At 38.9% G+C, this 144,179-nt stretch overlaps 1 long non-coding RNA gene across 1 annotated transcript; it reads left to right on the top strand.

The window, feature by feature from the left end:
* The first annotated feature begins 6,404 nt into the window (after positions 1 to 6,404).
* LOC309703877 lies at positions 6,405 to 65,525 on the top strand. The gene is made up of 4 exons (XR_014276062.1): positions 6,405 to 6,461; positions 13,959 to 13,991; positions 64,476 to 64,562; positions 65,363 to 65,525. It is a non-coding gene; the product is annotated as an uncharacterized lncRNA (long non-coding RNA).
* Positions 65,526 to 144,179: the final 78,654 nt, after the last annotated feature.

The following is a 144,179-nucleotide window of genomic DNA, read 5'->3' on the forward strand; positions in this document are numbered from 1 at the left end:
GGTGACTGGAAAGGAAAAACTCAATGCATCATGGGAATCCCCCGGCAGCCTACATCTATTGCAGCATAACAAAGGGAGGATTCAGGGTCACCTGGTCCAGCCCTAACTATATGCTTTAGAAAAAAGGAAAGTTTTAAGCCTAATCTTAAAAGTAGAGATAGTGTCTGTCTCCCGAATCCAAACTGGAAGCTGGTTCCACAGAAGAGGGGCCTGAAAACTGAAGGCTCTCCCTCCCATTCTACTTTTAAATACTCTAGGAACAACAAGTAGGCCTGCAGAGCGAGAGCGGAGCGCTCTAATAGGGTGATATGGTACTACAAGGTCATTAAGATAAGATGGGGCCTGATTATTTAAGACCTTGTATGTGAGGAGCAGGATTTTGAATTCAACTCTGGATTTAACAGGAAGCCAATGAAGGGAAGCCAAAACAGGAGAAATATGCTCTCTCTTTCTAGTCCCTGTCAGGACTCTTGCTGCAGCATTTTGGATTAGCTGAAGGCTTTTCAGTGAGTTTTTTGGACATCCTGATAATAATGAATTACAGTAGTCCAGCCTGGAAGTAATAAATGCATGAACTAGTTTTTCAGCGTCACTCTGAGACAGGATATTTCTAATTTTAGAGATGTTGCGCAAATGGAAGAAAGCAGTCTTACATATTTGTTTAATATGTGCGTTGAAGGACATGTCCTGGTCAAAAATGACTCCAAGGTTCCTCACCGCGTTACTGGAGGCCAAGGTAGTGCCATCCAGAGTAAGAATCTGATTAGATACCATATTTCTAAGATTTTCAGGGCCGAGTACAATAACCTCAGTTTTATCTGAATTAAGAAGCAGAAAGTTAGCGGCCATCCAGGTCTTTATGTCTTTAAGACATTCCTGCAGTTTAACTAATTGGTGTGTGTTATCTGGCTTCATGGACAGATAGAGCTGGGTGTCATCTGCATAGCAGTGAAAATGTATGCTATGTCTTCTAATGATACTGCCTAAGGGAAGCATGTATAATGTAAACAGAATTGGTCCTAGCACTGAACCCTGTGGAACTCCATAATTAACCTCAGTGTGTGAAGAGGACTCTCCATTTACATGCACGAATTGGAGTCTATTAGATAGATATGATACAAACCACTGCAGCGCAGTACTTGTAATACCTACAGCATGTTCTAATCGCTCTAATAGGATATTATGATCAACAGTATCGAACGCTGCACTGAGGTCTAGCAGGACAAGCACAGAGATGAGTCCACTGTCAGAGGCCATAAGAAGATCATTTGTAACCTTCACTAAAGCTGTTTCTGTGCTGTGCTGAGCTCTAAAACCTGACTGAAACTCTTCAAATAAACCATTCCTCTGCAGATGATCTGTTAGCTGTTTGACAACTACTCTTTCAAGGATTTTTGATATGAAAGGAAGGTTGGAGATTGGCCTATAATTAGCTAAGACTGCTGGGTCTAGAGATGGCTTTTTGAGTAAAGGTTTAACTACAGCCAGCTTGAAGGCCTGTGGTACATAGCCGATCATTAGAGATAGGTTGATCATATTTAAGATCGAAGAATTAATTAATGGCAGGACTTCTTTGAGCAGTTTTGTAGGAATGGGGTCTAAAAGACACGTTGATGGTTTGGAGGAAGTAATTATTGAAGTTAACTCAGAGAGATCAATTAGAGAAAAAGAGTCTAACTTAACATCAATGGTACTAAGAGTAGCTGTAGATAATATTACATCTGTGGGATGATTATTGGTAATTTTTTCTCTAATGATAAAAATTTTATTTGTGAAGAAGTTCATGAAGTCATTACTAGTTAACGTTAAAGGGATGGTTGGCTCAAAAGAGCTCTGACTTTTTGTCAGCCTGGCTACAGTGCTGAAGAGAAACCTAGGGTTGTTCTTATTTTCTTCAATCAGTGATGAATAGTAAGATGTTCTGGCTTTGCGGAGGGCTTTCTTATAAAGCAGCAAACTATTTCTCCAGGCTAAATGATGATCCTCTAGATTTGTGACACGCCATTTCCTCTCCAGATTACGAGTCATCTGCTTTAGGGTACGTGTTTCAGAATTATACCACGGAGTCAGGTACTTCTGATTTGAGGCCTTAGTTTTCACAGGAGCTACAGTATCCAGAGTCGTACGTAGTGAGGAGGTGAAATTATTAACAAGATAATCGACCTCTGTTGGGGTAGCGTTCAGATAGCTGCTTTGCTCTGTGTTGGTACAGGGCATTGGAGATGATAACAGTGGGTGGATTATATTCTTAAACTTAGTTACAGTGCTTTCAGAAAGACATCTACTTTGATAAAGTCTACTCTTCACCGCTGTGTAATCAATTATTGTAAAAGTAAATGTTATCAGGAAATGATCAGACAGGAGAGGGTTTTCAGGAAACACTGTTAAATGTTCAGGTTCGATGCCATATGTTAAAACAAGATCTAGAGTGTGATTAAAGTGGTGGGTGGGTTCTTTTACATTTTGAGAGAAACCAATTGAGTCTAATAACAGATTAAATGCCATGTTGAGGCTGTCATTTTTAGCATCTACATGGATGTTAAAATCACCCACAATAATTATTTTATCTGAGCTCAGAACTAAATTAGATATAAAGTCTGAGAAATCAGACAGAAACTCTGTGTAAGGCCCAGGTGGACGATAGATGATAACAAGTAAGACTGGTTTCTGAGTTTCACAGCTGGGGTGGACAATGTTAAGCATCAGGCTTTCAAATGAATTAAAAGTCTGTCTTGGTCTTTCATTAATTAATAGGCTGGTGTGAAAAATTGCTGCCACACCGCCCCCTCGGCCTGTGCTTCGAGATTTCTGGTAGTTAGAATGGCTCGGGGGTGTTGATTCATTTAAACTAACATAATCATCCTGCTGCAACCAGGTTTCTGTAAGGCAGAGTAAATCAATTTGTTGATCAATTATTAAGTCATGTACTAACAGAGACTTGGAGGAGAGAGACCTAATATTTAATAATCCACATTTCACTGTTTTACTCTTTGGTTCAGATGTGGATACTGTATTGTTCTTTCTTTGTGATTGTTTATGTTTAAGTTGTTTGTTGCTGGTTTTTAGTTTGTTTTTTGTCTTTTTGGAAGCTGACACAGTCTCTATGGAGATGGGTTTTTGGGGGGGTAGCAGGAGGAGAGAAGCTGCAGAGAAGCGTGTAAGACTGCAACTCTGCTTCCTGGTCCCAACTCTGGATAGTCATATTTTGGGGGGTTTAATAAATTTGTCCATATTTCTAGAAATGAGAGCTGCTCCATCCAAAGTGGGATGGATGCCGTCTCTCCTAACAAGACCAGGTTTCCTCCAGAAGGTTTGCCAATTATCTATGAAGCCCACATCGTTTCTGGGACACCACTCAGACAGCCAGCAATTTAAGGAGAACATGCGGCTAAACATGTCACTCCTGGTCTGATTGGGGAGGGGACCAGAGAAAACTACAGAGTCCGACATTGTTTTGGCAAAGTTGCACACCGATTCAATATTGATTTTAGTGACCTCCGATTGGCGTAACCGGGTGTCATTACTGCCGACGTGAATTATGATTTTACTGAATTTACGTTTACCCTTAGCCAGCAGTTTTAAATTTCCTTCAATGTCGCCTGCTCTGGCCCCTGGAAGACAATTGACTATGGTTGCCGGTGTCTCTAGCTTCACATGTCTGAGAACAGAATCGCCAATTACCAGAGTTTGACCCCCGGCGGGTGTGTCGCCGAGTGGGGAAAAACGGTTAGACACATGAACGGGTTGGTGGTGTACCTGGGGCTTCTGTTTAGGACTATGCTTCCTCCTCACCGTGACCCAGCCGCCCTGATTCCCCAGCTGCTTGGGACCTGCCGGGGAACAGCTAGCGGGGCCTACGCTATTTTCGGCTGCACCAGCTACAGGGGCCTGGCTAGCTGCGGGTGAATGAAGGGTGCGAAGCCGAGTCTCCAATTCAGTAATCCTGGCCTCCAGCGCTGCAAATATGCTACATTTGTTACAGATATCATTACTGCTAAAGGAGGCCGAGGAGTAACTAAACATCTGACACAATGAGCAAGAAAGTGCAGGAGGGACAGGTGAAGTAGCCATGGTGCTAATGAGTCGGCTACGAGCTAAGCTAGGCTAGCGAGACAGTACAGAGACAGTGAGTGAATACTTTAGCTATAAATTAGGTAGTGAGTACACAGAAAGTGTGCTTCGGAGGAAGCACGTGAAGATTATACTATGAAAGAAGAATGTATTTAAAAGTTGTTAATTAAATCGCTAAGCAAATAAGCTACTCAGAAACACCACTGTGTTTGAGCAGGAACAGGAAGTGATACTCTACCACAGAGCGAGCGAACACCAAGTCAAACATGTGTAGATTCAGTCCAGACGGTTCTCATATTTCCTCTTTTTTCCGAGGTCGTCATCTAGGAACGTGGTGGGTAGACGAAAACGTAATATGGTGACGATTTGTCACCTAGCGTAAAATGTTATGCTTTGGGAGTGAGAACGTGTTGCAGCCCTCAGAATATCTAAGTTCTTTGCTTTGATTTTGTGGCCACCAAATGTATAGTTTTGCCTCCATCTCATCACTCGCGATGACTGTTTAAAGCTGTAGCAGGTTGATGATGATGATGATAATGACAACAAGAAGTTAATAGCCCTTTGGCCTGTCAAGTTAAAAGAAATTTCAGACTCTCCAGCACCAATTATTAAATGATGATGTGAATGTAAAATTTTACATGTGAGTGTAAAAGCCCAACAGAAGACAAGGCTTGGAAATTAGGAACAGCTATAAACTTTATGTGCAGCACATCAGTTTCATGCTCCATACTGGAAATCTATTTTAAACCAATTGTCCCTTTTAAATAAGTAAACTGAAATTTACTTATGTATGTGTATATTTGGGACCTACATGTATACTAGGTATCCTGTTTAGATTAGAATAAAAACCCAAAATAAATTCAAATTTGTGCACCCAGTTCCACTCATTAAAGACGAATGCTGTAAAATCATTACACTGTGAAAAAAGAATGGTTCTGAAGAAAATTAAAAATAACTGTCATGGTACTGGGTCTGTGACCCAGTGTTTCTGTTTCTTATGTTCTCATGTGGCATTTAGTTTCAGTTTAGTTTCTAGTTTAAATGTTCTTGTTCATTTTAGTCTGTTCCCGTTTGTGCTTCCACGTGTAGTCCGTCATGTTTATCATGTATGTTAGTTCTGTCTCCATGTTTATTCATCTGTTTTCCAGTTGTGTCTCTTGCTTTCTCTCTTCTCTGTATTTCAGTCAGTATGTGTCTTAGTGTGTATCGCATTTTTCCAGTTTTATTTTGATAGTCTTCTGTCCTGTGTGCATTATGTTCAGTTTTTATTTCCCTCTTGTTAGTCTGATTAGTTCCGGCTGTGTTTCCCTCTTGTTTCCTATTCCCTTGTTATCCTCTGTGTATCTAGTCCTATGTCTTCCTCTGCCTGTTTTCATGCTGTCCATCATTGCTGTGTGTTTCCTCCGTTTCCTTGTAATTCCTAGTTTTCTGTTCCAGGGTACACCCTGGACAGGTCGCCAGTCTGTCGCAGGGATAACACACAGAGACAGACAACAATTTGCACTCACATACCTACCTATGGGCAATTTAGAATCATCAATTAACCTAACCCCAGAAACTGCATGTCTTTTGACTGTGGGAGGAAGCCAGAGTACCCCGAGAGACCCCACGCAAACACGGGGAGAACATGCAAACTCCACAAAGAAAGACCCTGACCTGATGGTGGAATTGAACTCAGGACCCTCTTGTGAGGCAACTGTGCTAACCACCGCACCACCGTGCTGCCCATTACGGAGAACAATACTGAGCTCAAAGGTGACTAAATGTAGTAATATGTGTCTAATATTTAATTTAGCTATTAGCTTTCTACGAACAGGTAGTAATATATCAGTGTAGTGTTTACTTTAGCTGGTGCCAACTGAACAACTGATAGCATCAAATTTATGGAAATTTGAAGAAAAACAAGTAGTTCCTGATGCGTATCTAACTGGATTTGCATGTAAGATTATGACAGTTTTTTTTTCATTCACAACACTGCGGTTGATGAGTTTTTGTTACAATATTAACTCTCAAGTTTTTCTTAGCATTTGACATAATCTTTAACTTTGAAATATTTGACCCAAGTGCTGAAAGCATTTGACCAAGTGTGGCGTTGCTCAAGTCACGGCATAACTTTTTCTTGGGTTTACTGTCCTGGCTGCATGCCAAAGTATCCTTGGGCAAGATACTGAACCCCAAGTTGCTCTCTGATACATCTGGAGCGTGAATTTTACATACAAAGCAAAAAAGATGCTTTGAGTGCTCAAGTAGAGTAGAAAATCGCTATATATGAACCAGTCCATTAATTTCAATGTTTTCACAGTAGAAGAACGGCTGCAATTAATAACAATAGAAAACGATTTAATTCAATCATCATAGTAAGGATTGCCAGTGAAAAAGCAGACACACAGGTAGGCGCTTTGTGTCACTGTTAATGCATAATCTTTGCTATTTTATCTGAAATTAACACTGATCTACCACCTGCTACATAGGCAAAGATAGCACCCTCACTTTCCTCAACAACATGTTATAAATGCCCCTTGTTAAGTTCATCTGGCAAACAACTCTGCATCAATTCGTTTTTGTCTTAGGGGCTTCCTCTCAGCTCAAGGGATCCATGTAGGCAGCACTTGTATAATTTTAAGTACAAATGCTCTTATTTGGATTTTTATTTATCTGCCTAACATGTATTAAAATTGATTTAAAAATGCTGCTATATTGGTTGATCTTTATTTTCGTGCTGCAGTGTCTGGTCTTCCAGGTGTTTCAGAGTTGGAAAAACTAAATGGATAAAGATGTTAATGGTTATATACGCATGCCTGTATCAGTAACTGTTACATGTAATTGCCAAAATAGTGAAGGAAACCACATTAACAAGGTAGCTGAGTTTCTCAACTAATTCATCCCAGCATCTGTTTCTTATTGATGTAGTTACTGTATCTTGTATTGAGTTAGAAAGCAAAAGTTTTTTACTGTGTTTGCTATAATCTACTGCTATTATAAATCTGTTGCTATGGTTTTGCTAAATACTAAAGTATCTAGTGTGTAGGCTATTTCAAATAAATATTGGAAAAGAAAATACCTGTGTTACAGTTCTGTGGACACCTTTTGTGACTATGGTAGATATAAAAATTAAAATAAAAAAACAATTAAAAAATCTGTATAATAGCTGCAGTATAAGGCTGTTTATCTCTGTGGAAGAAAAAGTGCACTTCAAATGCAATTTGTGTTAAGTGGCCATTATCAACATGCTTCAGGGGTGTACTGTATGTTACAAACTGATGGTATCATAGTTTGATATTAAACAACAGAAAAACATCATTAGAATTAAGATCTGTAAATAATGCTATTAGGTTATACCACCGCGTTCAGTTAGCCTCAGGTCAGTTAAAAATGCTTTTCTGTCACTTAAAATGACTTTTTTATGCCTGCCCTCCAGACAGACTGTATTAAAACGGGGTTTGTAGGCTCCATTGTCAAATCTTGAACTGTTTAAGTGATGTGGATAATTATTAGATTTTAGTTGGTATTCATAATTTTTCTGTGTGCTGGGACAAAAGGTTGATTTCTTTAGGCTGCAACCTTTGACTGTCTGAAATACATGATGTTTCCCCAATCTGACAACTTTAAAGCAATGCAGACTCTTGGGTAAAGGATGTGTGGAGTTGAACACATGATTTCAAGCAATTCTATCCAGGTAGAAATAGGTGCTTTGGACCTGTGATGGGTGAACAAAGGGTAGGGTGTAGGGGAGAGCAGCTGCTTAGATCCATCTGGTGTTTTGAAGTTGGAGTAGGGCAAGGGGTTCAGTAATATAACAAAGAATCATTTTGTAATAATATATAATTATTTTGTACATTAAATCGCTGTCTTAACTCTCTAGCAATTACTGTTCAGTATTTTCCATCCTCAAGCTCTTCATATTGATTCAAATGTGATATATACATGCATAGACAATAAATTAAACAGTGCAGTCCAGAAGCCACTGACTCAATAAGACAGAGAAAAATTACAAGTGCTTTGACATATTCAACAAAAACTTTGTACTCAAGCCATGGTGGTTATACTGGATATCATAAGATGTGACAATAGCTCAGGAGGTAGAGCAGGTCATCTATCGAACATTCACACATCCATGCTCCTATGAGAGCAACTCTGGGTTAGTACCCACTGATATTTGACATGCAGATGGGAGCAGCCAGGGTTCCAACCACAAACCTTCTGATCAGTACATTACATTAACAGCACATTATGTGTAAAAGCCATTTTTGGAGGAGTTATGACAGAAGCTACATGGAGGCATTATAAGAAACTTTAAGCAACTTCTTAACTGTATTAAAGACTTCAGCATTGTTTTATGTTTCTTGTATAAATAATGTAAATCTAAAAAGCACACTAGTAGGTAAAAACCCAATTATCAAATTTCCTCTAACAGAAAATGTAGACAATTGTGTAAATGTTTAACAGTTTTGAACAAAAAGGCATTTTTGTTCTTGTTCAGTTGTTTGTATCTGTCAGCAAGATGATCCCCTTACGACGCATGCGTAAGGGAAGAAAGCCCATTAACTCATAAAGAAGCTCTGGATCATTTTTTTGAAATTGTCAAACTGGGTAATTGGCCTGGGTTGAGGATGTGCTCTGAGAGTGCCCTTTTACCCAGGGAATAGATCGGACATGGCTGCATTGCATTCCAGCTCCAAAACGGTTGCCAGAGCTGATCACTCCCACTCAGGATGATGCTTGAGATTCCACTATGGGTGAAATTTACTGAGTATGAAGTATGAAGAGGAAGTCAGACAGAAGGACATAAAGACATAAAAAATTTTCAAACTGTGTGAAGGACAGAGCAAAATACCAAACAAACAAAACATCACACACCCAGTGTATTACCGAGTGCAGTAATTGTTAATTTGTTTATTAGACTTTAATTGCTGAACTAGTCCATCACGTAAATCCAGATAAGCTGCCTAAACATGAATCCTACACTTTTTTTGGCTGCATGTTAAATGTGAACTTGTTTAATATTGTTAACGAAATATTTGTTGCAACAAAAACATATTTCCCAACTTTTCAGGAAATGCATCCTTTCAGTCTTTTGATAAGATTTAGATGAAAAGATTGATGTTACTGATACCTATAGATGAAGTATAAACACAAAAGACTTAGCATAGTGTCTGGTTGTTGCTGGACTTTACATGGCGGAATAATGACTTTCGTGCAACCCCAAAGTCCTGGACAAGCACATATTTTTCTTGCCTCGTTTTTGAAGTCCAATGATAGTTGACAAACAGCAAGAAGTGTGAACAACAGACATCTGAAGCTGAAAAAAACCAACTGTCACACATATAGTATTGCAGAATTTGTGACAAACTGTGTTGGCACAGAACAAACACAAGTGTAATTTTATCACTCTCATGGGTTTTCACAGAGATCTAGTATGCCTCAGGATATTTGGATTACTGTTCAGAAGGATAGTCACTACCCCTAATTCAGCAGTGGTGAGTCTTGGGAAATAGCAATGTCCTAATAAAACCAGAAAAGGACTTGTCTCTCGGACATCATGCCTTTCACCTTTATGTCTCTTTAAGGGTTCCACTTTTCAGATTAAAACTGAAGGGTAGCATAGTATATATATATTAATATTTGTAATATTTTTATTTTCCCGTTTTAGTATGATCTCACATTGTTTAAGCAATCAATACCAAACAGAAGAGCCAGAATGTTGTTTGGAAGCTTTTTACTCTTTGAACTGAGACATTTTAAGCAAAACACATAAAACTTTCATTTGAAAGTATCAAGAAATCTGCTGTGATGATGGTCTGAAATGTAAGCAGCACTGTTTGAACACTGAGCATGTTTATCATATATTTCAACAAAGAACGTTATGTTCCTTAGTTGTAGATGGAGGATCAATAGATGTATTTTACAACTCAGTAGGAGTAGAAGATCAGTTGGGTTCCATATCATTATCCCAAGTTTATTTCTAGACGGCCTGTTGCCAGCTCCAGCTGGTCTGCAGCTTCACCTTTTGTCACTACCATCACTGATCTAAGATTCAAGTATTTATAATCATATTTCAAATCAGTCCAAAGAAGAAAAGAAAGATTCCATGAAAAAGTGGATTTAAAGAATATGTGGTCAGAAGCATGACATGGAAATAGGTAGCTGTTGTTGACAGTATTACAAGAATGTGGCAGCTTGGCAATTTTATTTTATCAAGAACACAGCCATTGCAGCACATTGGGACCAAATCAGTATTATTTACTGTAACATATGTGACATATTTGGAAACAATTTCTCACTATCAACAATAAATACTGTAACACAACCAGCATAATTTACTGCACTGTGCAAACACAGTTCTATAGTGTATTTTATGGTATAACTGCAAATTCTCTTTGTCATTTTTGTCTTTTCAAATACCATCAGCAGTACAGATTCACCCTCATATTACCATTACGTTTGCGCTGCTATGCCTCCTCAGAGCAAGAGATGGTATAGAAGACCATTTGGTGACTACAAGCAGTGACTTGCTTAAGTCTGCAGTGGCTGAAGAGTAAACTTAAGGTGATAACACAATATCAGAAAGTCACTGCATCTGGTCTAAAAATAGCTACATACCATATAACATCACTCAGCTCTGCAATGTATTGTTTTTTTATTCTCTTCTGTTGTATGGAGTAAAAAATGGGGTATGGTGTCAGCAGCTAGCTATGTGTAATACACAGCCATGAAAATGGTACTGGTCTTCTCAACCAAGTCTCAACAAGCAAGCAAATAAACGTTTTTCTAGAATAATCAAATTGTTTCAATTCCTCTGATGTGGTCAAGTTTCCTTGTCTTCCAGATATTTCATTGAGCCAGTGTAATGACACAACCATGAAATGGTTAAATCTGTTCAAAGTTCAGTTAGATATTGCATTTTTTCTTGTTTCTCAAATAAAAACAAAGTAGCCAATTAAAAGCTGTATCAATAGTAATGCAGCGAGGAAAGCAGTAACATTAGCAGCTTCACTTTTCATACTGAAAAGTAAACCAAACAGCATTTTAAAAGATTTGTGTTAGGGAACATGAATTAAAACTGGGTTATAAACAAACCAAAACGTTTTTTTTTTTCTTTCATTCCAGCTAACTGTTCAATTAGGCAGCACAGTAGCTATTTGCTGTGACTACAAGCAGTGACTTGCTTAAGTCTGCAGTGGCTGAAGAGTAAACTTAAGGTGATAACACAATATCAGAAAGTCACTGCATCTGGTCTAAAAATAGCTACATACCATATAACATCACTCAGCTCTGCAATGTATTGTTTTTTTATTCTCTTCTGTTGTATGGAGTAAAAAATGGGGTATGGTGTCAGCAGCTAGCTATGTGTAATACACAGCCATGAAAATGGTACTGGTCTTCTCAACCAAGTCTCAACAAGCAAGCAAATAAACGTTTTTCTAGAATAATCAAATTGTTTCAATTCCTCTGATGTGGTCAAGTTTCCTTGTCTTCCAGATATTTCATTGAGCCAGTGTAATGACACAACCATGAAATGGTTAAATCTGTTCAAAGTTCAGTTAGATATTGCATTTTTTCTTGTTTCTCAAATAAAAACAAAGTAGCCAATTAAAAGCTGTATCAATAGTAATGCAGCGAGGAAAGCAGTAACATTAGCAGCTTCACTTTTCATACTGAAAAGTAAACCGAACAGCATTTTAAAAGATTTGTGTTAGGGAACATGAATTAAAACTGGGTTATAAACAAACCAAAACGTTTTTTTTTCTTTCTTTCCAGCTAACTGTTCAATTAGGCAGCACAGTAGCTATTTGCTGTGACTACAGCAGTGTTTCCCAACCACTGTGCAACGATCAAGTGTGCCGCGGAGGATTATCTGGTTCCACCTGATTAGTACTCTATGCCAGCGGCCCCTGGCGACGGGCAGGTACCGATCCATGAGTCGTTTGGTATCAGGCAGGGCGATCCGCGTTAACTGACTAACAGAGATTTGCCACATTAATGCGCTTATGGCGCTAACGTCATTTTAACAAGATTAACGCTGACAGCACTTCTTCTGTCTGGAGAAAATTCGGACCCAGATGACGGCCCTAGCATGGTCAGAAGAAAGCAGAAAAGGTATATTAACGTCAAACTGAACCAATTGTGCTATGCCTGGCGTGCGGGAAAAATGATCAATATGTCTTTGTGACTTTTTTTTTTGGGTGGTGTGACGTGTGATTTTTCTTATTTGAAGTGTGTGCCGTGGCTCCAAAAGGCTGGGAAACACTCGACTACAGTGTACTCGGTAAAGGACTGTGATCTGGTTTAATCAGTCGCATTTGCCACAGTGCCTCTGCTTGAGCCTAGTTGTAAAGTTTGATCTCTTTTGTAAAAGATTATCATTTTGTAGACTCACTATCAACCCTAACCCTAACTTGAGCTTCACTCCATTCAGCTTCATTCCTTTCAAGAAAAAAAATGCAATTCCAAATTTCTAGGGACAATGCAAGAAATGATTAGGTGTTTAAAGCAAAAAGATTCAGATTTTATGGTTTCACTAAGGCTACGTTCACACTGCAGGCGAAAGCGCATCAAATCCGACTTTTCTGACCCTATGCGGCCCATATCCAATCATGGTTTGACAGTGCGAACAGCACAAATCCGATATTTTCAAATCCGATCTGGGTCACTTTCATATGCAGTACTGAATCCAATACATATCTGATGTTTTAGAAAGCAACTTCTGTTTGAATGGTCATGTTGCATTAAATCCATCTTCTACATCACTGACACAAGACAGACGCCAATTATCAGCGCCGGAGAAGATCGCGAACGCTTGCTGGCCATCCAGTGAAACTGTTTGGAAGACAGCGTTGGAGAAACGTGAACATTTTATTTGTACTGTATAATCTGCAGATTCTGACAGAAATCTGCAACTATCCTTTGAAGCACCGCTCCTCTCTAAAACAGCAATAAGGATCATTATTAGGCCATATCTAAATAACAAAATAACTTTATAACTTAAAGCAAAATTGGGAAACGTAAAGTCCGAAACAAGTCTTTATATTAACGGCCATCAGTCAAACAATACTGTCAGAGCGCGTTGTGTGTGACGTCTGCTTTTGCACATGCGGGACGCTTTGAGGGTTCACACTAGAGTGCATTTGCTGTCACATTTTATTTGTAGACAAGCAGACAAAAAAATCTGATTTGATCAAAAAAATCGGAATTGAGCATTAAGACCTGCAGTGTGAACGTAGCCTAAGTGTGTATGTGTATATGTGTCCTTTTCGGTTCAGCATTGGGGTTTGGCTTTATCTTTGAAAAAGTCTGAAATGAACTTTTTTTTTTTTGTTTTTTCTTACAATCATAACCTTGAGCCAAATCATCTCAGAATTCTCTCTTTCTTGTTTCCCCTACATTCTCCTCCCATCTTCCAGACTTTGTACCTTAGCCAAGGTTATCTCTTTCATCGATTCTTATCATGAGCTTGTCAATTGATCTATTACCCCTGCACCCCGCCTACTTAATGCTAGCTTGATTAATTATTGTTGCCCCATGGGGCTGAGAGTCGGGAGGCTGCCAGCAAGGATTCGCCAGATTAAGATGAATTTTCATTGTCTTTGTTCCCTGGAGTGTCAGAGCCACAGTGACTTGAAACAGGCTGATTTCAGGAAGCTAAAAATGGGTTTGGTACTCCTCCACTGAGACCACATGTGCACTCACGGTTGTATACTCTACATGCCATATGATACAGGCTTCAGTGTTTACAAGTTTATTTTTTCTTCTGACTTTAATTCTCAGTGGCATTCAATATTATTTAGAAGCATTAGGAAATTTGTGAAACGGAAATGAAATTCCCAAATCCAATTTACATTTTCATGACAAGCTTCATTGACACTCTGTTTTATTCCCTGATAGCACAGAAGAAGCGAGGATCCAGGTGGAGACAGGAGGAGGTATTGTGCAAAATGTTGGTTTTATCTCACTTTTGTTTTTTTTTAAAATGCTCTCATTTATTTTGTTGTAAGACTAAATGGTTACAGCTACAAATCTGAGGGTTCTATCAGTCTCTGAATTTGAAGCCTATTTGTTCTGGCAGCAAAATGCCTCGTGGATATGAACAGATCAACATATTAACAGTCCATTAATGCTGCTGAAAGTGTCTCTGTCTGCGAACTGCTTGTAAAAGACACTACTTTGCCTTAAGCAACAGTTACTGTGTATATGTGCAGTGGCAGGTAATTCAAACATAATGTACACACCATTTCAGGCAACATTACTGAGCTGGATTATGCCTTTGGATTCTGTGACATTTCATGTTTGTTCAGGTCCTGTTGTGACAAAGCCATTTAGCTCGTCCCCGCTGGTTTAACAACATTTTAATGGACCATGATTATCTATGATGCATATGATATGTTGTTTCTTGTTCTAAAGTTTGACATGTTGGGAACTAACTAAGTGTATTTTTTGAGCCTGTATTTGGAAAACTTTAGGAGTTTGCAGTATTCTACTTTTATGAAATCTTATATATTTCTGAGGGGATTATGATATTATAATTAAAAGATGGTTTGCATATACATACAAAAATAATTTGTTACAAGCCACTCAGCAATATTTCAAACTACCACCACGTCCAACAATTTCATCTTAAAAGCTACATGACTTAACAGCACTTAATGCAATACCCATATGTGAAATATAGGTAGTTTGATTGAAGTGTGATTGAACTTTCACATGTATAACAATATAATTCAATGGTTCACAGCTGTTGCTAGAGGCTTGGTAGTGGCTTTAATGTTATGGCAGTTTAGTATACAGTTTACATACATATACAAGTCACACACACATACACACACACACACAAATGAAACAAATGAAAAATGTGGTATAATGAGCCTCAATGTTTGTATCAGATTTACGATATCTGTCTCAGACTAATTTATTAACAATCTATAAATTAGGTCTTGAGTATATTTTTCTCCTCTTTCTATGTCTATTTTTTGCTTTTCTCCTGAGGAAGTCCTGATATGTAGAAACATGTGAATCTGGTAAAACAGATTAGCAAAACAAATGATTAATTATTTAAACATGGTCTATTTATTGTGTTCATGACTTTTTTTTTTTTTTACATATGCTTTGGGCCATTGTGCCTTAATTGAAAGGGACAGAGAGAGAGAGAGAGGAGAGATTAAAAACAGGAGGAAACTGCAAATGGTCCCACCAGCCTGGATAACAAAGCAAAGTCTTGCAGCTCAAGGCATTTGCGCATTGGTGCAAGTGCCTGTCAGGTCACCCTACCTTAACACTACTAATGTAGCTTCTGGCATTCTCTTTGTATGAGGCCAAGGTCCTTGTTAGAAACAAATCATCAGGACAACTGTTAAAAGGAGCTGATTTTCTCTGCTTCACTGTGCTGTCACTCAGTCAGACGGAGAGCTCTTACTTAAAGACATCTTTCAAGGCTGACATACAAGAAAGTCCAGGGACAAAGAAGAAAGTCATGAAGCAGCATCAATCTCCAGTTTGTACCACAGACGCAGAGCCAGAAGAGAGGAAATCAGACACAGTGCCACAATGAATAATAAGCAAATGCAGCAGCTGAATCATCCACACACACATTATCAGATTCCATCTTCCCTGTTGGGTAATGATATGAGCCTGAAAAATGATCTGCACCGTATAGTAAAAGGATAAACAATCGGGATGTACCCACCCTGTTGTCCTTGCAGGTCAGCAAGCCATGTACGCCTTCAGGTGTTCTTTGCTGCATAAGAGCACACTTCAAAGAGACAAATTTCCTGCTTATAAATGTGCGGTCCGCTGTGTGTGCGTGCAAGTGTGTGTCCATGCGTGATGGTGGAGAAGAGCTTCCTTTCTCACTTCTTCATTCAAAGAATACGATATTCATCTTTTCTCTCACATGCTCAACACCTACTGAACCACATAAAGTCCTCTCAAATGATGATTAACTGCAGTAATTACTGTATTGTTTAGAGTCTATAAGGTGTGCAGATTCATTTACTCAGTTATTCGCCCCTCACATTCAACTTTTACAGCAAAGAAAGACACTTTCAGAGTTTATTTTTAATCTAGCATATGCCATTTATCATGTCATCTCAGTTCGCCTTGTAATCGGAAGGTTGCCGGTTCGAGCCCCGGCTCGGACAGTCTCGGTCGTTGTGTCCTTGGGCAAGACACTTCACCCGTTGCCTACTGGTGGTGGTCAGAGGGCCTGGTGGCGCCAGTGTTCGGCAGCCTCGCCTCTGTCATTGCGCCCCAGGGTGGCTGTGGCTACAATGTAGCTTGCTGTCACCAGTGTGTGAATGTGTGTGTGGATGACTGGTTGTGTAAAGCGCTTTGGGGTCCTTAGGCAATAGAAAAGCGCTATACAAATACAGGCCATTTATCATGTCATCTGTCCACTAATTAATTATCCATCCATCCATCCATTTTCATCCGCTTTGTCCGGGGCCGGGTCGCGGGGGCAGCAGCCTAAGCAAAGAGGCCCCTCCTTGAATCGCTACCTTATCGTGGTGGAGGGGTTTGTGTGTCACAGGGATCCCAGGGGCTATGTTGTCTGGGGGCTTTTGCCCCCTGGTAGGGTCTCCCATGGCAAATTGGCCCTGGGTGAGGGACCAGACAAAGAGCGATTCATAAGACCCTTATGAAAAGGACATCGAGGGAACAGTTTACCCTGCCCGGGATAGGGTTACCGGGGCCCCGCCCTGGAGCCAGGCCCGGGGAGGGTGCCCGAGGGCGAGCGTCTGGTGGCCGGGCCTTAGTCCATGGGGCCCGACCGGGCACAGCCCGAAGAGGAGACATGGGCCCATCCTCCCGCAGGCCCACCACCCGCAGGAGGCGCCATAGGGGTCGGGTGCATTGTGTGCCGGGTGGCGGCCAGGAGCGGAGGCCCTGGCGGACTGACCCCCGGCTGCCAAGACTGGCAATAGGGACTAATTAATTACTGATGTCAAAATTCTGTCAGTCAGTGAAGTGATTTTTTTTTGTATTGAGCATTCCACATCATCATGACATCTTATCACCACAGCTTATTGGTTGCAATAATCCTTGTAACACTTAATATGTAATACTTTTATGCTGCAGTCTGACTTTCTGCACAGCTAAATGTGCAACTGTAGTCGCTCTGCTCCTCGGCTCTGGAACTCTCTTCCTCCAGCCATAAGAAATATTGACTCCCTTTCCGTATTTAAGTCACAGCTCAAAACACATCTGTTTAAACTGGTTTATTCGCTTTATTGCTGATTTTATCTGTTGTCAAGCTTTGTTTTGCAATTTTTACTTATTTTATGTATTTTATGACTATTGTTCCTTTTATTAATTTTGTTCTTTGTAAGGTGACCTTGGGTTTCTGAAAGGCGCCCCAAATAACTGGCCACTCAATATGCCAGTACTGACTCAGTTACTGTTGCCAAATTTTTTAACTTCACTTTTTTATGCAGCTATTCTAGACTTCCAAGGCATTTTCTCTCCCACTGATGAATTTAAAACTAATCCATGCGCAAAATACTTGAATATGTGTTTGTCATGTAAAATACACAATATAAACCAAACTGTTATAAAAGTGTTTGCAGAATATTATTTTAAATACAAGAAAGTCCCTGAAAACCTCTCAAAAGAGACAGTTTTCCCTTTTCCCAACTTCTTGATAAGAAAATTGCATTTCAAATATCACAGTTAAAGTGAATTATAAGTCTAGTTATTTGTTTTTATTTTGTTTTATGTTATTATTTTGTTTTGCTTTTGACATCATCATATTTTCAAGAACAATTAGACCACACAAAAAATTATGTCTGACAACATAGGTTCAACACTGTTACCAAAACATGTCTGGCAAGGGAAGAGACAATGCAGTGAATGGAATGGTAAAAAGGAAGGGACGTGGGTACACCAAAGATCAGTCCTTTTGAAATTTTTGGCCCTTTTTTTCTAATCTTTTCCGACTACCATTACAGATATTAAAAAAATAATAATAATAATAATATCAAAATGCATTTATACTTAACTTTCAGAGATAATTACATTCCAAAGCGCTAGTAAATAAAATGAACATTACAAACACATGCTAAAAATCTTTTGGGGTTTTTTTTTGGTTTACTTTAACTTGAGGACTTAGGCCCTTTAGAACTCTAAGCTTTTGCTGGTCATGGGGCACAGGCAATGCATCTTAAATATCGTACATAGGAAATAAATTTGGAACCTCAAAACTTTAATAACTTTTGATAACGTGATATACAATGATGACAGTCTGGACTGTGACCGAGCCATGCTCATCATTAGTCTCCCCTAGAAAAGATATTGCTATTTCCATCATGGCTGTGTATTTTATTGTATTTTTATGCTGTCACTGTGATGTCAAATTGGTGATGATTTGCATATGTTTTGCAATTGTTATTCAAGATGCAGTGCGCTGAGCTCCCAGGGTCAATGTACAAGCAGTAGTGCTGCAAAAAAATGAAAAAACAAAAAAACGGTTCTAGACAAAAACCATCCTTACCTGTTGATGAAATATTAGCACTGAAATAATTGGGGGTTTTTTGTACTGCTCTGTCGAATTACCTGGTGATAAAATTAAAATTATGATTATGAGAGCTCTTAGCGATGTATTTTGCTCGATTAAATTTGTAAGTTATATGATTGCTTTAAGTTTCAAATGTCAGTGTTTCAAATAAAATAAATAAAATTGTATTTATATAGCACCTTTCTAGACAGAATCACAAAGTGCTGCACATAAGATAACAAATAATAAAAGGGTAAAACAGAAATATAAAACAGGCAGAAATTTAACAGTAATCAGGTTCAGTAATAGGTCTTAATAAGAAAATATTTTACATATAAACTCCGCCCATGTGTCGTGTTTTCTTTTTTTTTTTTACTTTCTGTCAAATCCAACAGACTTGAGCAGAACCACTAATTTTATATAAAGCTAGATATAAAGTCCCATGGCGTGACCCCAAAATTTCAACACACAATACATAGAGGAATTCAGAACTTAGTGGGTCTTCAGTAATATTACCTGAAAGTGTACAATCGTTATTTATCAGCTTTTTATAGACACAGTGAGAAAAAGATTGCAGCAAATATATTCAGTCAACATAAAACAAAGCTTATAATTTGCCTTTGGTTTAGTCAAACAACTCACAGTTAAAACCAATAACCCCATCCCGTAGCTTATTTGTATTGCTGCTTGTCCTGTTAATCTCTGCTAAATGAAATATCAAATAATCTGTTAAATTACAACATATATTAAATTAAAATAAAAAAAACAATAAAATCTTTGCAGTTGCTGTATCGCTTACTGTAACTGCACGTTTCCTGGGCCCTGTAATTTTTTTTTCTCATGGTGTCTTACTTATCCAAGGGCATCTATTAGGTGAAGAAACCAGCACAAGAGCAAGAGAAGCAGAAAGTCAAACAACAAAACCTATGGGAATAGAAAGAGAGCGAGACACTTTCTTTTTTTTTATTTCATTGTTTTCCAACTGCCTTTGCTTAGTGTTATTCTGACAAACACCCCTTACCCTGGCAAACTCCCTGTTTTGCTCCCTCCCCCTGCTTGTCATATGTGGTTTCAGAGTGCCAACCAAGCTTTGCGCCTCCAAGGGAGCTTCAGGCAAGTGTCACTTTAAGTTACATGCAGCACGTAAAAGCCAGACACCAAGCTAGCGGTCACAGATCTGCTCAAAATCAGGTCAAATGTCAGCGCCTCTATCCCACCCTCCTGGTGATTGTTACATTTGGAGAGCAGAAGCTGGTGATTTGAAAAGGATGAAAAAATTGCACAATCAGTGTTGTAACCTCTTGCCCACCAGCCACATTGTTTCTTTGCAATCTCAGAACAAGCCATAGGGAAGGAAAAGGGAAGTATATATCACTTGAAGTTATGCTGCATATAAAACCATGTCTGTCACTTTGACATATAAAGAAGTGATTGGTAGGGACAACTGAACAAAAGCATTTATCACATTTGGCATCGTTTCTATGCATTAATATGGATCTGTAAGCACTGAACACAAATAGCCTTTGAATGGTTTTATTTATGTCAGAAACACTTGATAAAATGTAAATGTTAATATCATGAACAATTTAAAAGAATATCTCTCTTAAAATGTAAAAACATTGTGGCTAAATAGAGAAAAAAGCAAAAATTCTACTCAAAGATAATGACCTTGTGCTCTGTCACTATGCTGTGTTACATGAAAGAGAAACAGACATGCAGAACCATCATCAAGCTGACATCAGGGGTAGGATGTTTGCTGAGCACTGTTGCTGGTACCTGAGTACTTCAGCTACATCTAGTGGCAAAGTTCCTGCTCGTGCATTCAGAGGCACAATAGGAACAACAGAAGCATAAAGCTTTATAACATCAATCTAATACAAGCAAACACATTAGACCATTAGAAAAACCTTGTACATTAAAAAGTGGTTGGATAAATGATCAACTCCCCCATGTTCCAAACTTCTTAACCCACCTTTGTTTCTTTCTTTCTTTCTTTTTTTGTGTGAGAAAAGTGGTGGGCACGAGGGTGATGGACAGTTATTAGTGATTGAAAATTATCTCTTGAGTGTCTGTGAAGGTTCTCAGTCATCCAGGTCATTGTAGTCAAAGGAGCTTGAAAAGAAAAGTGTCTGGACTTCTTTAAGTTGCTTGAAGACGTTTCACCTCTCATCCGAGAAGCTTCTTCAGTTCTAAGGTCAAATGGTGGGGTGGGGAGTCCTTGAGTGTATTTGCCTTTTGTCACTATTTGGTATCAGCTTCCATCTTCATTCTATACTGCAGGAGAGAATTACATCTATGAGAATGAAACAAAAAGGAAATGTATTTTATCTACATGAGATTCTGGGTTTGTCAAAGTTTAGTACCCACAGGCAGCAAACAATGCATTGTATCTAATATAAAGCTTACAAAATACTATTCATCCCCTATAGACTATGTTTGCAAAAGACTGCGGCAGACTGCACAGTGATCTAATGGTAATCTAATGGAAATCATAGTAATCTAATGGAATACATTTTCCTCTGCAGTGAAGATGAAAGAAATGCATGAAAAGTCCCTATGATTCAGAGCTGTTGCTAAAAGCACTCAGCACACATACCTCACCAAGAGTTGAAGCAACATCCGCCAAGGTGTCAGAAACTGTCCTGACCAACTGGGGGGTGGGGGTGGGATGAAGGAGTTGGCAGGAGGTGGAGGACTGTAAGTGACAGTCTGACTGAATGGAGGAAATCCTTGAGATCCTTTCTGTGACCACAGTCAATGTCTATGTAGCTGACGGTGATCTTTTTTTCTTTCATTTTGGCAGCTCTGAAGAATAAAGTATGTGTGAAAGGTACGGGTCAGTCTCCCTTCACATTAAAAGTCATGATTTTTATCAATATCAGTGAGATTTTCATATAGGAAAACACTGATCTCAAATTAGAAACAACCGTTTCTAATTGCACTGGTGCTCATGCCTTTTGTTTTCCTCTTATTTAATAAATATTTAGCTTTTCTAATGGAAATCACGCCAAATTAATCATGAACCTTTACCTTTTGTACAATGTCCCCTTTGACAGGCTAAGTCTTTGCTCAGTTACCAGTGAATCATAGGGCCAGCACAGAGACAGACAGCCGATTATCTTACATCCATACATGTAAGTGGAGCACCTGGAGGAAACGCATTCAAAGTGAAGTCGATTAACTAATTTATAAGAACCATCATAATTGGAAAGTGGGCAGAGATCAGGATTATACAAGCTAATGAAGATTTGGCTATTTGTTTTCAAGATAACTAGTTGTCTATCAAAGTATGTTAGGGTTAGACTTAGATGGGGAAAAAGTACCCGTACAAACAGCAGCTAAAGCTACTTTCAGCTCTTCCCTTGCCAAAAAAGGTTACCACAGCAGATGCACCAGATCCCCTTCCTTTTACCCTTCTGGCTAGAATTGCACCAGCAACCTTGCACCAAATAAAATGTGTTAACCACTACACCACTAGCTACACACCATATAAAATCTCAGAGCAATTTCACATTAATCTTTAGATAAAAGAGTGGGAACTATAGACTGTTTAACAGTGCCCTGCTTGTTTGCTGAGTCAGGTGTTGTGGTGAAAGGCAAAATTCTTAATGTGTTCTGTTTTTTGTATTTTTCACGTAATCTGAAAAAATAGCAGGAGAAGAAATGTTTGGTAAAAAATAATTATTAGTAGGAGATGGCACTCACTTCTTGAGACTGTATAAATTCCATTTAGTTAGCTTGAACAACAAAGAAGAAGACTACACAAATCTCCAGGAGACTCACAAGACTCACTTTTTTACAGAACACTCAATTGCTTACATTATCTGTCCACTATACATTTTAATGTACATGTAAAACAACTAATTTAAACCCATCCAGAGGGTCCCCAACAGTGCCAGACACTCATTTGATGAGCAAATATGGATGAATCCAACTAAAACACGATCATACTGTAAAAGTCTATATAAGACAATCAGATCAAACAGAATTGCAGTCTGATACAACATAAGGCAGAGAACACACATACCATCACTTTGGGCACCTATGCATAATTCCTTTAGTAGGACTGTGTGAAACTCATTTAGTGGCCCACCTTGCTTTGACAGGGGGTCTCTCATCTCTGCAGCAGAGGTCTTTGGATTTCAAAAGAAATCCGTCTTTATGAATCTTTGCCAAGAATACTGAGTGGATTTTATTTCAACTGAATGTGGTTTGGCACAGGATGAGAGCAGCGACCATGCTGGAGTAGATTCATCAAAACTTTTACTAGGTTCATGTAAGGGCCTGTCTCACCTTTACATTTACAGTATTACCTCTTTCAAAACCTAAAGTCTGTTAATATTACTGTCAACTGACATGGATACGAGAATCATCCAAATGACATCAATTTATTCAACATATTTGGTTTAAAATGTGGTGCTGGACTTGTGAATTTTGGCATGTTTAGAATTAAAATAGTTGTCATTAAATGTTTATCATTACTCATATCACAAAAGCAAAGTAAGAACTGAAAAAGTATTAGTTAAAATGTTGTATTCGTCAAGGATATTTAAATAGTATTCACTCTTCAAATTGTCTCAGTACTGGCATACATTATTTTTGTAGTTTGCAGCTTTTTTGGGTGGTGAACTTTTAGAGCAAAGGTGCGTTTACTATGACCCCTCATCAGCAACCTTTTATGTATTTCGATGCATTTAGCTCCGTTTTTCTTGGTTTTCTTTCAATAAGTGGAAGTGTTAAAATGATTAACTATTTTTCAAAATACCAAAATGATAAATTGACAGTATTGTGTACAGCACAAATAAGGTCTGCTCACTCTTAATTATCTCATGACCCTTCAAGTTCATTTTTGCAAGCAATTGTTGGCCAGTTTACACCTTGAAATCAAGATTTATTTTCTAATCTTTTTTTTGTTATTTGAAGACAGATTCGAGTCTTGAGGCTGTGACTTATCCTGATGCATTTTAGGTTCACATAATTGGTTAACTTAAATCTGACCACTGAAGCCTGAGTTGAAAGCCAGCCTTTCATTTTTCTTCTTTTTAAAATAAGCCCAGCTTTTCTGCCATTGACTTAGACCTCAAAAGGCAAAACAAAACCCCAATGAAAAACAAAACAGTAAAAATCTTGTGTCATACAGATTGCATAGATACCTGCATTTCACAAATATGTACCTTTGTAAAGTAAAAAGAAGCAATGCAATTCCTTATATCTGAATGAGAATCAGGCTTTTTCTGTTGTGTAGGACTACATCAGGGTTCTAAAACATTAAGTAGGTCATGGGCTGCTCCTCTTCCCAGTGGCAGATTGTTTCTGCAGGCACTGGACCAACTGGCCAGGAGGGCACTGTTTAATTTTTCACCGTATTGCAATATTGTATGGTATTAAAATGCATAGAAAGAGGGAAAAGTCATTAATAAAGCATAGTGCAGTTAGTCATACTCACAAAGCTCAGCCATACCCCTGAACACAAACCACACACTTGCACACACACAAGAATACACAGACTTTATTTGACTAACATTTAAAGCAAATGTATGTTGATATATTTGGAATTTAACTGTGGCATAATTGAATTATAAAGCATTAATGAATAGAATTTTAATTTGCAATCATAGGTTTTAAGTCAAACATTTGAACGACTTTTAACAAATGTTGGAAATTGCTCTCTGCCATTAAAAGAAAAACTCGCTAAAACTGTGCTTTATTCATTTTGTTGGCCTCCAAGCTAGCCTGGGTTGGTCTGCTTTGTTTTTCAAGAAGTTACACAGGGTTATTTTAGAAGACTTTAATTTATGCAAAGCCCATATTTGGTCCCCTGGGGGGTGTAGTGACATAGTGCTATAAGTCACATAAGACACTAACAATGGCCACAGGGCTTTGGTCAGCTCTGTTTTTAGATGACTGTTGAATCATTTGAAAAAAGATGTCACTTGTTGGCTATTAAGTGCTTTGCCCTGTCCAGCCTCAGGCAATGGCTAGCCAAGATAAATAACCTTCTTGCAATGTTAGCTGAATTCCTTCCTGACTAAACAACTAAGCATGGCATTGGCTGCTGCACAGTGTTGTTTTAGCATAGCAGAGTTTTCTGGTGTCGAAAGAATGGGTTGACGAAAACATTAAGATTTTATTACGCCTCATGAAGAAAATGTCAACAAAGCCCGCTGAAGTCTGTCAATTTATATGGCTTAGGAGTTGCAGACATCAGCAAAAATAGTTGTATTTATTATACTGTTTTCTGTTGCTACACTATCACTTGCAGTGCAATGACAATTTTGCAAACCACGCGTTCAACATGTTGGATACAATTTCTGAGCTAATGCATGTTACCTTTACCCCAACACGTGTTAGAAATATAACTTCCTGATATTTCTATATCTATCTATCTATCTATCTATCTATCTATCTATCTATCCATTCATTCAAGCACACTGTAGTTTTGAGCAGATTTGAGTAAAATGCCTCTAAAAATGTTGGATGGATTCCTTTGGTAATCCCTTAACTTTTCATGTAGCAGTCCTCACCAGGTGAAATACTAATTTAATGCATTATTAAATCATTTCAAAACTAATGAAATCCCTTAGACTCTCACTCCTCTTTTGTCTTTTGTGTTAATAAGAAAATATTATCATGCTGAAATCAAAGTTTATCATGCTGAACATAGTAAAATTATAGACATATTTAGAGTAGTTGTGAGCATGATAGGAGCATTGTGAGAATGTGATTGGAATGTGGCAACATAGCAACCACATGCAGTGGTTTAAACATCTGCTTGGCATCCGAAAAGGTGCTGCTTCAATTCTAGCTTGTGACACAAATCTCTTGTGGGTTGTCTGAAAGAGCATCTGGTATAAAACTCTGCCATAACAAACATGTGGAGATGGCTGCTGTGTTGACCCCTTCAGATAATAATATTAAGCCTTGTTTGTCTTACATACATAGATGTTAGATTTCAGAAAAAAATGCAACACTTAGAAAGTGAAAGTTACATTAATCTTTTGGTGATTATCGCAACACAATCAATCTGACTACCCCTGTCCTAGTGGAATGTATTTTACTGAATACAGTGAATGAAACTGAATGAAGTGACATGTCCCATATTCTCACAGTGCAAGAAGTCTTTCATTTAAAGATTTTTTATATTCAGTTAGCCATTAGTACAGATATAGACATAGCTGGTATTTATTTAAACAGGTTTAATAAACTCAGAATCTTTAGGCCCATGGATCGCTTACTTGAAAAAGTTCTTCAAGGGATTCACTAACATTTTGAAAAGATTACGTAGAACATGAAATCCCAAAAAATAAGTTAATAAATTGGATTTATGATCAAAGATAATCTTAGTATGTATGCTATATGTCACGGTCTGGCTAGGGCAGACCGTATGTTGCAGGGAAGGACTCAAGCGCAGACCGAAATGAGATGTGAATAACAAAACAAGCCGTTTATTAAGGCAAGAAATGAGGGTACAAAATAATAGGGAATCGATGAAAACTAAACAATGACCTAAACTGGGTGAACTAAAACGAAACATACAAAACTCTAAACATAACGAACTGACAGGGATACCTGGAGCAGAGACATAGGAAACAACGGAGCAGTACAACAGGCGACCTGACAAAGAATGACTGAGAACACACAGACTAAATGGACACAGGAAGATAATGAGGGAAGTGGCAACACATGGGAACCCAGCTGACACATGAACATAATTACGTCACAGGGGGAGAGTAACTGAACATGATGAACACAGACACACCAGACCTCTTCACAATAAAACAGGAAACATAGTGAGATATAGACATGACAACCTGAACTGACAACATAAGCCACAGACATGAAATACATGAAAAGCAGGGGAGACTTAACATAGTGGAAACACGAGGGGTAAAATTAACTGGAAACAACTAGGCATGATAACTATGAACTTAGGAAACCTGAAGGCTACATAAACTAAACACAAAACGCTGGGTCAGCAGACCCAGGATCATGACACTATATGTATCTATGCTGTAAAAAAAACATTCAAGTTTTGACTCTTTGCATCTCCCTGTCATGACTCAGTCTAGGGCATCATTATTATTATTATTACTGCATACCATAAGTACTTTGGTTTGTGAGACTAAATACATGGTTGACTAAAGTCTGCTCTAATGGTTTATGTTTGATCCTTTACCTTGGTATAAATGAGAGAGATTACATGGTAATTATGACATTAGTGGGAGGAATAAGCCTTTGTGATCGTGAAAAGAGCCTGTCAGTCAATGCCAGAGCACATAGATGTTTTGTGAGTAAAAAATGTTTAAAAAACCTCAGGTGTTATGCAAGTCACTTCTTTTACTGTCTAGATCTTGACAGTGGGGGCCATGAACAATCTTTTCCCATCAATCTTATTAACACACTGTCAGTACTGTAAATTCCCCCGCAAGGTGACAGGGTTATTAAGATGCTGGTTTTAAATACAGATAAAAATGTATCCTTTGTGCCTTTTTATGGATACCTGTGAGGCGCACTCCTTCAGTTTGCATTAGAAAGGCCATGTGGATAGATTGTTTTGCACCAGCTGGACCTCATGTGCCCTATTAAAGCTCTGCATTCTGTTATTTACTATTTTGTAACAAGAATTACAATTTCATGGTCCTGACAGTCTTCTTCAATATTTTACATTTTTAAAAAATTATTAGTGTACTCTATAATGATCCAGTCTCTGGTAGCAAGGCCAATATCAGAAGGTGATTATACGGTGACAACAAAGCAAACTGTCAGTATATTTGATGAGGTCGATCAAGCCAAATTCTTGTATCCCTTTTCTTCCATTATTTGAACTAAATTCTACTGAAATTACAACAGCACAAGAGTGTGGCCAAATAATTGTTGTGTCCAGCATGCGTGCAATCCCAGCATAAAACATTTTTAGTAGAGCAGGAAGAATACATATTTTTGGTATGCAAGCTTTGCAGGTGAAACTGTAGTAGGCTTCAATAATGACCAATATAGTAAGCTATGTAAAGACAATGTGCTGTAGCAGAGCCTCAGGTATCAATTTAAACAATGTTTGGGTGTATAATACCATATTATATAACCATTATTAATTTTGTTATATATGATAAACAGTGGACAGATTCCTAGATGGAAGGTGGAGCATGGCTGTAACAAGGTACATTGCTCAAAAGTTAATTTCGGATGTTAAAACACTAGAATGCTGTTTCCAGTTCTTACTTTTGATGCTAAATGATCAATTGTTGGGTCTTAATATAATCGCTGCCCACATGTAATCTTGTGTTCATTCGTAGCACTGGATCCCAGATGCAAGTGAGTAGGTATTGAATCTTGGTAATGGTAATGTAGTGTGAAATGCACACTTATTTGGGATAGGTGTACTTTGTGTTCCTACTCTGCCAGGCTTGTTCAGAATTAATGCACATTATTGTGTTGCAGGATAATGCTTAGTCAGACAAATGGGATATTGTATTGGTGGTATACCCAATAACTATGAGCCTCAAACAATGGATGCAAATGGCAAAGTATATTGCTACTATTCTTCATACAGTTTTTTCTGCATTAAAAAGGCAAAATGATAAACACGCTAGTGTGCATCCACCTCTATCGACAACTGTTCCTCTCTGTGGCTTCTATGGAAAATCCAATTTTACACACCATGGCCTTTGTAGATTACTTTCTATTTCCTCAACCCAATTTTTTATGAAGACATTGTGATTTTATTAACCAGTAAATACAGTTCTGTGTCACATAGTATGCATAGACATACATAAAGATCCATCAAACAGAGGCTGAGACGGAGATCCGGCTATTAAATCAGAACAGTTAGTGCAAACCTGTTGTGGCGTACTGTATCTGTTCCACACTCATAACTCCTCACCACCGCCATCACAAGACTCCCCGAAGTGCTTACCAGTAAAATTGTGCCTCATCATTGCATGTGTGGGACATTCAGAAACGAAATGTCCATCATTTATGTCATGAGAAGGCTGAAGAATCACAAACTGGTTTTCTTCAATTCATGGAAAGAAATGTTTTCTGCATTCCAATAAAACTTCATCATGACCCAGAGAGAGTGAAGGATGACATGATAAAAAATGAAGAAACAATAAAGACATTCAAATGTGTTAGAACTAAAAATATCTCACGATGTTTCCTCTGTACTTTTTTTAAAAGTTAATCAGTTTTTACAGCTATTAAAAGTCTTGGGCTTTTTCTGGTCATCTCACACCATTGATTTCAAACCTATTTTGCCTTTGGGATCTTTAAAAAACATTAGGTAAACCCCTTTAAAACCATACAGCAACGGATGTACTGGTGAATTGGGTATTTAGAGAAATAATCTATTTTACTATAGACAAGATAGACAAGACCCAAAGGGGAGTTCTTTTTAGACTTGTAGTGAAATGATTGAATTATTCCATAGATGCTGGGTGTGAATAAATAAGCAGCTGTTAGTCAACTAGTTCACCCTTATAGCTTATATAATTGTATACTGACAACTCCCACTACATTATTTTTTTAAAACCAAGCAACTACAAGTTTAAATAATTGTCTATACATAGTGTCAGGTTTCCTGGGTCGTTGACCCAGCGTTTTCAGTTTTGTCATGTTCAGTTTATTTCCCACATTCAGTTTTCTCACTTCCTGTTTTCTGTGCCAGCATACCGCATGTGTATTGTGTTCCAGTTATTTCCATGTCAGACTAAGTTCAGCTGTGTACTCACCGGTCTCCAATCATCATCATTAGTCAGAGTTTTTAAGTCCTCAGTTTCCTTCTGTTCACTGTCACGTCATTGATGTTATGTTGTCGCTGTTAGGTTGTCCCAGTTCCGTCAGTTCTGTCGGTCAGTCTTTCATTCAGTCAGTCGTCCAGCCAGCCATTTCCTATTTCTGTTCTGTTCTGTTCACTCTGTCCACAATAAACACCAACCTTCGCCCACCTGTGAGTCCAGCGTTTGGGTGCTCCTTCCCTTATCCACACTGCAACTCCTGACACATAGTGGTAGATGAAAAACATTACACTGGCATAGATTGCATTTCAAAAGTACTAATACAGTGAAGCAATTTATCAATTACTAATGAGGGAACAAATGATTCCATGACAATAATAGAAGCTACTTTTGTTGGTGTTTTTGAGATTGTGAAAGTTAAATAGCAACACTGTTTACCTGCTTTCACCTGCTGGAAATGTGTAGTATTCTTCATAGAAATATAATTTTATTTGTGTTCAAAATTTTGGCTAAACAAATGACATTTAAAGTACAATGTACAACTGAATGGAAGTTATTTCTCTTCCAGTATAACTCATCTATTTGGTTCAATCTCCCCCTTGGCCTTATAAGCTCTTTTCTTGCCTTCTTCCCAGTGTGTTTCAAGTGATGAACCATCCTCCATTAGCCTGGCTCACCTTTCCAAGCAGCCTGACACTGTGAACAGTGATTAAGCATACTTCCCACTGTATAACATCCTTATTCAGAAAAGGGCCCAAAGCATAACAGCTCCTTTTTGGTGATCATATTTTTCTCAGTAATTACTGTGGCATTTTTGTCTCCTATGAGAGAAAATCTTATAGCTATTATTAAAAAAAGTTCTTTGTTTAAAAGTAGCCTACTAATTTGTTTCACAGCCATATTGCTGGGATCACAAATGCAAAGATTTACATAAGGTTGCTTTATACTTATTTTAAGCTTGGTAGTTCCCCAACTCTTACTGGAAAATTTCATCATCATTGTCTGATGTGTATCTTAGTATAATTTTTATTGTTAAACTACATTGAAAATGTCTAAATTAACAATGGCTATAATAAGAACCTTCATGTCAAAACGGTCCCTTGTCTGCAGAAAATTACCACCCATCTGTGTAGTTCCCATTAGCTCTAGTATCGCCTTTTAGTGTCTTCAGCTCAGAATGTTACTTTTGTGTAAAGATATTGCTATATTCCTTGAGTCGTTACATCTGAGTTTAACATTTTCTTACTTACAAGAAACATTTTGTCAACATCTAAGTTTTAATAATTGACACTTCTACATCATCAGTGTGTTTTTTTTTAACCTCTCAAAAAAACTAATAAATTTCACACTACTTTCGTAATGACTAGACTAGAAATACAAAAAAAAAAAACTGGTGTAGAAAATACGATACAAATTAAAACTCATATCATTGCAAGGTTCAATATACATTCCTTTATTAAAAAATAAATAAATAAATCAGGCAATTATTTGACGTTTCTGGCTTAAAAGGTTTAAAGACCATTTAATATTGGATCCACACATTTAAGCACTAACAGGTTCCATTGAGTAATATCAAGGATCAAGTTCAGGGCTGATGAACACTGATGGAAAAGTGCTATGAACATAACAAATGAGTGGGTCTTGTTTGTTACAATTTCCTCTAATTAGTGAAAAGCATTTGAATAAATGAATAAAGGTTTGCAGAAGTCTTCTTAAGCTGAATCTTTCTACCACAACCATCTCTCCAAAGTGGCATGAATGAATAACCCCCCACTCTCTCTCTAGTTTGTATCTCTGGTGTTGGCAAAAATCACACTTTTATATAAAGGAAAAAATCTTTCCCTTTCTGTTTTTTTTGCACAGCATATCTGTCGCAATGGTCACTTTGCTCACTGCCATAAGGTCATCACACAGTCTATTTATGCCCACAGTTAAGGCACAGGAGGTCTCTGCAGTATTCATCCTAAATGATGGCTGCCACGAAACAGACAATATGACACAAAAAACCTGATATAGGAGGAGAAGAAGTCCAAACTGTCAAACTAGTGTTTCCAACAGTTGTAACATCTACCTTTATATCTGTATATCTCTGAGCTTCTTTATTGAAATATGATTAAAATGGTGGTAAAACCCGACATGATCACTTGTTTTCAACCCAGCTGCAGCGGGTGTTGTGCAACATGCCAGGTTACAAAAACTGAGAGGTGCACAACCAGCTGTGCACCAAATATTGTGGTGTGCTACACATGATGTGACATCAAAATTGGCACATGACAGCCACAACTGGGCAAACAGTGAGTGTAAAAATGCCTTAAAGTGTGTGTGTGTGTGTGTGTGGGGGGGGGGGGGGGGTGATTTTAACTAATCAATTAAACATGAGTGTTTTTCACCAAAACCAATTTTCGTTGTCATAGCATTTACTTACTGTAATCATACCTGGTAAAATAATTCCTCTCATAAGAATGTTTCTTTCAAAACGGGTTGTAACATTTTGATTACTGTTTTGTACTAAAACTGAATTCAAAGATGAGAAGCTATTGTGTTTTGTGTTTAACGTAGCTGTAACACGTTATTTGACAGTCCACAATACAAAAAGAGGCAACTGAAAAAGCTGCTCATTATAAGAATGGTCTTGGCAACAGATGTTGTATTTAACATGTATGTTTGAAGTACAACAACAAAAACACTTTTTCCAAACCACTTAACAACAAAAAGAGCTGGAGCACAGCAACAGCTTGTTTTCTTTTTTGTGGCTGTTTTTTTGTTTTTCCCACACCAATATATTGCTCGATAAAAATAAGCACTGCGTTCTTTATCATTAAAATGTATTATTAATTAAATTCCTTTAAGTACATGTAAAGTGTAGCTTTATTGAGCATTGAATGTAAAAATGAAAAAAGAAAAAACAAACTATTAAACAATGAGACTTAAACTACAATTGCAAATAAACAAATGCTTTTGAGCAGTTTAAATCCCAGCATGACCCAACTCCTCTATCTACAGTACTTCCCTCCTACACAATCTTCTGTCCAGTAACTGTTGTCTTTCCACAGCATAAAAGTCTGTTAGTAGTACTTGTCTGACATGCAGCACGAGTAAGTTCAGTCTCTCTTATATTGCAGGGGTTTTATTGTTGAAAATATAACATCTTGATAAATATACCCTCTATGAACTAATGTTGCTCCAAAGCAGCTGACTTGTCTGACTGCTTGAGATACTTATGTACCTCATTCTCTGTTGTGGAGCTGGACATTTTTGCTTTCTCAAAGAAAAAAAAATCCTCATTGTCTTCTGGCTCACTTCCCACAGCTGATGAATTTTCAACAGTGCTGCCAACACCAGAAGACCCAGTGTCTAGAGGACAAGACGATATTCGTTTTATGAGTTCCCACTCATTAACAGAAGCCACCACAATTTGAACATGGGACGGTGCATGCCAGAAAGTCAATTTTTCTCTGAAAAAAGCAATGGCATTATTGCAGTGAGCACATGTACTACCAGCAGAGATGGGCAGTAACGCGTTACTGTAATCTGATTACTTTTTTCAAGTAACAAGTAAAGTAAGGGATTACTATTGCAAAAACGGTAATTAGATTACCGTTACTTTCCCGTAGGAACGCTGCGTTACTGCGTTACTAAAACTGTGATTTTTTTTTTTTTGCCAGAATGTCTCATGACAGTGACGTAAGCGAGTGGAACGTTCGTGACAACAGCTGTGTGCAGATCAACAATGGATCATATATCGAGAGAGTATGAGCGTGCAGCGTTTAAAGCGTGGAAGTACTGACCTTACTTTGAGTTAGATTCCGTAAAAAGTGACAAAAACATTAGTGCCCGTTGTGCGTGGGAAGAAAACTTCTTTTTACAGCAAAAAAACCCCCTAAACAAGCTCCAAGTGCGCAATGACGTAATGGGAAATTCACAGAGAAACTCAACTGACCGCTGCGGCACACCTGCACCAGGGTAAACCTCCGCCTATCCTACTCCTGCTTTACAGGTGAAAATAGAGCAACAGAACCGCTAGTCTTTGATTTTATTTATTTTCTGCTGTGTTTTACTTGCATCTATTTGAAAGAGTGAGAGTAAACACAAACAAAATATTTTATTTTATGTGCTGGAATGTGCAGAAAATAGGTTTAAATATTAAACAAATTTCTTCCAGTCAGAGAATGTTGCAGATAATTTAATTTTTACTTGATGCATGAAGTTAAAAAATTAAAACTAATAAAACAAGTTTAAAAAAGAGACTTTTCCATTTGATTACATTTTGTATGATGGATTATGTAGAAAAAGTAGAATTGGGCTGAAAGACCTATCGCTTTATCACCTATTCAGGTTGTAAATCGTGTTTTTAAAAAGTAACTAATTACTTTTGAAAATAAGTAATCAGTAAAGTAACGGGATTACTTTTTTGGGGAAGTAATCAGTAATTAGTTACTGATTTTTTTTTTCAAGTAACTTGACCAACACTGACTACCAGTCAAAAGTTTAGACACACCTTCTCATTTAATGGGTTTTCTTTATTTTCATGACTATTTACATTGTAGATGCTCACTGAAGGCATTAAAACTATGAATGAACACATACAATGAACACAACAAAAAAGGGTGAAATATTTTAGATTCTTCAAAATAGACACACTTTGCTTTGATTATTGCTTTGCACACTCTTGGCATTCTCTTGATGACCTCCATGGGGTAGTCACCTGAAATGATCTTCCAACAGTCTTGAAGGAGTTCCCAGAGATGTTGAGCACTTGTTGGCCCCTTTGCCTTCACTCTGTGGTCCATCTCATCCCAAACCATTACAACTGGGTTTAGGTTAGGTGACTGTGGAGGCCAGGCCATCTGGCACAGTACTCAATCACTCACCTTCTTGGTCAAATAGAAGGTTGACACAGCCTGGAGGTGTGTTTGGGGTCATTCTCTTGTTGAAAAATAAATGAGGGTAACTAAACGTAAAACGGATGGCATGGCATGTCGCTGCAGGGTGCTGTGGTAGCCATGCTGGTGCAGTGTGCCTTCAATTTTGAAAAAATCAGCCACAGTGTCACCAGCAAAGCACCCTTCACACCATCACGTCTCCCCCTCCATGCTTCATGGTGGGAACCATGCATATAGAGACCATCTGTTCATCTTTTCTGCATCGCAAAAAACACAAATTTCAAATTTGGACTCATTAGACCAAAGCAAAGATTTCCACTGCTCTAATCTCCGTTCCTTGTGATTTTTGGCCCAAACAAATTTCTGCTGCTTGTTGCTTTTAATATATCAGTGTACCGGTTTCGTACCAGGTACTTGACCATAAAGGCCTGATTCACCTGAGTCTCTTCTATTGATGTAGAGATGTGTCTGCTACTGGAACTCTGTGTGGCATTTATATGGGCTCTAATCTGAGGTGCTGTCAACTTGCGATTTCTGAGGCTATTGACTAGAATTAATTTATCCTCAGCAGGAGAGGTGACTCTTGGTCTCCCTTTCCTGGGGTGGTCCTCATGTGGGCCAGTTGCATTGTAACATTTGATGGTTTTTGCGACTGCATAAGGTCAAGGGTTGGCTACTTTCAGGAGTTATTTATCATGTTTTCTTTGCTACATAAGTCCTTATATCTTGCTTTATTTGTTTCTATGTATCTGCAATGTAGAAAGTAGTAAAAATAAAGAAAAAATATTAAATGAGAAGGTGTGTCTGACCTTTTGACTGGTGGTGTATACCTATGGCAAATTTTCCAAAAAAAACTTTGTGTTTGTAAAATTACTCAGAATTCTCAGAATTTAAAAGAACCAATAACAGTATTCCTCGTGGGAAAAGTCGTTGGAGAGAGGTTTCAAGACGTTGCTTGGAGATGGTCATAGACCACAGGAAACTGGTTTCAGTGAGGCTTATTATCATTTCATTGTCATTTTATTCAAAGCTGTACCTGGTCACAGATGGGATAACACGTGTCAGCATTGCCTTCACTGACAACAGCAGTATCTGAGGAGCAACCCCATATGGAAAAGATATATATAAATCTTATAAAGTTTGTATCTGTCTTGTGTGAAACTTGTATGAAAAGCATATAAGAGTGAAAACAGATATAAGATCCCTTGAAAAATTATATAATGAAACGTGTATGTTTTGGATACTTACTAAAACAATATATGAAAGTAATGAGAAAGTGGCCACTTTCATGAGTAATCACATATAAGTTTTTACTATTTCTTTTCCATATGGGACGTGTCCATGAGTAGGGATGGGTATTGATAAGATTTTAACGATTCCGATTCCATTTTCGATTCTGTTTAACGATTCGATTCTTTATCGATTCTCTTATCGATTCTTATTTTTAAAAAAGGAGAACACTAAGGTCGATTAGCTTAGAACTTTGAATCTTCTCTTTGAACAAGATAGAAATTTAGGAGTAACATGGCCTTACAAACCCAACAGTGAGATCTTAAGAGATCCAGCCTACGGCTCTTCAATGGGGTGTCACAGGGTCCCCAGGAAAAAAAATGTAAATGTAAAATAATAAAATAAATATTCTCCTGTAGCAATAACAAAGTGTAACATAAATTATTCTGTAGCAATTACACAAGAATATCCAGTAATGTCCCTGCCTACAATTAAACACATTCACTTACCAAAGTGAAATCGGGGGCATCTGCTGTGGCAAATGGGTGCAAATCTTTGACCACAAACTTAGTCACTGCTCGGTGACATTCGTCTATCCTGGCCTGAAAGGAGACGCTACCGGTAGACTGCAGTGAGAACTGCCAGCATCTGAGCCAGCCAGACTCTGTCTGTCTCATCACGGTCACCTAAATGCACAGTAATGGCAGGTTTTGTAATAAGGCAGATCGCGCTAACATAATATGCACTGTTAGTTGATTATTTACCTGCCGCATTAACGGGAGAGGACGTGCAAACGTTACCGCTGCTGCTGGGTTGAGATTCACGAGTCCGGAGCGGAATTAAAAACACGACATTCATTTAAGGTTATCACGTGTTTTGTGAGCAAATGCTTTTGCATATTCGTAGTGTTTCCTCCCTTAAATGAAATATCTACTTTGCAAGTATTGCAAGTTGCCCTGTTGTCATCCGTTCTCGTAAAGTATAACCAAGCTTTTGAGCATTTGAGCCGCTGGCGCCGTGTTTCCTGCCGGGTAAATGACGCTCCGCAACGTGGTGACGTCATTCGGGGCGACTGGAATCGATAAGGGAATCGTTTGCAAAAATGGCAAACGATTCCAAGGAATTGAAACAGTGGGAACCGGTTCTCAACAAGAACCGGGTTTCGATACCCATCCCTATCCATGAGTTTCCACTATAAATGGCAAACTGCTTATTGACGCTATCCATGGCATCTTTTAAATCAGAATGTTTATATTCAGTGAAAGTTTTAACAAAGTTGGTGGAAAATCATTATATTTGCCTTAAAATTAAATTTGGCCTGAATTTGGTTTATACATATCATGTGTGTGGAACCCTCATATTCGTTCAGTATTTCATACAAGTACAGCTCTCCCCAGCATCCAAGCTCGTTTCAGTGACATATGATTCTCATGAAGCCCTTGTGATGCTGTCAGTATGTCTGCATTTGTGCACTCTGTTTGAATGCTTTGTAGTGTGTCAATCATACTCTCTTTCATTCTGGGATATCCTTTGTAAATGCATTGCATCAGGGTTTCCTACACAGCAGGATCTTTCTCCCCACTGGTCCCCTCAAATATTTTGAGGAAAAAGGCATACTGTACTGTTGAAAAAGATTGCACATCTTAAAGTATTGCTGCTTGCTTTTGAGGAGGAGGTCCACGTGATGCTTCATCTTAAATCCACTAGATTAGTGTTCATTGAACCTGATAAATCTAACGACACAAAGAATACTATTAAATGCCAAAAAAAGGAATTAATTAAATAATTTATGGTGACGTTAAAAGCATAAACAAAAAACATTACATAGAACCTGTTTTAAAAGGATAAAGGACACTCTTTCGAGGATGCCAATGTTCACATTTTGGACAGAGAGGACAGATGGTTTGAAAGAGGAGTGAAAGAAGCCATCTATGTCCACTGAGAGCGACCACCTTTGAACAGAGGCGGTGGTTTACGACACCAAATGTCTGCCATCCATAATCCAGTTTTGAGTTCCCTCCCCAGACGCCTTAACGCCCACTCACATCCTGGGCCATCTGACCTCAGGAATTTGCATGATAAGGTGGGGCCAGGTTTCACAATGAGCTCACCCGAAACCCTGGCTGATTGGGACCCACACCCAGTTTCACACCTTGGCTCAGGCGGGATCAGGAGGATCATCAGGGGGTCCTTTTGTCCCTCTGTGGGGGGGATGCTCCCACTAGTTTTAAATCTGGGACTCCCCACCATTTGACCTTAGAACTGAAGAAGCTTCTCGGATGAGAGGTGAAACATCTTCAAGCAACTTAAAGAAGTCCAGATGCTTTTCTTTGCAAGCTCCTTTGACTACGATGACCTGGATGACTGAGAACCTTCACAGACATTTTGTTTTGTAGTTTTGTTTGGTTTTTCTCCCAGCCTAAATAAAGGGCTCACTTTTTGTTAAGTCCAGTCTTGTCTCTTTGCATCTGCTTTTGCGTCATGACAGTACCAATAGTACATAACACAATATATTACAAAATATTACAAAATAACTGTAATAAATACACATAGCTATAAGATATAAATATATCACAATACACTACATACAATTTAAGTTAGATGAAGTGGAAACTATGGCGCCCCTCTTACCATACAGACTTTATTTTTTCTGTGGAGGATGTGCAACTACTCCCATATCTGTACTTGTGCTTGAGTACAAAAAAATGCCACGGTAATATTTAATAACAGCTGAAATTGTCAGTTGGTCATTCAGAAATTGAATGTCCTATTTGCATTACCTAAATGTTACTGATTATGTTACTGTTAATGCTTCAGAATCTTAACAAGGCAAATAACTCAAAATCATGTTTCATTAAACATGATAGAACCTTAAAACACGGAAGGATGACCAGAGCTCTACCTTTGTCTATATATGTCAGATTGCACCAGCTGAAGGTTACATGTAAAAGCTTTCATGAAATTAAAGTTAAATAAATGTTATGTCAATGTATGATTGAACAGAATGGACAGTTTTCTTTTTAATAAATTGCTATAAGTTTCTATACTAGCTTATAAAACAGAATATTAATTCTGTAAAAAACTGCTTAAAATAGATTATCTAGTTACTCACAGTAAGTTATGGAACAACAGAAACGACTTAGTATATTAAACCATCTGTGAGATGAGACAGATCGCTGACTAGATATAGAAGAATAGATGAATAGGTAACAAAATTACCTGAAATATTTATAACCTCTGTCTCTTTCATCATTGCCTCTCTCATAAGCCATTAAAGAGTCCTTTTGGGACCTCTTAATTGAGTTCCTTTTTGGAACAGAATATGAAAGGCTTCTTTTCCCTCTCTCCACCCCTTTTCAACTAAAGAATGGGGTGATTAAAATACACAGAATGGAAGTTCTAGTACAAAAGTTCATTGCAATCAGGGGTGCAATTTCAGTATTGATTCAGAAGTCTGTAGAACATTTAGTGGACACAATTATTAAAGATTGACAACTGCAGTTTTACACACACTGTTGTCCTGACTTAACTTTCAGTAGCCAGCAGTGAGGACAAAATATTGTTCATACTATTAGTCTGAATATGGCCAGTATTGTGACTTTTATACTGCAATTATGTCAGCTAAAATTACACTTAAACATAACCAATTCCCAAAATAAACTATTTTGCACAATGATGGCGACTAACCATATTTCTTTTCCCTTTATTAAATGTATGAGGGTTGCAAAATGTTCCTCAGGCTTAGTGCTGTGTTTGTGGAACCTGTGAGGAGGCACTGTATTTAAGGATAACTTTAATTTCATGACAAATCTTGCCATACAGCATGTATGTTAATCTATATTAGTTGATTTTCCATGGACACAAAAAAGACTTTCCTTTTTCACACTTGTGTTCGAAATATTGCCATTCTGGTTTTCAAAATGAGGTTGAGGTTTGTCTTTGACTCTATTTGACTTATGAAATGTCAAAAATAACTTCACATATCCAATACAAAAGTTCTGCATGACTTAAATTTCCATAACAGACCTGAAACTGATTATTTGCTTATGACTGATGAAGAGCAGCAAATATTCTTGCCTTTTTTTAAAGAGGAGATTAAGAGCTGCAGCCCTCAAAGCAATCATTTGACTGATTTATCACTTCTCTCTCTTCCATCTACAAATGCCGAGCAGATGGTCTGGCATCCCCAAAATTATACCGCTAACAAATGCAAGTAGTGTGGTGAACGTGACCTATGTAGCAGACACTGTGTTCTTGTACCTTTTTTGAACGAACAGAGATGTCCAAAGAATTGTACTGAAGATCAAAATGATTGTGTGACAAGTGAGGACATGCATATGTGCAGGGATTGGGGAGGGGAGAGAGTGTGGATTTAAAGAAATGAGGGATCAGGATTATTTTTCCCTACTTTGATGAAATTAAAAAAAGAAAAAAATCTTTCGGTGTGTGATTAATTGTTTTACACGAATAAGGGAAAACAAAATCATTTATATTCCTGGAGGTCAGTAAAGACACTTTTATGAAAACATGCATTTCTCTTTCTGTGCAGCATTTGGGAACACAAAAAAAAACTGTTATCACAGGACTCCAGTATGCTTGGATGTAAACCATAAAAAGGTACTGAATGATGCTCTGTTGTCTGGAGCATCAGCGAATGCATCCATCCATCTGAGTGGATGTGTCTGAGGACATTCCACAGTGGGTTTTCTTGTGCAGGAAAGTGTATGGGTGATACAACAAAATGAGAGCCCCAAATCTCCACAGATCTCATTAGACTGGTCATAACATTGCAACAATAGTAGAAGGCATATTCATCTGACTTCTGTTTTTTTTTCTTTTCCCCACTGCACAGTCCCAAAGCCTTACCATCAGCTCTCTTGCACCATCACTAGCTTTGGGTTAAAGCTGCAGACAGCGCACAGCTGACTGTGGTTTTCTGCTGACATGTTTGCAGACTGACTATTCCACAGCCATCATTAGTCTTTCTCTTTTTTTTTTTCCTGGCATTTATTACAGGGAACATGGACATTAGCGAGGGGATCTAAAAGATGCTGAATAATTACAGTCCTGTTTTGGATTTAAGGAAGGAGAAGAGGGGAAAAAAACTTAGGGAGGTTTAGATATTTTTAATGGTGTGAGTTCATGCAATTTTTTTTTTGTTTGTTTGTTTTTTTATGGAATAAAGCACCGGAGGTTAAACTTTGATCACAAACAAGCAGATAATTGTTAAACATTGCTAACCTTGATCAGAGCTGAAGCCTGCACACCCGGTGGCAAAAATTCATACATCAGCAAAGCAAGTTAATGCTGTTATTGCATGGTAGTGCACATTTCAAGAAAAACAAAAAAATATATAATATTTGTGCTGCTGTTTGCCGGCATTGATAATACTCTGCTGTGTATTCTCCATATTAATGAACCTTTCTATCACACTAAAACAGATTATCTCAGCTCTGAATTTATTACAGACACCAGTGTAAAGGCAGCATAATGGCAGGGTAATTATTAGCTGTGAATTGAAATATAGATTCACATCATCACTATGTAAAATTGTCAGCAACAATGTGCACTGTCTGTGGGGAAATGATATTGGTTTCTTTGGCTGTGTTTCTTTTGGTGTCTCAATTACGTCTTCTTTTTTTTTTTTTTTACTGTAACTTCACATGGAAATGAACAAAATGGGAAGTAAATGCATTTTTTAAATCAGTTCTGCCATTGCTTTGCCTGAATTTGGTGTCTTGATTTAATATAAAATAACGATGGCCCAGACAGTTCTATGATTTATGGCATCATATTCATGGTTCAAAATAGGAAGGATAATTCACTCTAGACTACATCCACAGAAATGGCCCCTGGAGCTAAATGCTAATATCAGCATGCTAAGATTTTTAACATGTTAATATTAAGGGGGTGGCACAGCAGTGCACTGTCGCCTCACAGTAACACGTTCAGCTGGGGACCTCCATATGATGAACATTTTCCAAATTACAGGCCCTCAGAGTACACGGGGTGTGTCAAAATTTCGGGTTTTTATGTCTCTCTATTTTTCTAGCATTTTGGAGATTTTGTAAATTCTTAACAAAGGAGAGCCATATTAAAGTTTCAAGAGGAGAAAAAACACATTTAGGTGCTATTAAAGTGCATAACAAAATCAAATTTACACCCATGCCAAGTGTAACAATCTAAAAATCATTCTAATCTTTCCCACTGTTCAGACTGTTCATTTGTTTTCTTTGTGTTCTATAACAGCCGCTGAACATAAATATCATGCAGTTTGTCTGTTTCATTAGTAAAACTGCACAGACCTAACAAGAAGCATTTACCAGAGTAACAGAAACAAACATTGGTACTGTGGATGTTTATCTGTTTTTGATATTGTAATTCACTGGCGTGCAAACTTTTAGGGGTCATATCACCATATGACTTGGTGGCTGGACAAAAAACATTATAGCATATGAATGGTTTTCTTTTGAACCTACTTTTGAAATAAGGCTCATATTTCAGCAGTCTATCCAGCAATTGTTGGGATATTCTACCTAAAGTCAAATTAATGGTCAACTGTGGCACCCAAGGAATAGTCAGGACATCATATAAGCCAATGCAATTCACACTCAGATGATCACAAATGGTATACTATCAATTTATTCAATAGTTTTTGAATAGACAATAAACTAGAATTGCCATCCATAGCTCAAAATGTCTCTTTATCACTTCAAGATTTGTTCTTCGAATTTCTAAATCTGAAATAATATTATTTACAAAAAATGCAGGCTTATTATAATGTGCTATATTGATGTAGTTTCCTACTTTCATGGTAAAATTGATTAGTTATGACTTGAGACTCATTTGGCTGCTCGCATGTTGTCATTGTGAATGAAGATGAAAGTGCTTTCAAAGAAAATGTCTCTCTTATCTACATAAAGATGAATTTGAGTTCATGAAATGATCCATATGTTGTACGCTAAATGAGGTCTTTAACATTCTGTTTAAGGATGATTATGGAGTAAGCACATCAAATCTCAATTTCAAAGGTACACACTCATGATATAAAGAATCATAAGTGAGAACCCCAGTGTTTCCCTTATGTCAGACACAACAGGAGAACATGCTTGGTGTGCTTTGAGGTTAGCTACTTCTTACACAATCAATAATCCCTCAAAAAGAGACTAAGTGTAGCTCTTCCCCTAGCCTGCCCTCAAACACTCCTTTCATTTTTTCATTCAAAACCATCCACTGAACCTTCAACCCACAAGCAAGAAGCCCCTTGACCTCACAGCGACTCCACCTTTGCTCCTGCCAAGGACTTGCCAACCTGCTGTGCATCACAACATGGTGAACTTGGGAATCTAGCTGACTGGAGAGGGAGCCAGGCTCCAAGCAGCATCTAATAGATATGTGATGGCCTGGAGCTTGCCTGAATAAATACACACTTGTGCAATTACAGCGGCTGGACTCTTGGCATGAAGTGCCCATTTGGTATCACAGTAATCTGGAGGCCGATTGGCTTTCGCCTCTTCTCCTGCCTTGTAAGTATGGTATGTATCTGAAAAGGTCAGAAGAAAATAGCTTTAGCGGGAGGGTTGGATAATGTGAACAATTTTGTGTCAAACCTTAACCTTAAGTGAAAGGTAATTTCAAAGCAGACTGAATGACTACAAGACTGAAACTGTCCAAAGTTGAGCCACTACAAATATATGTTCCACACTGCCTGAAACTGATAGTTTGTTCATTTGAATTCTAAAGTAAATAGGGGACATGCAATCTCAAATATTGTGGTATTGTGGTAACTAAACAGCAAAAATATATATACACATTTCTGCTAAAACCAGACAACAGATTAAAAACCATTTTTAGTAAGACCCTAGTACACTTATTTGGTTCAACGCCTCGTATAAGTCAGCGCTGTATCTGTTAAATAATTCTCAAATAACAGTGCTCCACATCACTGATTTATGCTCAGTAGTGACACGCTATTTAAAAAAATCCAGTGTAGTAAGCAAGCCAAAACGGACTCAACATGGTAAGAAGGGAGGCATTTTTAAATGATTAGCAGCCTAGGTACATAACTGCTCGTCCTGAACCTCAGTTCAGAACTACCAGTTATGGAAGACCTTGTGTCTTCCAGCAGTATAGGGTCACAGAAAAGCATTATACACTGTTTAATTATGTTTATTTGCTAACAATAAGATTATCATGTAAGCCATTTAATAAAAATATCTTTCATGTACTAGCTGACCTAACAGTGCTTGAATTTCATATGGCATTTTCTGCCATGGCTGTGTTCAGCTCATTGTTTGGCAAAGCTTAAGGCTCACTTGGTTACCATTCTGTGAATAACATGGGAGCTTTATGAGGATTATGCCAAAGCTTCATGGCTCAAATTGGTTTTAGGATGGAGAATGCAGGCACAAAGTGTAGACTACTGTCATTTTCATGAGCCTCCGTGAATGTCACATGCTGGCGAGTTTGGCACAAAGTGTGTGAGCAGTGAAGACAAATGAAAACTGGCCATGATCTCAAATACCATCAGAAGAACGTTGACAGAAGTGGCAAAAGGGCAAAATCTGACACACATTGGTTTCCATTGGGGAAAGGAAACACACACACACACACACACAGACACACATAGAAACTACTGTTACTATTTGAAACACTAGTCGCTGGAGATATGACACTGTTGCTCTTAACTGCAGGCATTTGCAGTTTGCAGTAATTTCTCACCACTGACTTTCTACTGTTTCTACCTGCCAGTCATCTGAAGCTCTTTAAAAACCTGCTTCTTGTCCTTGTCTTTCCTTCAGTCCCCCTCCCTAGACCTGCTCTAAAGGGGTCACTGCAGTTAGAGGGAAAACAGACCCAGAAGTGGATTTTCAATTGGATTGTCAGAAGCTGGCTGTTTTAATAAATCCTTCACCATAAAAGGGCACGGTACCTTTTGTGAAGTGGCTTCACCCATGACGCTCAGCTTGGGCGCTCACCAGTGAACCCTGTCTGCCAGAACCAGCTTCCCCAAGATAAAAAGCACCTGACAAGTATTCACTGGATGGGAGAGACTTTACTCAGAATAAATAAATGACAGAGTATAAATGAATGAATCATTATACCACTGAAAGAACGATGAAACCAGATTTAGATAATAACACTGCAGCTATGATGGAAACAAACATAGCTGGTTTAAAAATCAGAGTGATGCAAGTAAAGTGAAAGGGGAATATTTTCCCTCTGAATTTTGTCTTTCTTACTTTGTAAAAGTTTTCTCCCAACCATTTGTAATAATTCATTTAACTCCTTATCTAAGAGTTTAACTAATTATATGAATAATAAGAAATCATATTTCTGTCACACACGTGAAACTGTTGATGTGTTTTTTGTAGATGAAATCATGTAGCATGTGTTTTTAATGAACTCCAGTATTGAGTCTCTTTTAACTCTTTTCACCCTTGGTTGTACAAGTACCACAACAAGGCTGAATCTGTTATTGAAATTCACCCTTTTTGAAGGTTGTGGAGCATGACATATTCACTGAAGAGGAAGCTTACTACTGCTGTGATTAAAATGGATATAGCATTGTTGTTCCCCATCAAGTTCAATAACATACCGGTAACTGTCAGTGAGTTGAATTGTGTCCATTGAATGTGTGTGGTTTTGCTTTTATTACAGCTTTTGTGTGAAGATGAGCAGGGCTAATGGAAAGGACACTGATGAATCCATGACAACTCCTTGCAAATTAAAAAAAATGCTAAAAAAGATGCTAAATGTTTCTGTCATGGTCCCCAAGTTTCTCTTTGCCTGCCCTTCCTTTCTTTCTCTCTCTCTCCTTTGCTTTTCTCTCTTTCTTTATCTCCTGTTATTTGCGTGTGTGTGTACTTTTCTTCAGAGGTGGCTCCTCCTGTGGTCTCCGAATTCCTGTTATCTACTCACCTGTAAAAGATCACCTAATCAGACTCACCTTGACTCAAACTCAGTCATCGCCAGATTGTTGCGTCAACTAGGTACGCACTCGGCCTCTGTTCCTCTTCTCCTTGAAATAACCAGCCTTTCTGTGTAGACCTCTCCGCATACTCCAAGCCCTGTGGACTGTATTGTGTGTGTGTGTGTGTGTGTGTGTGTGTGTGTGTGTGTGTGTGTGTGTGTGTGTGTGTGTGTGTGTGCCCTTATAAAAAGTCTGCAATACCTTCACCACTTCTACTGCATTACTGACTGTATAATCTCTCTATTTAGTCACTTACCTGTAAATAAACTTGTTTAACCTTCCGAGTGCTCTGAGAGTGGGTCTATCATTCTGTCTGTCCATGACAGAACAATCTGGCCAGCATGAGCACAACAAGCACAGATCCAGGCCAGGCCCCGCCACTAGAACAACAGCTAGAGGAGCATGTGTAGGAATTCCGTCATCCCACCATTAATCAAGACTGTCCGCTTCAAAAGCTGTTAGAAATTAGCAGCTGTGTTTTGGACAAGTTCAAAAAAATGTTTGCTTCACTGCCTGTCCTGACCCAGCCTGATCTCTCTCTCCAGTTCATTGTTGAAAGGTCGAGGCCTACAACTTTGAGGTTTGTGCGGTGCTCTCGGAAGTGGTAAATAACAAGGCATCCCTTTACCTTCTTTTTCTGATGTTTAGCCCCTGCAGAATGTAACTTTGATGTGGGGTACTGGGAACAGCTAGCAGTCAACCTGGCTGTAGAGGAACAGAGGCTCTGGCACAAGGGAGCAGAATGTCCTTGCTGGTTTGGACAGATCACAAAAACCTGACTTACATTCAAACTGCTTAGCGCATACATGCACATAAAGCCATACAGTCCTTGTTTTTTCGCTTAAACTCTATTTCTTACCACCCAGACTCCCGTAACACCAAGCTGGACACCATCTCTTGCCAGTCCTCTTCCCCAGATGCCCTAACCAAAGAGGAGCCCATCCTCCCTGCATCTTTAATTGTCAATTCCCTTATCTGGGAGATTGAATTGCTCAGCCATATGGTACAGCAGAATGAGCTTGATCCAGGAGGTGGCCCACGTAATTGTTTGTTTGTTCCTTTATTGGTTTAGTCTAAGGCAGCGGTCCCCAACTTTTTTTGCACCGGTTTATGTCCAACAGTATTTTCACGGACCAGCCTTTAAGGTATCACGGATAAATACAATAATGCCAAAAACATTGCCTTATACAAAATAACATTAAACCATTCTGGGCTCCTGTTTGATTATTGGCATACTTTTGAAACACCTGATTACGAACCTCATGGCCTACATTCTTAGTAATGCAGCAGGTTTAGTTGGGTTAGCTTAATACATTTAATTCAATTTCAATTCAATTCAATTTTATTTATATAGCGCCAAATCACAACAGCAGTCGCCTCAAGGCGCTTTATATTGTACAGTAGATCGTACAATAATAGATACAGAGAAAAACCCAACAATCATATGACCCCCGACAGTGGGAAGGAAAAACTCCCTTTCAACAGGAAGAAACCTCCGGCAGAACCAAACTCAGAGAGGGGCGGCCATCTGCTGCGACCGGTTGGGGTGAAAGCATAATAGCTCAGAAACCTAGCAAGGATGAAAAATCACATATCAATTAAGGGCTCAGCTGCTGAATGTGTCCAAGTGCACACTCTACAATAACTTAAATGTATGTCACCCTGTAATTCATAGCCTAAAAACTAAATGGTGTGCTTTGTAAAAATAGGACTTTTAATAATGAGGTTAAAGTGTTTTGAAAGGGCAGAATATCTTCCACAGTTAGAGAAAAAACATCTGAGTTGACTTAACCTGCATTTTACTTATAGAATTTAGAAATACTCCAACAGATTGATGTTGCAGTGTTCTCACTTTCGGCTGTAGAATTGCACCATATTTCTTAAAATGGGCTACATTATCAAGTCAAGTTATATTGATTTATTTAGATTTTACATACCTAACAAGTTTTCAGTATAAACATTGGTGGCCATCCCTTTCTGATGAAAGACAATATTCAAACATTTAATTGAATCTAATGTAAGGGTTCAGCAGAATAAACTAGACAACTAAAGTGCCAAGGTAAAGCATGTTTGCAAGAGCTCTCCGCCACAAAAAGAAAAGCACCCTGGAAACACTGAAATAATACAAAGACTCTTGCAGTAGTAGATATCCATTGCAGCACTGGGCAAACAATGGCAGAAAGCATGTCTGGTAAATGGTAGGAATGATTATAGCAAGTAAAACTTGTTTCAGCACTAGTGTTTACCTGATAATTGAAAGTGCATGTACAATGCAATTATTTTCAAGGACTTGAGCAATGATCGAATGTACCCAAACCTTTATTATTCTTAATAATAATAATCTTTTATTATTCAGTTGGACGTGACACTGAAGTTCACCTACAGAAATGGAAGTTCTGTAGAAACAGTTACCTGACTTTGTCAAGTACCACTAGCAATCTTTATATCTACATGGCATTGGTATCATCTAACTAAATAAAACTTTTAGCCTAATAAGTTAACTATGTATTCTATTTTGGAAAACATTACTTGGAAATTGGAAGTCTTCCACAAGTCACATACATAGGTTATCTACCCATAATAAACTCTTAAATTTAAATTAGACTCTTGGCCTCAAGAAATCATGATGCAATGATCGACTCATTTATGCAGCCACAGCAACTCCCAGCCTGTCGAGTCCTAAATAATTTGACATGGGCAGTAGGAAGTAAGATTACTTTGTACCGGCATGTATTTCTCTTATCTTTATGGTGCAGTTTGGAGATAAGAAGTGATCATCCATGCTGGCACTGTGTACTCACACTGCATGAGATGCATACAATTATGCAAATGCTGTTGAAAGTCATAAAGCCTCGTTCAAGCCTGAGAATCCTCCCCCATCTCTCCTGTTCTCCACTCTCCAGGCTGCGGAGAAAACCCACAGTTTTGGATTCCAGAAAAGACGGTGCTTGTGCAGCAGGCGTGCATTTGTAATAAGAGACACGCCGGGAAAGAATACAAGCTGCGAAAATATTTCAAAAGTAGGAACGGCGAAATAGAAGCTTTCCGACAGAGTTGTGTCTGTTCTGTCAACCGCAGTGCATCTATATTTTCATCAACATACAGAGTGTCGGTCAAGGCTCTCAGCTGGCTGATCACAGGTTTGCTGTGGTCAAGTATCAACACAGTTAAGGGCCTTACAGTGTGTTGGTGTTGCAATTACCCAAGTAGTGTGAACAAGCACCCTCACACACTTTTTTCCTGTCGAAGAAATCCAAGGTATGAAAAAACTTCACCAGATCATTTAACAGTACAACAATATTATTACTCGCCTTTCAATTTTACATTACATTAAAACATTTAAGACATATGGTGTTCATGCACCATACTAAAATCAATACTGTCTGAGCAAGTGAAGATATTTAGCTGCTTCTGAGAACAAAGATTTCTTTACCAAAACTGATAAATATACATGAATAATTCATATTAAAGCTGGGTGGATTACATCACAGTCACTGTCAATGATAATCAGATCACACTGATAAGATAATTTGTATGGTTCCCACAACACAAGGGCAAAGAGGATAATCATACTTTTAGATGAGGTGAGACAATACGTAATATAATGAGCATGATGTGGAAACCCTTCAGTACAGTGCTGCTCTTTGCCCGGCATCAAGACATCGAGAATGGATAAGATAATTATCAGACTGCTTTGGCGTGTTCTACATTAGCTGTGCAGAGTGATTATAGGAACCAACTGAATTACGAGACTGATTTCTGAACCATTACGGTGGCGGTTATCACAGACTGATGGTAATAAGGAAGCCAGACTTTGGATGATAGAGGGGAGTTATGAGGGTGGCGAAAGTAGAATATGGGAAACTTGATTCAGAAACTGACATGACTTGATTAGAAAGGATATGTGGCACGCAGACTAGGGATCAGCCTATGTATCATGTGTGTTTATATAGAAACATAGTGTTTTTGTTTTCATATTATGACTGAGTATGAATTTTGAATAAGTCCGTTTTGATGTAAAGCATTGGTAAATACACAATCAAATTAAATGAAGGAAAGATCTTTAACAACAAACACTAATGGAACAAACTAAACTTGAATGTGTTGCTGAAGATTTTTTTTCTTGTTTCTATAATATTGTTTTACATTACAATACAAGTGCTCCGACATCAACTATTTGAAATTTATCCAAATACGTCTGTTGCAGAAGATGCCACAGATAACGAAGTAAAACTATCTGCTGAAAAACAAACTAAAAAAAAAAAAAACAACTTGCATGGCCTCTGCAAAAAAGACGTTATTGTTAGGTGGTGTTTAATGTTAAGGTTATACAGCCTTTTTGCCACAAGAAATTTTCATGGTATTATCAGATCATTACTCACATAGTAGGATCAATACTTTCTATCCTCAAAGCTCAGAATAAGGCCATTGAATTGTGTTTGTTGTTGTTTTTTAGAAATAAAAAAATCAAACATACACTATGAAAAAAGTCTGAACCTTTTCCTGTTGAGAGTCACATATGTATATTTTTATAGCCTATAGAACATTTAAACAACAGAATTTGACCCTAGGTGCTTAGGATCTCAGCTACGAAAAATAGCTGAATCCTGTGGTAGCTTAACAAGCAATCTGTTTGAACCATTTCAGTCTGCTTTTAGACCAAATCACTCCACAGAAACAGCTTTAGTAAAAGTAGTAAATGATCTGCTGGTAAATGCAGACAACGATCGCACTTCAGTTTTATTACTGCTGGATCTAAGTGCTGCGTTTGACACTGTGGATCACTGCATTTTATTAGATAGGCTTGAACATTTTATTGGAATTACAGGAAATGTTTTATCGTGGCCGAGATCTTACCTGTCTGGGAGGTCTCAGACTGTTAGTTTTAAAAATGATCTCTCTGAGACCTGTGCAGTGAGGCATGGGGTCCCTCGGGGCTCTGTACTTGGACCATTGCTGTTTTCTATGTACCTGCTGCCTCTTGGTGTTCTTTTACGTTCTTTTAATGTAACCTTTCATTGTTACGCTGATGACCTGCAGCTTTATGTTCCTTTAACCTGAAGTCTGAAGTCTCTAAACTAGAATCTTGTCTATCTGCAATTAAGGGCTGGTTATCGGATAATTTCTTGCTCCTAAATACTGATAAAACAGAGTTGATGGTCATTGGGCCACACAAATTTCAGCACTTGTCCCAAAATGTCATCTTGAGAATTGATGACAGTGTCATAAATTGTAGGGACAAGGTAAAAAACTTGGGTGTGTGGTTTGACATGGTGCTCTCTTTCGAGTCTCATAACAAAGACCGCCTTTTATCATTTGAGGAACATAGCCAGAATCAGACAAGTTTTGTCAAGCGACACTGCAGAGGTTCTTGTCCATGCATTTGTGTCCTCACGTATTGATTATTGTAATGCTCTTCTTTCTGGGCTACCAAAGAAAAGTTTTAGAGGTCTACAGATGGTGCAAAATGCAGCTGCTCGCATTTTAACATTCGTAAAATGCGTATTGGCACCTTCATACCTCTCCGACCTTTTACATCTTTACTTTCCATCCCGTGCTCTCCGATCTCAGGACTCTGACCTTCTAAAGGTTCCTAGAGCCAGAAAAAAGACAACTGGAGAGCGTGCTTTTTCTTTTCGTGCCCCGTTTCTGTGGAACAAGATGTTAGGCAGGCATGCTCTGTGGAGGTTTTTAAAACTAAGCTGAAGACACATTTGTTCACCTTATCTTACAAGTATTAATTCTATGGCTTTTAGTTTTTAAATTTTTACTGTTTTTAACTTGTATTGTGTCTTTTACCTGTATTGCTATGTATCGTTTTTATTATTATTATTTTTTATCTTTTTAGTTTTAAATAGTTGTACAGCACTTTGTTTGAAAGCTCTTTATAAATAAAGTCATTATTATTATTATTATTATTATTATTAACTGCCATAACTACCACATGTCTCCATCTTGTCTTCCTCCCATCACCCCAACCAGTCGTGGCAGATGGCCCCGCCCCTCCCTGAGTCTGGTTCTGCTGGAGGTTTCTTCCTGTTAAAAGGGAGTTTTTCCCTCCTGCTTTCAACAAAGTGTTATCCCAAAGATAATTTTCTCTGTCTATATAAATAAAATTGAATTGAAAAATTGAATACCACAGGATTTGCGTTAAATAAGGATCAAATCATACCTAACGCCATGCGCTGAAACAATTAGACTTAAAATATCTGCACGTAAAGCTCAAGAAATGAGCAGATCTGCACAATAATAACGATCAAACGAGACGTGATTTGTATCAAGGACGTTATCTCTTTGGTGTATTTGTTTGCTTCTGTTGCTGTTCCTGCCAGTAATCTCTGGAGAGCTGACAATGTTTTTGGATTGATGCGGACCATGTATGGAGCCCGGAGAGTGCTCCAGGCAAGTGTCACTTCCCATTGGATGTTCCCAGTAACTATTATACATGTTTCAAAACAAACGACTATGTGCCAGGTCTGAGATGCTTTCATATCTTTGACCCCCATTTTAACTTCATGACTTTGACAAACTGCAAACAGCTTATGACTTGTGAGGAGGGTGATAAGGGAGAATATCTGATTAGAATAACAAATGTTTGACTGAAGTGATATCTAACTACTGGGGATGGCATCTTATCCATGAGTATGTATGTGTAATGTGGTATTTCTTAGTGGACAAGACGTGTGAAAGTAACTCCAAGATTTTGATTTTCTTTTCTGGTTGTGTGCTTGTGAAGCACCTTTAATGAGGATCCTACACAATTAACTCTTACACTATGCCTAAATAAAATCTGGCGGTTTGCATGAAAAAAACAAACAAACAAACAAACAAACAAAAAACATTACAAATAACACATGCATAATAAATTCAAGAGGCAAAAAATGGCACTGCACTCTTTCGGAATTGTCATAAAGAATAAAAAGTTGTGTGAATAAAAGTTGTGCTTTCTTCTCTCCCACTGCAACTCCAGAGACATGTTTTCCCTCTCTCTGTGTCTGTGTAATTGCACTTCACTCTCAGATGCCTCTCAACATATTTGATACATTGACAAATTCCCCCTTTCAGTGTTCTCATCATGGCTATTCCCAGGAAATGTACAAGAAAGAGGAGGAGGCAGGCATGGAAGACAAGCAGAGAGAGGCCCGACTTCCCAGATGAGTTGTACCACATCGATTGACTAGTGAAATATATCTCACATCATCTAAAACCAGCTCAGGGCCATGATACCTCTTTAGGGAGAAAACTCTGTCTCCCAAAGGCTTCTGGAAAACAACTGCCAAGATGCGGCTGCTTTCGCTTCAACTGAGAAATTCAAACAATCACAGAAGATCTACTTTGTCAGTTGTGCTCATTATAGGTTGAAAGAGCCCAAAAGAAGGGTTGATTTCTTTGATTTAAAGGCAATTAAGAGAAGTTTTAAAATTAATTGTTTATTTTACCATCAATGGAAATCTCTCTCTAAAAAAAACAAATCCCTCAGTTTCTCAGTTGATAGATGATACGTAGGCCCAAGGACCAAACCTTTCACTCTATAGGACAATTTTCTGTTGCTATCTGCTGGACAATCAGTCCATTAATTCCTATGTGTTTCCAGCTTTACTGGCAAAAACCCAGACTAAAGGCAATTTTTGCCAGGCCTTGTTCACTTTGTTCATGTTTGAAAACACAGACATCTGTGGCAACTTGTCATGTTATTCTTTTAATGTTTATTATAGAACTGTTTATAGTGATGTGACAAAAAAACAGGTGTTCATGAACATTTATTGTTCTTCCTTGCAAGCTACAATATATATTTTATAAAATAAAGTAATCAGCTAGCACTATCAGTGTGTTGAACACATTTACAGATATGCATGACAACAATAGTCCTATGACCCACAAAGTCCAATGCACTGAAACTTGTTGAGCAAAATTTACAAACACACACATATATAAACATATGCAGACTTGAGTGTTATAAAGATAATTCCCAAAAACTATATAGGTGTTGATGCACTAAGTTTCATCCAGATGAGTTAGGGAACAGATACAGTGGGGCAAAAAAGTATTTAGTCAGCCACCGATTGTGCAAGTTCCCCCACTTAAAATGATGACAGAGGTCAGTAATTTGCACCAGAGGTACACTTCAACTGTGAGAGACAGAATGTGAAAAAAAAATCCATGAATCCACATGGTAGGATTTGTAAAGAATTTATTCGTAAATTAGGGTGGAAAATAAGTATTTGGTCACCTCAAACAAGAAAAATCTCTGGCTCTCACAGACCTGTAACGTCTTCTGTAAGAAGCTTTTCTGTCCCCCACTCGTTACCTGTATGAATGGCACCTGTTTGAACTCATCATCTGTATAAAAGACACCTGTCCACAGCCTCAAACAGTCAGACTCCAAACGCCGCCATGGCCAAGACCAAAGAGCTTTCAAAGGACACCAGGAAAAGTATTGTAGACCTGCACCAGACTGGGAAGAGTGAATCTACAATAGGCAAGCAGCTTGGTGTGAAAAAATCAACTGTGGGAGCAATCATCAGAAAATGGAAGACATACAAGACCACTGATAATCTCCCTCGATCTGGGGCTCCACGCAAGATCTCATCCCGTGGGGTCAAAATGATCATGAAAACGGTGAGCAAAGATCCCAGGACCACACGGGGGGACCTGGTGAATGACCTGCAGAGAGCTGGGACCAAAGTAACAAAGGTCACCATCAGTAACACACTACAACGGCAGGGAATCAAATCCCGCAGTGCCAGACGTGTTCCGCTGCTGAAGCCAGTGCATGTCCAGGCCCGTCTGAAGTTTGCCAGAGAGCACATGGATGATACAGCAGAGGATTGGGAGAATGTCATGTGGTCAGATGAAACCACAGTAGAACTTTTTGGTATAAACTCAACTCGTCGTGTTTGGAGGAAGAAGAATACTGAGTTGCATCCCAAGAACACCATACCTACTGTGAAGCATGGGGGTGGAAACATCATGCTATGGGGCTGTTTTTCTGCCAAGGGGACAGGACGACTGATCCGTGTTAAGGACAGAATGAATGGGGCCATGTATCGTGAGATTTTGAGCCAAAACCTCCTTCCATCAGTGAGAACTTTGAAGATGAAACGAGGCTGGGTCTTCCAACATGACAATGATCCAAAACACACCGCCCGGGCAACAAAGGAGTGGCTCCGTAAGAAGCATTTGAAAGTCCTGGAGTGGCCTAGCCAGTCTCCAGACCTCAACCCCATAGAAAATCTGTGGCGGGAGTTGAAAGTCCGTGTTGCTCGGCAACAGCCCCAAAACATCACTGCTCTCGAGAAGATCTGCATGGAGGAATGGGCCAAAATACCAGCTACTGTGTGTGCAAACCTGGTAAAGACCTATAGTAAACGTTTGACCTCTGTTATTGCCAACAAAGGTTATGTTACAAAGTATTGAGTTGTATTTTTGTTATTGACCAAATACTTATTTTCCACCCTGATTTACGAATAAATTCTTTACAAATCCTACCATGTGGATTCATGGATTTTTTTTTCACATTCTGTCTCTCACAGTTGAAGTGTACCTCTGGTGCAAATTACTGACCTCTGTCATCATTTTAGGTGGGGGAACTTGCACAATCGGTGGCTGACTAAATACTTTTTTGCCCCACTGTATACATACAATCAATATACTAAGATAATAAGCACATTATTTTACAATACCATACATTTTCCTGTATGGCTTTCTCACCAAAATCCCTCTGAATAATTTTTTTAAATATTTGAGCTTCAAGTATTTTTTCTTTGTTCTTCTGATTTTCCATCTCAAATAATGAGTTTAATGAGCAATGGTGAGTACACTACATGTTGGCCTACTTTACTGGTGAAGGTTGTTGTAGCTGAAGGCATTCTGAATAGAATCCTTCCAGCATCATTCAGGGCCAAACAAGCAATAAAGTCAACTCCTGATCTCTTCTTTTGTTATAGCATATATTCTATTCTATTTTACTATAATTTGCTATTAACTTGATAGAGCCCAGTTCTGTTTTATTGCAGTGTGGGATATTTCAAAGTACCGTACATATTTTCTAACCGCTGGTCAGGTTAAAATAAAGGTTAACTATACTTGATTATGTTGGAAGTAAATGTTAAACCTGAGTAAAGTAACAAATAGTGTTTATTTTTATTTCTAATCGGCTTTTCCCCCACAGATGTGCATTTTCTTTAGATTCAAAGATTATTGTGGAAAGCCCATTTAGATCACACTTAATTGTTAGTCTGCTGACATTAATGCCACTCAGTATTTATGAGGACAAGTACTCAGGCCTTAGTTGTCAGCAAAATTTGCTGAGATACAAGAAACTCTCAAGAGCCATTAAAGCATGACATTCTCTAAAGAGTCAATATGTGACAGATTGATAAATGAACAAATTATTCCGCTTCATCCGCACAGCACTGTTGTCATAGTTAACTATCAAAAATCAAAACATATCTATTTCATTCTACCAGCTGTCTATAACATCACAGACAAAGGGATATTCTAATTGGATGGTTATGTAGGCCAATATTAATCATAATTTTATTGTCAGGCTCAGCGGTGAACTGGGCAGAGCGGCCCTGTTTGGCCCAAGATGGAGAATGCAGAGGAGAAAACACCAATTTCCTCTTAGTGAATAGAAAGTTCTCCAGAGCAGTTTGGAGCGATTTGTCATCAATCACACCACATTCCTCCTGAGCTGGGAATTGTGGTGGTGGTGGTGGGGTGAGAGAGTAAGACAGCGAGACAGAGAGAGAGTTGGAGAAAGGGTTGGGCCACTCTATTACCTGAGTGCACTTCAATGTGAATAATGATATATGACATAAAATCACTCAAGAGTTTCTTTAAAATATTGCCAACCGTGGATCTACACCTTCAGTCATGTGATAGCACATATTTAAGATTTAGGATACCCCTGTGTAAAAACTGCAAAACATCATGCATTAGCTCAGCCTCTGGCTGGATTATTGGTATTTTCAAAAGGTTTCTCCTTATTATATATGAACAAAATTTCAAATATCTTTTCTCCTTTAAAGTGATTTAACATTACAGTCACGTCATCTGAACTGCCCCACATCATTACTTTTGACTTACATGATAATATCAAAAAAAAATCATATCTATGATGCAATGTCAAGCAAATCTGCTCATTTGTCTATCTCACAAAAAATCTCCACAGTACTACTTTTGACATGTTTGCCATCAATATTTAATAAGTAAGGCCCTAGGATTTTTTGTCTGAACTTCACACTAGCTTTTTTCCCAAGCAGCCCAAGGTCAATTGCTCACTGATATCAAGGACCTTTTCTTGTTACCCAAAACACTAAAATAAACTGCAAGAATAACACACAGTGTTTTAGTTTCACAGTGTTTGCAGAAAAATGGTAACTGTGACCATCTCTAAAATTATATATTGACCGGTTAATAACCTTGCACTGTGCTGTGAGGCTCACTCACAGTTCTTATGCAACTGAAACCATGTGTTAGTGCTCTGGATAACTCAGTGCACCAGCAGGTATTTTAATCAATAATTTACTCATATATGGTGCATATATTTCCATATGGTAAGGAAACATGTACTGCATGTATTTTGCTAGCATCAGTGTTAAAATTAATTTAACAACTGTAAATATCAGAACTACATTGTGTTGAAGGTTTTTGGATCTGATCCAGGCCTAGTAATCCTGTGTAGTAACATACAGTCCAGACTCCTGTCCATGTATACTTGTATGCTGTGTATGCTGTATTTATACTTCATATACTTCAGATGCCAATTAGTCAAACAATTCCAGAAAATAAAATAAAGTGAAATCATTCACCTGACACAGGTGTCATTATAGTTCTGCTGAGGCACTGTTGGCTTGAGCTGGGGTACATTTTTATTCATCCTAGAGGAAATTGACTGGAATGAAGAACAGTCAGGACCAGCAGTAAAGAGCTTGCCAAATGTCAGTTGGATGACTTGACATGTATTTTGTAAGGAGGGTGTCAAAACTTGAATGTCTACTCTACGCTGAAACCAAGACATGCAAGAAGCAAGATATGATGGAAGGAGAACCAACATTTACCAAGTTGTGTCGGTGAGACTTTTCAAATCTTGAAGATTGGAACAGTATGGTGTCTGACCTTGAGACGTTCTTGTCTCACCTTGACACCTTGGTGTCTGACTGTGAGGTCAGATTAATGTTGGATATGGGTTACATGCAAGACTACTTCAAATGAGAACCAATTATGTAGGGCTGTGGTGTGTTAACACCAAGAGTTATATTTTACTCACAAGTCCTTTGGGGATTCTTCTCCATCAACTTTTTCGTACTGTTTTTCCTGCTTAATCTGTATGTTTGATGCTAATTGAACTAATTCAGACCTAATGAAGCTGACCTAATATTCAAACAAAGCTATCAGGTCTGAAAAAAAGTTAAAAAAAAACATTAATCATAAAATAATTATAATGATGAAATAACCTAAAACTTCCCTACCAATTCTAAATATTGTAACAGATACTTTTTTAACTACAGAAACAAATAATCACTTTCTTTACTGCTTCATTGCAACTAAATAATCAATTTCTAATTGAATTGAAGCACATTTTGCTGATGAAAGTTACCATTGTGCACTTCCTTTTTTGTACTGGAGCATCTTTATAAATAGCGGTTCCTCTGAAGAACTGCAACATGTGTAAGAAGCGATGTGTACACCACAGACAGAAGTGGCTTGTAGTGAGGTGTGCAGCAGGTTAGCGTGATAGTTGGAAGTATAGTTACTGAATAAAGAAAATTACAGAGGATTGAGAACAGATGGGGAAAAGTTGGAGAATCAGGATGTGCAGAGGATTAGTATGGGAAAGTGAGCTATGAAGATGATGAAAAGTAGACAGGCAGTAGGTCCAGATGACATACCTGTCAAGGAGACGTGTCTAGGAGAGAAGGGAATAGCCTTTTTAACCAGACTGTAGCATTCAACACAATCTTGAAGAGTGAGGATACCTGAAGAATGGAGGTGTACTGGTACAGATACTGAAGAACAAAGGTGCTGTGCAAAGATGAAATAAATACAGAGGAATAAATCAAATGAGACATAACATAAAGAGATAGGGAAAAGTTGTTGAAGTTAAGGTTAAGGAGAGAGTTGATGATCAGTGAGCAGCAGTATGGTGTCATGCAGCGAAGGACCACTAGAGATGAAATGTTTACTTTAAGAGTGTTGATGAAGGAGTATAGAGAAGGTCAGAAGAAACTTTGTGGATCTAGAGAAAGCATGTTATAGGGTGACAAGGGAGGAATAATGGTACTGCATAAGAAAGTAAAGAACATCAGAGAAATATATGAGGTCTGTGCAGGACATGTGTGCAGACAGCAGGGCAATGGTGATGTGCTGTAGGAATGACAGAAGGGAGGTTTTCAGACAACATTGTGATCTCTAGTGAGACCAGTGGAAGAGAATCTGGGGAGGTGGAGGTATGCTCTGGAGGGAAGATGAATGAAAATCAGTAGAAGCGAGACAGAATATGTGTGGAATGATAAAGAGACAGGTGGAACAGTGAAGATGCAAAGAACAAAGTAGGTAGTGATAGTGGATGAGTTTCAATACCTGGGATCAATCATCCAAGAGAAAAAAATGGGCAGTGTCCAAGCAAACTGAAGGAGGATCAACAAAAAGTTGAAAATGTTAAGATTTTCACTGTGTGTGACCCAGATGGATACGAAATTAGTATATAAGATGGACAGCTCAGGCCAAGTAGTTTGGAGACCAGGTTAGGGAGTTAGAGGTTAGAGAGGCTGAGATAGTTTGGACATGTAAAGAGCAGGGATATATCAAAGTAGGTTAAATATGCAGGAAGAGGAAGACCACTGAAAAGATTCATTGATGTAGTGCAGGGATATAGTGAGGGGATAAGCAGAGGGTCGGTGTGACCCTGGATGATGAGTGATAGGGTGAGATGATGGCTGGAGGGATGAGAGAAAGCCTTAAGAGGTTGAGAAGTAAACTCAAAGAAAATATAAAGTATAGAGAAAATATGTTTCCTCATCCTAATTTCTTAATACATTTCTTGCCCAACTGCTAAATGACCAAATAAATTGTAATATTAGACAAAGATAACTGAAGTAAATACAGTTTTCAGTTTTCAGTGATGATTTCATTTATTAAGGTAAAATGGTATCCAAACCTAACCTGGCTTAAAAAACTCTGCAATGTTGCAGAATTAAGACAATTTTGTAAAGAAGAGTGGGACAAACTTCTAAAGATGGATGGCACAAACAGTTATTAGGGTTAGAGCGCAATTACTGTTACTGTTTGTGCAGCCATTTTGGAAAAAAGTTAACCCTATGGTCCCCGAGTCTGGCAAAAAACTGTATATCGAGCAGCTGGTGTAATATCTTCTCGACATCCTCTATTGTTGTGTTTTTTTTGTCTAATGCAAATGCTGTGATAGCCATATTGCTATAATGACCCATACACAGGTGGTACACGACTGTAATGGAAAACTACTGAAACCAAGTACAGTCCAGTCTAGTTGAGCTGAGTAAGTTCTAGTGAAAAAGAGAAAGGTTGGTGGTCTGAGCCCCCTTTTTTTATTGAACACATTAAATAAACACACAACACACAATTTTTTGTGCTGGCACCTCACAGTTCCATCTGAATGACAATTTCTCATACGAAATAGGAGCTGTACAATTGTGGCTCACTGAAGAAAAGAACCACTTAGTCAAGTGGATATTGGGAATATAAAGCTCTTCATCATTCCCATGCTATATTACACTAAGGCCCCTAAACTCCCAGTACAGATCCCCAGAGAACAGTCCAAATGCCTCCTTTTCCACAGTCCCTTGACCACAATTATAATGGCAGCATTATACTGCGATGCACTCTGCAGCCCCATTCAGAACTGCTTTCAGTGCTACTTTCTGACTTTACTTCAAAACACAGACAGCCTCTCATTTGTCTGTCATGAAACATTTTCTCAAAAATCAAAAGGATTAAATGGAAAGGACAGTTTCCATGTGAAGAAAGGCTTCCAAAATAAGTACTCTGAGAGCCTTGAAATGTTCTTTGTCTCTATTTGTCCCTCTCTGCACCTGCCTCTCTCTGTCTTTCTAAGTCTTTCTAACTTATACAGTCATAACAACGCACTGTAATTGGAGATAAACAGCATTTATCTTCTCTATTGTCCCTGAATAACCCTCTGGCCCATCTCAGGTTTATTAGCCTCTTTATTGCACTAGTGTGAGAGTACAGTACTTGACATATTCATCTTCTCAGTAATCTTTTATACTGCATTTATAATGATAGCACTCCTTGGAAAATGAACTTTTATTCATACCAGCAATTAAGATCTTGTGCAGTTTGTCTTGGCCACCGGGGAATGAAACAACCTGAGGAATCACTCTGCTAATGATGGCCTGTCAAAGATGCAGCTGTCTAGAATAAATTGTCAAGATCCTCTCGTAAACCGCTATTCCCCCAACATCAAACACACACACACAAATGCACACAAACACACACCAACACACACACTTGCACACAAAAACAGTTAAACTTTTTTGTGTTATCAACTTTGTACACAAGTTCCTTTTGAACTTGAATGTCTGGAAGAGCCAGATTTCCAAAGTTATATTTTTGACTTAAGATTTTTCTTTTACTGAGATACCAGTATGAAGGATTGGTGTGTGATGATGTAGGACGATGTATGTATGAAGGATTAACAGTATTTGTCAATATTGTGACATTGGTTCAAAGTTGGACACTTATACAAGAAACAGAACACAAAAAATACACGATTCTTGCAGAGTGGATGGTAATCTAAACAACAATCAAGACGGCATATGAAAACTCTCTGTATGTAGTGTGAATGTAGTGTGGGCATCATGTATTGGTGAGTCTTCTACCGCCCTCCTGTCTCTATAGCAGTCATTAAATATCCAATTGACACTCAAGGAATTTTAGTTATTTGTTACTTAAGTAACAATTTCTCCAGTGTAAAAAGTGTCACTGCAGCGTCCAGAAACACAGCAATGAGTCCAAGGTGTTCCCCTCCCCCTATAAACTTCTGAGATCCTGGTTTTATTGTGTATTTAGTTTGGTTTTCATGTTGCTGTGCTGCGCTGAGCTCAGGTGCTTGGGTGTTCAGTTTAAACTAAATAACATGTTTCTTTAGGAATTTTTTTTATCTTCTATTAGTATTTGCTGAAAGTATTATGCCCATCCCACTTCCAGGAAAAACAAACATCCAGCAGTCATAAACCAGGTAATTAATGTGATTTACACGATTAAGGACAGCCTAGAGTGTAATCTCCAGATAACCACTTCCAGCTGCAATAGATAAGAGGCCAGTACATTAGAAAGAGTTGCTAATCCAAACAGAATGAGTACATTTTCTCACTGAAAGCACTGAAAGTTGTGTTCTCAGTCCCACAGGATGCAAAATAATTTAAGACTTCATTTTTCCCCCTCAACAATATCATATGTCAACTCTGATGCCATTTACTCTCATCAGATCTATTTTGTGATTGTTAACCAAGACCATCCATCTCGCACTCATCTCAGCAGCCTTATTAGTCCTTAATTCAGAAAATTTGAAATGTTTAATATCCCAAGATGGATTGTAATGTAGCTTTGTCAGATTCAATTTCACTGATCATATTTAACCTTCAGCCTGATATTCTCTCACAGGTTTGAAGACTGCATTAGCATTATCAATTGTTCAACCCATTTTCAGAGGCCTCTCACAATGAAGGCTCTAATAATTTCTTTCCACACTTGTGTTCTTGACTGGAAATTTCTCATTTGTCATGATTCGTGATAATCAGTTTTGAGAGTCAGCACAACATCAGGCAAGTTTCTACATTAGCATTCATGGTTTAATATCACAAAGTAGACTTGGAGTAGAGGCTGCGTTTGGTAAATGTCAATAGCTGGCAACAATTTTAACAGAAATTGCTATGCATAATGGTCTTTCATTCAGACTAAATGTGGACTATACGTAGTTTTCACAAACATTTGCATGTTAAGGCTGTTGTTTTAAAAACACATACACAGCCTGTTGAGCAGAGTCTTAAAGCAAGTGTGAGTCATGACGTCATGTCATTTTCTTATTTACGTAGTTTATTCAAAGTTGTTTCTCTCTTTTTTTCTGTGCTATGAGGCTTGAAATAATTGATTTTAGGAGCATGTGATTTTCTTAATAGTGGTTAATGCTTTTTTGTTGGTTTTTGATCTAACCTTTTTGACCACAGACAAGTCGACTCAAGTGGAAAAATTGCATTAGAATATATTTAAATCTTTTTACCCTAAATAAAAAGAGCAACCATGTGTCAGTGATTTCACAAATGATAATAAAAACAAAAAAATATTCCATTTTTAAAAAGCACTCTGACCTTAAATTGGGTACATGGTCTATCACACACATAATACGGGGTCTTGAACTTACAAGATGCCTAAAATTGATTATTTAGAACTTAATATATTAATACTAAAGGGGGACTGTTCGGCTTTTATCAGTTACATCAAAAGCATCAGGAAGACTGTTGTCTGTCAATGCCTTCTGTAAGACTGTGAGATCTGAAAATAAAATGTGTCAGAATATGAGACTGTGAAAACAATTTATTGTTTCTGAGATCACTCTGCTACAGACACGTCTGTCATAACTGCTGCACTGTTGGAAGTGGGGGTTAAATAATCTACCAATGACACAATTATTTTGTGACTTGTTTCTATACTTACCATCGGTTTCATGGTGTAAAGTTTAAATACATAAGTCACTATACGAAAACCAGTTATCCCATCGCCAGTTGCTGTCATGAATCATTTGACACATTAAATATTACCACTTTGTCCATTCAGTCTGCTTTGATGGTTTTTTGGATGTCAAACTTTAGCCACACCCTCTAGCAGATCATTACATGAAGGAACCTTTTAAAAAAAACAAAAAACAAGCGCGTCCATGCTCACAGGTGTACACACGGGTGATCACACCCACAAACTACACCCTTTTTGGCTCCTACCTCAAAGCACACTGTGTTCTGTTGATCTTATGTGCTGCACAATAATGTTTAATATTTGGTATTTACTGTCATATTCACGTAGATCATTGTGATGTTGTTTATTCTATTACTCTTGTTCTCTTCTGCTTGTTTTCTTTTTTCTTTCTCAGCAGGTGATCCAGGTGATTGATATATGCATTTTTTTTCTCTTTTTTAAAAAAAAAAAAAAAGGATGTCAAACTTTAGTGACATGAATCTTCTAAAATAAGATCCATGGGAACTGTGTATACACAGTTTCCTCACTCGAAGGGAAGTAAAAAAAAATTTGCTCCTGTATCAATTTCCTATTCTTAAGAAAGTCTTACACTTCTGAAAAGTGCTCCTCTTTACTCTTAACAGTTTTTCATCTATGGTCTTTCAAAGGCTAGTGTGTTCGGTTTTCTACTTGCCAGGATTTAGATTTAACTTTAAAGGGAAATTCTTGAAAATGTCATAATTGGGATTTTTTATTTTTTAATTTGGTCACTAGAAGCTCCTCTCTGTTGTAGAAAGCTTTGAGAGTACAGGCCCTGGTTTTACTTTGAAAAAATGTTTTAAATGACTGCAGATTTTTAGGGAAAGATGGTGTTTACTGCCTTCTTTAAACATATGAATTGAGGTCCACCTAAACTAACACACTACTGAAAAAGAGGCTGTGGTCCAAAGCTGTGTTTTTTGTTTTGTTTTGTTTTCATTAGTATACTTGCATGTGTCAATCAGATTTTCCTATTGTTGAACCTAAAGAACCTAAAGAGCTAGAAAAGCACAGACTTTTGAAATATTAAGCTCCCTTTTGTCTTGGTATTAGAATAGAGCAGAACTTAAGTCTAAACAAATTACTTTTTATAGTCAAAGGAGCTTGCAAAGAAAAGCGTCTGGAATTCTTTAAGTTGCTTGTTTAAGTTAAGTTTTCTTTGCAAACTCCTTTGACTACGATGACCTGGATGACTGAGAACCTTCACAGACATACTTTTTATAGTGAATTTAGCAGTTTCCAGTGTTTCAAGTATCTTCAGGGTTTTTTTTCCCTCACATTTTTTAAATTGTTTTCAGTCTATAAAAACAGCTGCCACCTATACTTCTCAGCAGGTTATCCAGGACCAGATGTTTAAAGGCCTTCATGACCTCAGACATCAGAGCAACAGAGATGTGGTCATTCACTCCTGCCAGCAGGTCAGCACAGGCTTTAAAACATGAGTGTGAAACTTTGTCTGGGCCTTGTGCTTTGCTGGTTGTCTGGTTTCCTGAAGTTCACTGAAATCTGAACCATAAGGTCCAGGTGACCAAAAGTGGAATTTCGTCGAATTTCGTGGAAGTTGGAATTTCCAAGTTCCTAGAATTTTTATCTAGAATGCCCCTTCAACTCACATTTCCAACTAGGAAAGCTGAAGAAGCCTCACCAACTGCTAGTGATGAATGAATTGCTCTAGGAGTAATTGTCTGACTTCTGAGATATCTGGAAAGCGACACAAGAAAAGAGGAGGTGTCAATAGAGTGACAGTTGCTATTATAGGGATGGAATGGGGTTGGGGGATGGGGGGGGGGGGGGGGGGGGGCAGTGTTTAATGTGTCCCTCTCAAACCTGCAGTAGCAGGGATTAAGATAATCAGCCAGGTCTTTGCCTCAACAGGTTGCTATGGTCTCTCGTACTTTGTGATATCTTGTCGACCTTTTCAGACGGGTCAGGGTTTTTATACCCTAGAAGCAGGGTTTCAACATTTTAAGAATAATCTCATTGTTAGTGGTTTTGGCTTTTTTTAGTCTGCTAAGACAATAAAGATGTCAACAGAAGAGGGGATACAGTCATATACAAGCAAAGTTCCTAGTCTTGCAGTGAAATATGATTTGTTATTTTGTTAGCAAAAAAGGAAGGAAATTTGTGTTTGGTCAAAGATTTCTTTGTTGTAACACTGCTTCTTGGCAGCAAATCTTATACTGTTGGAAAACCTGTTTTTTTTTCCATATCTCCACAGTCTGGTACCGAACGCTATCATCACAGATGACAAAGCTCACTTCCACCGAGTGAGGTTTATCAAGACCATTTCCAGAATTTGGGAGTGGAGAGGATACCTGTGGTGCTGACCTCAACCCCACTGAACACTTGTGGGATTAGCTTGCCCATGCTGTTTGTGCCAGAATCGCCAACACAACCACTTTGTCTGACTTGGTATGGTTCTTCCACATGCTATGTTTGTTAAAAAAAGAAAATGTTAAATTGTCAGTACATGTTGTTTCTTTAGACTTCAATCATCCAATTTAATAAATGACACTAAGGAAGCTGTAGCAGCAAGCTGTCTAGCATTGGCAGAGAAGGTTACACCCATTTTTCATGGACGTAACCCACATACTCAATTCTGCTGCTCAGATAAAAGGCTTTCTAATGGTATAAGATTTATTGCCAAAAAGCATTGTTGCAACAAAGAAATCACTGACCAAATTCAAATTTTCGTACTTTTTGTGCTAAGTTGATTCGTCCATCCATCCGTCCTTTTCTGCTTATCCTGTTCAGGGTTGCAGGGGTGCAGGAGCCTATCCCAGCTGCCGTAGGGTGAGAGGCAAGTTGGACAGGTTGCCACTCACAGGGCTATTTTTATAGGTATTGACAAGAATTGATGTAATGTGTTACATTGACAGTCAGTTCATCAAGGGTACAGTTTGCAGCTTCACAATACTCCAGCTAGTATAGTTTAAAAGGAAAAAGTTCCTGCATTGTCCATGGATGGATTTCACCAAGGGTTTAAAGCTTTTATTGTTTGGATAAGTAGGACGAAGCAATGATCTACTGCTGCTTGGGGAGCAGAATGATATGCATCTTTCAAAACTATAATAGTGGTCCGGTATGTTTCTCTCTACAGTGAGAGAGTTGTCATGTTGTTTGTATTTTTGTAGTTTATGATTTAAAGTTGCTCTGTTTAAGTCCCTTACAACTATGAACAGCAAGATGTTTTTGTTCCAAGGTGATTAATTGATCTACCATGCTTGGCAGTGCTTTAGTCATGTTGGCCTGAGGAGGAATGTAAAAGCCAACCAGGATGAAGAAGATTTTCCATGGTGAATAAAGTACTTTGCAGAAATATTACTCTAAACTTCAAGCTACAGTATTTACTTTGTGCTGTAACATCTGAATGCCAATGTTTATTAAGGTTAAAAAATCAAACAAAAGCAAATTCCGCTGCCTTTTGTTTTTCCTATTAGCTTATTATTTTGTGTAATGAGCGGGATGTAGTCAGGGATGAATTAACTGAGCCAGGTTTAAACACAGGGCAGCAGAATACGTGCATAAATCCTTGCTTGCTCCATTAAGAAGGAGCAACTTATCAATTTTGGGCAAGGAGCAAAGATTTGCAAGGTAAGTTGATGGAAGTGAAAGAAACTGTCAACGTTTCACTAGTGCACCTGCACACTTGCCTCATCTGTGAATTCCCCATGTATGTCAGAAAGCTCCTAATTAAAGTTCAGGAAAACTTTTGAGCTAAGTGCTGGGTAACTGTCTTGAGTGTACTGCCTGATGTTAAGCAAGTCTTTTCTGCTGAAAATGATCAGGTTTAATTGACCAAAAACACAGGGGGTTAACAAAAACAGAGAAAGCACTGCAGAACACATTATAAAAGCTGTGATCCACATCCACCTTTGGATGATTTCCCCTCTCTTAGTACTTTTTTTGTGTATTATTGTATGTGCTCACATTTAGGCCAAACAGGACATCACTTACCGGATTTTTATCAGTGGCAAAAAGTGTTAAAGATGTACATGTGTGAGGTTTCACAATAGAAAAGATGATGCTGCTGAACAGTCTACATGGGCTGCACTTTGAGTGGAACCTTTCAAACTGGATTTGCATAAGTAGTAAAGGTTCTCATTCCTTTTTTTTTTTTTTTTTCGCCTGTCCCATTTGGTTCTTTAGCCATCAGAATTGTTGTCTGAAGACCAACAAGGATACCCAATGGATTTACTTTGCCAAATGGATCATCGTGGCATTGCCGTATTGGTTCTCATTCCTGCACACAACACATACAGTACATAGAAAGTATTCAAATTTATCACGTACTATGTCAAGGTATTGTGCAAAACCAAAGCTAACAGGGTTGTCTGGGTCTTTGGAGCTTGCTATAAGTAGAGTCATAGGTTAAGCCTGTGAGGGCTTAAAGAAACCTATTTCTCTTATCTTCCCTGGTCATGAACCACGAGCAATAACATTATCAAGGGGTCTGTTGTTACAGGGTTGGCGTAGAGAGGGGGAGAATTACAGGCAGAGAGCTGATTTTAAACACTGCACGTCTCAGGGTTGTGTCCAATCGTGCCTATAATCTGGCCATTGTGTTCAGCCTTATCAGCCGTCAGTGCTTTGAATAGAACAAAGAATAGTATCTCCCAATCCATAAATCATAACTGCAAACGCTGTAGTAGGTCATTGTTTTATGTGTACTCAACAGTACAACTTGAGCCTGTAAGGTTTAATAGGTGTTATTGCTCTGATTAATTTTATTACTTACCACAAAAAGAAAAAAAAATATTCTTTTTCCCCCTAAAAAAAAAAATCATAACATACCCCCTAATCTAAAAATATCAGGGCATATGTTTTTAACCAGATGCTTTTAACTAAGTATTGCTCTCTGGTTTGTATATTTTTCCCCAGTGTTGTGGCATTTATTTTTTTGACCCAAGATTGATTTTCGTATCCAAATGAACAGATCTGACAAATCAGTCCACTGAAGTGGGGAACGAGTGCACTTGTAGCTCAAAACAGTACTGAATATACAGGTAGTAAAATAAAACTACTTTACCTCCAACACACAGCTAGATCTGCTCCAGGTCAATCGGCTCTCTGAATATATTTCCCTGCCTCACGTGTAGTCCCAGCTCTGCCAACAAGAGTTCAAACTGTCCCACTGAAATCCTGAAATATGCATGAAAGTGGTTGTGATACTGTTGGATCAAACCATGAAATGCCTGCTTTTCAGAAACGGACAAACCTAGAATTAACATGTCTTCCTTTTCTTACTTAGAAACATCATTCAACTCAACTGATGTTGAGTTGAATGATATAAACTGATGTTGACATCATTTGTTTAGTGTGTCTTTTTTGAAGATAGATTATCAGAAAAACGCAACATGTTTAGTTTGTATGTGCTACACCAGGGGTAGGCAACCTTTCTGATGGCGAGTGCCATTTAAAATTTCCTCAGAAGTCAGTGTGCCATATGATTGCATTAGCAATAAATTTAATAGCGCTCTATATTAATAGTTACACAATATATAGAACCACTTTATAGAATCATATTTGTTCGCAGATGTTGGCAGCTATCAGCGAATAGTTATCAGCTATTTTGAAACAAAAAAAAACTTTTTATCCATAACAGCAAATGAACTGTACAACAGAAAATACAAATGCTATTTATGGTCTCCTCACAACAATGATAAGAAAAATAAACTAAGCCAATATGGCATGTTTGTTAATACAGAGACAGACATGTTAATATGATTTCTGGTCTCCCACTCAGAGACACAGGTCTCCGAGTGTCCAGCATTCAGACGGCTACCTGAGGACACTCATGTGAGAGAAAATCTGTTCACACAGATATGTAGAGCTAAGTACTGTCAATAAGGCCTCTGCAATGTTCTGAAGACAGTTAAACTTGTCAGGTAGTGATGTCCAGCAGGTGAAAATGCAGCTCCATGAACACACACAGCTGTGGATTCCAGCTGCTTCGATGTTGCATTAACTCAGCCAGTTAATGCGAGACAAATCTAGCTGCTCATTAAAGCTTTCTGGTTTGTTCAGAAAATAAAACATTGGTCCATACACCTGAAAGTCCCAAAAATGCATTGTGTCTCGAGTCTACGGATGTATCCGTGTATCTCCATGGTGCTGATGCGGTGCTGAGCGGACAGCTCCTGAAGCTTTTGAAGTGTCGGAATGTAGAACGCTAACAATGTCTCTCTTACCAGTAAGCTAAGTTATTTTTAGCCAATTACAAATTGAATCTGGTAGTTGGGGTTGTTAGCTAAGATACCGTCATTAACCCTTTAGAGCCGATCGGAGCGGGAACGCTCTGTTATGCGTAACTATTTTTAAATCCCAGTAGCACTGCAACCACGTAAGCTAGCGCAATAATTTTTTTTGCATATGAAACCGGAGGAGTTGTACTTACAGCTTATGCCATCAGCTTGTCCTCGGTCACGGTTTCCTTCCACATAAAGCTTTGCAAAAACTGCATAAAAAGCGCTTGCAGGAACAAAAACATAATATTCCAGAAACACGCTTTACCGATCCGATCAGCTGTTCATAACACTTCCTACGTTGGAATAGACGTCAGCGCGAACTTTTGCATTTCCGCCATTACCTGCCCGAAACCGGAAGTGACGTCATTTTCGCGGAAATGTAGTCTTTTTTGCGATCAGGGCCTCAGGGCCTATACTGCTCTTTTTAAAAGTTATCTTTGACTTTATGACTTTCTGTGTCGTTTCTGGGATGCTTAGGACTCATATTGCACTGCTGGAAATAGTTTATTTTGATGCACATGCTGCTTTTTTGCAAATTTGCACTATAATATTTATTTTCGTTTTTCCTGCAGTGTATAAAAATTGGTGTATTTCAAAAATAAAACTATGAAGACACTCAAAATAAATTTCCTGTGGTGGGAAACTATTTTGTGCAACTTTTTTGTATTTACAGTTTTGAGGGATAAGCCTCTTAAATTTCTCTAACTACAAATATATGTTAAAAAAATCAAAAACGATTTCCAATTTTTTTGTAGTTTATTGCACTTTTTTGCAATTTATGTAATTACTATGCACTTAATGAATACATATTATTAAAATCTGGGCTATAATGGTTGTATTGATGTATAGCAACTTGAAATGCTCCCAAAAATGGCTCCACAGCATGTAAAAATATAATATAAGCTCTGGCGGACTTGGTTCTATGGTAGGTCTTAAAGGGTTAAGAAGCGGCACAACTAATGTGTCTATGCGAGCTGATTTGCGATTTATTTTTTGATGCACCTTCCCAGATTAATTCACTGCGTGTCGTGCCCAGGGCTGGACTGGACAGGGACAAAAAAACAGCCCAGGCATTTTGACTAAAGATCGGCCCACCAGGTATTAAAGCCATAAAGCCTTTGAATGAAAACAAACACTGTTGTGACAGTGATGCACAGTCTTGTTGGTATATGTATGATTTCTATACATTTTACATCAGATAAAAACTTTGGTTGTAAGCTTCAGATAATTATTTAATAACAACCAGACATTTTAAATGAGAATAAGAAAGTATTTCTTTGTGCCCCCTTTCCCTGTTAATGGGAATGGCCCCCTGGCAAAACTTTGCTAGACCCACCCCTGCACAGTTACCAGCTCTCAGCTACATAGAAAATGATCCTGGTGTTATTTGTCTCTCAGAAACAGTTCATAACTTCCCTTCAACTCATTCATGTCACCTAAAAGGTAAACCTGTTTCTCCATCACAGCTCTGATGATTCAGTAACGACATCTCCTGGTTTCATCTTCATGTTTCCCTATCACCAGATATCCAAACCGACTATCATGACAGCACTTTTTACAGCTGTGGCTCCAGCAAACATCAGCTGATACTAGAAATTAATATTAAATAAATTCTAACAACAGCTGATCAAGCTTAAACGTGCTGCTGTTGTTTAGCGCGACATCCGCTGGTTTCCTCTTTCTGGCGCAAAGTGAGCGATAAACAAACAAGAGAGAAAAGCCGATCAGCTGATCATTGATCAGTTTCATGATGAGCAACAGGGGAGAGAGGGGAGAGAATGAGAGAAGAAGAAGCAGCTGACAGCGTAACGACAGAATAACTCCACCTTTGTGTCTTTTTTCATTCTAGCTGAAGTCCGGGACAAACTGCGTCCCCTCTCAGCTCAACACGAAACGCCTAATAATTTCTCTGAATGCGGGAAGATTCCCTCTTTTTACGGGACAGTTGGCAACTCTACTAACTAACCTTATGAATTAAATAAAGTTCAACATCAGTAACATCAAAGCACCGACCCAGCTGTATAGAAACTCTGTCATGCTAGCTAGTACGCAGTACGAGTTATTGAAACTGACTGTAAAAAGTCAGCACAACGAAAATAACACTCGGACTGGCGGCTGCCTCGGGGCTCTCCTCCTGCCTCCAATCTCCCTCATCCACCTGCTGGCCTCCACCACTTGCTAATGTTACTGAATCTGTGGAAGCTCCACGATGCCACCACCAAACAACTGAGTTATTTTTACACACCGGCCAGCATCTGGCCAATCCACCACCTTTCACTGTTTATACCGTTACAAAAAAAAAAAAAAAATCATCGGGCCACCGAGCAAATGCCCAGTATGCCCAATGGCCAGTCCAGCTATGGCCGTGCCATCAGTTAACCCTTCGTGTGCGAACTGTGGTACGCGTGCCTATAGGGTTGCTGACCCCTGTGCTACACAATGGGTTCTCATGCATCATGGGAATCCCCATGATGCATGAGTATTTCTTCTTCAGTCACCTTTCTCACTCACTATAGATATAGATATAGTTAATAGACCTTGCTGCACTGAATCATACTTGTTATTAATCTCTGGCTCTCTTCCACAGCATGTCCTTCTCTCACGCCAACCGGTCGCAGCAGATGGCCGCCCCTCCCTGAGCCTGGTTCTGCTGAAGATTTCTTCCTGTTAAATAGGAGTTTTTCCTTCCGACTGTTGCCAAAGCGCTTGCTCATAGGGGGTCATATGATTTTGGGGGTTTTCTCTGTATGTATTATTGTAGGGTCTACCTTACAATATAAAGTGCCTTGAGGCGACTGTTGTTGTGATTTGGTGCTGTATAAATAAAATTTAATTGAATTCAACTGACCATAAAGTGCACTTGACACCGAGAAGACATACATGAATGAATTAAATGCACCGTAAACTGTCTTTTGTGAATTCGTAAATTTCTCATGCACTCACTTTTGTTTCACTGCACAGCCACTGTGCTAGGACAAATACACACAAGCGACCTCTGAACCAAATGGAAACATACAAAGTTGTGCAACGTGAGTAACCGTGTAAAGTTAATAACTTAATAACACACTGTGTCATTACTTACGCCAACCTGCTCTTCAGTACTGCTCACAGCACGTGACCATTACAGATACACCCCTTGCGCTTTCATAAATCTACAAAATTCATCACAAACACGGAGTCATCACACAATAAATTTACCTTACGAGGCTAATTCCACTCTCCGACAATATTTGCAGTTTGTTACAGTTTTCCATAATATTCAACTCACAGATAACCACGTAAACTTTTGCAGCCTTTAACTCCAGTACTCCTGCTCGCAGTGCCTGAGGCAAACCTGAGTACATGCCTGCTCTGGCTTAAGGCGGCTCTTAAAGGGGCAGTATACCCCCAAAATGCCTGGTATCGTCATGATCATTATGACAACTCTACAAACAGACCTCTGGTAGACAGGTAAACAATTTAAAACACAATGACATCTTTTTAAACCTTTTTTAGGGGTAGTGTTAGTTTGCTTGGATATATAGTATAACGTAAAAAGCATTTTAACATTACAGCAGAGAACAGGCAGCATGGTCCAGTGGTTAGCACTGTTGCCTCACAGCAAAGAAGGTCCTTCATCTCCATCATCCATCCAGGATCTTTCTGTGTGGAGTTTGCATGTTCTCCCTGTGCTTGTGTGGGTTCTCTCTGGGTAATCCGGCTTCTTCCCACAGTCCAGAGACGTGCAGTTAGTGGTGTTGGGTTAATTAATTTCTTTTTGTAGACATATTTTTGCAGAAGTTCCTGGTCCTAATAGACAGAGATCCTTATTTTCCCACCATCAGCACATGTGTGTTTGAGCTGCAGATGGTCTAGTTCACCGTCCTCAGCTCTTTGATAGTTGATACATCATTCTGCCTGAATTAAACAACTGAATCACCAGAGAACCTATGTAGGTCCATGTATCCCAAAGCATAAGTCCAAAGTGTACAGGGCAAAGTAAAAATGGGACAGGACACTTCCCTATGGTACAGTAGTACTGCTCACCAGTGTGGCTGACACATTTGTTAAAGCACAAATATGAACACTTTAAGATCTTTGTGTTTGATCCAGGACACCAGGAGCAACAACCTGGCAATTATTTTCTTCTTCAGCAGGGCAGACCAAATCTTGTTAAATGTATTGGAGAAGAAAAAAATGATGATTGCACTCTCTAATGCCCAGCTGAGTATAACTATTGTAAAACAGACACTGCATGAAGTATCTGTATTTCAAAATCTCTAATTTCAAAATCTCTGTATAAAACAATGGGACAATTTTGATCCTCATATGCAGTCCAATATCCCGATAAGTCTTTTGTAGAATGCTGATATAGGTATTTAGATTCTTTACTGAAGTAAATGTTGTAATCCTGCTAAACATTTAGCATCATATTATACTTTAAGTATCTAAAGTAAAATGATTATTTTTCAGACTTACCATTTAAGAATTATATTATTGTAAAACTATTGATTTATTGATTTTGACAACATTTTGTAGTAGTAAAAGGAGCAAACTGAAAGCCATCAGTCATCACATTAAAAACAGCATTATGCTTAAATAAGTCCCCTAACTAGGGCCATTAGCTCATCCATTTTATTGCCCAGAGATCTAATGAATTTTCTTCCTTTCTATTGGGCTCTGTTGTCTAGACCCAACTCTTTTACCTGGTCTTTTCATTCTTCCTCCACATCCCCTGTGTGTCCTTCTCCTGATTTCTACAGGGATATCTGTTGTTCTAATTGCCATGTTTGCCTGCTTCAGCATGATCAGGTAGCTCCTGGTGTAAACAATGCAAGGCTGTCATTTAGTGAAAGAGCAAATAACACGGTGAAACAAAAAAAAGTAGACTCACAACCATCACGTCCAGAGATGACAGACTTTATACCATTATACCTAGACTTTAGACCATGTGAAAAAAAGAAAGTTAAACAGGTAAAAAAAAAAAATCTGAAAAAAGATGAAAAAAATGGACTAAGAGGCTGCAGGCAAACTTGGTGATTGTCCATGCATTCTCATATTGCACAGCTTCCATTTTCTTCTGTATTAAACTCTTGGTAAGAAAGTGAATATTCAAGTTTTCTTGTCAAACTATTACTTTAACAATGCAGTGTAAAGTTCTTTGAAGATCTTTTGCACATGAACATGGTTATTATTCTTCCGTGAATTCAATATATTACTAAGAGGCCTTGGCTTACATTAAATCTTGCATTTCACCGTCATCATCGAAAAGATATTTGAACCCTTTATTCAGAACATTGACAAAGTTCACAAAACATTAACTTACCATCTTTTCCAGTCACGTCATATTGCTTTAGCTGTACAATACAGCCTGGCAGGATTATTTTGTAAGTGTATAAGAACTCCATTCATATTATGAAAGGTTTTTGTGACTTACTGTGATTGCATGGAAAGGTTTAGCTCACTTGGCTTTGCATCATTTTGAAACAAGTCAAAGCCAAAGACAGATGAATATGTTTGCATACTTCATATAGAAAGGGTAAATTGTGTAATCAGTCTACAGCACTCTCCATTTCATCAATTGATATATTAGTCATGGTTTACACTTTTGCATGGCTGTCACTTCATTTCAAGATTGCAGTTTGCCTTCCTCTGAAGCCTTTTTATCCCTGTCTTCATACTCCATACAACATGTATTTATAAATCAAAATAGCTTGTTGATGGGAGATTTAAATATGAATCATCCAGCTGCAGCAATCAATTCAGAAATTATTTCCTATGTGCAAAATAAAGTTAAATGAAATAGAGCTGCCTAATGGTCAACACTCTTATAGTCTTTTAGTACTCACTGTCAAAGAAACAATGGACATTTGCTTCTTACTAAAGCTTTATAATATATACCAGGTCAGGTGAGAAACTAAGTATCACATGATTCTATACCATAGGATAGAACTAATTTTAACAAGTAATAGTAACAACTTTGTGGCGAGGTGTGGTTTGTAGTTCAGCTGCAGGAGAAGGTGTGGCGTCAGGGGAGGCTGACCAAAAGAGCTGATCTCCATAATCGAATCATTCCTCCCCTCTATGAGTAGTATGCCGGAACCTGACAAGGGAGCTGTATGTGTTGAGCTGAGCTCGAAGAGGCACCTGGAAAGCTGCAGGAAACAAGAATGGAAAACAGTGTAAATAAACACACTTACCTTGCAACACTGTGTGCGCTGGTTCCTTTACTGCTACAAATTTGAAGTCATTGTTGTTTTATTACTTTATCGGTCTCTTAAATCATTGTGGAGAAATTTTGGTCCGCTCTTCTCTACAGCGTTTAGTTCATTGAGTTTAGCAGACATTCATTAATGCATAGCTCTCTTAATGTCTGACCCACAGTATTTCAATCTGGTTAAGGTTAACTGTCCCACTGCAACACAGTGATTCAACATCTTCACTTTGATATCAACTTTCCAAAGAACATTATTCCAGTCTTGTGCATGTAGTTTGTTCGAATGCAGCTTTGCAAGCCTAAGCTGTATGGCCATGGCAATCCAGCATATTAATTTTGTGCAGTTGGGAAATTTAATGTTTTCCATGCTAACTAAGGCTTGATGTATCTGAGATGTAGCTCATGACTTTTTTTTGCAGTTCAACCCTTGTTTGGTGTGGAGCATTCATGCCACAATCTTTTTAAGAGTAGGCTTCCTGTCATGATCCGGAGTCTGCGACTCCGTGTTTATGTTTAGTTTATTAGTATTCTGTGGTTTTGGTTGCCTTGGGTGTTTGTACTCTTCTGTTTCATGGTTCATGTTCCTATGTTCTGTGTCCCCCAGTCTGTGTTAAGTTGGTGTGTTGTGTCATTGTGTGTATGTGTTTCCTGTTTTATTGTGAAGGTCTGCGTCTTATGTGAGTGTTTTCAGTTTGTCTCCCTACTTTCGTCACGTAATCACTCCCAGCTGTGTTCCCCACCTGTGTGTAATCTCCCTGTGTTCTCTGAGTGTATTTAAGTTGTGTCTTCTGTCATGGTAGTTGCTGGTTCGTCTGTGTTGTTTCCCCTCGGTCTCCCTGCGTCTCCCCGTATGTATTTCCCCGGACCTCCCTGCATCCTCGTTTCTGGTTTGTCTTATTAGTTTACCCAGTTTAGGTTTCCAGTTTCATGTTTTGTCGCCACCGCTGTTTGTACTTACCCACCCCTGTAAATAAACACTCACCTGCACCAGAGCTGCCGCCTTTTGGGTCCTTTCTACAATTCCACACGGCTTGCCCCGGCGATCCGTGACACTTCCAGCATATTCAACCCGAGTCAAACATATAAGATTGCTCCAAAGTCCTCAACACTCTCTAACCCTTTCATTATTTTTTTACAATAGGATGACAAGGATAATCACTGTTTGGTTTGCCTGGACACTTCTCCCTTTACTACTGTTTTGTTTTGACTTGATCCCACTACCATTAACAATGGTACATTCATGCTCTATATCATAGAGTCAGATATTTAGTCTCAATTTACAATTTGCATCATATTTCTTTACTAACAATGTCTTTGTTATTTGTAGCCTGTCTTTGTTATTTGAGTTGAAGATTGTCTATAATAGTCACTATTATTTTGTCTGGATTCTACTCAATTCAAGTATTTTTTTTTCCATGCAGAAATATAGTTTGAAAGACTGGCATTACCAGGCTTATCATGTTTTATCAATAAAACATATTGGAAAAGTTTGAAAACACTGTGTTTTGAATAAGAAAAAACAACATTCTTTAACATAACACTTTACAGCAGGCACCATTTTTGGACAGTTTCTTTGCAGAATCTCCATCAGGTTGGATGGGGAGAGTCGGTGCATGTTTTCTTCAGCGATGTTCAATCAGGTACAACTCTGGGCTCAAGTTTGGCTACTCAAGGACAGTCACAGAGTGATTCTGACACCAGTCATCTGGTATCTTGCCTCTGTGCTTAGACTGTGTTCTTATTGGAAGATGAACCTTTCCCCAGAGGTCCAGACCGCTCTGGGACAGATTATTATTAAGAATCCCCTGTACTTTACTACATTCATCTTTACCAAGTCGCCCAATTTCTGCTGCAGAAAAACATCCCCACAGGATGATGCTGCCATCATCATGCTTCAATGCAGGAATGGTATTGGCCAGGTAATGAGTAGTGCCAGACATGATGCTTGGCATTCAGGCCAGTTTAATTTTTGTTGCATCAGACCAGAGACCTTTGTTTTTTTGTGATTTGAGAGTCGTGTCTCAGAACTTGACAGAACTTGAGCTTTAATTGCTGCCAAAGGCGCTCCAATAAAGTACTGAGCAAAAGCTGTTAATACTTACGTACATGTTATTTTTTTGTTGTTGTTTTATTTATTTTCAATACATTTTCAAGAATTTCAAACACACTTTTTAACTTTTTATTTTGAGTTATTTTGTGTAGATTTTCAAGATGAAAAATTTATCTGTTCTGGAATAAGGCTGTAGCATGACAAAATGTGGTGGAGTGAAGTTCTGTGAATACTTGGATGCACTCTACATTTCCCATATCTCTTTTTGAAATCTCTGTTTCCCCATGAGAGTCCCAGCTTATAAGGTTACACGTTTCCTACTCAGTACACTTTAAGTGGCAAAATTTCTGTGTTGTCACTGCAGCTAGTATGTTATAGAGTCAGGACTGCTTTTTTCTTACACCAAGAAGTTTTGATTATCTATGGAGTATTCAAAATCCCAAATCATGAAGGAAATAAGCAACTACTGTTCACACAGGGTTCAACATATATTCCTGCCTTACTAGGTGTTGAAAAGTGAAATGCGACTGACCAAGAACACAGAAAGCTCTAATCTATACATAGGAGAGATATTAATGAAAGAAAAAAATATTCCTTATAAAAATCAAATTATTTCTAGAACGAAATGTTTCACAGATAAGTTTTAACAGGAAAGCATCCCTGCTTATTCGGCCATTTCAACAAATACAGCTGAGTGTGATGAACAAAGTGTGTGTTTTTGTGTGTGATCTACCTAACTTCTTGACTGACATGTGAATGTCCAGTGAGAAATCATATTTTTGTGTTACTGAGAATAGACAAGGTGATAAAATCGCTATTCCTGTCAGGTATGCACCAGTGAATTGTTCATCAGTTCACCACCTATTTTCCTATGAGGTTTCTTTCCCCCCCATTTTCCTTCTTTACTCAAAGCCTGGTTTGAAAAGAGAAGCTTTGGTGTAAGCAGAGAGGCCACAGGGGAGCAAATCCCAGCAGACACTCAGAAAAAGAACAGCTTCAAAAGGGTCTGCAATACCACGGTGGATTGTATAAGGGAGAAAGATGCAATGATTAAAAGTGAAATGTTTGTTTGAAGATAATGTTATTTTGGAAAACCTCTCTTAAGAGGATTTCTAACTTGAAAAAGAGACAAGAGGAAGAAATAGAGCAAATGTGGGAGCAAGGCTTGATACTATTTCCCACAGTTACATGTGTTCAAAATTGTTAACTTAGCATACAAGCGTTTGTATTCATCCAAATGTTTGCTGCAATCTTCAGCTCTGAGCTTGTGGATGAGAACATTGAAAATGAATACATGACTGAAATAAATGTACACCAGTTTTTTAATATTATGTCCTAGGGTTAAATATGGATTAAAGAGAGCAGATGTGAGAGACCACGGGCTCTGACTCTGAATAGATACAAGACATCTATTTAGACTGCGCTACCAAAGCAGGTGTACATTAGTATTCAGCAGCAAGACTGTGATGAGGCTGACTGCATGGGTCAACTCAGCACCACATCTGGGCTGGCTGCATTTTAACACATTGTTCTTTAGGTAAAAGTGCAATGATGAGACGGTGCATAAACTTTCACATGGCAGGAAAGATGATCACAGACATGGATCTGTTTATAAATGTCCCAAATTTCAGTTATTTTCAGTTAATTTCAGATACACTAAACATCAGTATAAACCTTTCACTATTCACTGCCTGATTAACTGACAAGATTAACCATAAACACTGGATTATATTTGCTCTAAGACAGCACTGACAGAATTGGTGAATTTTTGATTCTATAGCTCTACCAATCCCCAAGGTTCTGTCCCTGCTCCACTTTCCCTTTTGAAACAAATAATTAAATAGATTGAGCATGTGTTCTGCTTTTTATGTATTCTCTCATGATATGAAGTTCAATTATAAAGTTATACTGGCTCAGCTCAGGAAAATAATTAAAATTTGCATAATTTTCGCTTCAAGGTCATCTCTTTGTGCACCTCTGGTCTGCTTCTGGTGCCTTCTATTTTTAAATAGATTGCAATAGCAAAGTGTCTTTAAGACTGGGGGGGAAATCATGCATCTATGATTTCACCATGAAACACACTTAAGCAAGCATCAGCTCCTGTGTCAAACTCAGCTGGGTCTCCAGCTACAACTAACAGACCAAAAAGCCTGTTTCTGTCTGAAGAGTCCACAGTGACCAAGTCTAAACATAGTGACTTAAGTTAGCAGTGTTTCTAGGAACATGCTTGTTTTTAAAATTCATGGCTGATTTGCACACTTAGAATATATTCCACACAGTCAGACTCTCAGCACAGATAATTCAATGGCACCAGAGCAAGAACATCCAGCACAAGCCTCTTAAGGAGTGATTGGTTGCATTGAAAAAGGAAGTCCACATCAGCACAATCTTTCAAAACACTTGCCCCACTCACCAAATGCCATTCAAGTGGAGGGGTTACCATTTAACACACTGAAGGAGTTTTCTCCCAGATATTTAGTGTCATCAGTAGTGCATAGGTTAACTTTATAGAATGATATATAGAAGAACCACCTTATGCCACCCATCGGTTCACACACCGACTTCTGTTGCTTTTGATCACTTTAAGCCCTTATCGTTTCCACTTCTGAATGAAGTAGTCAGTCACTTGAAATCCACAAGATGTACTCTGGATATTATTCTATCTCATCTACAGAAAGCTGTTTTTGACTCTTTGGGTATGAGTGTGCTGTCTATTACCGATAGGAGTCGTCAGTCCGGGTGTGTCCGTGCTGATTTTAAACATACTCTGGTGGAGCATATTCTGAAAGAACAAAATCAGCATCCAACAGGTAAGTTGGTTATCCAACTTCAGACCAATTTCTAGTTGCCTTTTCTTTCTAAAGTCCTGGAGAAAGTTGCCCTTCATCAGCTCCAGCTCCTTTAAAGTGCATAACTGAAACTGTTCTTTTACATTTTACTGATTTGGGAGATTCTGCCATTTTAATACTATTAAACCTCCGTGCTGCCTTTGATTCCATAAATCATAGAATTCTTATTTCTGGAGCACTGTGATGAAATCAAAGGCACTGCACTGAATATATTTTAAATCTTACCTATCAACTAGAAGTTTTTCTGTCACATTGGGGGATACAGCTTCCTTAAAAACCTCCCTTTCTTGTGGAGTTTATACGCTCCCTGTGGCTAAATTAAAGAAAAAAAAACAAAGAAAACATGGCATTTCATTTCATTATTATGCAGATGATTCACAGATTTATCTGCCACTGAAACTTAAATGCATGAGTCCTCTGAAGGTTTTACTGGATTGTTTGGATAATGATACAGGATGGATGGCTTTGAACCTTCTTAATTTAAATGAACAGAAAACAGAGACCATTGTGTTTGGTCCCTGTGACCTCTATGATTTTGGCCCTTTGGGGATTTATAAAAAAAAAACCCTTTGCAAGGAGCTTTGGAGTGATTTTTGACAGTAATTTAATTTTTGATAAACAGATGAATGCTGTAATCAAAGGTAGTTTCTGTCATCTCCTGCTACTTGCAAAAGTGAAGCCATTCCTCTGTTTCAGAGACTTTGAGAGAGCTATTCATGCTTTCATTTGATCTCGCATTGACTACTGTAACAGTCTTTATTTAGGTGTCAGTTTGTCATCGGTTAGCCGACTGCAGCACAGTTACTGGCACATGTGAGCAAGACCACATATCTCCCATACTAGCATCCTTACACTGGCTGCCAGTCAGTTTTGAAATTGACTTTAAGATTTTATTGTTTGTTTTTAAGGCATTGAGCAGGTTAGCACCTTTGTACCTTTCTGATCTTTTGATCATTCCTTTAGGATCATTGAGGTCAGTGGAGATCGGGAAAGAGGAGATAAGGCCTTTCCTGTGACTACTCCTAAACTGTGGAACAAACTGCCTCTTCATATAAGGACCTCCCCAACATTAGACATTTTTCAAACTCCTTTGAAAACCCACTTTTATTACTGGGCTTTGCTGCTTTTATTTGTGTTACTTCTTGCTCAAGGTTTCTCATTTTATGCTTCCTTTTTTAATTTTGTCATGTCTTCCTTTGTCCATGTCTTTTTCCATTTGATTATTTTCAGTGCACAGCACTTTGGTCAACAGCTGTCGTTTTAAATGTGCTATATAAATAAATTAGACTTTGAAGGTCTTACTTTTATTTTATTTTAAACTTTTGTACATTAGTACTTGCAAGAGACAGTTTACCACTTAATAATACAGTTAGTTTCATAAAGTTTTCTATAGTCTTTTTCAACCACACAAGTAGAATAAAATATGTACATAGCCTGATATTTAACACAACTATAGCAACCCGTTACATGGTGTTTTTATTTGATTGCCATGGTAAAGGAAATTAAAATAGATTTTTCCCAATTCTTCTTTATTAGATTGATTACTAAAAAGCAATGAACTTCATCGTGTTATAGATTTCTTCAATTCTGGCAACCTTTAATGAGAATATCAACAAGAAAGAGACATTTAACAAACAAGTGTGCTGGCAAAACAAATGCTATTTACACTACTCATCAATTTAAAAACCAAAATGTATTCTAAACTTTTGACTCATCAAAGTAGCCACCTTTGGCACATATAACAGCTGAACACACCTGTAGTATTCTTTCTATAACAGAAATCAAATATTCTTCAGAAAGTTCTTCCCATAGCTGTTGCAGAAGTTTCCATAAATGCGTGGCACTTGTGCGTCATTATCTTGCTGTAGGTTGAACCCCTGACCAACTAGCCGCATACCAGAGGGTATTGCATGGTGCTATAGAAAGCCGTGGTAGCGGTTTTGGTTCAGATGCCACACACTGGAACCATCCTTTTGCCTACTCAACGGCTTACAAAGATCCTGCATGATGAACCGAAGATGTCAAATTTTGATTCATCAGTCCATAATAGCTTCTTCCGGTGTTAAGTAGTGCAAAGGCCCAGGCAAGCCTCTTTGTCTTATTCTGACGTCTTAGCAGTGGCTTTCTTGCTGCAATCTCAGCTGAAACTGAGATTTGCTTACTACGACCACTATTAAGCTGTGCTTGAAGCAGTTGTCCTGTAAGTCGCCTATCATACAAGCTGTTAAGTCTCAGAAACATCCTCTGATTCAGTTGTGGCTTTGGGTCTCCCAGACCTCTTCCTGTCAGAGTTTGCCCCAGTTTGCCTTTCAATGGTGAAGGAAACTGTACTTACTGACACATTGACTTTCTTTGCATGTAGGAAAATAATTTAGGAAATACCTAAATTTTTAAGTGTTGTGATGAACTGTCTCTCTTTCATTGTTAATTGCCTTTTTCTCGCCATTTTTGTAGCAACACTACTTTCTGCAATACTATTCAACTTCTGCTCACGAGAGTATGGTACCACAGTGCTGCTTTTATACAGACAGAAAGGCATAAAGGCAGTTTTGGTAATCCAAGTAATCCAAAAAAGTTGGAACACCCGTAGGAATTAGTAGCACCAGCTTTCAAGGCTTGATCAACCTCCATTTCTGGAGAATAGCTTTAAATTCTTAACCCATTCTGTGTTCCCTGAAAAAGGCCTTTTTGTATAAATCTGAAATGTACATTATTTTTCTGTTTTGGGTAACCTTACCTTTTTATTTTTTTAACCTCTGGTAGTTTGCCACTTACCTTTGTACCATTTCAAGCTATTTATTGGACTTAAACTACTTAAGTCTCAATAAATAACTGGAAAAATTGGGGTGCTCTAAAACTTTTGACCGGTAGTGTATAATATGACCCCCCTTGTCCTCCAAATGCTAACTGGTTTCTCTCTTTCTGTCCTTCTTGTTAATCTAGTGAGTTTCACTATCTTTCCAATCTTTTGCAGTGGTTATTGTGGTCACACTATATCCAGCAGGGACACCTGTACTCCATCCCCAACTCTTTCATTCTGAACAATCTAATTCAGTGCAAAGACTTCGACTTCTTTTTACTTTTTTTCTGACTAAAACTTGGCAGAGTGAAATGTTTCATCTCTGGAAGGACTTTGTGACTTTTGTTCTAAAAGTGCTATATAAATAAACTTATTTGTGCTCATTGTTGTACTTCATCTTAAACAGTCTGTTCAACTCACACAAAACATGCAACTTACAAACTCACTTGGATGAGCAATGACACATTTCTCCCATTGAAAATGGCTGTATCCAGATGAATAGAATCAATTTTAACTGATTTTTGAGCATGTACCAAGAAAGAACATGCAACTGAGAAAATTTCAGATGGAGTGAGACTGTGTACTGGAAGAGATGGAGAGCGAAAATGCACTCATCTACCATGGGTCACTACGTCTTACTATGGGGTGGCTCCATGAACACCACCCCATCATGACCTTCCTAAGAGCAAGTTGTTATGGCTCATGGACTCTTTACATAGTTCATTACTTCATGAAGACTATACCTGACAACATTCATATCACTGACTGTTGGGGTTTCTTTCTAAAATTTTGGGTTTTTACATTCCAAATCCAATTTATTTATATAGCACATTACAATATAGAGCATTTTGAGGCAACTGTTTTTGGGAGTCAGCAATAAAATGTAATTTAACTCTAAAGATATTGCAGTGTTCTGTTTCACAATAGCCAAGAGCCATATTAAATATTACTCATATTTTGTATTTTATTTTGTCATAAAAATTTCATTATGGCCATGGAGTATAAAAAATTGCATGATCCAAAAAGAGACACATTTTATATGTGTATGGTTTGCAAAAGCGTAAAATTCCAACATGTTTGTGTGCTCTGTCTCAGTGGCACAGTTTGTATCTATACCAATCTGGAAGGCGCTTTTCAATAAGTTCTCCTTCAACCATCAATTACTATCTAGAGGATGAATCTGAAACCTGCACACAGAACTCAAAATGGATCATGACTCGTTTGATTTTAGACTCAACTTTTCAATTAGTTTTTGTTTTATAATACTATTCATCACAATTAGCACTGTCACCTCACAGCAGGAACATTCTGGGTTTAAATTTACTGGTTGGCTGGGGACATTCTGTGTGGAGTTTGCATGTTCTTCCTGCGTAGGTTCTCTCCAGGTAGTCCAGCTTCCTCCCACAGACACGCATCGTGAGTTAATGGGTGTTTCTAAATTGGCAGTAGGTGTAATGATTCTCTGTCTCTACCTCTGTGTCAGCCCTTTGATACACTAGCAACTTGTCAGGGGTGCACCCCACTTCTTGCAAAATCCATACAACATACCTATGTCAAAAAATGAGAGTTAAATAAGAAAAAAATAAGAAAGAAGGTGTATTGAAGGATAGATTTAAAAGCATAGTTTCCAGTCCCTACATATAAAACAATGAGCTGCAGAATGTTCTGTATCCCAGTTTGTCTCCTCTTCTTGGAGTGGTCCCTTTCCCATTCCTTTGAATTCCTTCAACTGCATGACTTTGCATAAGCGACACCTAATTGAATATTAATGCCTTCTGATGGTATTTGATTATCTGTTTTTCATTTGAAAAGATTATACAAATGAGCCTCATTTGCATGTCAGCATCCAGGAAATGAAATGAAGTGTGTCTGCCAGATTATTATTTCTTCTCCGAACGCTGCTGAGCACAACTTCTTTAATCTCATGAATTCAGGATTAGTTTCACATTTTGGTGTGATGCTGTAATTTAGTTTGTGCAAGGAGGTCATTCACACCAGGGGAGAGCTTTTGTTTTGCTCTAGTAGGTGAAGACAATAGACATAATAAAGTTTCAATCAGCTTTGTTATTATTCCTTAAAGCTTCACCGAGCTTTGGTATTTGTCGCATGGCATCCGTTCTCACGCAGGGCAGGTATGCAGGCAGATGGTAGCAGTAGAAGGATGATGAAGAGTATAGTCCCATTCAGTCAGTATGAAGTAAATGGAAGAAATGAAAAGCCCATAATAGGAGTGGAGTGGAGAATTACTGTCCTGTCTGGCTCCCAGGCAACAGCTTTATCTTCACAGCAATTTACAGTAATCCGGAGTGGCTGTGAGGGCCTGCCTTAGGCCGAGGTTTGCTGCTGCAAAATGACATGTGAGTATACCAAGCTACAAAAGAAAAAAAGAAATCTGGAACAAGGCCTAATCATCACTTTAAGTCACATATTATACATTTAGATGGCAACTATAACTCAATTGAAGGGCACTGTGCACTCTTTTGCTGCTGGGCCACTGTACATATGTCAAAGATAATAGTCTGCCTGCAACACAGAGTGGAAAGACAGAATGGGAAGGGCGGTTTTTTTTTTTTGTTTTTTTTTTAGAAAGTATTTAAGATTTACCCTTCAAAAGTCTTGCAGAGCTTGCAGAAATTCTTATTTCACAACGGAACCAAGCGAACTGGGCCTTTAGAATTTTAAACACCAATTGGTAAATCACATTATGTTATCCAGAATACAAATTGATGTTTATTCGCCTCATAGACTCAAAGTGTAGCTGCTTGCCGATGTTACTGACCACACCTCATATTGGCAAATCAATCCTAAGTGAGACACTGCTGAAGTAGCTCTTGATTTTGATTGAATTTTGAGCATAGACTCTTCCTTTCGATTCTTATGCCAATCAATTCTGCCTGGTGTTCCACTGATCTGATAAACATGAGCGCAGTGGCAGTGCAGAGTTTTGCCAAGTTGATATTGAATCAGAAGTGACTGAAGAATATCCATAAGTATTGATTGCCCACTAAACCAAGTCAGTAAATAGTCCTCAGGTGCATGCTTTATATGTGACGATAAGAAGACACGGATCAGAGAATTCCCCAACCAGAATGGATTCTACTATTTGCATGATATTTTTTCTTGTGTAAGCTTTTGCATTTTGATGGATGGTCAAATATTCAAGGTTTCCGCAGAGATGATGCATTTACATGCAGAGGAGCAACAAAAAGGGCTTGGCACAGCTAATGCTGCCAGTGAACTCACATTCTTTACTGAAGTCACTTTCTCTTCGTCACTGTCTTCCTTCCACTTCCTTTCTTTTTCCTACTCAGCAAGCAGTCTGAGGATCTATTTCTTATTAGAGTTCACCCCAGAAATCATGTTGGGCCAGTGTGCTCCTGCAGTTCCAGACTCCATTAAATGCCTCATTCAATTTTATTATATCGTTTTTTATTTGACATTAAAGACTTTACAAAAAATCTGTGGAATTATTAGTAAAAATAAATAAATAAATAAAAATGACAGCAAGAGAGTGTGTGTGTAAAAGTGAGAGAACCACTCACAAGAAGGCTTTTATACATCCTGATTTACTGTCTTTCTTCTCCTGCAAATTTTCAGTACATCTTTTCCAAACCTCACCAGGCATAAATTGGCTTCAGGAGTTCTACCCTGTGTATTTTTTTTATAATCCTTACCCAAATCTGCCACAGCTGTGAAGATGGCTGATAGACCACGAAAGCCTTAAATACACAGCCTGTGATGACAGTGCAAAACAAATATATAGCACCAAAATTAACTTGTGAAATCTTGCTTCTAAATTGATTGGCAATTACAAAACAGAATTATAATTGTTTAGATTTATTTATCCCCTTCAGTGTCACAAAGAGCTCACATAAATGTAAGTCGTAAGGACTATCATAAGGACTGTTATAATTGCAAGGCTGCAATTAGGTATAATACAGGACAAGAGATTTTTTTATGTAAAATTGTGGTTACTGTGTGATTGCTACCGCTTACTAACACTTAACAAAGACACACAAAAAAACCCTTTATAATACACTCTGTTTCACTTTCGGTTTAATTATAGAAGATCTCAGGTCCTACATGCAAACACACTTATGTGCTAATATCTTCTGCATAATTGCATTTACACTGTAGATTTCTTAAAAGATCCCTTTGTAAGTACTCTCTTGATTGCTAAGTATTTGAATTCACTCTAACAACACATATCTAATATCATTAAAAAATTGTTTTAGGTGTGCTTTGCATTTGCACCACACAGTAGACCGAGGATCACTTGGTTAAAACCAAGGGGGGAATACATGTCCTTTGATTCTTCTATTCTCACTGATTTGCTACAAAGGAAGCAAGTCAACATGAAGTCATACACACTGGTTGCTCACTAATTGGGCAGCTTTATTTATGTCATCTAGCATCATCAGTGGGCCTATGTGGTAGTATACGTTTGTACTGTGACTGAAACTAAAACAAAACAAAACGGGAAAATTAGACATTTTATACAATAATATTATAGAAATATTATGTTTATTGCTTCTTTTACACTATAAGAGAACTCATTGAATGCATCAGAGTATATGATTAATATGTATGTAGTATGAAAAAAAATCAGAAATTACCTTCAAGAACTACTAAAGTGTATGGAACTGGGTTGAGGCTTGTTAAGTAACTACATAAAAATTAGTAATTAGTCCTATCTTCTCATCTACAGTTGTACAATTAAGTGTTAATATGGCCATTATAATGGACTAAGACCTCCCATACAGAAAAATGAGCATTTTCTACAAGAGTGACTATAGCTCTGCTACAACTGACTCTCAGAGTCCCATGTATCTCCTTGTGGTGACTGACAATCTTTGCTGTATTCCAGCAGAGACACAAAAAGACAGGTTTACTCTGACAACTTCCTCTTGTGCCTTGAGCTTCCACATCACGCATTATCCAGCCACAAGACCACACATCCTTCAGTCAGTACTATACTTCTTTACTGGATTTTTAAAATATAAATAAACACAAAAGATGTGAGAAATATTTGAGAATGTTCAAATAATGCTGATAAATGTCAATAAGTTATACGAAAGCAGCTGTGAAAAGCATATGCCACATTATTGAAAGTTTGGATTTTTAAATGGCAACAAAACGAAAGCTGCATATCGTAACAAGAAGCATCTGCAATTTTAGTGTAGTACCTGTTTTATTTTGAAATATAATGTGATATTATTCCAGCTGGTGTATGAATGAGATATAGTGAAAATGATTTTATCAAAAAAAGCAAAATGCTTTCTTTTTACATTTTTTTACTATGGAAATGCAAATGTATTGGATCTAATGTATATTAAAACATCCTAAAAAGACTCACAAGAAGTGAACATCAGTGAAATCTATGGGTATTAGCACTGACAGGAAGTAACCCTGGAGGAATCTCTTTCTGAACTCAGCCCCCAGCCACAATATAATTAAAACAAATCTAAACAGCCAGCTACAGAGGTTCATTGTAGAGCTTTAACAGGCGTTCATTCTTCATCTGTTCTTGTAGCACCAAGAGTTTACAGCACAAAAGAGACAACAAGGTGGCATACAGCGTGGTGTCCCTTGTTGTCTTGTGTGCAAAGCCTGGAGACAGCTTGAAGCTTTTTTTTCATCTTCGTTCTGTAATCTCTGTCAGTGGGGACTCTCATCTGGCGCAGGGCGGTGAGCAAGAGGGTGCAACCCAAACAGTCTCTGAGAACGCCATCTTTTTTATTCATCTGTTGCTGGGTAAAAGAATGAAGGTCGTTCTAACATTTCATCAACAACTAAAAACTGCATTTCTTTCTTTGCAGATATATATGAGCACATTGCTCTTTGGAAAAACACAATCGAAAGGAAAGCATGCATTCCTAGACAGCTCACAAAATTAAAAATCCTCTAGATGTTGTTTAACCTCCTAGGACCTGGCGTCCACATATGTGGACATCACATGTTGGGGTATTTAGACCAAAATACTCAATTTTGCTCTACAAGGGCCTGATATCCACTTACGAGGACATTATACTGCTACTGTTCTATCAAAATTTTAAACGAATATCCTCATATGTGGCTCTCATTTTTCTTAACAACAAAAATGAGGTACAAAAAAAATTTGGTAATTCTTGGTTTTTACATTCATCGGGACCCAATATGCCCAAATATCAACGTGAAATTAAAAATGCATGCTGTGGAAGAGTTCGCGTCTTAGGAGGTTAATGCAGATCACTATAGAAAATCCTAATTTTTGAATTTGAAAAAGCACAATAAATATAAAATTTAATGAAAGGGGTAGCCCAAATAAGCCAACGGTTCTTTTCAATACGTGAAGCCTACATGTGGCACACAGACTATAACTGGAATACCATATTTAACTGGAAACCAACTGAAGGATGGAGATATTCAGCCATTAGCAGTCTTATAGAGAGGGGAAAAATTAGCCAGAATTACCTGTATTTTTTGTCTCACTAGTTAATACAGCCAGATTTAAACAAGGGAGCAAATAAAGGGTTAATTGTGTTCTAGTTGCTTACAATTATATGAATGTGCTGCCTGAAAAAACGAAGGTAACAGCAAAATATTTTGGTCTTCTTCAGCGTGAAAAATGTTTTTTGCTGCTTCTTGAGTCAAAGAAGAAAGAGGCAAAAACTTGTTTGCCCATAGTTTTCGGTGCAGTCAGATTAATTTTTTCTAGTGCTGTCAGCGTTAATCTCGTTAAAATGACATGCGAGGGGCTGTACGGCGCTAACGCGTTAACGAGCTAACCGTGTTGGCGCAGTGCAGCCCTTCGCACGGGGCAATCCGCGTTAACTCGCTAACAGAGATTTGCTGCGTTAATGCGGTTGTGGCGTTAACATCATTTTAACAAGATTAAAGCTGACAGCACTAATGTTTTCATATTTTGTGCTCTCTCTCTTTTGTAGCCTATGTCTACGGAAAAATTTAATAATATTCCAAAATATTTTTGTGCTTCATTTTTTATGTTTCAGAATTGATTTCATTTATTGGGTCCCTACCATGGAAGAATTCCTATGAATTTGTTGTTTATCAAAAAGACAGCTTGAAACGTGTACAGCATATAAATTGGTTCTGTCATGGTCCTGGGTCGTTGACCCAGCGTTTTGTGTTTTGTGACTATTTCCCTCTGTTCTAGTTATTCTGTGTCCTCCCCCCTTGTGTCCGGTTCGGGTTCTAGATTTCCTGTTTTACTTTGTAGGTCTGTGTCTCGTTATGCCCATTACGTTCCAGCTGTGTCCCCTCCTGTGTGCCATTTCCTCATTACCTGGTGTGTGTATTTATAGTTGGTGTCTGCCTGTGCTCCTCGTCGGGTCGTCTGCACTCATCCGTGTATTTCTGCGTATCTCTGCATTCATCTGCGTTCCATGGTGTCCTGTCTCTGCGTCCCTCTGCCCCGCACCCCCTTTGTACGGTCTCAGGTTTGCTATTTAGTTTCTCCCAGTTTAGGTTTCCGTTTGTAAAGTACTCATACCTCGTTGCCTGTTTTTGTCACCACCACCTTTGTAAATAAAACATCACTCGTATCATCAGTTTGCTGCATCTTGGGTCCTCCTTTTCCTCCACACCACACGGCTCCCTCCGCCAGCCGTGACAGTACGACCCGACCAAATATGGACCCAGCAGCATCCGCACCGTCCCAGGAGTTTCGGGAGGAAGTGATCGACAGCGTCTCCAGGTTGGTCAACCTGTGGCTGGAGCATGAGGAGGAAGAGCTTCACCACGCTGTAGAAGCTAGGCTACAGCAGCTGATGTCTGCTCACTGCTGGCTACTCGACTCTCTTCACCCGCTCGCACAGGACTTCATCCTTAACGAACTTCACCTCCACCCTCCAGCCGCTACCGCTTCCCAACCCAGCCCGGCGGTGAAGATTTTGCCCGGCCCGCCGGAGGTTTTGCCCGGCCCGCCGGAGGTTTTGCCCGGCCCGCCGGAGGTTTTGCCCGGGAGGAAGCGACGATCGCGGCGTCGGCGCGTCGCCCCACAGCCGGAGGTTGGGACTTCGGAACTGCCGGCTGTGGTGAGTGGAAAAGACACTCCGTCTGTTTCGCCAGCTCGCATGGCTGTTTATTCCGGGGCTGTGTTTGTTGAGCCAGCTGCCCAGCCGGTAGCTCGGTTAGCTGCCCTGCAGCCGCTACCTCAGTTAGCCACTCAATCTCCACCTCCATTACAGTCACAGCCAGACCTATTAGACACCTTGTTACAATCCGTGGCTCAGTCAATAGCTCAGTTGGCAAGAGACTCATCAGCGTTATTACCAGCTCAGCCACCATCTTCACCAGCTCCGCCTGTACTACAAGTCCAGTCCATCCAACCGGAAAAGCACTGTTTTTCACCTGTTCATGTCAAGCAGAGAGACACACCACATTACGCAGTAGTCAGTCCGCAACAGCTGGCCAGCCCAGAGACTGTGACGCACTCCAGGGCCTCCCCAGAGGCTGGGTCCCAGCCCCCGGCCGACTCTGGACCCCTGGAGGTTAAGAAGCCAGCTGAGGACTGCATCCGGCTGTCGCTGCCTGAGCTGAGTCGATGCTCTGTGCAGCTGCAGTCTGCTTTGTGTTTGCCAGAGGCCCGTGCGCCTGCTGGTTCTGATCTGTTCCTGCCAGAGGCCCGTGCGCCTGCTGGTTCTGACCCGTACCTGCCAGAGGCCCGTGCGCCTACTGGCTCTGTTCTGTGCCTGCCAGAGGCCCGTGCGCCTGCTGGTTCTGAACTGTGCCTGCCAGAGGCCCGTGCGCCTACTGGCTCTGTTCTGTGCCTGCCAGAGGCCCGTGCGCCTGCTGGTTCTGAACTGTGCCTGCCAGAGGCCTGTGCGCCTGCTGGTTCTGACCTGTGTGTTCCAGGGGCCCCGGTGCCCACTGGTCCAGAGACTGTTTTCGCTGGGGGGCCCGAGGAGCCCGTCCAGCCTCCTGCTTCGCCTGCTGGGGGGCCCGAGGAGCCCGTCCAGCCTCCTGTCTCGCCTGCTGGGGGGCCCGAGGAGCCCGTCCAGCCCCAAGACCCATCATCGCCACCAGCTGCAGCCTCTGTGTCTCCATCCTCGCCAGCTGCGGCCTCTGTGTCTTCACCCACGCCGTCGCCTGGTCCAGCCACTACTTCACCCACGCCTGGCCCGGCTTCAGCTTCTGCTTCACCCATGCCTGGGCCGGCTTCAGCCTCTGCTTCACCCACGCCTGGCCCGGCTTCAGCTTCTACTTCACCCACGCCTGGCCCGGCCTCTGCTTCTGCTTCACCCACGCCTGGTCCGGCCTCTGCTTCTGCTTCATCCTCGCCTGGTCCGGCTCCAGCCTTCGTGTCTTCAGCATCGCCTGGCCCGGCTCCAGCATCCTCGTCAGCATCGCCTGGTCCGGCTTCTGCTTCAGCATCCTCATCAGCTGCCTCGTCTGGTCCAGCCTCTGCTTCGGTCTCGTCTGGTGCTGCGACGGCCACGCCACCTTCGGGTCCCAAACTGCCGCCTCGACATCGGCGGTCATCTGCCAGGCCGCTGGTGGAGCGTCATCGTCAACATGGACGACCTCCTAGACGCCGCTGCTGCCTTCCGCGCGGTCGGCCTCCAGACTTCTGTCATCGCCGCCGTTGCCGTCCGCACGGTCGGCCTCCAGACTTCTGTCATCGCCGCCGTTGCTGTCCGCACGGTCGGCCGCCTGAACGGTTTCCCTGTTGCCGCCGCTGCCGTGTGCACGGGCGGCCCCCTGAACTGCCTCCACTCCGCCACCGCTGCCTTCCGCTCGGTCGGCTTATGGATCTGCGTCGCCGACGTGGCCGGCCTCAGAAGATAAACTGTCCTGGACTTCTGAGCTGTGAGCCTCTGGGCCGGCCCCCTACACTTTGTTTTGTCCTAGTACTCCAGCATGTGTGTTTTTGTTTTGGACAATTCCCTCGGTCCGCTGGAGCTTGTTTTGTTCGGTGTTGGTCCCTCCGTCCTGGGCCCCCGCCGCCCGCCCTGGGTTGGTCGTCTGTTTTTGTTTTGGGCTGTCTGGTGCCAGCCCTTGGAGGGGGGGTACTGTCATGGTCCTGGGTCGTTGACCCAGCGTTTTGTGTTTTGTGACTATTTCCCTCTGTTCTAGTTATTCTGTGTCCTCCCCCCTTGTGTCCGGTTCGGGTTCTAGATTTCCTGTTTTACTTTGTAGGTCTGTGTCTCGTTATGCCCATTAAGTTCCAGCTGTGTCCCCTCCTGTGTGCCATTTCCTCATTACCTGGTGTGTGTATTTATAGTTGGTGTCTGCCTGTGCTCCTCGTCGGGTCGTCTGCACTCATCCGTGTATTTCTGCGTATCTCTGCATTCATCTGCGTTCCATGGTGTCCTGTCTCTGCGTCCCTCTGCCCCGCACCCCCTTTGTACGGTCTCAGGTTTGCTATTTAGTTTCTCCCAGTTTAGGTTTCCGTTTGTAAAGTACTCATACCTCGTTGCCTGTTTTTGTCACCACCACCTTTGTAAATAAAACATCACTCGTATCATCAGTTTGCTGCATCTTGGGTCCTCCTTTTCCTCCACACCACACGGCTCCCTTCGCCAGCCGTGACAGGTTCTGTACACTTGTGTTTTTGTCGCTGTCCTATGGCCTAGCAAGAACCAAAAGCAAGAACCAAAGACCTCTAGCATCTGAGAAAATCTAATCAGAAATTTTAAGTTTCTTCAACAGTAGCTGATATTATTTATGTTATTTTTTATTCTAGCTTTTTAAAACTTTGCTCCTTGTGTGTTTTAACTTCCTGTTCAGTCTTAATTTGTAGCACTTTCAAGGCACATGAAAGTCTAGCTTAATAAACATTCACAAGTAATGATATTTCAAAATCATTTGGGCATGTTTCAGCATAAGGGTGTTGTTTTATTTCCCTAAGTGTTTTTCCCCCTTATTCTATTTCCATTCTGACTTCATGACTTACACCAAATGTTTTCTTATTGGCAAAAAAAATCCTAATAGGCAGAGAGGAGTCTGGCTTCCAAGATACAAGAGGGTGGGGATTATACCAACAGATCCAAAAGTCCATGTCTTCTCTATCAAGGCTTAATGGTTTAATGAGAAAAGAAAAAGGCAGACCACTCATCCCAAATGACTTAGTTAATGTATCACAGTGGTAAACAGCACTTTTTGGGTTTGACTCCAGCACTGAATAGATTCCAGGCTTTCTTGGCTCTCAGAATGACAGCGGACACTGAAGCATTTACTGGAATGTGAAGTAAAGAAATATATCTATAAAAAGGGGAAAAAGTCTGTTTTGCATAATAATTTTCATCTATATTTTGGCTGTGTACCTCCTTAAACTGCCATGTGTGTAGAAGAAGAGTGACAGACAGCAGGTGTCTAACTATTCAATAAGAAGAGCAAAATGGTGCCACGACAACATTAGGTGCTGGAGAACTGCTGTCACTGCTGACCTGTTAAACATTTGCAGAGTCTTTGCAATCACAGATAATTTTCTTCCACATAATGTAAATCACAAAATGTTCTTACCATTAAATGTCAGCTTTCAAAATAATTCATGTCAGTAGTAGTGTCATTATGCCTACTAGACGCTGATGCGGTCCATCTTTAGAACATTTTACAGCTTTTTGGTGGTAATTAGGCATCAAGAATTATTAGAATATATACCCACAAGACAGAATGAAAATGTCGAGAATGCTGCAGCTCATTAACAGTATTCTTCAGGGGGAACAAGCTTTGATTAGATTGTTCATTCCTTCAAGCCAATTCCAGCAGAACAAAGGGTTTCTGGTATGTCTATGAAACTGTGGATTTCACAGTCTTATATTTTATGCAATAAAACATATGAATATAGCTTGCTGCTCTTTGGATGCACAATTTCAGTAGTGCCCACATGAATGTTTTAGATTTAATAAAATCACTCTATTTGAACATTAAAACCAAAATGATTTTGGCTAAAAGTAACTCTTTGATGCGAACATTGATGGTCCTCATCTAAGAATGCCAGCACACTGAGATTATACGATTTGGCAAATTAAATGTGAATCTGGTGTGATTGGACGAACAATAATGTTCCATTCTGTTTACAGTGCAAATGGGATGAGCAGATGACCAAACAATGAGCTAAATTTAAAAGACTGATGTTCTGACAGTGTAAATTAACTAATGGAACTTCATAATTAAGAATTTGATGAAAGCATGACTAGTCAAAGATTAATAGCTCTGGGAGGTTTTTTTGGCTGTAGGATTCAGTTTATCTTGTGCTGTTAAAAGGGAAAAGAGAGGAACACATAAAGGTGAATTTACATCATGGAGCCCTGCTCTCAAACACTTACGTAAATGTAACTCTGTCGTGAAGCTGGATTTAAGAAATAATTGCTTAGAGTTAAAATTTTAACAGCATGTTTAGTGCCATAGCTGGACTGGCCATCCGGTGGGCCGATGGTGATTTTTCGTTTTTATGGGCAGATGGGGTCTTTTTTTTTTCGTTTTTTTCCGTAACGGTATAAACACTGAAAGGTGGTGGATTGGCCAGATGACGGGAGATGTGTAAAAATAACTCAGTTGTTTGGTGGTGGCGATCTTCTACAGATTCAGTAACATTAGCAAGTGGTGGAGGCCAGCAGATGCAACACGCTGGCAGGTGGATGACAGAAAGGCAGGAGGAGCAGAGACCCGAGGCGGTGAACTGAACTTCAGGTAAGAAGTTATGACCTGCAGTCTATCTGGGTCAGATATAAACCAAGTGTAGGTGGAGTTTATTTTCGTTATGCTGACTTTTTACAGTCAGTTACAATAACTCGTACTGCGTACTAGCTAGCATGACGGATTTTATATACTGCTGGGCGGGTGCTATGATATTATTTATGTTGAACTTGTTTTATCTTATTTTATTTATAAGGTTAGTTATTAGAGTTTCCAACCGTCCCATAAAAAATGGAATCATCTGGTATTCAGAGAAAATATTGCAGGTTTTGTATTGAGGTGAAAAGGAACACAGTTCAGCTACAATGAAAAAGACACAAAGCTGCAGTTATTCTGTCTTTGCTGCACAGCTGCCTCTTCTTCTCTCATTCTCTCCCCTCCCTCTCCTGTTTCTACTTCAATCATGAAACTGATCAATCATCAGCTGATCGGCTTTCCTCTCGTTTGTTTATCGCCAGAAAGAGGAAACCAGCGGATGTCGCGCTAAACAACAGCAGCACGTTTAAGCTTGATCAGCTGTTGTTAGAATTTATTTAATATTAATTTCTAGTATCAGCTGATGTTTGCTGGAGCCACAGCTGTAAAGCTGCTGGTCATGATGTCGGTTTGGTTATCTGGTGAGAGGGAAACATGAAGATGAAACCAGGAGATGTCCTTACTGAATCATCAGAGCTGAACGGGTGATGGAGAAACAGGTTTACCTTTTCGGTGACATGAATGAGTTGGAGGGAAGTTATGAACTGTTTCTGAGAGACAAATAACACCAGGATCCTTTTCTAAGTAGCTGACAGCTGGTAACTGTGCAGGGGCGGGTCTAGCAAAGTTTTGCCAGGGGGCCTGGTAGGGCATTAACAGGGAGAGGGGGGCACAAAGAAATACTTTTCTTTTTTATTCTCATTTAAAATGTCTCACTGTTATCAAATAATTATCTGAAGGTTACAACAAACGTTTTCATCTGATGTAAAATGTATAGAAATCCATTATTGTACATAGTAATTTTTTTTAGGGTCCCATCATAATTTCTTCAGAAGTAGCTAAGTACTGTATATGATGCCAGTATTTTCCCACATTTTCTAGATACTGTACCAGTACTGTGTGTAAAATGTCATCAAAAAGTCAATTAAGTTTTATTCTTTCTCACCTGTCTTTCTATCTCCTTTCACCTTTTAAAGGTTGCCATGTTAGAAAAAATATTTTGCCCTGCCATGCTGTTTATTGATGTGACAAATGAATGGTTTATGAAAATATATCTAAATTTGTCATCAGTAATCAGTAATGATCATGACTCACCTCTAGTCTTCTCTGTCTTAATTTCAGGTTTTCACCATGTGTTGTAGATAGTTCAGGAGGTTAACTCGACCAAGCAGTCTACTTTCGGGTACTGTTTAGAATACCAGAATAGGGAGGATGGTGTAGGTTTAAGTTTATTAGACTAATACATATATACCAACAAGACAGTGTACATCACTGTGACAACAGCGTTTGTTTTCATTCAAAGGCTTTGTGGTTTTTCCTATAATACCTGGTGGGCCGGTCTCTAGTCAAAATGCCCGGGCCGATTTTTTATCCCAGTCCAGCCCTGTTTAGTGCCATCTTCTTTTAGTACGGAACATCATACGGTTGGTTGGTTGCAGGTAATACACTTACATTAGTTTATGCTAGCTAACAGAATTGATAACTCAGAGGAAAATAAGGACACTAAAACTAAAAATCAGTTAAATGGGTTAATTTTGTGCTGCTCCTGTCTGCTACGATGAGTTCTATGTTTAAACCAAGGATATACTGTCCTCTTTCACTGTCTGTGTGTTTAGCTGTAAGTGGCTCTCTGTTGTTTGGCTAGCTACACTCAAACGGGAAAATCCAGCCGTAATGTTCGGGTTTGTAAAGCGCTTTATAAATGAGGACTGTGTGGAGGAATCTTTATATGGAGGAATCTTTATATGTGTAGCATTTCATGTCCCCTTATCTGATGTCAGGTAGAGAAGGCATAATTACTGCAGATGCAATGTAAATTTGATAACAAATGCATCTCTCTCACTGGGTACCGCGGTATCTTTATATGACCCGGTTCAAACTTTACTGAGATGTTGAATCAAGTAAGCTTCATTGCCATTCATCAACAGAATACCGTCCTGTCTTGTCAGGCAAATCTTTCATTTTCCTTACTCCCATTTCTTTCTGGGGGGGGGGTTTCTCCTCTGCAATTCTGTAATTCCATTTGGAAACTGCATATTGTTGCAAAAAATCTTCATTGTTCAGTCAGTGAGGAATGAGCAAAGGGGTAATGGATGCTTGGGCCATGAATACTAAATGCTAGGTAATTAAAGGATACCTGTGGAAAATTCCTTTGACTGGCTCAGCAGAAGAGAGTTTCAGGCTAATGTCCATTAGACTGAAGAGAGGACAGAAAAAGAGGGTCAGGTCTGAGTGATGGCTTCTCTCTGAATCACTCATTTGGGTTGAGAATCTGACATTTGATTAAGTCTGACCTACATGTCACAGACAAGAAGTCATGTCCTCTTACATGCACTTCAGTGGAGAGTCAGACTTTAGGAATTTTATGAGTTTGAAGAGACTTCAAATAAGATTGTTGTTCAAATTAAAGACTGTCTGCCTGCCTTGCCTGTCTAGGTAGGAACAAAGAAATGCAAACAGCAATTGCAAATATCCATATACCTATTCTTTCAAGGTATTTTCATTAGTCTTAATATTTTTTCTCTCTCTCAGAGGTCTTAGTCGGGTAATCTAACCAGTGTTGAGTGTAATTATGTCATTAAGTGGTTGACAAAGGTTCTTTAGTCACCTGCACACTGGATGGACAGAAAGACAAATAAAGTAGAATAAAAAAACAAAAATGGAAGACAAAATGGTTGTAACTAAAACTTTCACATCTGGCACCATCAGATCATATCAGCTGTATCTCTTGCTTTGAACATCAATTGGTCTAATCTGAGGTGTTAAATTCAAAAATATAAATCGTATTCTGTTTTGCTGATACTACACGATTGCTTATCTGTAATGTCACAGTTTTGATATTTAAAAAAAAAAGAATAGAAGGAAGAATAGGTGTCACAGTGCTGTGGTGTTTAGCACTGTCACCTCACAGCAAGAAGAAATGGCTTTTCTGTGTGGAGTTTGTGTGGTTATGTTAATTGGTGATTCTAAATTGACCGTAGGTGCAAATGTGAGTGTGAATGGTTGTCTGTGTGGCTATGTGTAAGCCCATCAACAGGTTGGCAGCCTGTCCAGGGTGTTCCCTGCCTCTTGCTCTGTGAGGGTGGGCTCCAGCAAGGCTGAAAGGGTAAGTGGACAAAAACAGGTGGATGGAAAGGATGAACGCAGAAAAAACAACATAAAGTGGTGTGTGTTTATCTGGTGTTGTTACTTAGAAATAATATTTGTATTAAAAGAAATTAGTTAGAGATGGAGAATTTGTTTTCATTGTATGCACACATAAAAAGATTCTCTGTGGTGTGTCTTTTCACCTTCATCAGCGTACACTGGAAATGAAAATGCTGTCTAAGAGACATACTCTGGGATCTGCATCACAGCACTGTGCAGCTGATACTCATTCCAGCAGCGTTATTTCTGATACTGATGATAATCGTAATTTCCCCAGTGCTGAGCGTTGTAGCGCTGATGTATAGCTGCATACCTATACTGAAAGTAGTCTACCAGTGAGGAGGCCCAAGACTCAGAACAAGTTAATGGGGCTACCTGACAGAAATTCAGCTATCAGGTATTGTGGAAATTGTGTTTAAATTGTGGGCTTATATTATCAGGAATTCTTTATCTCCAGATGGAAGAAGACAGGTTGGATAACCAGTACATTGTGCTTAGTTGAACTTTAGATAGATTATAATGGAAAAGTTATTCAGAATAACCATAGCTAAGCACATTTCTTACTGTATGAGAATATGGAGCTGACAGGCAGGTGGAAAAGAGCAAGACCACTGTAAGGATTCATGGATGTAGTGAAGGAGGACATGCAGTGGGTTGGTGTGACAGTGCAGGATGCAAGTGTTAGGATGAGATGGAGGAAGTCGATGGTGACCCTGAAAGGGAGCAACTAAAAAAAGACTGTGATACTGTGATGCATTATACTCAGATTAAACCCTTGGCATCTGATTATCAGGGATCATTAACATAAATAATCATTATATAGTGATATGTTTCTATCCTACAACTCCAGTAAGATAATATCTAACTTAATGGAACTGTACTGTCTTTCCCTCTTCACACTGCACAGAAGAGGAACCAGCAGCAAGGTTCAACACTTTTCTTCTATCAAGACTCTGAAGACCATTACTCTTTGTCCACAGGTTTAATGATGTAGAAAGTGTGAAACTGAAACAAACATAACACAATTACAATTACAGTATATTCTTTAAATCTTACATATACACTGTACCTACAAGTCTACAATAATCTAAATCAACGTAGCGTAGCACTTTAGCTGCAAGAATAAGCATTAGCCGTGCTCTAAACATGTGGTTTCAACAACGTATCAAAGTTACACATTAAACTTCCCTCATGTCACAAAATACAACCACAGAACTACAGATAAGCATCAAATAAACAATATACATACAGACGATGCTCCAAAAGACGAAGGATTGAAGGCAGATGCATGTGGATTCATGGCAGTCTCCTTGGCCATGTGCAAACTTCACTAAACCTTACTACTTCCTGCTTCCTGTGATGTCACCAGGTATCAGAACTCTTAAAGGGACAGCTGCCCTAACACTATCGGCACAGGAACATTTTTGCATACTATACTTCATTTGGTTGTGCTGACAGGGTCTGATGATATGTAAACACAGCAGACAATGCACATAAAACACATTTTGTATGCCTTAACACAGTAGTGTGTTAGCACTGAAGAGGTCCAGGTAACAAATCACAAGAGGAATCTTGGGATTACACACATTGACTTTTTGAGGTGTCTCACTGATATAACCTTGACATTAATGGGAGGTTTTCACATTCTCAATTGTTCTGGGTCTCTCCATAATCTGTTATAGACATGACTGAGTTCTCTATTGGGTTGCCTCTGAAGTTTGAACCTTAGAAATAACCTTGTCTGGATGGGTTAGATGATGTAGTTGTCCATCCTTCTCACTATCCTCTTGATGTTTACCAAACCCTCTCCACCCTTCACAGAGCCTACATTTGCAAGCCCTCTAGAGATCAATGCACCAATTACTCCATGTGCATCTTGACTGAATAATAGGACTTTTAATTGTCTTGTCTTTCACAATTATGTCAAAGCCATAACCTTTAATTAAGTGTCTGCCAATTATGTTATTCCTTTTTTTGTTTGAGTGGATGAAAGTAATTACTGTCACCTTGTAAAGTATGAGAAGTAATTAATCCTTTTTGATTTCACCAAATCCCTTTTTTTTGGTCATTAGTTAGCCTTTTAATCCCCAGAAGATTATGAAGCCAGTTAATTATAGAGAATGGAAGCAGCTACTTGTTGTTTGTGCATGGTCACATTTTTTTCATTGAAAAATCTACCACTTAGAACAGAACAAATCTGCACCAAATCTGTGCTGTAAGGCCTAATGAAAGAGTCACTGCAACTAGACTGTCTTTCAAAACATGCTGCAATTCAGTGGTTTTGAAATTTGACTTATGTAGATCAAATGTTTTCAGGTTGTCTCATTTTGTCAAAGCCGCTGGATTCTCACAACTCCACACAAGCCTAACTTTATCATCATTGCCTTGAATTAGTGCCTGTGTTAGTATTGGACACCTAGACCAAATTGCAGGAGGGTGATTGTGCTCTTATTTACAGGGGGTTCAACCAGAAGACCATCAAATGTCTCATGGATTCTTTTTTTGGTCATACACACATGAGACAGCGTTGGGACCAGGGTCAGTAACTAACACTGTATATATCTCAGCAGAAGGCCAGAAAAAATTGCCTCCAAAAAAGCACAACTGAGTAATAACAGTCATCTGTTTGGGCACATAGATTGCATGCTGGATGGGATGCAGTGTGTGTCCTCTTTCAAAACCATTTATCAGACAAGGCCAGGTGGGTTGTGGACCCAGAATGTGGGCCATTGTTGTAGGCCAAAGAAAACCTTGGATGTCTGGGGGATCCCACCTCCCAACCCAGGAGCTCTGTGTGGCTGCTATGTAAAGGCTCCAGCCCAGACCCAAGCATGCATATTGTGCAGGTCTGAAAGGACACTATAATCCATCCCCATATGTGCCAACAGCCCTCCACCCCCCATCCTCTATTCATACATCACTGTGACTACATGTCTCAAGAGCGCCTTTAACACTGCACAATGCATTGCTGCTTAACATGCGTCAAAACATGATGGAGAGCTAAATTGTCTTCTTCTGTGGTCAAAACAAGCGCTTCTCGGCACGAGGTATTTTTAAAAAATATATATATGTATTTTATCCAGAGATAATACCGACATGAGTATGTTTGATATGGAGAATGTTTCTTCCTTATTATTGTACATATGAGCTGCTTGCAAAAATAGAAAATAAGCACAGAGGCTCTGAGTAGCTTATAAGCTTGCAGTTTTGCCTAAAAAAAAATGCAGTCACATTGAGATTCAGGTCCAGCATCTCAGCCAACAGTTGGTCCCCCCCACCCACCCCCATAAAATGAAAGTAGTATTTATGTTGTGTTTTTAGTCCTCCTGTTTTATTTTTTTCACTCCCCTTCCTGTCACTTCAGCCGCCTTGCTTTCTCTGTGATGAATCTCAATTATGCCAAGGTCACCTTTCATTGCGATGATCCCTCTCCCACTTTATTGGAACTGGCAGTACTTCCACACTATCATGGCCATGCTTATTGACGGCCACTTCCTTCTCCAAAACAAAACTGGCAAAGTACATAAATAAATAAACAAAAGAATAAAAAGGGGAAAAAAATGGTGGAAAAGTTGCATGGCCTCTAATTTTGGCCGACAGAGCTGGCATTTCTACTTCAGGCTGTGCCTAATGATTTGTAATCATTCTCTTTTTGTGCTGTCCAGAAAGTGGGCGGAGGTGGTTTAGGGCAGCTTATTCATATGTTGGTTTTACTACTGTAATTGCTAAATAATTCTGCTGAAAACATGCTGTGAAGAGAGCCTTTGGAATCAATTTGTATTTAAAATTTACAATACTCTCCAGCAGTGTCTTGGATTTTGAATAACAAATGTATTGTATTCACTGGCCATGTTTTCATCTGCCTTTTTTGAAGCAGTGAACTGTTTTTAAAATCATGAAGGTTTATTGTTTTCCATTGTTACCATGACTACTGTACGATGACACTCGTGAGGTCACACTTTCCTATCCTGAACAGGGGAAATGAATGACATAGAGAGTCACAGGCTAATTTGTTTGAGCATAAACAAGATTTGGAGTGTGCGTGTGGGTAGATGGCACTGAGATGACATCCGCTATTCACATTTGATGAGGATGCTACCACATGTAATTGTTGTTTCAGTGCAGCATCTGTTGTTAAGAGGAAGCAGAATGGGTGGGGTAAGAGCTTGCAGAGAGATAGTTAGCCTCACAATTGACAGTGACACGTTGGTAAGCACGAGTGCAGAGTGTGTTAGCTGAACCAATAGGCCTTTGATGGTTCTCTGATATAACTCGTTAAACAAGCATTGGACCGTTTTCCTCTGTGATGTATCTTGGTTGTCCATTTTCTGCTGTCCACACATCCTCACAAAAGCTGTCCTTCTTCACTGGCATCAGATCTCAAAGGAGCTACTAGTACAAAGCTGTATAGTGTAATTTCCATTATAACTTGAATTTTCTTGGCATACTTGCATCTCTTGAGAAACTCTCTCTTGAGAACATAGCAATTCACTTTATATCAACTTATTTATCAAAGTATTTAAGACATTTCATAGCAAAGTTAGTTTGCAACTAACAACTTCTAAAACTAAATCAATCAAATTAAATGTTCTTGTCTCACACAGACCTGATTGGAAATACAGACTTTGTATTACGGAGATAGGAGTGTAAAATCCCATCCGTGACTGATCCAGTCGTTTCTGACATTTGCATTCTTACATACAGCTTCATCGGCTAATGTCTTGAAACGTATGCTGCAGTGCATATGTGAAAAATGCTTTACAGCCTCACTGAACTAATGAAGCAATGCTGAGTAATATTAACTTTTTCTGTTGGGCCAGTATAATGGTCTGGAAATGAACTTTTGCCAACCAATACTGAAAATGTAGTGGTTTTTGTATATTCATCCATCCAAATGGTCTTCAAGTTTTAAAAGAAGAATCCTATGCTTGGTTTATAGATATAGGCATTATGATAGAGAAACATTGACACCTGGAAAGTTGACCCCATCTTAAAGATTGTCTTTACTTTGAATTTTAAAATTCAGCTTTTTAAGAAAAACATTGCTGATATTCAAACATTTGTACAAGCAGTGGTTCTGTCATGCATATAGTTGGAAAAAAGACATGTGTCAATCTGTGTCACAATAAAAACTTGGACATGCCATTTATTGTCATACAACTGATTCCAAGGTTCATTATACAGGGAGTGCAGAATTATTAGGCAAATGAGTATTTTGTCCACATCATCCTCTTCATGCATGTTGTCTTACTCCAAGCTGTATAGGCTCGAAAGCCTACTACCAATTAAGCATATTAGGTGATGTGCATCTCTGTAATGAGAAGGGGTGTGGTCTAATGACATCAACACCCTATATCAGGTGTGCATAATTATTAGGCGACGTCCTTTCCTTTGGCAAAATGGGTCAAAAGAAGGACTTGACAGGCTCAGAAAAGTCAAAAATAGTGAGCTATCTTGCAGAGGGATGCAGCAGTCTCAAAATTGCAAAGCTTCTGAAGCGTGATCATCGAACAATCAAGCGTTTCATTCAAAATAGTCAACAGGGTCGCAAGAAGCGTGTGGAAAAACCAAGGCGCAAAATAACTGCCCATGAACTGAGAAAAGTCAAGCGTGCAGCTGCCAAGATGCCACTTGCCACCAGTTTGGCCATATTTCAGAGCTGTAACATCACTGGAGTGCCCAAAAGCACAAGGTGTGCAATACTCAGAGACATGGCCAAGGTAAGAAAGGCTGAAAGACGACCACCACTGAACAAGATACACAAGCTGAAACGTCAAGACTGGGCCAAGAAATATCTCAAGACTGGTTTTTCTAAGGTTTTATGGACTGATGAAATGAGAGTGAGTCTTGATGGGCCAGATGGATGGGCCCGTGGCTGGATTGGTAAAGGGCAGAGAGCTCCAGTCCGACTCAGACGCCAGCAAGGTGGAGGTGGAGTACTGGTTTGGGCTGGTATCATCAAAGATGAGCTTGTGGAGCCTTTTCGGGTTGAGGATGGAGTCAAGCTCAACTCCCAGTCCTACTGCCAGTTTCTGGAAGACACCTTCTTCAAGCAGTGGTACAGGAAGAAGTCTGCATCCTTCAAGAAAAACATGATTTTCATGCAGGACAATGCTCCATCACACGCGTTCAAGTACTCCACAGCGTGGCTGGCAAGAAAGGGTATAAAAGAAGAAAAACTAATGACATGGCCTCCTTGTTCACCTGATCTGAACCCCATTGAGAACCTGTGGTCCATCATCAAATGTGAGATTTACAAGGAGGGAAAACAGTCCACCTCTCTGAACAGTGTCTGGGAGGCTGTGGTTGCTGCTGCACGCAATGTTGATGGTGAACAGATCAAAACACTGACAGAATCCATGGATGGCAGGCTTTTGAGTGTCCTTGCAAAGAAAGGTGGCTATATTGGTCGCTGATTTGTTTTTGTTTTGTTTTTGAATGTCAGAAATGTATATTTGTGAATGTGGAGATGTTATATTGGTTTCACTGGTAAAAATAAATAATTGAAATGGGTATACAGTATATTTGTTTTTTGTTAAGTTGCCTAATAATTATGCACAGTAATAGTCACCTGCACACACAGATATCCCCCTAAAATAGCTAAAACTAAAAACAAACTAAAAACTACTTCCACAAACATTGAGCTTTGATATTAATGAGTTTTTTGGGTTCATTGAGAACATGGTTGTTGTTCAATGATAAAATTATTCCTCAAAAATACAACTTGCCTAATAATTCTGCACTCCCTGTAGAGAGCAACCCCTTGCATGCAAAAGAGAATGAATGGATTCACTTTCAAACATGCCATTGACCCTCTAAATGCCAAGTTCACCCAAACCTCTTATGCCTGGATGAATGGCAAGGTTCTAGGCAGTGTGAGTTTGTGTGTCATTTCTTTCGCCCATAAAAAAGTCAGATACCCCCATGAGACATGGAGTCCACCAGACTGATCACAGAGCTGTTGCTTTATCCAGAGAAAAACTGGGCTTTAAAATGTTTGTGACACGTTAGTTTTGGCATTTTATAATGTGAGTTTAACATGACACTATGAAAGAAAGCACTTGCTTTTCTTTAAATTACCTGTAAAAACCTGTATACTATACTTCACATGCCTGTCCTGTCATTGTTTTGCTATTTTCTTGCCTTTTTTCTTCTCTTTTTTCTTTTGCTTTTGTTTTGTTTTTGTCTTGTTTTTGTTTTTAATATTTTCATTCCCAAACCCACGTTTACAATTATTATAGTGATTTTTTTAGGTTTCATATTGTGGTAGAAGCATTCACAGAGTCACGTTGACATGCATTGTTTGTGCCATTTTAACAGACAACTGTAATCAAATGGCAGGTGATCCTAACCCAAGGACAATGTGTGTATGGCAGTGTGCCATCTACGCTGGTGGTAAACACACATCCCGAGAACAGGAAAAAGCGGGACACGGCTTGCTGGCAAACACTTTGATCGCCTTTCATTCACTCCCGCCTCTCATCTCTTTGGGCTTTTGGGGAAATGCACTGTTTAATCCACCGTATGTCGCAGAAGTTTATACAAGGTACTCCGCAGAGTTTGGGGCTCACTCTACACGGAGGAGGCGGGAAAAAAAAGCATACATTTACACGGTTGAGTGGTGTAATCTTCATGAAATACCGGTAAATAGGGAGAGGAAGCCTAGTGGAGCCGTAGATTAATGCTGCTATCAAATGGCCTGGGACAAAGAAGAGGATGGCTAATGAGCTGGAAAAGGCAGGGCTGTTCACTGCGTTAAATGATACCGTAGCACCATCTCCCCACTGGCCGCCGCACTGCCATGTTCACACATTCTGATGTCGCTAACAGCAATGTAGGACAAATATTGGAAAATGTCATTTAAGCAAGAACCAGAAAGATATGTTTGATGTGTTAAAGATGGCATCATTAAAGGCATATTCCTACCACACAAATGCTTTCTAATTTGACCGTCTATCCCATATGCTTTATATGCCTCCTTACAGACTTTCTGAGAGGTAATTTGCTGACAACTTATATCCACCAAAACGGATGGTCTGTTCTCTCACTCTGTCCCTTTATCTAAACCTCTATTCTTTCCTTTAAGTTCATTTCATTCAACCTCTCTTAGCCATGATATAATGAAAAACAAGATTCTCTCCCTTGTCTATCTCTTTCCTTTGGTATCATCTCAGGCATGCTTGTAACCTCCCATGACTGTCGCCTAGGTTACAGGAAGAGTGAGATGAACTCTTGGGCTTAGATAAATTTCTTGGTCTGGTCTGTATTAATTTTTGATGTTCTACTGCCTCACAGACACTTTTGCAGGCATTTTTTTCATGTTTTATTTAGGTGTGTGTTAGAGCTAGGTTAAAGTTTCACCAGACTGACGCCCTGAAAGAGTCTGGTGGCATGGAGGAAATATCACGTTGAGGGCACGAGTGGCCTTTTATTAAGGGTCAGACAAAACTCAATGCTTCAAGCTTTGAGCTCGAAGCTCGCATGCTTCAAAATATAGCTATAACGTTGTTGGCTAAAGTATAACATGAATATCTGTCATGACATCTCAACAGCGATCAGATAAATTAAAAAGAAAAAACGATATCGGATTTCCATAAAAAAATGTCTCTCTCTTTATTGTGAGTGCAGTCAAATACGCAGGCCTGCTCTAACAGCGTCAGGCCTCGACATATTTATCTTACTTGAGCCAAGTGACAGTTGTCTCCACAGTCATTTCATTTTACACGCCACAACAAAAAAAAATGAGAGAAAAAAAATTAAATTAATCAAATGTGGAGGGGATAGGCAAAAGAATGGGCGTTGGAGCTGTGTGCTGGAATGGATGGTCGGGGGTGCAATATACCCCCCAGTTGTGCTGTGAATCAGAAGGGATGGGTAAATAAATAAATGTGTTATGTATGACCAAGCACACAGACCGGGCTCTGGGGCTACTTGCTGGTCCAACCGCGATGTACTCAGACAAGTGAATAAATCAGCACACAATTAGGGCTTGTGATTTCATTTATGGTACCTACAAGCGCTCTAGTGGCAGATTCTGGCAGATGTCATTTCTAGCCAATTGATTTTGCTGCTGTCCCGAGGCCCGAGCAGTCATGGCCCCTCTATTCGAATTACAAATGAATGGCAAACACGAGCCAAATGGCTGTCCAGGCAATTTCTGCATGATAGGAGTCGAATAATGTAAGAGACCACACTGGCACCAAAGAACAAAGACATAAACTGACACACACATCACTGGAGGCTCTGCTATGAACATACTGTAAAAACATGCATGTAAGAAAAGGAGTTTGTTGCACTCCTAAGAAAATGTATTTTCAGTCAGACATTAGTGAATTCCTTGAAGGTACATTCTGCATGTCTTTGTTACGGTAAATAAGATTCTGTTCAGCAGCCAGGTTTTAGTGGTGAATTCACTTTAAAATATCCTTCAGCGAGAAAAGTGAAATTGTTTCTAAGCTACCATGAAATCTCTAAATGTCTTGGGTTTATGCATCTGTGATGTTTTCACTTAAGGCCATGCACAAAAAAAGAAGCTCCAACGCAATCACCACACACTGAACACTGTCATCTCAATCATCCAGTAAGAGCACTTGACCACATGCAATGCAAATTAGCAATGTCATTTCAAAGCTGGAGTGAATGAAGACCTTAGGCTTCAGTCTGAAGTAGTTCATAAATCTGCCAATGGCAGATCTACTGCTACCTTCCTTCTCTACCTGTTGGCTCTATTTTATGTTTTGCCCTTAAATTTCAATTTACCACTTCCTCTGATGGAATAAAGTCCATGTACACCATATGAACAGTGTACTGCAGCTGACAACAAAATTCCATTATAACAGCAAGAAGGTGAAGATTATCTCTATTGTTGGGATTTGATGGTAGTAAAAATATGCTTAAGTGAGTCTTGCTACCTTTTAAGAGATTCATAACTGAATAAACATAATATTAATAATTATATTAATACTGTTAATCTGCTATATTTGAACATCCTTTTACAGTCTCAGAACTTTATTAACCTGTTAGGCTTCTATTGATGAACAACAAGGCAGGCAGAGAGTTGTCATCAGGAAAATACTAATGAAGTCTCTAAATCTTATCATAAAACTCAACAACCAACAGCCCCTCCAAGTAAATAACTACCAACCATGAGAAAGATATGTTTACAGCTTGAAATTTCCCACTGCCTGAAATATCATGAAGTAGCAGTTAGTGGTAGCAGAGGAACTTAGGGAAAGACCTGGATGATCAAGAAAATGTAGTGAAAAAGCTATGCATCTGCTGGCCAAAAAGGCAAAACAAAACTGATGAACTGATGAACAAACATGAAGGATTCCAGGCTGTATTTTAAATCAAACACTCAAGTAATGTCTAAAACCCATGAACATCACCAAATACTGTGTCTAACCTCTTTGAGATGCTCTGCTTGATCAGCTTCCTTCAGTTGATCCTTTTTTTGTGAGTATGTGTTCAGTTTTGTCTTTGGTAACTGAAAAACATGCTAAGTTGTGATGAGATCAGGTCATTTGACCAATGAAAAATATTCCAGTACTTTGTCTTAAGAAACTTCCAGGTTGCACTGCAATATTTGGGCCATTACCCGTTTACACTCTCAAGTGCCATCCAAACAGCAGTGTACCCTTGTACACTTCAGATTTCATCCTGCTACTTCTATCAACAATCGCAATACCAATATAAACTAAAGACCCTGTCATACATGCCTATACCATAATAGTCTAATTTAGCATTCTTCTTCTTGTCTCTAACCAGGAGTTTGCACTTTGTTGTAAACCTCAGTATTTACATTCACAAAGGTGACTCTTAATGGTAGAACTTGGCACAGATGCTCCAACCATGTCAAGACAACTCTTGCCTTGACATGGTTAGATGCTGTGAAAGGGATGTTCTTAACCAACAAAAAACATTTGCCATCTTCCACTTCAGATATCTTTTGTGGTCTTCTAAGTTTTTTAGTGTTGCTGAGCTGTCTAGTGTATTCTTTCTATTTTAAAATGTACCAGATTGTTGGCTTTACTACTCCTTAAGCTTTTGCTATTTGTAATAGGTTTGCTTTGGTGTTTTTTAGTCTAATGGTGCCCTCTGTTTACTAACATCTCCACTGATCAGCTCAAATACAAGTCCAACACTTGGAATTGATTATATCTGCTTTCCATCTTTATCTGCTTAATTTGTCATGAAATAATGAGGAAACAGCCCTAACCTGGCAATTAAACTGCTTTTCAGTCAATTGTACTCTTACTTTTAAGCCTCTTAAAATGGAAGACCATGTATAAGGACATAAATTCAATAACAGTTAATCCTATATATGTACTTTGTCGAACCTTTTGAATAAAAGATGAAAGTCCACAATTCAATCAGACTGTGGCTGTTTGATTTAAATACACTGTGGAGGTTTACAGAGCCACGGAATGTGTGACTGTCCAAAAACCTATGGATCTATTTCTAATGGCCCCAAACCTTTCTATATAACATCATTAGCATAGGTAAATGAATAAATAGTAGGGTGTTTTACTTTGTGACAATATCTCTCTGTCCTTTCTCTGTGTCCACTGCTAAAGGGCAGTCTTACGAGGATTCTTTCCAGGATTAAATGATATTTGGCATAAAAAATAGAAAGTGGAAATAGAGGAAAAAGGAAAGCGAGACACCAAACTGTGATTTTTTTTTCTTATATGCTTTCATTTACTTTAGCTTTACAAAATGTCAAACAGACAGCCTTCATGTTCAGGCAGTGCAGACATGAGACCAAAGACAGAAAATTTTACAAGATGGCTTCTACAGGTCCTAACTCCCAGGTGTTGGGAGTCAGACTTTTACTTTACAGTGAGAGATGTAGCTCATGTCAAGAATCTCAGCAGCTGGTTGAACATCCAGTCCTTTTGCAAAGTAAGAAATTATATCTTGGCTTGCAATCTTAGCCCATTGGAACACATCAGTCATTACTGGAAAAGGTTATGCTGAAAACAGGGAAAGCCGTCACTGGTTACACCCCTCCTAACTAAGTGAAAGTCTCCCATGCCATGGGTTGGCCTTGGATGGGAAAGGAAAAACAAACTGCACCAACATGCAGAAGAGTGTATAGCACATGGCCTTGTCAATGATGGTATCTAATAGTGAAGTGGACGGTGACTGTCATTTTGCTTGACAGGAATGTCTTGACCTAATAGCGAGCTATCTGTAAGCCATATAAGGTGAAGCCATAGTATGATATAAGCTACTTTCTGTTTCTTTTTAACTAGGAATAAAATAGAAACAATAAATAAATAAAATAAATATTTATTTTCTCCAATTCAAACAGAGGGGAGATATAGATATAATTAATTGATTTATTCAAAGTCAAGAGACTTTGACTAAATCAAAAAAGCATAAACTCTGTATTTTTACAATAATGTAATCCCTACTGATTTCCATGGAAGGTAACATATATCAGGCAGCACGGTGGCACGGTGGTTAGCACTGTTGTCGCACAGCAAGAAGGTCCTGAGTTCAATTCCACCATCAGGCCGTGGTCTTTCTGTGTGGAGTTTGCATGTTCTCCCCGTGTTTGCTTGGGTTCCCTCCGGGTACTCCGGCTTCCTCCCACCGTCCAAAGACATGCAACTTGTGGGTATAGGTTAATTGGATAATCCAAATTGTCACTAGGTGTGAATGTGCGAATGAATGTGAGTGCGAATGGTTGTCTGTCCCTGTGTGTTGGCCCTGCGACAGACTGGCGACCTGTCCAGGGTGTACCTTGCCTCTTGCCCTATGACAGCTTGGATAGGCTCCAGCGCCCCCCGTGACCCTGAAAAGGATAAGGGGATGGATGGATGGTAACATATATCTTCATTATCATATTTTTGCAGGTGTATTAGAATAAAGTGAATGAATTGTAATTTTTAAAAGCTCTAATATTTTTGCATTTAAAAAACATAATCTCAAGTCTGAAAGTGTTCCAGGCACACTTGTTGAAACACCAATTCCTTATGTTCCTGCAGCTGGTTTAGAATTATATTCTCCACATACAAATCAAGTGAACCAAAAGAAATCATATTGGGTTTTTTTTTATTTGTTTGTTTTTTATTAATGCCATTTAATGCCACATAGGCATTAAATGACATAGGGCTCTTTCACTGTGTCACATCAATGTCATAGCACGCTGTGTGAGGCAGGTTGGATTGAATCCCAAAATACACTCAAGCAGGACTGAACTCAAACCTCAGCTTTATTGTTGGATTCACCCAAATATAATAACTAAACTGAAAGGCACTAGAAACTAAACTAAACTAAACAGACTTACTGACAGAACACACAGCCAAGAAATGAGAGTGTCATGGTCCGTGGTCCTGTGTCTGTGGAATGCGTGATGCTCGGGTAGCCACACCCCCGGGCTGGGCCATCACTAGCACACCTGCTCTCCATCCCGGTGATTACACGGAGATCCACTTAATCCGGCGCTGACGGATGCTCCACGCCAGTCCGTAGTCATCCCCACAGTGGTAACCAGACTTCCACGAAAAGTGTGCATTCTCTTCTGCTTGGAACTTTGTTTAACCTGCCTACTTCTGTCCAGATTTCTACTCGGCGTCTGCTACCTGCCTGTCCTCCGGCTCAACTGGATCTCGCGGCGCTCACCTGGCCCACTCGCCATTCCACGGACTTCCTGCCCCCACGGACTGCCACACTTCCCTCCCGAGCTCCCACGGTTCCGTTCTATCGTAAGCCCCTACTCTAACTCAGTCCTGATATGTTCTCCCCGCTTCCTGGCTCCCTAGTAATCATCTCCCCTTTCTATTGCAGCCCCCCGCCGTCCCGATCCCGGCTTCCTCGTGTCATTGTTTCCCCGGATTTTTAGTTTCTGTTTTGCTCTCTACTTTCCCCGGGTCGCCTTTCGTTGTTTTAATAAAGTGTCTTTTTGTTAGCTCGGAGTCTGCGCCTGGATCCTTTCGTGCCCGCGCACCACGGCGCATGACAGAGAGAGAACAGAGGGGAGATGCAGACATGAATACACGGGGCAAACGAGGTGGAAACACAGCTGAACGTAATCTAACAAAGGAGATAGGAGCCAAAACTGAACATACTGTACACAGGACAGGAAACTGTCAAAGTAAAAAAGAGTAAGTATGAGAAACACACACTGAGATGCCGTATTATAATGTTAGCTTTAGTGACCAATTTTTTTAAAGGCACTTTATTAATTAATGGCTCTTTGTCCAGTAACCACTTAGGTGGTAAGGGGGAAAAAAGAATTGTGTAAAAACTGTGGTAACCAGGAAAATGATGAAAAGGTGTATTGCAGATGAGAAAATGTTGTAATATGTGTGTGAAGTTGAGAAAGCATATATTTTAAATTAAATTGTACTTTTTAACCTAAACTTAAGTTCAATTGTAAAATATGATGCCAGAAAAGAGTCAGACTGCCTTCTGATTAGATGCTATGTGATGATGCTTACTAATGCTGACTTTGCCAGATGTTGTTCTTCCTTGCCATCCTATACTAGAATCATACACTAAAAAAGTGAGTGTGACACAAATTCTGGAGCGAGCATATGATTGATTTATCTACTGCATTCAGCTTTGACTCAAGGGGTTTGTTGACCTTCTATTCAACAGTTTTTCACCGGAACTCTCAATATGAGGTCCAAAGAGAAGTTGCACGTGAACGAGGCTCACAAACAAACAAAATAAACTCACCTAGACAGAACAGCAACATATTGTAGATGCATATCCACTGTGTGTTGTGTTAGGTTTTATGTAGTGGAGACATGTGATTGCTTATTGAGAAAAGGTTGTTTCTCCATCGCTCAGAGCCGCTTTGCCTGCATTTCAACTCTCTTTGCGCGGCCCACACAGAGAGGGGATTTAATAGATTTAATGTTGCTTTCTCATCAGCAAGACATCATGGCAATGTTGCTTACCTCTGCTTCACTGATGCTTTTTTCTTTCTCTATCCAGCTAGGGATTAGGTAACACGGACATTGTTTTCCCACTGAAAAGATGGAGCACAGACGATGCTTACCGCTGCTTTAGCAACTTCCTGCTGTTCTCTATGCGATGTTTATAAGCCACATACTGATCTTTCATGTATCTCATTCAGGCCGTGGTCTACTATATATGTTTGTATACTTTCAAATCCATTAAGCATTCATATATAAATTTTAAAAACTATAAAACCTAAATACTTCTACATTTACATGTGAAAATTCAGTGTGTAGGCTTTGTTGCACAGAGAGAGAAAAATTATCTATAAAGCAGAGGTAAGCAAAGCTGTCCCAGTGTTTTGCTGATGACAAAGCTACATCAGGACTTTTAAATCCCTCTCCATGTGGGTCATGCAGAGAGAGAGAGCATAAGCAAAGACCTCTTCCCAATGGGTAAATACTCATCTCTCCTACATAGGGGCTACCACCACCCACACAGCATACACAGGCTATGTAGGCAATGTGTTACTGCGCTGTGCTGGATGAAGCTAACGGACTATGCTCCTCTGTAATGCTGATATCATGGAAATGTAGGGTACTGTCTGGGTATCAAAGGGTCTGTATAGGTTCTTAGACATCCAGGACATGGAAGTCTTGAGTGATTAAAAAGAGGCTAATTGGAATTCTTTAGATTTCTAAAAACATGTCACCTCTCATTCAAGAGGCTTCTTCAGTTCTAAAACAACTGAGGGAGAGTCCTAGGTATGAGGTGAAGGACATAAATGGCCTCCTTTATTACTTTGTCTGTGAATGACCATTGTTAAACAGGTAGTGGCTTTTAAGACAAGCTATCAGCCACATACAATACAGTCTTGAGATCCCTCCCTAAGTGTTTCAATCCCCAGTAAAGGCCTAGCAGAGCCTGTAAGGAAAGGAAACAGCATTTGGTGGTATCTGTTGGTTTGAGATTTCAGGCAGACATTGGCTGGAAAGAATTTTGGGACAGTTACTTAAAAACAATTCTTATATTTAAATTCATTTTTCTATCCATTTTCTGTCACTTATCCAGGTCCAAGTCATGGTGGCTGCAGTCTAAGCAAAGATTCCCAGACCTCCCTCTCCCCAGTCACCTCGTCTAGTGAGGGATTCCCAAGCCAGAAAAGATACATAATCTTTACAGTGTGTCCTGCTTCTACCCTGGGGCCTCCTCCTGAGACATGCTCTACTTCAGGTTTTTCAAGTAAAACAAAGAAATGTACCCAGCATTTTCACACACACGATTGTAAAGTTTGCAAAATCATGCTCAAAACAAAGTCTTGAACCCTAATTTACCTCCCGGATGGACTTGCATCAACCAAGTTGTACTGGCTGTACCTTCTTCCCAGGATAACCTCCTTGAGAACTCCATGGGAATCAGCCGTGCCCAACCACCTGGTTGTCCCAGTCTGACATGTGGCTAAACTGTGCACAGACTTAATACTAAACAAGCGAAGTGAGATACGCCAAGATACAGGCACTGTGGAGGACTCAGCTTTGGTGTGTTTTCGCTTGTTACTGTCATCACATTTTTTTGTCAATACAAACAGTTCTTGGTCATAGATGAGAGTGACAGTGTAGATTTACCAGAACTGTAGATAAGTGGGTTTGGTTTCACACGCAGGTTTCTCTTCACCATGACTGACTGATACAATATCTGCATTACTGCAGCTCCACCAACTATCTGTCTGTTAGTTTAACATAATAAAATTATTTTTGTAGAATTACTTTTAAAACGTTTAGTAGACTAAATAAATATGTAGAATCTCTTGAAACAAAGTCTGCAGTTCAATCACATCTTTATTATTTCATTTGAACATGGTGGCAGTGTACAGAGGCCAAATAAGTGTCATTGTACAAAAACATATTCATCCAACTGTACATTAACTGCAGACAACAAATTAAATAGACAAGAAAAGTTAAGTTTTTTCAAGTTTTCTACTTAAATTGCAAAAAGACAATTTCACACAGGCTGCACTAAATCGTAGTGTCACCACATGAATGAAAGGCAATTCATTTACAATTGTTCTGCAATTTGAGCAAAAGTCCACTGTGTTATGATCTTTTCTCTCTTTTTTTTCTTTTCTTTAACCAAAATTACTTTTGTATAGTTTTGACATAAAATAAAATGAGCCAACAAGGGAAAATATTCACAGAGTGTTGACTCTCTTGTCTGACACTACTGCTTCTCTCTTTTCAGCTGAAATCCAGAGGAAAAAAAGGACAATTGAACTGGTGTTCTCTCAAAACGAGCTAGGCTTTGGTTAGCTCTGCATCGGCTTCCAGTAAGACTCCTTTAAAGTCATATGCTTTTTTTTTTGCTTTTTTTTCTTCCTCTCCACAGAACCCTTTTAAACTACATGCCTGTGAAGACTGAGCTAAATGGAAATGAAAACAACAGGCCTTTGGAAATAGTAAACCCCATGTACAAGAGTGAAATAATGGCATAAAGCAGTGAGATTGATAATGCAAAGAAATGTCCTGCTGAGTATGGATCCACCATAAATAGGAGCGAGGACAGAGTGAGAGATGTAGAAAGATACAGAAAGAATGTGAGAGAGCAATTCAGCAGGGGTTACTAAATATGGGGTTTTGGTTTTAATCATGTAAATGCACTGTCTAACCACCTAAAGCGGTTATGTCCACAGCAGGGAGATGAAGCTGTGATGATGGGGTCAAGAAGACATGCTCTGTATGCCTGGGGTGGGTGGAGAAATGTTCATCGGTTCAGTGATATACATGCATCTGATATACTTAATTCTTGTACCGTGAATTCTTCTCAAACTTGGTTTAGCTCATTGGATTGAGCAGGCCTTAAGGCCAATGCAGAGCTAATGTAGTGCCCAGGTTTGAAGCCATTTCATGTGTGCCTTCGCCCAGCTTTCCTGTCTTCTCTCTAGTGTCCAGGCAATATTAAAGACTAACAAACACAAAAAACTGATTTAAAAAAAGTCTCACCAAACTGAACAAGTAGACTTATAGCCACTGCATGTGGTTATACTGTAATTCACTCCTAATTTAAGTTGTGATTTTGCATTTACCATTGTAGCCGAAATGCATCAGTGAAGTACTCAAAATTTAAAAACAGTGGTAAAATAGATAAAAAATAAAGTGACACACCCAAAATGTGAGTTCTGTAACTTGGTTTTTGTTGTAATTTCAAGCCTTGATTTTAAGGATGCTTTTTGTGACAAAAGCAGCTAGAAATCACAAGGACAATGGCAGCAACAGGAATTCTTCGAATGGCCCGTAGCAATGAGTCAGACACCCCATACTCCCCGCTGGAGCCCCTCTCTTTACCTGAGTGCCCAGAACATGTGGTCGCAGATCTGGTGATATGATTACAAAATCGATGATCGACCTGCGGCCTAGAGCGTCCTGGTGCCACGTGCACTTATGGACAGTCTTATATTCGAATAAGGTGTTCATTATGGCCAAACTGTGATTTGCACAGAAGTCCAATAACAAAACACCACTCGGGTTCAGATCAGGGAGGCCGTTCCTCCCAATCACGCCCCTCCAGGTCTCGCTGTCGTGAAACACGTCATATTTTCTCTGAATATGGGACGATTCCGTTTTTTACGGGACGGTTGGACACTCTATTTTATTCATAAGGTTAGTTAGTAAAGTTCTCTATCAGTAACATCATAGCACCCACCCAGCTGTATAGAAACTCCGTCATGCTAGCTAGTACACAGTATGAGTTATTGTAACTGACGGTAAAAAGTCAGCACAACAAAAATACCTAAACCTAGCCTAATAAAACCTGAACCTATACCTAAACTTGGTTTATTTCTGACCCAGATAGACTGCAGGTCATAACTTCTCACCTGAAGTTCAGTTCACCTGACACTCGGACCGGTGTTGTGCCAAAAAGGGATTGTCTGCCAAAAACTGATTTCTGGTGTTTGCCAAAAACGGATTGCTCATATTTAAACTGTTATAAGTAACTTGTTGGTCTATAATATGTGTCTATATGTCTATAATAACACAGAGTTATAAAGATACTTAAAAAAAACAGGTAATTTTTAAATTTTATATATAATCCCTTTGTAAACCCTGTTCACCCAACTCTATTTACCAACATACGTAAAGATATTACACATAAAAAACACATGGAAACATTGGAAATCTGTTTTTGGCAGGCGATCACTTTTTGGCACAACACTGGCGGCTGCCTCGGGTCTCTCCTTCTCCTGCCTCCCCTTTCCCTCATCCACCTGCCTGTCCTTTATGTTAGCTCCGCTATAGCCACCACCAAACAACTGAGTTATTTTTACACATCAGCCAGCCTCTGGCTAATCCACCACCTTTCGTTGTTTATACCATTAAAAAAAAAGAATTAAAAAAAATAATGCTACCGGGCATGCCCGATGGCCTGTCCAGCTATGTCACTCACTATTTCATTGTACATGTACAATGAAAAAAAAAGGTTATTCTATAAATTGGTGTCATCTGGTTTACCATAATCTGAACGTTTGCTTAAAAAAAAGATATTAACTAAACCTAAACCCCATCATTTTTTTAAACAACCAGTCACTCAACACTCATGTTCACACTTGTGGCACCTGAAAACCTTCCGTCTTTCCCGTTGTGAAGGTTTGAAAAAAAAAAAAAACTACATGGCAGTGTTAAGTTAAGTTGCTGAGGCTACAAAACAGATGTATTGAATATGTGGCTGGAAAACAGATGACTCTGTGACCTTCAAAGCAAATCCAAGTCTATAGTGATGAACTGTATATCTGGTTGTGCGGCAGTGACCCAGAATGTGCACATTGTCCTTCCCAAAAATAGTCTCAACAGTAAGTGTGGACAAGGGCATATTGTTTCAGTGGCACTGCAAGGGCTACTCATATGCTCATAACTAATAGCATTGATTCTACAAGCTGTGTTGATCAAACTCCTGTCGAATCATAGCGGGAGGTTCAAAGCTTAGCTATTAGACACATGCTATGGCGCAGACCATCTCCTAAGTGAGCTCTGACTGTTCTGTTAAGAAGGCAGAATTAGATTTCAAACAGAGTGGGAATAAATATTATTCTGTTCTCAGCAAAAAGCCCAGAGTGGTGCCTATGTGATACACCAACCTTTTAATGGAAGCTTATCAGCCATAGCCAGTGCCCTGCAAGGATTCTTTCTAATACTGTTGTTTGCTCACAATCAGCATTGTGTTTAATAAATGTGGCTGAATATTAACTAATCTTTTGATCTCACTTTCATTAGGCCACCCCAAGAGAAGTGCATTCTTCACGACAAATTAAGACCCCCCCATGTCCCCGCCTACAACCCTACATCTTATACTCGTGAGGGAAATGAGCAAGGACACAAATGCTCTTATTTAAAGATAACTGGTAAACTGCTTTAATTAGGCCTTGTTTTCAAAGTACCCAACTTTCTTTGGAAGGGACGTTATTATGGGTTTTTTTTCTTTCTTTATACTGTTTGCCAGGCCCCAGTTTCAGCTCGTTATAGACAAACAGCATCATACACACATACAGGGAGCAGTTTTTATACTGTGCCAGATTTACTCCTGTAGTATTTTAGAACATGTCATGTAGGACAGGATTGCTCCTGCCGTTGGGACAGCTTTTTCATTCAATGATGACATGTGCCCAATTATTAGGTCCTTCACAGAAACTCAAATGCTTCGCGGCCCACCTATGTCTCGTCATAAACAAGCTACACGACCAATACTTACACTATGATCAATGATTTTCCCTAAAGGCCAATAACACACCACATTGTTAGTTACGCTTTGATTACTGAGACACTGTAGTGTGTCTATTACTTTAGTGTCACATATATCTTCAAACACAGAGTGTACTGTATGCTGACTGGGTTGAAATGTACTGTATGAAAATTCAGCCTGTCAATTTTATTCACATCAGCAGCCATACTTACATAAACCATGTAGATTTAGATTGGTCAATAATGCACCAGTGCTCCAGATATACTACAACTTGTTCTCCATCAAAGCAATATAAGGACACATTTAGGTCATAACTAATCAACTTTTATTCTCCTGCCTCATTAAAGTATACCCTTAGCTCATAAACAAAGGACTGAAAACATGCTCACCTGTTCTCTCCCCCCATTAGGTCCGCATAATGCCTACTAATTATGTTTGCTCATCTATAAGCCTTAATTATGCTGGGAGCTAATAATTAGCTTGGCTAGAATAGGTGCATATGTTTCTTCACTACCAACCTGCCAGGAATAAAGGGTATCCTCATCTCCAAGCAGTCTCTAAGACTCTCTGTATAATTTTACATTTTACTGCTTTGGTACTTAATGTAACATTAACTTTTGACCAGTGTGGATCCTGTAATGTGTGATAGAATATAAAGGCATGCCAATGTAATATGCTCATGCTATACTAGAGGGCATATAACCCTCTATCCACCATGTGCTGACAATGCAATAACAATTGCCACTTTTTTCCAGTATAACCCACAGAAACCTAGAATTGCAGTCCATCCATCCATCCATCCATTCACCTGACCGGGTGAACCTCAGAAGGAATGAGACTGGGACGATGGCCTTGCACAACTTCTCTCACACCTGAGTTTTTGCTTCAGTTGCTGTCAAAGCTGTCAGCTGTTTTCAGAATCCCACAAGCAGACACAAGAATTGTGAATTAAATGCGGAATTAACAAAACATTAATAGATTAAATGCTAGGGTTAGAGACACCGGATAAGGGAAATGAATGTAGAATTATGTTCTAACTGAGTCACACATTTTGTTTTTGTGGATGATCCATGTGGATGTGCCAAAAAATTGAATATCACCCTACCTATACCAAGGTTGTGTGGGAAATAAGGTAAGAGGTTTGTGTCCTTTTATCTGTTAATTTGTTTCCTGTACATGTGCCCTGTCTAACAAGAAAAGCCAAATTTTAAAAAAAGAAACTTCATAACTACAAATCTGATTTCACATGGAAAAAATGCTTAGTAGGGGAACACAGCATGGAAACTGAGTATCAGAGGTCAAATTACTTTTCAGAGCTGTGACTGGCTTGTGCCGTGTCAAATCATGGCCAGGCTGAAGGATTCTGAGCGGGCACTGCATAGCAATCTAAATCCTATCAGTTGTATTCAAGGCACAATCTGGCAGAACAAAAGTGAGTTCATCATCAGGAGATCAATAAATCAAGGTTTGTTCACAGAAAACATAAAACCAACTTTATGTCAAATACAGATATTTTTCTAAATAAGAATTCTAGACTATTCTGCAAAAATCCAGTTACAAAAACCCTCGTTCACCAGTACAGAGGTTTTGGTCTAAGTTAACTGATAAATCCGCTTCCCATTTTGCAATAGGAAGTGATATTGATTCATCTGTTTTAGAAAGCATTCTGTATATTTTGGAAAGTAATTTTGGGGTTTTAAGAGTAAGAAATTGAACCACACTTGGTGGTGTTTGTAGTTCAACTTGACCCCGTTTGAATTTCTTTTTTTACTATGGATTTAATTTGTTGATATTCTAAAAATCTTTTCTTGTTGATCCCATATTGTGTAACTAGTCTGTCAAATGAAACAAATTCTGTTCTTTCTAATATATGTTCTAAGTATTTGATTCCTTTACCACTCCAATCTGGAAAGTTTAGCATATTATTGTTTTGTAATATGTCAGGGTTGTTCCAGATAGGTGTACGTTTGCATGGGATTAATGAAGACTCTGTCAATTTTAGAAACTCCCACCATGCTGTCAGAGAAGAGCTGATGTTGATGCTTTTAAAGCATTCATGTCGTTGGATGTTTGAGCTGATAAATGGTAGATCTGAAATCTCTAGATTATTGCAAAGTGCTTGTTCTACATCTAGCCAAGGTTTGTCTAAGATGTTTTAGCCATTCTGAGAGAAATTGAAGCCTGTTGACTAAGAAGTAGTGCTGAAAGTTAGGTAATTCTAATCCTCCTTTATCCTTGGTCCTTTGTAATGTTTTTAAGCTGATACGTGGGGGTTTATTTTTCCAAAGGAATTTGGACATATATGAATCTAGAGATCTGAACCAATCTTGTGGCGGTTTAGTTGGGATCATTGAGAATAAATAATACATTTTTGGTACCCCCATAAATTTTTATACACAGCAAAATCTCCAGTGTTAAATTAACACTGGAGAGTGTCTATATGCCGGAGCCGGAGATCGACAGACGGATTGGGGCTGCAGCTGCAGTAATGCGGACGCTGCACCGGTCCGTCGTGGTGAAGAGGGAGCTGAGTGTAAAAGCGAAGCTCTCAATTTACCGGTCGATCTACGTCCCTACCCTCACCTATGGCCACGAGCTGTGGGTAGTGACCGAAAGAACGAGATCGCGGATACAAGCGGCGGAAATGAGCTTCCTCCGAAGGGTGGCTGGCCTCTCCCTTAGAGATAGGGTGGGAAGTTCGGCCATCCGGGAGGGGCTCAGAGTAGAGCAGCTGCTGCTCCACATCGAAAGGAGCCAGCTGAGGTGGTTCGGGCATCTGACAAGGATGCCCCCCGGGCGCCTCCTGGGTGAGGTGTTCCAGGCATGTCCCACCGGGAGGAGGCCCCGGGGCAGACCCAGGACACGCTGGAGAGATTATATCTCTCGGCTGGCCTGGGAACGCCTTGGTATTCCCCCGGACAAGCTGGAGGAGAGGGAGGTCTGGGCCTCTTTGCTTAGGCTGCTGCCCCCGCGACCCGGCCCCGGACAAAGCGGATGAGGATGGATGGATGGATGGATGGATGGAGTGTCTATATAGGTCCACACCTCTGAGTGTTAAATACAACACTGTTGAGTGTTAAATTAACACTTTTGACAGTGTCATATGTTTAAAAGTAACCTAGTCAGTTTTGAAGATTAACAAAGACTAACACTGAGCAGTGCTGATTTTCTAACACTGGAATATTTCTAACATTTTGAGTTATTTTCCAGTGTTAGAAAATCAGCACTGCTCAGTGTTAGTCTTTGTTAATCTTCAAAACTGACTAGGTTACTTTTAAACATATAACACTGTCAAAAGTGTTAATTTAACACTGTATCCAATGGGCATTCTGGGCATGTGCCCAGAGATTAATGTACAGTTAGAGGCCCATCAAGGAGGCAAATGAAAAAAAATACTGGATTTGTGTTATTTCAAACATTAGATCTTAAAACCATATATTATCACAACAATTACACAATTGTTAGAATACAGAAGTCTGTATTTACCTGGGCTTTTCTCCTCTAAACTGCTGAGGCAACTGGTCTCTCCCAAAGTCGGCTAGCTAATGAATATGTACTTCCAAAATAATTGAAACAGGCATGACAGGAAAACAGAAAAAAAATTTATAAAATTGCATTTTTTCCCAACAAATTCAGGAATGAAACATTGCCATTAACTTTTAAGTTGTTCAGAGGTTCGGTGCAATGACATGCAAGCTAATCTGGTTCACAATATGACATTAAAGTTTGCATTTAAATGAAGAAGCTAGGCTGCGTTCACCAGTACAGGGCCTGCTGCACCTCACAACCGAAGAAGAGATTTTCCAGGAAATATTTCTGTTTTACCATCATTGTTGTTATTATTACCTTTTTTGTTCTTTACAAAGAAAAAAAAACAGTTTTCTAAGTGGACATATACCATAAGTGCTTTTCCTGATAAAAGCTCTCAGGGCTCTACTTCATTATTGTTTCTACATTCATCCGGGAGTGGGACTGTGGGACTGTCAAGAGGTGCTGAAAAGAGGAAAAAGAGGAGGAGATCAGAAGGATAACAGAGAGAGAATGAGAGATGAAGAAGAAGACAACAACAGGTGTGTATGTGTAAAAACGTAGGTTAAACAATATTTTCATTGCTTTAAAAAAAACACAGAATGCTCTGACAGCTTTCATTTTCCATTTAATAAAAGGTACTTTTAGTAAGTTATTGTTATGGGTACAGTCTCTAGATTTTGAACTGTTCTGAGTACATGTATGCACACACTCTTGTGTGATGTGTCTGATTAAAATCAGATCTTGGCTTGTTTTCAAGATCAAGAGCATGGCAAGCATTTCTCTGTAAATGATTAAAAAGAAACTACAAACAGGCAAACAGAAGAGAGAAATCTACTCTAAAACATATCAGCAGGGATTGTTTTGTTATTAGCTCATCTAAAAGGAAAAGTCTCCTCGTTTTAAAGGTGTGTATGTGAAAAAGAACAGAGTAGGGATTTCTGAGATTGAACAGAATGAATGACTGTATTAAGTGTGGTTTCTTGATTGTCATGTCAGAGGAAAATTTAATGGTACTTCAGTGCTACTGATTATTGTGGTTATTTTATTACTTTGTTTATTTTATTTTCTGCTAATGCCCCTCTTCTACACTAATGCCCTTTTTCTGATTTTAGAAAAGGGCATTAGTGTTTACCGTAAGCTTGTTTGAAAAACGATATAAATTTTGTTAGTATGAAAAAGCTTGATGTAAAACCAAGCAAACCGTAGGGATTTTTTCCTCTGTTTTTTGTTTATACTCCATGTTAAATATATTAATTAGAAATATAATCCAAAACGATCCAGATTTAACGAGTTACTCACTTTAATATGTAAATAATGTAAACCAACTTAAAGCATTCTCAGTGTGCACATATCACAGTGTAGAAACTGATAAAAAAAAAATGTCCTTTAAATCCTCTCAATCATCAGGTCTTCATCTTGCAGCTCACAAGAAAAGATTATTTAATTTTTTTACATTTTGGGTAATCACCCCAAGTAACATTATATAGAAAGGCATCATCATCACTTGTTGCTGCAGTGTAAGGGACACTGTGAAGTAAAATGTTGTTTTGGTTCATTAAAGAGGCACAAAGAGATTTGAGCTCTTAGTATGAGTCAAATGCACGTGGGCATAACAAAAAAAAACAAAAAAGAGATTGACTGAAAATCAAAATTCACATCTCAGTGGTAACACTACACACCTTTGAAATGTCAGGTGGAAGAGATGTCCTGTCCCCACTGCTGTTCTGCATAGGCCTGATGCTCCTCAGTGAGATCATTGACAAGACTGGCTATGGATACCAACTATGATCAATATAGGCTGCGGTTAACACGCCAGGCAAGACCCCAGGTGCAGGCTGTGCAAAGATGCCCCTGAGACAGTCCAGCACATAACAGCAGGGTGCAAGATGCTAGCAGGGAGAGTATACATTAAACACTGTAACTAAGTGGCCGGCATAGTATAGGGAAACATGTGTGCCTAGTATGGCCTGGAAGTCCTGAGGTAACAAAATGGGACACACCCCATAGGCTGGTTGAGAATGACCAAGGTGAGATCGGTCATTCTCAGCTAAAACAGAGGGACTTCCAGATACAGACAGACAAACAAAATGGCTAACCAACCAGACATAGTAGTGGTGGACAAGCAGAGGAAAACGGCTGTAGTGATACCGAATGACAGCAACATCAGAAAAAGGAACATGGAAAGCTGGAGAAGTACCAAGGGCTCAGAGAAGAGCTCAAGAAGATGTGGAGGGTGAAGGCAGCAGTGGTCCCAGAGGTAATCAGAGACTCGGGACAGCGATCCCCTAATTGGGCGAGTGGCTCCAGCAGATCCCAGAAGCAACATAGAAGATCTCTGTCCAGAAGAGCGCAGTCCTAGGAACAGCAAAGATATTGCACAGGACCCTCAAGCTCCCGGGCCTCTGGTGGACGACCCGAGCCTGAAGGATAAAGACTGCCCACAGGGGCGAGAGGGGAATTTTTTAATATATAAATTTGTATATTTACTCTTAATGTTTTGTCAGATTCTTTAGCTTTAAAAAAAATGTACTTTGGTAAATACTGCTTGTGTCACCTACAGTTTTTTTCACAATTGTGAAATTACTACTAGGCAACATTCTTGCCTACATTAAGACTTATGGCTAGTTTAGTTTTCAATAAAACCTCATGTCTGGTTTTGCAATTCAGATCAAATGTAATTAGCTCTTACCCAACTTTGGTTTCAACACTGAGATGGCACATAAACAGGAAGAGGAGCTCATTGAGTCACCACTAGATGACATTTGTTTTCACTTTATTTGCCAGTGTTGTCTGCTAGCATTTCTGCTTCTGTGTACAATTTTCCTTTAAGCATATCTGTCCACCTCCCTCACACACACACACACACACACACACACACACACACACACACACACACACACACACACACACACACACACTACACCCATCAGCTTCAACTCTATCCCTCCATTATGACCTCAATCTAAGCTGTGGAGTTTGGCCAGCACCATTCCTTGTCCCTGAGGTACTGACCCTGGAGGAGCCTCCTCTTTGCCAGGGAGCCCTTAGCAGCAAGGGACCAGTGGAAAATGCCACTCTGTAGGCAGTGTTCTGCATATGTGATGGCGTCAGTGTTTGTCCAGTTTGCGGAGAGAAATTTCAGTGCATGTGTGTCTGTTTGGGTGGGCAGAAATACAATAAATAAACAAACAAACAAGCAAATTAATAAAAGAAAATATCATGAATTCAAGAAGGACTGTCTGCAAAGAATTTACATTCTAACTGTTGATGCGCCACAGGGAGTGGACTTTAAAGGAAGTATAAAGGAATGGCTACTCAGTGGTGAGGTCTCCAGTTGTATGTGTCCACATTGGAGTATTATCAGGGCTTAAGTCTTTGCTTTATGGCACAGGGCTCCTGTTTGTTTACTGTACCCAGTGTTCACCAGTCATCTGCTGGTGGTCTTTTACAGGGTAGAAAAAAGGCCCATTTGTGGCTTTTTTGAAAAATATGTTAAATAATAATACAATTTATTATATTGTAATTTATCGTATATTGTTATAAAATAGTTTAACATATATCAGAATATGCTGTAGAGGCCAGGTTGCAAATGTTCTGTTTAACATAGTCTTTAGTCAGAAACTGCAGGTTTTAGTACTTTTATTTTGACTGCATTTTTTAGATGATGTTTTGTTTATTTCATAAATATTTGTTTTCTTTACCTTCCCAGTAGTTTAATTTGATTTCTGTATTGTAACCAGAAATGATCCTCGCAGATATCAAGTAATTCCACTGATTTAATCGTATTTAATAATAATTAAAATAAACAGAAAGCATAAAAGACAAGATAGTCAAAGGAGCTTGCAAAGAAAAGCGTCTGGACTTCTTTAAGTTACTTGAAAGTAACTTAAAGAAGTCCAGACGCTTTTCTTTGCAAGCTCCTTTGACTACGATGACCTGGATGACTGAGAACCTTCACAGACAAAAGACAAGATAGTTTAGTCCAAATGAATAAGACTAAAACTTTAATGAGATATGTTGATAAGATATGTATTATGTTTATTGGCCAAAATCTAAATCTAAATCCAGAGACTGAATAAAAAATAGAAAGGGACCCAGCTAAGGTGGTTCAGGCATCTAGTTAGGATGCCTCCTGGGAACTTCTCTTTGGAGGTGTTCTGTGCACATGAAACTGGAGAAGTCCGTGGGGTAAACCCAGAATGTGTTGGAGAAATTACATATCTCTTCTGGCCTGGGAATACCTCAGGATCCCTCAGGAATAACTGAAAAGCGTTGGTGGGTAAAAGGACGTCTGGCATATGCTGCTTAGCCTGCTGCAACCCTCACCCGACTTCAGATAAATGAAAGATAACGGATGAATGGACAGAGAACAAACTGATAGCTGTGAGTTTTTAACGCTTAACTAAGATTTTCGGCATCAACTAAATTTAAACGTTCTACATCCCTCCTCACATTTGGCCTACCACTGCAGAGGAAAGTGACCTTTCTGAACTGCACCACCCACACAACCACATACAGGCCCTCCACACACTCAGTCATCCAAAGATCCCCCTTTAAGCCACTATGCACAACCAAGCGTTAACCCTTCCTTATGCCAAAGTAGCATACAATAAACCAATTTCACCATTCTCCGCATTTTCCAGTGCGTTTCTTGTGTGCCACACCAAGACCCTCATACTTGTTGACGTGTTAACTTGAAGTCAGAGCATCTTTGATCAGCGGGATCAGATCTCAGAGGGGAATGTCATTAAAAATGACATTCTGAATGCCAAAAAACCCTGGCAGCGGGGCGGATTTTCCACGCAGTGTGAAGTTGTAAGCTCATAAAAGACATACACCACTGATTCAAATGTGTAGCCCAAAACCCGCTATTATAATACGGAACTATCCCTCCCTTTCCCTATTTCTTTTTGTTCTTTTTTCTTCTACTTGCTCCTTCTCTCCTTTTCACCCATACACATGCTCGCTTTTTTTTTTCTGCCGGTTGAATATGCGTTTTGCTGGATGACTTTCAAAGCTACTTGTTCCACTTTCTTACATTTATGCTAATTGGAATGCAAATATTGAGGTTCCATTTTAAGCTGCTGGTTTAAGGAGAGTGTGTAGGGATGAACGACAGTGTATTGACAACCATGGATCGCAAGCCAGAAACTGTCAGACTTGGGAGAGATTTCCAGGGATAAGGAGTTGACAGTAGTAGGAAAGGACCACCAATATGTTCCTTCTCATCCTGTCTGAAAAACATTACACACTGTGCTATTTTCTGCCTCAAGTGCACACTGTAAGCTCAAGCAGGGAGCATCTGAAAGGCCTATATGTACTGAGCTTGAACAGTGGGCTCTTTTACAGTAGGTGTAGTGTTATGCCTGTGCACACCAGTCTAATCTCTTGAGTCACAATGGAGCACAGAGCAGGGGTTGCAATGAACTGAATAACGCTTAGAGCCTCCATTGATCAAATGACTTGCCTAGCTAAGACCTTTTAACACACACTTACCTGGGAGATGAGACTACTTCTTTAAAGTTACAGTATTTGTAATGAATACAAGGCAAATTCTGTTCGCTTTCAACAAAGGTAAGGACATAGAAGATCAGGGCACTGAAAACATTGACATCCACATTGCTCTCAAGGCCAGAAAAGGCATCATGTGATGTACTTACTGTGAAAGATGTCTCTTTTATAGTAAAAGTCCATGTAAGAAAGGAAGGGGGTGAATTATAAGCATGGGTCAGTCTGCTATCATGTCACAGTATTGAGCATGTGCTCTCTCTTTGTGAATGCTGCAGCATTTTATCAATACACATGATGAAAGTTGATGGACAGTAATGACAAAGCTTTTTTTTGTCAGAGGAAAAGATTTTCTTCTGCTGGTTCACAAGAGATGATTAGGTTTAAATTCAGCAGCACAATGTGACCTGATATTAGTTTTTAAGAACTACTCAAAAGTTTCAACATTTTGGTTATATAATAATTATTAAATGATGAGTTTACAAAAATATTTTAAATAAGAATGAAAAAGAACAGGTTTTTTTCAGTCTTATTTTTAGTTGTATGCTTTTTTATGATTTTTTCACAGAAAATTTGGAACAACATTAGACGAAAATATTTAGTAGTACTTTATAATACCAGTGTAACAAACTGATGAAAAACATAGCAGAGAATGTTAAAATATATATTTATTTATTCAATGTTTTCTGCAGTTTGTAATGGGTAATCAAGAACTGCAAAGCTCTTAAAATGGTTGTTTTCCATGTAGGAGTTTACTTAGTCAGGGCTCCTTCTTGTATATGGTGTCAAACTGCAAAATTTTGTGTTGTGCAGACAAGATTAAGTGAACAAAAGTCGTGTGAAGCAAACCTTATTTGTACACTATGGCTTAGTTTAAAAGTTTTGAAAGCTTTCTGCTTCTTTTAAGCAACTTGTATACATGCTTACTGTGGTCCACTGTACTAACTCACTCTTCCATTGTTATTGATCATCTGCATTTATTACCTTAGTTTAAAGCTCAGCATTCGCTTTAGAAATATTGAATTGTCTAGTTTAATTATACATGTAGTCATCTTAGGCAAGATGCAAATCTCACCATAAAATGTAACATTTCTAAGTTAAATTGTTTTATTTCCTCCGTTAACCCACCGCCACTTAATTTGCCATCTAAATTATACCATTGCCCAGCCAATTACAAAGACTTAGAGAAGATATTTTAAAACCTCTGCAGTTACCAACTGGCTAATGAGCACAAAATTGAGCAGCTAAGGAGTATTGTCAAAAGAAATCAAACTAAACCAAAAGCAGATATTAAGCAGTCATGGAAAGAAACACTGTTGCTTTTCTGCTATTTCAAAAAAAAATGACCAGTTACAATTAAGAGTCCTAGCAGCTGGGCTGAATTTAACTTCACTGACATACACTAAAAGCCCAAATGTTATGAGCTGAACATGCTTCTCTGTTGGAAGTGTGTTGGCAGACTTTAGGGAGCTGTGGACAGCCCGTCTACCTGCAGACAGCATCTGTTGCCAGATGGAGGCAGTGGTACAACCAGTCTGTGGGATTCTCCCATTCCTGGTGAATTTTTCTGGTGAATTCCCTTCCTTCTTTGCCTCACTTGACTGCAAGGAGCATGTTTACACAGGCTGAAAACTCCACTTTGTAAGTGAATATACAGGGTGGGCCATTTATAGGGATACATCGTAATAAAATGGGAATGGTTGGTGATATTAAAGTCCTGTTTGTGGCACATTAGTACATGTGAGGGGGCAAACTCCTCAAGATGGGTGGTGACCATGGTGGCCATTTAGAAGTCGGCCATCTTGGATAAAACTTTTGTTTTTTTCAATAGGAAGACGGCCATGTGACACATCAAACTTATTGGTAATGTCACAAGAAAAACAATGGTGTGCTTGGTTTCAACGTAACTTTATTCTTTATTCTGGCATTTCTCCTGCGGTGTTGCTATCAGTGTGTGAAGAGTGGGAGAAGAGGGTTGCATTGACAATCCAACACAATGGGCAGGACATTGAACACATTTTATAAGTGGTCAGAAACTTGGAAATAAATCATGAAAGAATAAAGTTACGTTGAAACCAAGCACACCATTGTTTTTCTTGTGACATTACCAATAAGTTTGATGTGTCACATGGCCGTCTTCCTATTGAAAAAAACAAAAGTTTTATCCAAGATGGCCAACTTCTAAATGGCCACCATGGTCACCACCCATCTTGAGGAGTTTGCCCCCTCACATGTACTAATGTGCCACAAACAGGACTTTAATATCACCAACCATTCCCATTTTATTACGATGTATCCATATAAATGGCCCAGCCTGTAGATGCAAACAGACACAGTTGCAGAACCATAAGACTAGCATTAACCTTCTGAAGTCTGCATCTACAGTGATAATGAGAAGCAACCCTAAATGCAGCATATACAGTACTCCAATATTGCATTTAAGGTACAAAACATTTTCCACGCAACTTGATACAGTTCAGTTTTTTAAACGTGCTTACCACAAAGTAGCTGGGTTCTTATATTGATAAGTAAATACAATTTGTTAGAATTAACAGTGTTGAAATGCTGACACAAAGCCTTCTTGAGACACAGAGAATAACAGCATGCAGAGAGAAATGCATGCAGAGATGATGATTTCAAGACACTCTTAAAACGATTCAATCACCTTATAGTTTGTAGTACACATTATGAATAAACTAAATATGCTCCAGGTAACTGCCTATGCTTTAATGCAAACATATTGTTCTTTCAGCTCATCCTTTTAGGTCTTGCCACAGTGGATTACTGGTTCCATCTCACCCAATCCCTAATGTTCTCCTCTCTCAAAGCAACCCTCTCCATTTTCTCCTTAGCCAGTCATTGTCAACGAACAGGTCATCATTTTTGATAATTTGCATGTTTAATTTGGCAAAGATGTTACACTGGGTATTCGTCCTAATGCAACTTTCTCCATTTTTGGGGGCTTGGGACCAGCACTGGGAGTATACTGTCTCGTTGGCCCATGTGGCTAATCCAAACAAACATTAAAACAAAAGAGATACATTATACATAAAACATATTATTGTTTGAATCATGAATACACTTGTAAACACTGTTATTTATTTAGTTCAGTTCAATTGCTTTCAATTTCATTTATTTTGAATTGGTCCTAGCACAGACCCCTGTGGAACTCCATAACTAAAGTTAGTGGGTGAAGAAGACTCCCCAGTTTATATGAACTATAAGTCTGTTAGACAGATTTATGTTTTAATCTCTATAGTAAAATATCATGGTCAATAGTATTGAATGCTGCACTGAGGTCTAGCATAACAACCACATATGACTCCATTATCAGAGGTAATAAGAAGATCATAACCTTCACTGATGCTGTTTCTGTATTCTGGTAAAATCCTGGCTGAAATGCTTCAAATAACCCATTCCTCTGCAGATCATAAGTTAGCTGGTTGAGAACTACTCTTTCAAGAATTTTTGAAATAAAAGGAAGGGTGGAGATTGGCCAGTAATTACCTAAGACTGTGGGAGTGGACACTGAAGCACACTCAATGGACAGTTAAGGTGTGATTTAAACAAAGCTTTACTCAGATTAGTGACATGAACTGTAGGCGTGGGAATGTGGCGAGAGTCCCTAAAGAGGAAACTACTGGTATAGACAGATATGAATAGTTGAGGATGGCTGAGGATGAGTATGAATTGGGATGATGAAGGCTTACTTGCAGGGTGGTGAGTTTGCTCCAGGAGTGAGGGTCCGTGAGTGCAAGTGAGATTGCATTTCCAAACTTTTGGTTTCAAGAGGTCCTGTGGTAGTGCAGCAAGCAGCAGGGTAGGTGAGTTTGCACAGAATGCTTTTGCAGACTTACTTGGAAGGTTTAACGTGAGTGACCAGCATCCAGAGGACTGAGTTGCAGGTAAGTCTGGGTATTGAAGGAACTAGAGGCAAAAAGACACACAAGTAAGTACAAAGCAAAACTTGGCTAATGAGACATGTTAGGTGCCGAGTTACCACCATGAGGGAGCTGATGAACAGGCAAAGAATGGCAGGTTGAGATGGTCTTAAGAACCATCCAGCTGATTGCCACTGATGAACGACGGGTGGAGAGATGCAAGTGTGGAACCAGAAGTCTGAGGAAAGTAATTATTAAAGTGCTAAATTCTTGAATTTTTTTCAGACTAATGAGGGCTTTTTTAAAAATAAAATAATATATTTTGACATAAACTAGTTGTACTATTCTTATGTTAATTTAACTTACATTGCTAAATTACATATGTAAACAGTATCATTGTGTGTGCTATTTGGTTTCCTGATGATCAGGAAAGCTAAACCACTCTGACATGAAGAGGAATGCCTTAAATCCTTTGTGGTTGGTTCCCTGTTTGGTACTGCAGAGTGTGTGAATAAAGATGTCAGAGCATGCACAATCCAATATCGGAAGCAGAATAGGCTATCAAAAATACATTTGCCAGGCCAAGGAATACAGTTGAGAACAGGCCTATCCATTAAGCTGTCTAATGTGACATACAACTGTATAAACTGGGCATGAGGCCATCTCAGCAGAAACCATATTCAGAGCTGTTTAAGGCCAAGACATGGTTTCATTTCACACGTTATTCATGAATTTTATAGCAAGTATATTTATTTTTAACCACCAATGGGGTTTTTTTGTTTGTTTGTTTTTAATTTTATTTCTGAACAGCTTTTTCCCTCTGCAATATTCTGCTTCAAAGGCCTCACAAGTAGGCTTTCTTTCTGATGTTAAAAGCCAAAACAGTAGTCCTGTCCCTAATGATCTAACACGCCATGTCAACGGCCTATGAGGCAGCGATTTAGTGGAAGGTCTATGTGTTCAAATGTAGGAGTTGTGAAAAAAACCTGTATGTAAAGCTGGCAGTATAAACAGAGCTAAAGAAAAACTGTGTGGAGAAAGGAGTGAAACACTGGCAGGAACAAAAAATTATGGAAGCGTTTGTGTGGCTCAAGTGTGAACACATTATCAAACTATAAGTAAGAGGTGCAACTGCAATATACTCATGCTGTAACATCACCATACACCCTCCCATATTATTAACACTTTTTTTATAAAGTGTATATTTAGAAATGTGTTTTTTGTGTTATCCAAAGTCATTCATGGGTCATTTAGAGCTTCTGCACTGAGAAGATTATTTTTTCTGCAAACAAAAGGTTAATTTGGTATTTTCTTTTTTTTTTTCAGTTTCACTGCTCTGCTTTGTTCATTGTATAATATCCATTGTGGCAGATAATATTAAAGTTTTGCCTTATTAAATTCCAACCATTAAAGGACATAGTGCTAACTAGAGGAGCAGCTGACAGAGCAGCCACACCGTAAACAGAACCACAACGTCCTATAAGGTTGAGTCATCTCTCTGACTTGACTCACAACAATAAATGGCCAACACAAGTTTGATACAGGCAGTTTCTTCTGCTTTATGTTAGCAAATAAATCATCTGATCTGTTATGCTGAATTGTTGTGGAAAGTGTAGTGTTATAGGCAGATTAGACATATTTATTCACACCTGACTTGGACTTGTTTTGCTTGGTGTGTATTTGTTTGTGATCTCTAAGGGAAATGTTCTAGTTTTCAAAGAAAAATTCTGATACTCTCACCTGCCACCTTAGAAAATAACATCTGCCTGCAAAATAGAATGAACAGCAGGGGTGTATCACGGACGTATTCCAAAAGATACCTTTACCAGTAATGTAAATGCATTTATTTCATGTGAAGTCTCTTTTCTTGCATTTTTAAAATGTTAAACATATGGGAATGCTCCATCAACCATGTTACCAGTAAGTTGTTTTTTTTGACTGCCTCTTCTCAATTTTTAGCAACTCCACAATAATATTACATAATAGAACACGTTATGCAAGAAACCCATAAAAATAATGCTTCAGCTTCAGTGTGATGATACTGAAGCTAATGTCAGCGCCCTCTAACAAGCTTAGAATTACAAACACTAATGTTTACTAATGTTAAGCAAGTAAATGCATTCAATAATTTTCTTTTGCATTTTATCATTCTAAAATCTGCTATTAAGCTCTAAATACAAAGAAATATAGTAACAGTTTTTAAGTTACTGAATTTGGTGATGCTTTGAGTTCCTATGGTACCTACTGATTTTCTTGTCACCAGTCTGAGTGACATGTATAAAATGTATTGGTAAAGTATAACATGGTTGAACATTACCCAAAGAGCAAGTCATTGTTCATATTTGTGTGCTTCTTTGTTTAAGACACAGAAAAAATTATGACAGTAGCTGCAGATGCGGACACTGTATTTCTCCAGCAATACCTGAATGAGGCTTGAGGTCACACTTGCCTGAATCTATTGTTTCCTTACACTTTAATGGATGCAACAAATGTTCCCTGCCATGTGAATAACATTTGGTTGAACATGAACAACATTTTGTGTAAAATAATTCATAGTGGCCTTCAAATTAACTTTGGCAATATTAGGTATAAAATCGATTGTGTGGGTCTCCCAGTATGATAAAGCTCATTATAGGATAATCTTAGTTCTCTGTTCACGAGGTCACTATAGCTTTAAATTCAAGATTTTTTTAAGTCATAGACATATGCAGAGACGAACGTTTGTATTATTATATGTATTTAAACTTTTCTATTTTAGTGCTATTTACATCTGTTATTTAAAAATATTAGGAATGAGTAAAATCAACTTTTTCTCCCTATCTTAATAAAATAGAATAGAATAATTTTATTATCCACATTAATGGAAATGTTTTCAGTTCACAGAGTCATAAAGCAATCAATCAAGTCACTTCACATCAACCCACTTTAACACATCTACAAATGCAAAACTTCAATACAAAAAAAAACACTTCAATGCAACAATATACATGACAGCATCTCATTATTCAACACAACTTTTAATTATCACAAAAAAAGCAGAGATCATCAAAGCAACTCAGAAGCAACTGGCTTTCTGATTTATATAACGAAGACAAAACAATAGAATCAGTGGAATATTTATAACAGCAATCACTTTTAATCTATTTCCCTTTAATTTCATCACCTGTGCAAATAAGTACCAAATAACACTACACAATACTGGGCAAGTGGTATTATTGTTGTGGTTCATTAGCTTACATTATGTTAGTTTCTGCGATGTGTGACCCTAGCATCATACATGTATTATATAGATATGGCACAAACTAATTCACAAAGCATATTTATAAACTGATCAGAAAGAAAGAAAGAAAGATACAATTTAGTACTGATTTGCATGGGGTCAAATGGAAACTTTATGGTTCCTATTTATCATTTTTAAAAAGTGTGGGGTTTTTTTTTCATATTTAGCTCTTTAACTGCATTCTTGAATGATTTATGGTCTTGTTACATTTTACATGAAACTACTTTATTTTGTGTTTCCCTGTGCCAATTTGTGCTTGCACATGACTCTGCTTTTGTCATTTTTCACCTGGCTGCTTGCTTGACATTTGATTGCCACAAATGCTTTGCAATTATTGAGAGTTTGATTGGCTGAATGATAAGGCTGAGTTGCACCAAAGACTTGTGCTGTTATTCACAGGAAAAGGATGTGTTTACACTGTGTAATAAAACATCTTAGCTTGCTGCAATTTTTATTTTTATTTTCCTGTCAATCAACTATGAAATACCACATGACATTGGCAAATATTCATACTGAAAAAAGTATATAAATTAATAGACTTATAGTAAATAATTGTTTGCGAAGCAGACATATTTTCTCAGCCAGTATCACAGTGCTATATCCCAGCTAATAACCCCTGTGTTATTGTGTATCCACTACCCAGCTACAACTTTCCTAAATATGCAAAACAATTTAGGATCTTTATTATTAATTAAAATATCAATGTTGTCTTTTCAGAGCCAACAGTTTAAAATTGATGTGCAGAAAATGTATCTGATGTGTTTAAAAAAATAATAATAATTTTTTAAAACTGCATCATAAAAGTCATCTTCTGGGAACAATGACCTCTTTTTTAATTTAGAAAAAAAAATTTTTTTTAAATATTCATCTTGTGGGAATGATGAATGCCTTGACTGAGCCAATTTGCTGATATTTTCACTTTATAAAGTAAAGGAGTTACTATAGTGAGTAACACTCAAAATCTAGAGAGCTGTTATAAAATTTATATTATATTATAAAATTTCATGGCATTTCTGTTAAAGTGGAAAAAAGTTTAGATATACGTGAACAAGCTGCTTGCTTGGCATAAAGCAGTGAACATGAATATAAGTACAGAATGCTACAAATACTTTAATAAGCATTTTTTTTTTTTAGGATTTGTACCCAAAATATTGCTTGATTTTTATTGTTCCCATGTTATCTTACTTTTCACTAGCCATTTTTATCATTATAAGTAGACAGTGCTTTCAGCCATTTCATATGTTAGTCATTGTTTTTAACGGCAAAATGATGTGGTTATTGTAGGTCATTAGAACTTGTTTGTATTGCAGGATGACATTTTTCTACACTGGGTAGAGAGCCATGAAGACAACGTTTCCTGTCAGCCCAGAGCACTTCTTACACTGACTCAAGGCTATGATAAAAGGTCAGTGGTGGGCTAACAAAGGCAAGGGTGAGAGGAAGAAAAACACACGAATCAAGCTTTATAGACCGTAGGCTGTGTGACCACACACAGATTTAATAACAGTCCACCAGGCACAAAGGCATGGGGGGGGGGTTAGAGGAAGAAAGAAATAGCCTCATACACTCATGGTTACTCAGGGCAGTTTTTTTGTACACAAAGATTCACAACATCCTAGATCATGCTATTTGAGTTTCCAAACTGCTTACCGCTTGGTCTGCTGCTGGGCAATGATGTTGATGTGCACAAATTAAGGCGCAATTTGTGTGCTCTTTATTTTTATGTGTGCATGTTGCAATATTTCTAATCAGACTGTCAATCTGTCAAACGTTACAGTTCCCTCTCGCTATCTTTTTTTGTGGGTTTTTTTTGTTGCTGCAATAACATTAATAATTTTAAATTCATAACTTATTGTATTTTTATGCTTAAAACAGCAAATAACTGTTTTTTAGTAAATGCCCTGTTTTAAATCACTGTGTTGGAATGAGCTTTTAGACATCTGCATGTAAAAATTAATCTATTTCAGTATAGGAGAAGATCACATCAGTAATTGGTATATTTACAAATATGCACTCCTTTGTGCAGCAGAGTGTGTATAAGTTATTCCAAAAAATTCACTTAATCACACTTCCAATGAAAAGGTATTCACATAACATACAAACACAGCACTGAATATTTATTAGCACTGGATTTAGCAACTTCATTTATTTTATCTGAAGATGTGGTGAATTTTAATTTTCTTATAGACTTTTTCACAGCAATAAGTTTATACAGATTAATTCTTTCCTGATCTCTCTTCTTTTTGTCATCCTTCACTTTTCTCTGTGTTTTCAACATATTTTTTCCAGGCACTGTTTATGAATCCACTGGCATGAGCGCACACTGATTGCAGTAAGTGTTACAAATGACTTTTCTTGCTCTGTGAATACTATAAATGCCATTATCTAACATATAATGTATGAATTACTCCAAAATGTGGTAAACCTGTCACAGATTTAGGGTGAGGAAGGAATAGGATCCCTCAGAACCTGTCATGTATTACAAACACTTCTATTATTGAGTTTGACAGGTTCCAACAAGAATCATATCTCATTGTTTTCAAACAGAAAAGAAAGACAGGCTTTTTTCCTACTATTGGAATTAAAGCTTTGAGTAGTGCAGTGCATCTGCTCTTTCATTTGCTTTCTTCTTCAAAGCAGCTGAATGTTTATGACACACAGCAATGAGAGTTACACATCCACAAAACCTCTTTGCAACAGATGCTTTCATGCCATTACCTAGCATTGCTGAGACATCAGGAGCAGAGCCGGGTTAAACCTGTTTTCAACAAGACTCCTTTGTCATCCTTTCCTTGCTACCCCACCATGCCACCTCACCTCTTTTTCTCTTTCATATCATAATACAGTTATAAGGTTATATACTATTTTGCTGAGAAATAAAAGCTTTGTGGATTATTTTATGAACTATTTTAAACATGGTGCATTCTGTCTTAGACAGACTAAACTTACAGTATCTCATGACTCCATGTTTTAATTACAGGAGGAATGTAAATGAAAACCGAATGTCTTATTATCTAAAGTACATAATAGAGAAACATGGGTCAGGGTTGAAAATCAGTCTTGGACCACTGTGATCTTCAAAAAGTTCGGCAGCTTTAACATCTGGAGGGGCACCATCAATGCTGGAAAGTATTTACAGGTTTTAGAGTGACATATGCTCCCTTCCAGATCACGTATTCTTCAGGAAAAGCAACGGACCGACCAAAGCAAATGGCATCATTAGTGTGTCAAATAGTCTGGCAATTGTACAGTGTTTTATATGCTAACAGAGCACTCTAAGCTTTTCTATTTTTACTACAAGCGAGATCAATCCATTAATGCAATGCTTTATTCGATGCCTTTAAGCTCTTTCTGATTCTATCATACTCACACTTTGGTGAGTGCAAAGGGGGCAATTTGGGGTTCAGTATCTTTCCCAAAGACAACTTGACATAGAGACTAGAGGTGCTGGGCATCAATCAATCCTCCTTCTGATTAGTAAATGACCCACTTTATGTCCCGAGCCACAGTTGCCCTAAGGCAGGGGTCGGCAACCTGCGGCTCCGGAGCCACATGCGGCTCTTTTAGTGCGGCTCCGCATGGTTTGGGAAAATAAATTATTTTTTTTAAGTAATTAGCTGAAGTGTATTTTATTTATGTTAGTTCTTTTTTAACTTGTAGTTCTAAATTTGAAGATTATTGTGATATTGAAATATAAATATAAAATGATATTCTATTTTTTTTTGATCGCTCAAAATAAGAGTCACACTTGCGGAAGCCGATATACCCGCCGTAACGCCGTGCATTTATCGAGACTTTCAACCCCAGGTAAGCCAATTATGGATCTTCGGATCCACATTATGTCAGCAGCTCCATCGTGAACTATGTTAAAAACAAACACCGCTCACGCCTCACAGATGACAGCTTACAGTCCTGCGTAAAGATGAAAGTGACTTCGTACAGCCCCGATTTGCAGACGCTGTGCGCAGAGGTTCAGGAGCAGAAGTCCCATTGTAAACATATCACGCAGACCCGACGATGTTTGCATGAACATGCTTTTCAGCATCTCTTTATTGACAACTTTTCACACACGTTTGCTGTACGCATACAGCCGGTGTTAAAGCGCACAGCCCGACACACACCAACACAAGAGCATAGATAGCACAGATGTTAAGGCGGCGAGGCGCGATTGCGGGTTGAGGTGCGTCCGCCTCCCCCTGCAGCGGCTCTGCAGACCACACAGGTAACCAGGTAAAATACATATTTAGGCAGAATTTTGCAAATATCTATTTTTCATTTTTCAGCAGCATAGTGCTCTTTGAGTGTTAAAGGTTGCTGACCTCTGCCCTAAGGCAACAAAACCAAAGAACACCTCGAGGATATCGGTTGAAAGCTTGTGGCTTTTGATAAAACAGCACTATTCGAAGACCTGAACCAAGATATAAACTGGTTTTACCTCCTTTATACCATGCTTTTGGGTTGTTTATTCAACACACGCTCATAAAAAGGCACCTACATAAAAACTTTGTCAGCAACATATATCTATGTGTTGGTCATAAAATGTAAAGTTTGTATATTATATTGTAAAAACAATATGCCTTTTATGTAGTGGGAAAAAACATTTCCTAATCACTATATGGAACAACTTTATATGCAGTAATGTAACAAATATGTGAAATGTTTTCTTTGACATTTTTTCCTGATTATACTCGACTTATTTGACTAGAAATTTGAATACATTGTTTTTCCTCTGTGGTATTATACTTGAGAAAAAAGGTTGTGAATACTACATCTACAGAAATGTCATGTCATTGTGTGTGGAGGCTCCTAACTTCAATTATATGAAGTATTTTTTTAAATAGTCCTAATATTTAACAGTTCTGTCGATCAAGCTCTGTATGGGCAAAGCTGCTTTTTAAGCCTCAGTCTCTAAAGCATTGGGCAGTTATGGACACCTGTTATTGAGTTAATTGCCCAATTAACTCATCCATCATTAAAATAAATTAGGTCACGTAAATTAGCGCATATTTTCACTGACCTATGGGAGCTGAGTATAAAATGGGCAGGTGTTTTCATATTAAAGACAGATATTAGCAAAGCCTAAGTACAGACATATTCAATTGGTTCCATCTGTTTGGATATTTCTTTCTGAGAATTTAAAAGAATGATCGCTTAAATCAGAATTTTGTGTCTAATAAAGCTCGTGAGCTGTGCCTCTCTAGCTTCAAATACTGTTAGCACTGTCACCAGTGTAACCTTGATAGAAAACAAAAGGATTTAAGACTGCTAGTGTCTCTCTCGTGCTCTGCCAGGCAACACGGTGCCCTGTCAAGAAGTAAAAAGGAGAGGACGGAAAGGTAGACAGGTTGCCAATGGAGAGGTGAGATTTCTTGTCCCTAATTGCTTGCAGAAATGTACCCTCCCTGTTAAAAATGTCTCCTCTGAATACACAGCATATGTAGATTTGTGGTTGAAAGAACCCATCTACACATGTATTGATACGACACACTGAAGGCAGCAATTGCACTGTCAAAAGAAAAAAAAGGCAACATGATGCAGCCTAAATGCTGATTGTAGTGAATCGCATTTCTTCTTTGCTAAACTTTGTGATGTGATTAGAAGGAGCTGCTTTTTCATTTCCCCAGTGTTCAACAAGCAGAAAATGTCTTTCCTTTATCTTACGCTAATGTGACAAACAGTGTGCTTTGTGATTTCTGCCAAAGACATCAAATGTCTCTTTTGATATAAATTGGGTGGTGTGAGACTTGCTGGGAGAATGAGAAAGCAAGAGAGGGATGTCAAGGGAAGAGAGATGAGCATTCGGAGAAGAGTGTTTATCAGAGCCAGTTGTTTACACTTGACAAACTCTAATCATAATAATCATAATCATAATCTGCAAAGGGCATTCCAAGCAGTTGGGGTATCAATCTGGTGTGACTGAGCCATGCTTCAGCTTGGATTCATCTATTTCAGAAAATAAAATAAAAATAATAGGAAGTCTGGGGACAGTGATGATGGCACCTGGTGGGCAGATGTAAATACAAAAAACAGTAAAATACAGAGTGGGAATTAAAAGTAATACACATGCTCAAACCTAAATTACAAGTTTCACTTCACAACCAGTGTTCATTAAGCATTGCCACACTCCACTTCCACCGCGCGTGTCTGTCCATGCCCTGTCTCTATGGTAATAACATAACAGCTCCCCCCAGTGTCAGGAGGGAGAAATAGGCCTGGTTTAAAAACCGAGAAAACATTAAATTGGGGACACTGAATCTGAAGCTTTCATTGTAACATATACACATTTTTAAATTGGGGGATTTTTCAGTCATAAAATGCAAATATGGATTAACTTGTCATGCAGAAACCGCATATCCTTCAGTATATGAGGAAAAACCATATTCCTCTGAATCTTAATGAATGAATTATATTGTTCTTTAATAGTATGGTGACTGAATCCTGATTTTAAAATAAACACTGCTGTAAAGTATTCCAGCATGTCCAGCAAGGCCTTGGATCATATCATAGAGCAGGGTATAAAACAACAGGAACAGTGTATACATGCAATAAAAAAACTGTGGTTTGCTTGTCTTATTTTTCTCCCAAGAGTTTGGGGGAGTTTCTTTTAAAATGAGCCCATTCTAGGTGGGCTATGTATTGTGGCGATCCCCTCGTCAGTGATGTATCGCTGCTTGAATTATAACCATTGTATAAATTCTCCTGTAAGACCTCGTGCACCAAAAATGGGAATTTTATAATGTGAAAAAACCCCAAGAGATTAATCGCAACCTTGATGTGAAAATAATGGAATTTTCGGTGTATGTGTTGCTTGGTACCAGCAAGGCAATTGCTCTATTTTTTTTTCTTTTTTGGGGGGGTGGCAAGGGGTTATGTTTAAAAAAAAAATTAAATTTAGGTTCTTTGCAACACAACTGTAACTGTGCTTATGGTTTTGCAGACTGTATTGGGAGAGCACTAAAAGGGTCACATGAGATATTGAAAATATAATTGAAATGGCATACACGAAATAAATAAATAAATACTAGTAACAGAGGTTAAAAGTTATAGTTTCAACTGTCTTCTTTTTCTTCTCTGCCCTTAAGATCACTCTTCTTTCTCAAAACAAGATACTTTATCACTCGCTAAAACCAAAATTTCCTCGGCTTTCCATGCCCTAACGAAAAATTAATTCACAGTTTTACCATTTTAATCTGGCTTCATGAAGCCATAAAAGAAAAGGGAGAAGTAAAAAATCTGAGGTGTAATATAAAACCAAATGCATTAGTTGACAGGGCACTGATGAATGTCACATCCATCACGCAGTGCGAAGTGGGAGAGAATTGATCTCCATCCATTTGGAGCATTTTTTTTCTTTCTTCTGCTGAGCTAGTCAGCATTAGGCTCCGCTGCCTGCCCCCATTACAAATGCATCAGTATGCTCTGTAATGCCCGTGTCCGTTATTCCCAAATGCAGACCCCAAAGTCAACTGAAGGTTGTCGGCGGCTCATGTAAATGAAGCTTGATTGTAATAGTTCTAAGTGGATTCCACCCACACAATCCTGTCACATTCGCTCATTGTTATCTGCGCCCACCCCCCACCCATCAGGGTTTACGGCGTAAATAATAAAAGTTGTGTCACTTCGCAAATTACCCAAACAGCTTATCACTTATTCATTGTGGTGTATCACAACAACTCCTCGGTGTGTACAAAAGCCACAGCAAGTCAGACACAGGCTTTTGTTAATGAACTTGGAAGATTACCAGATCTGAAAATTAACTGACAGTGTTCTGGTTTCTTTCCCCTCGTGTGCATTTCTCTCCTTTCCCCCCCCCCTGTTTATCCACCACACACAATAAGTTATAAGAAATTTCTTTGGCTTGTTGTGGTCTTATCTTTTACTGTTTGACTCAACTATGCTGCATTTGGCCTTCAGTCTGAGTTTTACCGTTTCAGATAGGTGTCCTTCACATCAAGAGTTTAGCACTGAAAAGGGGAAAAATGATGTGTGACACATATGCAGCTATACTACAAGTTCTACCTTTTTGGAAAATGCAGGGAAGTGGCAGCAGTAGCAGATACCATAC

Source organism: Aulonocara stuartgranti, assembly GCF_965226115.1.
Source record: "Aulonocara stuartgranti genome assembly, chromosome: 1".
Classification (NCBI taxonomy): Eukaryota; Metazoa; Chordata; class Actinopteri; order Cichliformes; family Cichlidae; genus Aulonocara; species Aulonocara stuartgranti.